At 37.0% G+C, this 111,490-nt stretch overlaps 7 protein-coding genes across 11 annotated transcripts; 5 read left to right on the top strand and 2 right to left on the bottom strand.

Moving 5' to 3' along the window:
• Positions 1 to 434: 434 nt before the first annotated feature.
• On the bottom strand, positions 435 to 2,225 carry LOC109001617 (tyrosine-sulfated glycopeptide receptor 1-like). Its single transcript, XM_018978967.2, has one exon. The coding sequence runs from the start codon at positions 2,223 to 2,225 to the stop codon at positions 435 to 437; it is 1,791 nt and encodes a 596-aa protein (XP_018834512.2).
• A 19,773-nt stretch (positions 2,226 to 21,998) lies between these two features.
• On the top strand, positions 21,999 to 26,870 carry LOC109001707 (putative disease resistance protein At3g14460). The gene is made up of 3 exons (XM_018979107.2): positions 21,999 to 25,829; positions 25,972 to 26,178; positions 26,549 to 26,870. Exon 1 carries the CDS (start codon positions 21,999 to 22,001, stop codon positions 25,755 to 25,757), a length of 3,759 nt encoding a protein of 1,252 aa, XP_018834652.1. The 3' UTR covers positions 25,758 to 25,829; positions 25,972 to 26,178; positions 26,549 to 26,870.
• Positions 26,871 to 53,511: 26,641 nt separating this feature from the next.
• Positions 53,512 to 56,367, top strand: LOC109001710. Its single transcript, XM_018979114.2, has 2 exons — positions 53,512 to 54,009; positions 55,937 to 56,367. The coding sequence occupies exons 1-2, from the start codon at positions 53,664 to 53,666 to the stop codon at positions 56,257 to 56,259; spliced, it is 669 nt and encodes a 222-aa protein (XP_018834659.1). The 5' UTR covers positions 53,512 to 53,663; the 3' UTR covers positions 56,260 to 56,367.
• A 98-nt stretch (positions 56,368 to 56,465) lies between these two features.
• On the bottom strand, positions 56,466 to 61,580 carry LOC109001708 (protein EMSY-LIKE 3-like). Of its 3 annotated transcripts, none has more exons than XM_018979111.2 (10): positions 61,135 to 61,579; positions 59,313 to 59,518; positions 59,118 to 59,227; positions 58,772 to 59,012; positions 58,484 to 58,669; positions 58,334 to 58,402; positions 57,616 to 57,861; positions 57,468 to 57,536; positions 57,325 to 57,388; positions 56,466 to 56,856 (listed from the first exon to the last, which is right to left on the bottom strand). In XM_018979111.2, the coding sequence occupies exons 1-10, from the start codon at positions 61,160 to 61,162 to the stop codon at positions 56,732 to 56,734; spliced, it is 1,344 nt and encodes a 447-aa protein (XP_018834656.1). In that variant the 5' UTR covers positions 61,163 to 61,579; the 3' UTR covers positions 56,466 to 56,731. The 3 variants fall into 3 exon arrangements, with proteins under 3 accessions (XP_018834656.1, XP_018834657.1, XP_018834658.1); XM_018979112.2 differs by having other exon boundaries at positions 56,468 to 56,853; positions 61,135 to 61,577; XM_018979113.2 differs by lacking the exon at positions 58,334 to 58,402 and having other exon boundaries at positions 56,468 to 56,856; positions 61,135 to 61,580.
• An 11,818-nt stretch (positions 61,581 to 73,398) lies between these two features.
• Positions 73,399 to 85,297, top strand: LOC109001618 (protein adenylyltransferase SelO-like; the record flags this gene model as incomplete). Its single annotated transcript, XM_018978969.1, has 8 exons — positions 73,399 to 73,785; positions 74,380 to 74,489; positions 75,098 to 75,154; positions 75,248 to 75,547; positions 76,053 to 76,300; positions 82,729 to 83,035; positions 83,119 to 83,392; positions 84,795 to 85,297. Coding segments are annotated over 8 exons (1,938 nt in total), but the record flags the coding sequence as incomplete, so codon positions are not given.
• Positions 85,298 to 85,698: 401 nt separating this feature from the next.
• Positions 85,699 to 88,624, top strand: LOC109001711 (octanoyltransferase LIP2, mitochondrial). Of its 3 annotated transcripts, none has more exons than XM_018979116.2 (2): positions 85,699 to 86,667; positions 87,351 to 88,624. In XM_018979116.2, the coding sequence occupies exon 2, from the start codon at positions 87,354 to 87,356 to the stop codon at positions 88,056 to 88,058; it is 705 nt and encodes a 234-aa protein (XP_018834661.1). In that variant the 5' UTR covers positions 85,699 to 86,667; positions 87,351 to 87,353; the 3' UTR covers positions 88,059 to 88,624. The 3 variants fall into 3 exon arrangements, with proteins under 3 accessions (XP_018834661.1, XP_018834664.1, XP_018834662.1); XM_018979119.2 differs by having other exon boundaries at positions 86,121 to 86,182; XM_018979117.2 differs by having other exon boundaries at positions 86,663 to 86,724.
• A 4,790-nt stretch (positions 88,625 to 93,414) lies between these two features.
• On the top strand, positions 93,415 to 96,165 carry LOC109001714 (G-type lectin S-receptor-like serine/threonine-protein kinase RLK1). The gene has a single exon (XM_018979121.2). It carries the CDS (start codon positions 93,434 to 93,436, stop codon positions 95,954 to 95,956), a length of 2,523 nt encoding a protein of 840 aa, XP_018834666.2. The 5' UTR covers positions 93,415 to 93,433; the 3' UTR covers positions 95,957 to 96,165.
• The last annotated feature ends 15,325 nt before the right edge of the window (positions 96,166 to 111,490 follow it).

Below are 111,490 nucleotides of genomic sequence, written 5' to 3'. Positions count from 1 at the left end.
TAAGAAGAGGACGATATTCCAATTTTATTGATAGCCCTCACTTATGATGGAGGAAAATCGTGATTACATTTATAGATATCTGGGATACAAATAATTAAAGAAATCCAAACCCAGCTATAAAAAAAAAAAAAAAACCTAAAAATTCCAACTACAGTACAATATACCCAAAAGGAAAATAACTTGACCAATTATATATAAGAAACCAATCTATAAACCTGCAAGAAAACAAAGAAACCACTTGCATATAAAGTTAATAAACCAATGAACCAAATGCAGCTTCTCAGGAAAACAGATCCGCAAACAAGGAAAATCAAATTTAAAAGCATTAGATCCAGAATTGAATTGATGCTAAATTGACAACAAAAACTAGAGAGACAAATTAAATTTATCTATCAAAGAAGAAGACCTGCATACGCTAATTCGTACACTACTACTTACAGAGTTGATCTCTGCAATCTCGCCAAAGATAAAGTCAGTCTCACATAGAGTCGATCCTTTAAGTTATTTAGGAATCCAAAATATGCAACTCTCCAACTATGGCTCAAAGCCAAAGGACCACACACTCCCCAGAATCCTGTAATGAAACCGAGACCCACAATAACATGAAACCATGGAACCGTAACTCCAATATCTTTCTTCACTTCATGAGTGTCCTTGTCTTTGTTGCCGATAGTAGGACGGCCACACTCCTTTTGAAGTGGGACGCCACAAAGTCCAGGATTGCCCTCATATGCAGAGGCATCAAAGCTTTGGAGCTGAGTGCCTAACGGTATTGCTCCGTGGAGTTTATTGTTGGCAACGCTCAAGAAACTCAAGAAATGCAGACTTGCAAGTGATGCTGGTAATTCACCAGACAATTGGTTTGAAGAGAGAACTAGATATTCCAAGTTTGTGAGCTCTGATAATTGGTCTGGGATGTTTCCTGAGAAACTGTTATAGCCAAGATTCAGTACACGAAGAAGCTTCAAATTTCCTATCTCAGTGGGGATATTGCCACTAAGATTGTTATGCCCAAGTAATATTTCGTTGGAGAGGCAACTGAACGGACCAGCAGTATTATTCTTTAAGAAAAAAATTGGTGAAAGCAAAGAATTAATATCATCGGGAGCCATTTCACGCGAGAAAAATGCTGGCAATGCACAAAGTTCCTTTGGAAATTCACCTGAAAGGAGGTTATAACTCAAATCTAAATTGTTGAGCCTTGGAAGGGTCGATAACCAACTGGGAATTGAACCTGTGATACGATTGGATGCTAGTGCAAGGGTCTGAAGCTTCTTTAGCTTAGATAGCCATATGGGCAATTCACCGGTTAGCTGGCACAAACTAAGATCCAAATATCGGAGATTCTCAAACCCCGTGAAACCAACCATGCTAGCATCAGTTGGCATGGACTCTTGTTGAAAATTCTTTCCAAGGAGAACAACCTCGAGAAACTTGCAATGCATCAAAATCTTGATTGCGCCGGTGACATTAGTAAGCTTGTTGTAACTAAGTGATAAGAAAGATAAAGCTTTTAATTGAATCACCTCATTTGGGATTTGCCCCTCGAGTCGGTTTCGAGAAATCCGAATTGTTTTCAGAAACTTGCATGAGTGAATGCTTACGGGAATCTTGCCAGTGAAGTCGTTATTCCCGAGATCGAGCATTGTGAGTTGCTGAAGACTCGATAAATTAAGGTTGGTGATATTTTCTTGAAAATAATTTGTCCGTAAATTCAATCGAATGAGATTCGTGCAATTCATCAACGATGCAGGCAAAGAACCCGTGAAAGAGTTCGTATGAAGGAGCAGATGCTTTAATTTGGAAAGCTTTCCAATACTTACAGGGAGCTTGCCACTCAATCGATTGTTGTAAAACTCAACGTTGGTAAGCTTTGTAAGGTTGGCGATGCCTGCATTATTAATGGACCCTGAAAGATTATTGGAAGGTATGGAGATTTCTTCTAATGCTGTTGCACCATATATATCATGCGGAATAAACCCTGAGAGAGAATTAAAACCTGCCCGAAAGATCTCTAGTTGGGAACACCTCCCTAGTCCACTAGGAATTCGGCCGCTATGATCATTGAAAGAGAAATCGAAGAGCCTGACAAAGGGAGAATTAGTGCAAGGAGAGGAAGGGATAGGGCCCGTTAAACTATTGTTTTTGAGAGTGAGCTGGGTCAAGTTCCATGCTCGTTGGAGGAATGAGGATTGGAATGTTCCATTGAAGTGATTGCTAGACATGTCAACTATTTGAATGGAGGCTGGCCATGATCCATTAGATGAACTTCCATTAGAAGAAAATAGTAAGGATATGTCTCCACCTAGAAGGTTGTAGCTCAAATCAAGGACCTTGAGTTGATTCAAGGATGAAACGAACCCAGTAGGTAGAAGACCTGAAAGCGAATTGTAGGACAGATTGAGGTGGGATAGAAATGTGAGGTTACCAATAAAGGGAGATAAATTCCCTCTTAGGCCTTTAGATGGTAGCCAAATATGGGTGACATGACCTTTACGATCACAAGAAATTCCTTCCCAATGGCAACAATCAATGGAAGACCAATTTAAAGGTGGGGATGTGGACTTGAAGGGCAAGGACAAGATCAGAGAGTTGCGGTCTAATTGGTTGCATGCATGATTTCTATAGAGAAATCCAAAGAGAAAGATCATGAAGGTGATCATGAAGAGAAGATTATGAGGTGATCTATAGTCTTGCATGGTTCTTGTTTGGTAAGTACCCATGCGGCCAGAAGAAGCTAACACAAGAGATCATGCAAAGTACGTACGTACTAGGAAGAAGCAAGAGATTAAAGGTTTAACTACATTATATGTTATATTGCTGAGTGTTGTTTATAAATATATAGATCATGCTTATCGATTACTCTCCTCGTAATTATTCCGTCTTTATCTTTATATTATATTAAAGAGCCTCTAAGAACAAATAAACAAAGCTAATATATATTAAGAAAGAAGACCTAAAAGTAAGAGAGATATCAGAAACCATAATATAATATCCATATATATCGTACTGTGGAATGTGTGAAAAATGCTTCCAATTATTAACTATCTCCCTGCCCGCCCACTAAGGACACTTTTTCTGTTTTCATGCACGTAATGGTACGTTGATTCCATTAAAACTTAACTAAAAATGATCGTTGCCTCAAAGGTAATTTCCCGATGCAGCAAATTAGTCAATATTGGCAACGACAAAGTCATTTTGATTCTCGATATATAGCCATTAATGTAAAATGTTTGAAAATCGTCCCCCATCATGATCTTGACTGAAGTAATAGATCATCTCCTCCTGACTGGCTTCTTTATTGGAATAGACCAGACCGTTGCCAAAGAAAACCTGTGCGCCATTATTACAGACCCCATGCATTAGCCATTCACCGGTGGACGAGTCTTAATTAATATGATCAACAGCCAATAAAATGGAGAAGTGTGCCTTTTTATGGTGGGCTTTTCGGCACAATTTGGAGGTTAATTAATATTTATGAAGGCAGCTAGCTTTTCTAGTGGAGTTTGGTTATTTTTCCGAATGGAATATAGTCAAAAGACATTTAATGAACCTGCAATCAAAGGTTCAAAATTAGGTTTGAATCCATAAACACAAGTTTTGGAAGGAAATTAAGTTAATTTATAAAGAATTGATCGGAATGAAGACTAAGGCATATGCAACATTCTCATTGACTTTTTTTTTTTTTTTTTGGTGGCTCTACAGCCACCGCTGGCACTCCCGCTAGTCCTATGTTATGTATTTTTTTCTTGTTTTTTTTTTTATATATATTTTTTAATATTTTTAAAAAAATTTTTAAAAATAAAAAATTCATAATATTATTAAAAAATATTTCATTAATCATTAAATAAAAAAAAATCCTACTAAGAGCCACGTACTAGCGAGAAGAATACTAGCCTTTTTTTTTTTTTTAACGGTAATCTGTCTTTTTGAACCTTTTTCTAATAATTAGATATATACCGCACTACAAGAAAAATTACGAGCTTTTATGACTGATTATTTACGATGAAAATGACTATTTGTGGGTAAAACAGATTCGTTTTAGTATGAAATTAATAGTCATTTAAGCAGAAAAGAGCTAGTACACAAGCAATTTTCTTTTAGTGAGTAGTGTGACCTCTTGTTGGTTGTCTCCATTTTGAAGGTTGGAAAAGTATGGCTCATGATGACCATCTAGAAAGATATCAATTAATGGGGATCCCAAAACTGTAGATTAATGCACCTCACCAATTCTATTTTTGATAAGTATGTACAATTGATGATCATGATCTTATATTGCTGATTAAACCATTGAAAAAAGAAGTTAACTCTAAGAGGTTTCTTAGGGAAAGGCTTTGTCTAGCTCCACTCCTGCACTCCTGATTCACTCTAGCTTGCAGACCAAGATCTACATAGAAATCAACGGAAGTACTGTAATAGACTTCCAATTAAGCCTGCACGAAACTGAATGCTATTTATGGAAAATTGAACTTAAAGAAATAATAAAACAAAATATATATACTGCTGTCGTGGCTGCATAGATTAAAATAGTATTTTTTTTTTAATGAAGAGAGATTTTAAAACAAAAATACAACAAATCACACTACATGTTTTAAATTAAAATTCATATATCGGTGGCTTAATTGCTAAAGTTTTTTGGCAGTGTTAGAGACCTTGGTTCCAAATAATATTTGTACCATGACCCTCAAATTATAGAGTAATTTTACATTTTATACTTGTCAAAACATATATCCTGATGGCTGAATATGTCATAACCCAGCCCCTTGTCAAGCCCAACCCGCTGTTCCCAAGCCCAAGCCCAAGCCCAAGTCCAGTTGGTTTCATTTAAACCCAAAACGATGTCACTCTTGTAAGAGCACTAGCCCCCGACACACACACTCTCTCTCTCTTTGTAATTTCTGCGCCCCTCCCAACGCCGTCACCTCTGTGGTAAGCATCTTCTCTCTGTCCTTTCTCTCTCTCCGTCTGCTTCTCTCCTCTCTCTCCTCTCTCTAGTTTGACTGTAACACCCTGTACATGGAGGGTTAGGGAGTAAGTTCTTGCCACTTATTAGAGTATTTATTCCGAACGATAAAAGGAGAGAATCTATAACATGAAAGACTTTATTCCAAAATATATATTCCTCCACAGAGACGTTAATGAATTCCTCCAACGTATAAAATAACAGAAAAAGTTCACAAAATCTCAAATAATGCATCATTAGCTGAAAATGCTATCCCAAAAGTAAAGTAACAAATTTCCTGAATAAAATAATCCAATAGCATCTTGTACCCTTTCGTGTTTATTCAATTATGTTAACCCTCCTAGAACATTAGTACTTTAGTAGTATGCTCTTTAGTCAAAATTTGATTAAAAAATTTATTTATTTTTAATTTAACTAACCACTTTTCAACAATATTAAATAATAAATTCTCTAAATTTTTGACTATTCTATTTAAATATCTAATTATAATTTTTATTTATTTTAATTCTAATGATAATTAAAATATTTATTCTTTATTTAAAAAAATATACATTAATTATCTAACGTTTATATTATTCCAACAAATTTAATTTTTTAACGATCTTATTTTTCCAACGGTCACGTAAAAGTCATGGTTTAAAGCAAAGTTTGAATTTTTCACAACACAAAACTTGGGCTTCTATGTATTCACCTAAAATAAAATATGACTCTGGCTTCTAGTTGATTTTTTTAATGTTAACTTGAATAATTAGGTTTTAAAAATGTGTATATTCAACTCCACAACGTGTAGCTCATAAATTATATTGCTAGATTATCATAAAGCAAAAACTTCACTGCACAAAAAAACCCACCTGCAGAAAACGAGAAGAATATATTAATGAGAAAAAAATGTATAGCCAGTCGTTTTTGCAATTGGCCACTCAAAAGTCCCGAAGCTAAATTTACTATAGATTTGGAGAATCTGTTGTGGGTGTATTTTGAGCTGGCTAGTTAAATTTTGACTAAATTTTATCTATGGCTAGCTTTCTACAAGTGCTCTTAAGCACTTATTCCTCTATGCTCAATTAATTCTGTCCATGCTTCATATTCCTTATCCTTAGCTAGAAAGTAATGGAGATAATTTGATGATTTATCAACAATTTAGTAAGCAACGAACATATACCAGTATGTAAACATGAGTCAGTTACAAAATGCAGAAACAAACGGTTTTGAAAAACAGCGATGATATTTTCAGAATAATTTCAGATAATAATATATACAAAGGACCTTAGGCACAACAATACTGAAACATCTAAAAAAGAAACAGAGGCCATGTTTACTCCATGGTAGGGTTGTGCATATTTGCAGATAGCCAAGCAGAACGTAGGTCACCTTGTCACCAAAGTAAGTGTACTAAAAAATCAAAGGCTATGTTTACACTCAGTGGCAGGGTTGTGCATTCCTTAGATAGTCAAGAAGAATATAAGTCACTAGTCATCAAAGCATTTACACTTATAAAATCATAGGCTACAATTTTACACCCGTGGCCATGTTAGACATCAAAGGACACAATTTTACACCTGTGGCAATGTTAGACATTAGGGACCACAATTTTAACCCGTGGCTAGGCCTGTAACCAAAGTATAACAGAATCTTATGCCTCATGATTTTCATAGACAATGCCATATTATAATAGAGTACTAAGCACAAAAATATCATATAAAAATTATTCCAGACTTTATATTCACATTTTATGCAATAGAGGAATAGAGTACACAAATTTGGTCACGTCTCTGCTAGTGATGATAACAAAGGTCACATTTAATAGTTCAGATATATATAGTAGTGTAGAAAATAACCGAGGTACTTTTAATCTTAAAACATGCATGTTTCTAAAAAACAACCTTAGTTAGTTCTTGGCAAAATTTAACATAGGAGCACCGCTTATCTGACTTTTGCAATATACTATCTAACCTTTGAACTTGAACAGAACCATTATGACGACCTCATTCAGAAAAATATCACAAACATTAATAAATCATATCAGTGCATTACCAACCTAAGAAAATTCTATAACTCGAATTATAGCTTATTAAGAGCTAGAATCCACTCCTTTAACCAATTACAATTAATCTTGACACTCCAAACATCCACTTTAAATTTCTAACTACAAGAGACATACATGACCAAATTCTCCATTTCGTTTAAGCACAACCATAGCAAATGACTCAATAGAATCATTCTCCCTCTATTGGTATACCCTTGTGACCTACCTCTAATACCTCGACTTACCACCAACCAACCAAAACAATAACAAAACCAATAACACATTCAACTCCATTACACCCACCAAGAACAGTCTATTTAATCAACAAACCCCAAACTTACCATAGTTAAAATGAAAAGTACACGGGTAAAGGGGATACCTCACCAGGCTTGAAGCAGTGTTCAGCTGGACTTGGTGATGGAACTTCACAAATTGAGTGGTGTCATGTGGCTGGGCTTGTAGTTTGGTAGCCTCCACTAGTTGCGATGGCGGGCTTAGCAAGGAGAGAGAGAGAGAGAGAGAGAGAGAGAGATGAAGATTCAGAGACTTACTGGCAGTTTTGTGGGACATTGTGAGTGGCAGAGGAGCTCAACGGCGTGGCGGGGTCATGCTAGCTCTGATGGCCTTCGTTGGTCACCATGGTCAGCCTAACGCTGTTAGACGCTGAGAGAGAGAGAGAGAGAGTGAGTGAGTGAGTGTGTGTGAGAGAGAGAGAGTGAGTGAAGGAGATGGAGTAACTTGCCTGTGTAAAAAATCGAGCACGGAAGGCAGCGATGCTAGATGTTCCACAGTGAGCAAAGGTGCAGAGGAGCGAAAGAAAAAGAGTGTCAGGCTAGGGAAACAATGTCTTGGTGTAGCGTAGCTTTGTGGCACACAACGGTGTAGCAGAACTTCATGGTTTCTGTGGTTGGAACTGTGGGAAGCAGTGCGACATGAATCGAGATGGGCGACGTGGAGCTGCGCGAGGTGACAATCGGTAATCACAGAGAAGAGAGGGAAACAAAAAAAGGAGAAGAGAGAGAGGCTTGGGTTGGGGGTGTCTTCATAGGAGCACATAAAGAGGGAGAGATGTTTGGGCAGGGGCTAGGGAAGAGAAATAGGTTTTTAGGGTGTATGCCTAAAACAACATCGTCTTGGGTTTTTACATTTTTAGGCGGGCTAGGTTAAAAAGTTGAGCTTGGGTCCTTACAATCTTCCTCTCTCTTGGACTCCCTCTCTCTCCTCCCCCACTACAACATATTCTCCCTTTTGCTACGAGTTTAATTTCCAAGACTATCGCTAGTGAAAAACAATGTGTGTATCCCACACAACACAGGAATCGAAATAACAATAAGCAATTACAACCAAATATCCTACGACAAGTGAAACATGGTGGGAAAAGTGTGTATTACAACGGGAAAATTGTTGTGGCAAAAGGGTTCCCTATTTTACATGTTGAGCTCTACCAATCTTCATTTTGGCATGAAAGTGGGTAGCGGCTTTATTTAAATATCACATTACAGATGAGACCTCAAAGTCGAAAGCCACCTAGCTGAGCAAAAGCTCTCAACAGTCGATGGTGAGAAACTAACTTCGTACTCCCTTATTATACAAACATTGTCTCAATTTCTCCAACAATCCCCTGAATTTTCCTTTCACCGTTATTGGGGTTTTCTATTTCTAGTCAAGATTTGCTCAATTTTTAATTGTCCTTCGAGGTCCAGTACTCGGTTTTGTCACTAGATGTTGCCATGTTCAATTTCACCATACTGCCGATCATGTTCAACGCTAGGGAAGGTAAATCTCTCTCTCAGATCTTTGTTTTTAGTATATCTCTAGCATTATGCGGTTACTGGATTCTCAAATCTCTCTCTCTCTCTCTATCTTTCTCCCCGTTGGTTTTCAGAATGAGGGGGATGGACTTGAGTGATTTGAGAATAAGAATTAGTGGCAGTGAGGCGTCAAATTTATGTACTCATTATTGGTCATCCAAAGTGGGGTATATCTCTTGACGTCGCTACAGATTATTGTATCCATCCTGCCAAACTGATTTTGCATGTGGGAGTCTATACATGATTGAGTTTTTTTTTTTTTTAGTTACAAATCTTGGGGATAATTTAGTGAAGGGTATTTGGATAAAATACTAGAATTCCAATGACATCTTTCAATCTAAACTCTGGATGTGAGCAAAGGTATGTGGATTTGTTTATGATATTTTGAATTTGTTACAAAGAATATGATAAGTATATGAGAATTAGGGTCTTGAAATCCATATAGCTTTTTTCCATGTCAAGCAATTAATTAATGGCGAAGACTATCACTATTAGGCTAGAACACTCATACTAAGATTATGAAAGGGGAAAATAAAGTGAATTCAAGGGATGAGTAGAATCAATTTTTCCCCCAAGATGTTCAAAAGAGGATGAGCCAAAACCAAACCTGATGTTAAAAATGTGTTTGAGCTAGAATCGAAACTTGATCAAGACCTTTCTTGCAGATAGATTTTGATATGAAATGCTATGATTTCGCCTTTATCCAAATTATTATTCTTTTTGTCATAGAACATACTTGGGTATATATGGCTTCATTTATTTTGTACTTTGTTGTATATTAAGAATCAGTTAATGTCTAAGAATGTGCTATTTTCACTTTTTGTAGGGACTTCTTCTATTTGCTTAATGGTTTATATATATATATATATATATATATATATATATATATTGGGTAACATATATATCCCCTTGGATCTTTTAACTTGCTTGGTCACAACAAAGGTGCTTGCGAGGGGAGAAATCCCTAGGGGCTGGGCTCGAAATTTGGCTCAGACCCGGGCCCACATACAGGACTTGGGACTGGCCGGGACGTTCTCGGTAACCTAGAAGGCCTAGGAGGAATGGCCCAAGACAGGAGTCCCAACAAAAGGACAGACGACCGAGCCACATGGCACCCCGGACAGAGGCGCCCATGACCCTGTCACAACGGAATGGCCTGGCACCCAAACACACTAACTGTCAGAGGCGTCCTTACCTTTGACATAGCTATCAAGACGACACAAGTGGGCAAGCGAGCTAGCCCAGGCTGCGTCGCACGTAATGATGCGGGAACGAGCACACATGGTCGGGCCATGTCGCATTCAAGCATTCTGGGGTCAGTACAAAAAGACTCACCCACCTAGGTGTCAGCAACAACCTAGGGTGGACCTAACAAGTCTAACTAGACGTAGGAAGTTGACAGGGATGCGCAATTCGATACGAATCCGCACACCTTTCACAATCACTTCGGGACAGACTTCTTTCAGGTATAAATACCCCTCTTCCTGCCAAGAAGGAGGTGACTCTCTCTCCCTCAGACTTGAACACTATTGCAATCTCATTCTAGTATCTGCTCTTTCTTCTTCTTCCATAACTTTAGACTAACTTGAGCATCACAGGTTCCACGTCCCCTTAGCTCCCCCGTTCTCCTCCTTATAGGGAAGAGCCTGAGTCCTATCAGTGTGGAGTGGCCCAGACATGCGAAGCACGACCTCAACATTGGTGCCATCTGTGGGAAAATGTCTTGCAAGTAACGTGTCATTCATATGTTGGCCACAACGTGCTTTCAAGCCTCGTAGTGGGAAGAAGAGTGACCTGAGGCGATGGAAGGAAAAACCAACGAACAAGAGAAAGGCTCTTGGAAGAAATGGTGGCCTTCCGCCGGGAAAATGCCGCCTTGAAAGGGGAGACTGAAGAACCAAAGGGAGACCAACAAAGCCACAACTCCGAGACTCTCCATCCACTGGAAATGGAGGCAGCAAAAGAAGAGCGATTAAAGGCGGACCTCAAGTTCGATAAACTGGAAACCAAGTATGACGAGTTGGTCAAACGGGTAGGCCCACCTTCAACAGTAGACCAATTGCTTGCTAGCGTCGAGTTCATATAGCGCCGACGTCATGGTGGTCCCTCTACCCCCGAGGTTCAAAGTCTCGTTGATAGACGCATACAACGGGTCGAAGGATCCCCTGGAACATTTGGAAACCTTCAAGGCCCACATGACCTTGCACGGGTTCTCAAGCGAGGTTGCATGCAGGGCGTTCCCCCTCATGCTGAAAGGGGCGGCAATAGCATGGTTCGGGGCCTTGCTACCCGGGATAGTTACTAGCTTCACTGAGTTGGCACGACTCTTTTTAACACAGTTCAAGGCGAGCTGGAAGAGGAGATAAGAGTATGAAGTCCTACCTCCCTCGTTTCAATAAGGAACATATGATCATGGATGACCAGGACGAGAAAATCACCCTGGCTGCACTACTAGGGGGAATCTAGCCCCGTAACCCCTTCAAGGCGGAGATAGCGAGAAAAATCCAAACCTCGCTAAGGGAATTCATGGACTACGCTGAAAGCTTCATTAACGCTGAGGACACGGTACATGCCTTGATTGCCCCGCTCTGAACAGAGCTGGATAGAGCGGATAGGAAAGCATTTGGCCAGAAAGACGAGGGGAGCCGAGAAGATGGTAAGAAGAAGTCATGCGATGCAAAGCGCAAAGAAGAACAACCCACGTAGTGAAATGCTGTACAGAGCATCCACACCAACCTGGCTGTGGAGACTGAAGGGGACCCGAGCCCGCAAGACGAATGGTGGAACTGTATCATGCTTTCCATCTCCTCTTTTTGGTCCTGTTTTTGTTCTGCAGATTTGCGCTAGTTCTATTTTAGTTTGGAAAATTTAATTGCCTCCATTGACACCTATGGCATAACAAAATTATACAATTTATGATCAAACCAATGAGATAAGTACATAGATAGTTATTGAGCTTCATTTCTTGCAGTTTAAATGAATACATTCATTTCGCTTTTGAGTTGATTTTTTTATACAAACAAGGGGAAATTTAGTTGATTACTAAATTCTGGAACCCTTCATTAGTTTCACATCTTCGTTTTCTCCCATACATAACTGATAACTACCTAGATAAATCACTATATCCTTCGAGACTCATTGTTGTAGACAGTAAATACTCTAACATCTTCTTGCTGAAAAACAACAAAAAAGAGAATAACTTGACTGTGAACTAACTGATTAGTCATGCACATAAGATTTAACATTGTCGATGAAGTTGGATGGCAGATTATACAAAGAGGTGGTCATCAAAATCCATTGTGACCTTGCTCTTAGCAATCCCAACTGGTGCAACTCTACACCTCCTAGGAACTGCCTGAGAGAATAAGTCACTACTTCTTTATGCAGTACCACATGAATGGATTAGCCATTCTCCACCATCAACCACTATAGGAGGTTTGGGTACTAACCACTCCAATTCGATAATCAAGGGCACCTATTTTGATAGCATTCAGAGGCACTCAAATTTGTATATGATTTTTATCTTCTATACATACATGGTATGTTTTGCGTTATAGAACTATCTTATATGTACTTCCTCCTTCTAACATAGGTTCTATGATGTAATGCAGGATATTTGCAATGCATGTATCCTTTTGGGTGGCAGGAGATTTGACATGGTTAAAGAAGAGAACTTAGGACATGTCTCTTCACCAACTACAAACTATTGGCATACATCAACAGTCAACAACCATCCTTAGGCACACTTTATTCATTGGTATACAAAATCTCTCTTTGTTAGTCAAAAGCATGTTGTTGTAGATAAACATGGAAAAATCACTTAGTCTTACCAAGTTATATTGAGGAAAGGTTGTGAGTGATGTATGACTTCCGTAAGAAAGTAAGTGTTTGTTAGTGAAGTTGATTTTATAATTAGGTAGTTTTAAATGCGATAAATTCTAAAAGCAAAATTGATGCAAGATCCCTTTGTTTATGAAGGTCATTAGGTAGAGTGATAAAGTGAAAATAATAGACTTATGTGTTCTTTTGTAGTTAGTTATCACCGTTGGGATGGTTTGATCAAAAGCCATGGGAACTTGTTGATAGGGACGATTATATGACAAAATCAGCCACAACTATGCAGCGACCCATGTCTGTCTACTTGTAAGATATATGTATATATATATATATAGTGAACAACATATATATGCTATGTTGAAGATCTTGGATTTAGAGTGGACATATTTTGGCATATGTGATCTGGATGTACACCCCAATGTCCATTTAATGTGTTTCTAAATTGTATGTGATACTTGATAAGTAAGTGTGTTAAAGTGTATTCTCTAGTTTGAAATGGGTTCATTTCTTATGATGATGTGTTCGATATTTCAGTGTTATGTGAATATTTTTAGCATCAAAAAATGGATCATGTGCTATGTCTATCTATTATATGGATATCCATTTAGTTTATGAAAAAAATCTGCTTAGTCGTAGGGATGTTATAGTGTTGGACATCTTGGATAGCTGTTATGTATGTTCAAATAATTCTCATGCCACTTCTTAGCTAAACTATTGGCTGATGATTTATCAAAATAGTAGCATAAATGAAAAGATTATGCAAATGTAATACTAAAACAACGTAATTTCATGGAAATGGATGTTAAATGATATTATGTTGTAAAATGATTCAGAGATATTTAAATGGATGTGCTATTGGTTTGGGTGCACGTAAAGCATTATATCTGGCCAAAATCAATTAATTCCATTAACAGTTGGAGGAAAAAGAAAAGAAAATATTAGTTTTTTCTCAAGCAAAAATATATAATTCTTATCCCAATACTGAGGGGAAGAACATGTGGAAAAAAGATCAAATTAACACTATTGTCTACCACCAAACCTTGTCAAAAATAATGGTTTTGCTAACAAGGAAGTTTACCGACAATAGTAAGGATTATTTGATGCGGCTTGAGACCATGAAAATAACACTAATAAAAAATACTTGGCCATTACCGGGAACTAGGTGTTGTGGGAAAAGAGAACACTGATCATAAAAAACGAGAGGGCCGTTTCGTTGCAAAAGCATTGTTCTCACCACACATTTTCGTTGAAAAAAAAACCCCACCTACCATACATCTTGATCATGGAAAATAGATATCTTCTCCCACGATGAAGAAGGCCTCGAATCATTATTTTCCATGGACAAAAAGATATTTTCCCGCCACCAATCTGGTTAAGAAAATGGACTTATTCCAACAAGTCATGTTTGTTGTGGGTAATAATACTTTTTTCGGTGAGTTGTTTTAGATGAGTGACCCGCGGGCTTTTTTGTGAAAAATAACTATTTCTCACCGAATATGTCCATATGGCTTTGCCGTCGCTAGCCACTCTACCCAGCCAACGTCGTGTTGAACGCCATCTTTAGAGCAATGGGAGCCAAGCTCCACACTAAAGATGCAAGTGTTTAGCTAGGACTAAGTGACTAAGATGATAGACTTCATCTTATTTTGGGTTTTGTAATTTGGGTGAATGTAAAACACTGTGAGTTTATCTAAATTTATTTTGATTTTATCTAAAAGTTGTTAGGACGTGTTTTAAATAAGTCAAAAGTGTAGAAGTTGAGTTCCAAGAGTTTTGGTCTTATCTAGAAAAGAGTTTCAATGGGAAACTGCTACTCCTGAGAAGATAAAGTGCCAGTGTCAGTAAACCATCAGCAGAATTCTATTGTCTTACAAACTGCTTCCAGATAGGATATTTAAGTGATCCCATTAATGAGGAGCTTGAGAGATCTTGGGCTTGGAGATTTTGGAGAGTCTTTCTGAGGGCTTATAAGTGAGAAGATTCTCTTAAGAATTTTTTAGTTGTTTTTCTCTCATTGAGTGAGATCGTGCTTCATGTTAGAGATAGAGTGATCGTGAGTCAGCCACTGGAGTTCAAGGAGAAAAGCCAATGTTTGAAGATCGTCAGAGGTTCTGGCTGCTACTGCAGTAGAGACAAACATGTCGTTTGTCGTGTCAAGTAAGAAAGTCAATTGATAAAAATTTTGTAATTGAGACTTATTTTTACTTGATTTTCAAAAAATAAAATTGACTTTTCTGGATTTGGTTGCGTCGTAAGGTTTTACCTGTAATGAGTTCTTTAAAGGGTTTTCATTCGTTACCAAGATTAGTGTTATGCAATTGATTTATTTTAAGTTATTGTTTGGTTATTAAATAATTGTATAATTGACAACTAACTAATTTGTTGAGTGAATTGATAGAACTTTGTGTTTCGATAGAGGGACATTTAGGGAATTTCACATGCCAACCCACATAGTGCATTGTCGACCAAGCCAACATTTGACAGACCAATTGAAGCCTAGCGAAATCCCACACCAGCGTTGCACATCGTTGTTGCACGCAAAGGTGAACTCATTTCCCTCATTCTTCTTCTCTCTCTGATCACTGACTCGCTTTCTTTCCTTCTACTCACACACCGCCTTGCATCTCCGGAAGAAGACCTATTCCACTAGAAATTTTTTTTCATTAACCACTATTCTGTAACAACCCAGCTTGAAGTGTTCATTCCATGTGGCCTATGGGTCTCAATTATCTTTTTATCTTCATTTGAGCCTTTAGATTATTAGTTGGACTTTAAGTTGTATTAAATAGTGGGCTTAGGCCTGTAGTCTTGACTAGTTCCAGATTGTGCTTTATTATCTTGTTGCTTTTAAGCTTAGGCCCATTAAGTGAGTTATATGTATTGAGCAACTTTACTCTGGAAGGATCAGCCAAATAGTAAAGAAAGATCAATTTTCTCCTTCTATCTTCTTCTTCTTTCGGAGGTACTCACCCTCGAAGTGAGATTATCCTTAGCCCTTTTTGGGTGTGTTACAATTGGTATCAGAGATACCGATCTCTGTGTTATTAATCATGGAATTAATTTTCTAGTTAAAACAAAGTTGTGAAATGTTTCATGAGGAGCTAGAACTATTTGGAGATAAGCTTGCTACCATGAAGAAGAAAACCAATGCAGCCATCGACGCAGCCATGAATGAGATTTCTATAGCAATCGACAATACTGTTCAAGAATCAACCGAGGGTGAAACCAGTTTTACGCCATCTACCACGATTACAATTGCAAACAAAAATGAAGCAACGGAGCCAACGAATTTCTTTCCGGCCTCAGGTCTGCCTTGCAACCAAAACTACCTCTCTCAGATTTAGATCGAGAATTCTAAGGGGAAAACTATCAAAGGTAACCGTGAGATTTCCAAGCCCAATCTCAACACCAGCATTTCCAAACATAGGAATAGAGCCCGAAGAGAAGTGAATAGAGCAAGAGAAGGACCAAAGGGAAAAATGAGTTGTAATTTGGAGCATATTTTTAGAATATCAAGAGCATATTTTCGTTGGTTGAGGAAGCTGCCTTTGGAGGAACGAGCAACTTCGAGACCAAGAAAAAATTGGAGGGGACTAAGGTCTTTGGTTTTGAAGTGTGTAGATAGTACTCTTTTGAAAACTTCAATCTGGGAGAGATCATTGCCAGCAACTAGAATATCTTCAACATAAACTAGGACGAGAGTGATAGTGGTGGAAGTGGCCAAAGAAAATAAATAGTGATTTGCTTGAGATTGAGTGAAACCTGCATCAAGAATCACAATGGTTAGTTTATAAAACTAGTTTTGGGATGCTTGTTTGAGGCTATATAGGGATTTGTGAAGGCGACAGACACACGTCTCCCCCTGAGGATAATAACCGGGAGGTGGTTTCATGTACATTTCCTCATCAAGATCTCCATGTAGGAAGACATTATTGACGTCAAGTTGATGGATGATCCATTGTTGAGTAGCTGCAACAACCAACAGATATCGAACAATAGTCATTTTTACAATGGGTGCGAAGGTCTCTTGATATTCACGACCTTCAACTTGTGTGTAACCTTTGGCGACCAGTTGAGCTTTATATCTTTCAAGAAAACCATATGCTTTAAGCTTGGTTTTGAATACCCATTTGCAACAGATTTGTTTCTTACCAGATGGTAGAGGCTCAAGAGTCTAGGTGGAATTGGCTTCAAGGGCACGAAATTCAGCAAAGATAGTGTCTCGCCAATGAGAATGGCGAATGGCAGTGGAATGACAAGAAGGGTCAACATAAGCAGTGAGGGCATGTAAAAAATTAAGGTGAGATGAGGAAAATAGGGAATAAGAAAGGAAAGCAGATAAAGGATGAGCAGTACATGAAGTGCGTGCAGCAGGTGATGATGTCGTGGGCTCAGTGTGTAGAGTTGGACAAACATAATCATGGAGATATGTGGGTCGAGAAGTAGCGCGTCGAGGATGAGAAGAGAGAAGAGGAGGAGGCTTGAAGAAGGAATGGGGGAGTAGAGTCTGGTAATATAGGCTCGGGAACAGGTAAGGGAAGGATGGGAAGAGATGAGTCAGAAAGATCGGGAAGATCCTGAAAAGGAAACTTAAGTTCATTGAATGTGATGTCTCGAGAGAAAAAAATGGTTTGAGTGTCTAGGTTATAGAGCTTGTATGCTTTGTGGTTACTAGGATAACCAAGAAAAATACATTTAGAGGCACGAGGAGAAAATTTATCTCGAGAGGTGCGGAGAGTTTGGGCATAACGGAGACAACCACATACGTGGAGATGATTGTAATTGGGGATGGTATTGAAGAGAAGTTCAAAGGGTGATTTATTTTGGAGAGTCTCCAGCAACAGTCACGAGGATGGCTTGTTTTGCCACATTCCGAGCAACGAGGGGAACTCTTGGAGGTGCCGCAGTGAGCTGTAAAGGCCAGAGAGTCAGCTGTCGTTGGTCACAGATGAAGAAGGCGCTGTTGTTCTTCCTGAAATAAAATAGAAAAAGCTTTGGTGATAGGGTGAAGGGTTCCATGGCAAGTATCTGAGTCCCTAGTTAAGAAAAAGAGTCATTGAGGCCAAGAAGAAATTGGAATACTCTTTCATCCTCTGCTTGATGTTGAAGATCTTTGAGATCATTGCTAGTTTGGAGATGGCTTAGTTCATCCCATATTTGTTTTATTTGGTTATAAGACTCATGAATGGAATATGTATTTTGCTGTGGGGAAGAGATCTCACGTTTGAGATGGTAAAGACGGGCGTTATTGACGTGGCTGAAATGAGATTGACAATCAATCCAGACTTCATGTGGATTGGTGTGATACTAGAGGGAGTTGGCAAGAGATGGGCAGATGGAGTTGAGAATCTTGGTGAGAACCATATCTTTGGTTTGATTCCATTGTGTGTAATTGGGAGAAGTTTTGTTGGGAAGGGGTAGAGACCCATCAACAAAGCTAAGTTTGTTTTTGGCATTTAGGGCTCAAGTCATGGCCTTTTGCCATTTGGAAAAATTGTCTCCTATAAGGAGTCCAGAAACAAGAATGAGACTGGGAGAATCAGAGGGATGAAGAAGGTTGGGAGAGGGAACACTGTAAGAGGAAGAGGAAGCCATGAGAAAGTGGATGGGGATCTTGTTTAGGCTAATACCATGTTAAGAAGGTGAAAAACAAGACTTTTCTATTATATCTCACACATTTTTACAATGAAGAATATGCTGGATAAATAGATATATGTAGCTTATCTAAGTATGGAAACAAATGGAGATACGAAAATAAGTAATATTTACAATTTAATGACTAATTCCTAAAAATCAGAAGGATGATGGTTGGCTGATTTTGTGCAAGGCTGAATCCTGATTTGGTGCAATCATGGATTCAGTCAATAGTCATCACGTTTGTTGGGTTTGAATTTGGTTTGACATGTTCCCAAGAAAGGATTCACTCTTAAAGATGATGATGAGCCATCGAAGATAAAGAAACCAAGCCAGACGCATGGGATGGCGACAGGTAAAACTATAGGTAGTGTTCCAAATTTTATCTTGAGAAAACTAAATTTGTTCAATAACAATGATGGTGGAGAAAAGCCATCGAAATTGAGGATTAACCTACATATATCCTTAAAATTGGGGAATGGGCGAGCGGTCTCGTTTGGATTCGAAGATGAGTTGTGAATAGTAGTGAGATGGATTGTGAATAGTAGTGAGACTTGTGAGTTAAAGTTGATGAATAGTAGTGAATAGTATTGATATGAGTTGAAATGGGTTGTGAATCTAAACCAGGCTGAAGCTGGAACCAGTGAGTGCCAATAAATTTACTGGGAAGAGATGAGAGAATTATAGTAATGTGAATGCCAAGGTTGATAGTAGTGAATTAGATACAAGGAAAGGAGCACATCCTGAATTTGTTGCTTTCACACTGTTAGAAAGGCTTAAACTAGGGAAGGGTGAAAACACTGCCGGCACTGCACACAGAAGAGCTGACCCTGCACAATACACAGACATTGCCCTAAGATATAAACTAGAGCAGGAATATAAGAGTGACATTGTTGGGGAATGTGGCAATTTACTTGGTGCTATTCGAGGAAGTGTGGAGACCTTGTTTAGAAGATATAAAAAAAATGGAATGAATGAAGATGCATTAAAACCAGCTAACTCTAGAAGTCTAGGCATCCTATTGCAAGCTAGAGTAAAAACAAAATACTAGCTCAGAAGTGGATAACGATGAAAGAGGGCCATTTGATTATTGAGGTCTGTTGGAAGGGTTTGACTTGAAAAAGTCGATTATATCAAATTTAGTTGTAAAATACAAGTCATGGTTTTTTGTGGCAAATGATTCTCTGAGGACATCATGGTATCATATTACTTCGACTAGGTTTTTTCTTTCATATTCCTTCATCCAATTTACAATTAGCGGAACAGTTTACGGCCCCTTTGAAAAAGAATTGTGGAGGAATTTACAAAAAATCTAGATACAGTCGCCTGGGATAAGCGCTGGGTAAGCGTCACTGACATGGAAAAAAAATTGAAACGCACCATTTTATCCCCGACACGAACTCTCCCTCCCATAGTTTCCATCTCCCTCTCTGCATTTCGATTCGTCTATTCTTCTTCTCCATTGTGCCGTCCTTCTCTCTCTTCGTTTCTCCTTTTCTCTCTCTTTCCATTACCAAACTAGCCCACATCTCTCATTGCGTTGTCGTCTCCCTTTCTTCCTCTCTTTCTCTACATGGTCTCTTTCTCTCCCTGTCCCGATTTCTGCATCTCCTCTATCAGTTTTACTATCTCCTTTTATTTTTTTCTTCCCCTCGGCCTGATACCCTCATTGTGCCCCTTCTCTAAGTGCAACAAACGCCAACAATAACTGCAAGGGTAAACAAAGATAAGGAGCTTTGCCTAAACAAAGACGATGGCTGTGTGGAAATATTTTTTTTTTAATTTCTATTTATTTTTTATTTCCTGGATGTAAATCTTTTTCTCAATTTGTGTTAATCGGAATCGACTTTTTGTTGTTGGGTTTCTCAGCTGGATGTGAAATTTGTAGACCTCATCGAAAAGTGTTGGACGTAGATGTGGATGTTTGAGTTGTCTTGTTCTCCGATTTGGTAAAAATATGTGATTTCTATTATTGGAGCTGTTAATGTAGACATAATTTGAAAAAGATTGTAATATCTTCAGTCCCCTGTTTGGGGTTTTTTTCCTCATGCAAGGAAGACGATGGTTGTGTGGGGGAAATTTTTTTTTTTTCATCTGTTTGTTCGATTTTTGTTCGTTGGAGTATAATTTTTTTTTTTTTTTTTTTGGGTTTCTCTTTGGGAGGCCTCAAGGGAGGGAGGCACTTCGAGTGGACTTTGGCTTTGAGGGAGGGAGGAATGGAAACACAGAGAGGGAGATGGAAATTGAGGGAGGGAGGGAGAAGAAGAAGAAACGGGAAGACGAAGCACAGAGGTGATGTATTCTTGTTGGTGGCTACAAAGGGCAGATGTGCCAACCAATTCCTCTGTATTCTTATTTCAGCCTTGATCTTGATCTTGATCTTCTTGGGGATATCAACCACCTGGAATGACGAGGAATTGAAGACACCCACCAACAAAGAAGATAACCTCTCTCTACGCTTCTTTTCTATTTTTACTTTGGTTTTTTTTTATATATATATTTCTTATTATTATTTTTTAAAGTCGTTTACACGCCGCTTGCATAGGGCAACTGTACGTAGCAATTTTGAGGAATTTATATTTAAATTACTAAGTCATATCTTGAAAAGTCAGTTAAAAAGATGGAGTCGGAAAATTGCATCAGTGCTTCCAACCTTGAGGAAAAGGTTGTTTAAAGGGAACGATAATGCAGCTTGAAGTGTTCATTCCGAGTGGCCCATTGGCCTCAATTATCTTTTTATCTTACATTTGAGCCTTTAGATTATTAATTGGACTTTAAGTTGAATTAAATAGTGAGCTTAGGCCCGTAGTGTTGACTAGTTGCAGATTGCGCTTTATTATCTTCTTGTTGCTTTTAAGCTTAGGCTCGTTAATTGAGTTATATGTATGGTGCAATTTTGTTCTGGAAAGATCATTCAAACAATAAATAAAGATAAATTTTTTTCTTCTATCTTCTTCTTCTTTCGGAGGTACTCACCCTTGAAGTGAGATTATCCTTTAACCTTTTTAGGCTACACCTTATTTAAAAATAAAAATAAAAAGTTCTTATTCCCACTATATATAAGGGTCGCTTTCTCTCCCTCTACTTACACTCCATTGCTTTAATGAGGGCAATATTGCTGCCACCAGTCACCTTAAACCAAATGACGCTGCTAGGGAAAAGCACTCTTCAAGTTATTAAAACAAGAAGGAAATATCCTCATTCCTCAGCTACTGGGAAAAGCTAATCTTCTCGGAGAAGTGAGCAAAACAAATACATGCCAAATTACAATGATGGAATGGGACACATCCAGGCCATATGCTGTGTTAGACATTGAAAATCAAAAATAATATGGTGGTAGACAACGCCAAAACCACAAACTGGGTTTCGTCTAATTGTTAGGAAGTCAAGTTTGGTAGGCTATAATTAGCCCTTCCCTTTTGTCGTTATTATGATTCCTCTACTTTCTTTGTTGTTTGATTCCTTTGTTGAGTCACATGGTAAGGGTCCACAAAGAAATGAGATGATCTCTACCGACACAACGCCTCTCATTCCAAGTAATTTCTTTAGCCGTGTAGGTCCATCACTTCCCTCTATGCGCTTTCCTGTATGGCCAATATAGACCAGTATTTTAGCACACCGTATAAGCACAGAAGAGACCATACCATCTGACTTTGCTCTGCTCTTTGCGATCTCTTCCTTCTTTCATTTCCTTTGATTTCTGCTATTTCAACTCAACCCAGAAAATATGGCCGAGGTTGCAGGCCTACTTCTCTCCCCCTTCCTCCAAGTACTCTTCGAAAGAGTTGCTTCTCGGGAGTTCGTTGACTTCTTTCGAAGCCGAAAACTTGACAGTGGACTCTTAAAGAGGTTGAAGATAGTGTTGCTGTCTGCGAATGCGGTGCTTGAAGATGCAGAGGAATTGCAATTTACAAAGCCTATGGTGAAAAAGTGGCTTGATGAGCTGAAAGATGCCGTCTACGAGGCAGAAGATATCCTTGACGAGATTCATACCGAAGTCTTGCAATGCAAGTTGGATGCTGAATTTCAAACTATTTCAACTAAGGTACGAAAAACCATCTCTACTTCTCTTAATCCTTTTGTCAGGAAGATAGAACCAAAGATAAAAGACGTACTTGAGACATTGGATCATCTAGTACAGCAGAAAGATGCTATAGGTTTGAAAGAAGGCAATGGAGGAAAATCATCCGGAAGATTGTCCACTGCTTCTTTGGTTTCAGAATCTGATATTTTTGGCAGGACTATTGATAAGGAGGCAATAATTAATTTGTTGCTGTCAGATAACGTAAGTGGCAATGAGTTGTGTGTGATTGCTATTGTTGGTATGGGGGGACTTGGGAAGACAACCCTTGCTCAACTTGTTTATAACGACGACAGGATGGAGAGGCCACATTTTGATCTTAAAGTGTGGGTTTGTGTTTCGGATGATTTTGATGTGTTGAAAATGACGAAAACAATATTAGAGAAACTTGGGTTGTCATCAACTAACAGTGATGGTAAGAGTCTAGATTGGCTTCAAGTTACACTACAGCAGAATCTAACTGGAAAGAAATTTCTTCTTGTATTAGATGATGTTTGGAATAAGAATTATTCGGAATGGGAGGCCTTTAGCAACCCCTTTAAATCATGTGCAAAAGGGAGTAGGGTGCTTGTAACCACAAGGGATAAAAATGTTGCATCAATCATGCGCACTACTCAAATTCACGATCTAAAGAAATTACAAGAAGAAGATTGCTGGACACTATTTTCAAAACATGCGTTTTATTCTGGTAATTCTAATGCTCATCAGGAGCTGGAAGTAATTGGTAGACAGATTGTGGAAAGATGTGAAGGCCTACCCTTAGCAGTCAAGACAATTGGAGCTCTCTTGTGGTCTAAATTGGATGTTAGTGAGTGGAATAAGATATTGAGGAGCGAAATATGGGACTTGCCTACTGATATTATTCCTGCACTAAGATTAAGCTACAAATATTTGCCCTTACATCTTAAGCATTGCTTTGCTTACTGTTCAATCTTTCCTAAAGATTATGATTTAAAAAAAAAAAAAATAATCTTATTGTGGATGGCGGAAGGTTTGTTGCCACAAGTGAAAGAAAAAACAATGGAACAAATTGGTGATGATTACTTTGTTGATCTTGTGTCAAGATCATTGTTCCAACAATCAAGTGAAAATACCCTGAAATTCGGAATGCATGATCTTGTCAATGACTTAGCAAGATTTGTGTCAGGACAATTTACCTTCAGACTAGAGGGTGAAAATTCTCTTGAAATTGAGAATAAGACACGCCATTTGTCATTTGCCAATATAACTGTTGATACTACTAAGAAGTTTGGGGCGCTTTATGAGGCTAAGGGGTTGCGTACTTTCCTACCAATAGATTCTTACAATAAAATCTTAGCTAAACAACATGTGCAGGATTTGCTGCCAATGCTACGACGCTTACGAGTTCTTAAGTTATCTCATTCTCGAAATTTGACCGAATTGCCTGATTCAATTGGCAAAATGAAACATCTACGGCATTTGGATGTTTCTTGGACTTCAATTAGGAAACTACCTGATTCCATATGCAAGTTGTGCAATTTGCAGACCTTGAAAATATCGAATTGTGACTATCTTACTGAATTTCCAAGAGATCTTCATAAACTCATTAGTTTGCATCACCTTGATTTTAGTGGTGGCATAGAAGAGTTGCCAGTACGATTGGGTAATTTGCGTCATCTTCAAACTTTGACTAAATATATTGTTAGTAAACAAAGTAGAGGTGGCATAGAAGAGTTGGGGGAACTTGCAAATCTTGGGGGAAATCTCTGTATTTCGAATCTCCAAAATGTTGCATCTCCTAAACATGCTTTGGCTGCCAGGTTGAAAGATAAAAAGTATCTGGAGCAGTTGAAGTTGGAATGGAATGACGAAAATAATATTTCAGAAAGTCAAAGGGCTGTATTGGACAATCTCCAACCCCATGCAAACTTGAAAAGTCTCTCGATCATCGACTATGGAGGTAAAAGTTTTTCGGATTGGATCGGACTTCACTCATTTTCTAATATAGCATTTCTCCATCTATTTAATTGCAAGTATTGCTCTGTCTTGCCACCACTCGGACAGCTACCTTCTCTGCAGTCCCTTTCTATTGTTCAATTTGATGGAATTGATGCAGTAGATCGAGACTTTTATGGCAATTGTTCTGCTTCAACGAAACCATTTGGAGCCTTGAAAGTTTTGAATTTTAGAAACATGCCGAAGTTGGAGAAATGGTTTGCTTTTGGTGCCGAAATTGAAGGTGGAGCTTTTACTCATCTTGAAGAACTTGAGATTGTTAACTGCCCCAAGTTAACAGGAGAGTTGCCGATCCATCCTTCTTCTTTATCTAGACTTGTGATAAAAGAATGTCCGTTGTTGGTGACTTCACTTCCAAGTGCTGCTACTCTACGTGAACTGGAGCTAAGAGATTGTAATGAGGCTCTCTTCATCGAATTTCCAATGGGATTGCAGAAACTCAAGATTGGAGGATTTGATGCGCTAGAGTCCATACCGGAGAGATTGATGGACTTCAACAGTAGTTGTCTTGAGGAGTTAAAAATTAGTGGTTGCCACTCCCTTACATCTCTGTCCAGTGCTGGTCTACCTTCTACATTAAAACTCCTTGAGATCAATGATTGTAGCAAGTTAGAGCTTCCAATGCACTGGAACTATTCATCCCTTGAGACATTGCGGTTAGAAAATAGTTGTGATTCTCTACAGTCCTTTCCATTAAACTTATTCCCAAATCTGGAATCCATCGAACTAATTGGATGCGGGAATCTGGAGTCTATTAATGTTCCACAACAGCATGAACTTGATTTAGTGGCCTTGTCATCAATACAAATAAATAATTGCCCTAATTTCGTATCATTTCCTAATGGAGGATTGCGTGCCCCAAAACTTCTTCATTTTGAAGTCATCAATTGTCAGAGTCTGACGTCACTACCTGACAAGATGCACATACTACTTCCGTCTCTTTGGGAATTGTATTTAGTGGAGTGTCCAGCAGTTGAGTCATTCCCTGAAGGAGGCTTGAATTCCAAACTGGCTTATATTTACATCGTAGACTGTGAAAAACTCATCGCCAATAGACGGGGATGGGGATTGCAAAATCTGCCCTCCATTAAATTCATTAATATCGGAGGCAATTGTAAAGACGTGGATTCCTTTCCGGAGGCAGGGTTACTTCCCCCTAATTTGCCTTCTCTTTGCATTAGTAACTTTCCAAATATGAAATCTTTGGACTATAAGGCCCTTCGACACCTCACCTCTCTTGATGTATTGTCAATCGATTCCTGCCCTAAGTTGAAGTTTATGTATGAAGAAGGGTTGCCTCCCTCCATTTCTTCCCTACGAATCAGCAATTGTGCTTTGTTGGAGAAACAACTGCAAAGCAGAACAGGAAAATACCGGCGCAAGATTGCTCACATCCCCTGCATTTATATTAATTATAAATTGATTTGACCAAACTACAAGTCTAGCAAGAGTGCCCAATTTCAGTTATATTATCTACACCACTGATGGATGACGACAAAGGTATGTGCAGCTTTAACAATATTCTCTCTTCCCAATCTGCTAATTCCTCAATATGAATTAGCTGTCTGTAGACAAACATTCATCTCCTTTCGGTAATATCTACACCACAAGATATTAATGTCAATTTTGTATAAAGCTGCAGGTTTGTTCCGGTGATACGTGTTTCTACACATCTCCTTTCGGATGCTCTTATGCAACTTCTTTTGTTCTTATGCAACCTTGTTTTTGACCAACCACTACATTTGATTGTTACTTGTTCCAATCAAGACTCGTGCCATTTGTACAGGATCTACCTATGCATGCCATGCCAAGAAACAGGGCTACTTTTCACTCGACATGGGGTGATCAGGTACATTAATTGTACATTTGTTTTCTGCTTTTGTTATGTTTGGAAATTCTCATATGGTTTTACATCTAACATTAAACATCACGAATTTAGATTTCGACAAGATTTAAAATTCATTTGCAAGTTGAGTTAAGAGTTCTATAATTATCCATCATACTTCTCTATAATTATTGAAATAGTTCTAAGTTATGTTTCTGCAATGCTTTCCTTTAAGTTTTAGCATCACTACGAATTGGGTGACATTTACTCTTCCTCCTACCAAAAATCCATGAAAAACATTTGTCCATGTTTTTAGTATGTTTGATTGAATGAGTAATTAAATAAACTACCTATTAATATTTGGTTGGAGCTAATGATTTAGTGGATCTTGCAGCAAACGATGAAAGAAAGAAGGCTTCCATCAAGATGGCTTGGTTATCGAAATGATTACTTTAGGAGTCGTGGAAACATTATTGTTGGGATATTTGGGGAGATGATTAATGTGAGAGATACCATGACTTCCAAAGTCGGACACGTGTGGTAATCCCATCTTCTTCAGGCTTGCATACTCATGGACGTGGCTAGCAATCTTGCATCAGCCGCTTCTATACCATTCCCATTACTCGGTTGATATTTGTAAATTGTAATGTCTGATAAGGATCGAGAGGCTAGATTTCTCTCCCTTTTGCAGCCAATTAAAGGGTAAAATTGTTTAAGTTTTCTTATGATTAAGCTGGTTTGATTACATTTGAACTCAAAGGGTAAAAATAATCAAATGATGGGGAAAGCTTTTTTTAAGTTCAATTAAAGAAGAGTTTGGACAGAAGTAGCTATGTTTGGGTAGTGATCTGAGATCACTCCACTACAAATTTAAAGGTAATTCACTGAGAGAGAGATCTAATATTGAAGTTAGGAATCCAAATTTGTCAAGAGCAAGATACATAGTATCTTAATCAATTGAACGAAAACCCCCAACGTTCCCTCCGTGGTACTTTTTCTTTTCCCTTTTTCTTGTTTTAGTGTAAATAAGACACCATGCATAATAGAAACTATAAAGCAGATAAGAAAGATAATCTTTTCATAATTTGTATTGCACCTATGTTGCTTGTCATTCATCAAGCTCAATATTCAAACTAATTCACGAGCTTGTATATCTAATGCCAAACATCTTATCATTTCACACTACAACACAATTGTGTTTTAGTGACGGTTGGAAAATTGTGACAGTCTCCAAACCATCACTAAAAATCCTTTTCTGTGACGATTTCTAGAAACTGTCACTAAAGACAAATGAGATTTTTTTTACGTTCCAATTAACAATGTCCTAAGATATATAATAACAATTAAAACTATAATTTAGGAATAATAATTCGAAATCAATCATTATAGTAATTCGCATAGGATAGCCCAGCCAATCCAAAATCATGCCAAAAACTTTGTTGCCTGTTGAAAAGTCTGAAGTTTTGATTCCATAACTATTAATTTTTAATTTTGTTTTATAAATTAACAATGTCACATTCATATTGTGTCATATTGTTAAACTAGAGAGAGATGAAAGAATATGTGAAAAGTTTCGTATCTTGTACACCCCGGGAAAGAATGATCTTGAATAAATGTCTATCAAATTACTTGACTCTCAAAGTCTCTCCGGCCTTTAGAGTTGTCAAGGTCGGACTGTTTGTGACGGTTAAGTAATTAGACTAAAGTTTAGACATTTCTTCAATATCATTTTTTCCCGTTGTGTATTGATAGGAAATTTGTTTACATAATATTCTATCTCTCTCTAGTTTAACAATATAACACTACTAGGATGTGACATTGTTAATTCAAATGAAATAGAGATATTGTTTGTGGTGTTTTTTGATAGATATATTGTGACATTGCATAAATAACCTTAGACTCGTTTGGGAATTAGTGCACATTTATATGTCCACTAATTTCTGAATTGTCCAGAATGGACAGTTTGAAATTATATTATCTGTATTGCACATGTTCGTTACTCCTACTTTCCACGTTTAATGTGAAGTTTCGGTGTCTTCCTCTACTATTCTTCGGGTATACTGTTCGGAGGTCACAATGCCTCTTTTTGAACATGTATACTTGGAGAACTATGGGGAGGTGCTGTCGAAATTTCTACTAACGTGGAAAGTAGTAGAATGACGAGATTTGTACAATATGAATAATATAATATCGAATGGGATATGACCAACTACCTTATCAAAAAAGTAATAAAAATTGGAGCATACATGCATGTAAATTTTCTATGTACTAGTTATTAATAGATAGATGTTATTAGAAATGGACAAAAATTGGATGCATCTGGGCAATAGACTTGGAAAGGATTACATACCCTTTGCATGTGGAGTGAGAACCTTCATTGATTTTGCACGGGCCTCTGCTAATAGTGGTGGTTACATTAAGTGTCTATATCGAGGGTGTAAAAATTTGTGTGCGATAGGGTTGGATGAAGTAGAAAGTCAAATATTTGTGAATGGTATGGATCTGGGTAGACCCAATGGGTATTGCATGGTGAGCCATATGAACAGTCAGCAGATGTATTGGTCGATTATCACAATTATTTGAGGCACATGAATGATGATTATGTGCAGGATAGGATGGAGGAAATGTTGGGTGACATTGGAGCAGGGATGTTTATGGATGAGGTTGACGACAATGCCTCAAGTGGCGGAGGGACTTATTGTGAAAATTTCGCTTCAATGTGGGAAGATGTAAAGTGCGAGCTTTATCTAGGATGTACAAAACATTCCAAAATGTCGTTTATTGTGTGATTGCTTCACATTAAGTCATTGTGTGGGATGTCGATGAAAGTAATAAATATTGTATTGGACTTATTTAATGAGGTACTTCCTGAAGGGTCTGCATTGCCCAAGAACTTTTATGAAGCGAAATAGTTGAGAAAGATATTAGGATTTGAGTACAAGTCCATACATACATGCAAGAATGATTGTGTTTTGTTCTGGAAGCAGAATGAGGAGAAACAAGCATGTCCTGTATGTGGAGAGTCAATGTGGAAGGGTAAGAAAAATGTGCCGATTAAGGTGTTGCGGTATTTTCTCTTGAGACCTAGGTTGCAAAGACTATATATGTGTAAGAAAACAGGTCACGATATAAGGTGGCACGAGGATAAAAGGGTTAAGGATGACGCATATATGAGGCACCCTGCTGACTCACTTGCGTGGAAGTCTTTCGATAATCAATATCCAGAGTTTAGGATAGAAACTCGGAACGTACGCCTAGGACTCACAACCGATGGATTCAATCCTGTTGGGAATATGAGTACAAGTTATAGCACTTGGTCCGTAGTCTTGATTCCGTACAATCTTCCACCATGGAGGTGCATGAAGGCGCCCAACTTTTTGTTAACTTTACTTATCCCCGACCCAAGATTACCTGGGAATGATATTGTCATATTCATGCAGCCGTTGATTGAAAAGCTGAAAGAGTTATTAGAAATAGGCGTTAGAACTTATGATGCATCCACGTCGACATCTTTTCAGATGCATGTTGTAGTAATGTGGACCATAAATGACTTTCCGGCATATGGAAATCTTTCCGATTGGAGTACGAAAGGGAAGTTAGCGCGTCCGACGTGTAATAAAGAAACTGCTGGTGAGTGGTTAAAATATTCTCAGAAGTTGTGTTTCATGGGTCATCGACGTTATCTACCAGTAAATCATGCATGGAGAAGAGAATGTACTAAGTTTGATGGTAGAATAGAGGATAGAATTGTACCAAAAGAGCTGTCTGGGGAAGAGATAGTGGAACAACTGGTACATGTTAGAGCGAACAATTTTGGCAAAGGTCGGGGAAAGAAAAAGAGAAAACGAGGTGCAGTATAATTGAATTTGACAAAACGTAGTATTTTCTTTTTACTTGTCGTATTCGTCGTCATGTATGTTGCGACATAGTTTGAATGTAATGCACATAGAGAAGAATATTTGTGATAATATACTAGATATATTGATGAGCATTAACAAAAAGACGAAAGACACGATCAAGACGAGGAAAGATCTTGATAGAATGGGGATTAAACATAATCTACATTTACGGGTGGAAGGTAATAGGGAGGTCATGCCGCATACATGTTTTACTATGAGGAGGGAAGAGAGAATGGACTTCTGCAAATGGTTGCAATGTGTGAAATTGCCAGATGGTTATGCTTCAAATATTGGTAGATGCGTGAGTCCTGATGACTGGAAAATCAATGGATTGAAAAGTCATGACTGTCACGTATTTTTGCAGAAGATATTACCTGTGGGAATTCGTGGGAAGCTGACATCTAATGTACGTATCGCCATATCTGAACTCTGTATGTTTTTTAAGGATTTGTGCGCTCGGGTAGTAAATCGAGATGTCTTGTAGAAATTGGAAGAAGACATTGCTACTATACTATGTAAATTCGAGTTGATCTTTCCACAATCATTTTTTGATGTCATGGTACATTTAGCAATACATGTATCGCGAGAGGTAATGTTGGGTGGACCGGTGCAGTTCCGTTGAATGTATCCAGTTGAAAGATATTTAGGTCGACTGAAGCACACTGTTGGGAATAAAGCCAGAACTGAGGGTTCAATAGCAGAAGCCTATATACACGATGAATGGTTAACATTTTGCTCTCTATATCTTCGTGGTATTGAGACATGATTTAATCGTCAAGAGAAAAATGCTGATCTTGCTGCTTCGCTTCCTCGTGAGCTATCAGTGTTTTCACAGAATGTACGACCATTGGGTGTACAAAAGGATTACAATTTAATTGATGGAGAGTTTGGTAAAGTTCGGTGGTATGTGTTAAATAATTGTCGAGAGATTGATGATTATCTCAAGTATGTCGTTCCATGCTTCGAATAATTCTAATGTTCTTCAAGTTTAACTATAACTGTTGTGCTCAAAATAAACTTCTTTTGCATTTATCTGTAACAGTGAGCACATTGACAAACTTATGACAGAAAGCGAAGAAAACATAGAGGCAAGATACGAGAAAGAATTTCTCGGATGGTTTGAAGAACGTGTATGAACTAAACTTATATATATGTTATATTTTGATACTTTTAACTATGGGTAATGAAATAATAAATATATACAATTTCAATTGTTAGATTTTGGAATAACGTACTCATGATTTCGGATCAGTTTCTTTTGAATTGTATGCATTGGCCCGTGGTCCCTCAAATAGAGTACTTCGATACACTGCATGCATGGTTCGAGGTTATAGATTCCATACTCTGGACCTTGAATGTAATAGAAAGACTCAAAACTCTGGTGTGTTGGTCGAGGGGAGTCATAGAACAGATGATATTGACTATTATGATGTCATACGTAATATTATTGGATTGAAATATCTGGGTGGGTCTGTAACATATGTCTTAAATGTGATTGGTGGGATCTAAGCAGTGGTCGGGTTTTGATACATAGGAATAATCACTTTATGAGTGTCAATACTGCATCTAAATGGTACAAAGATGATCGATTCGTATTGGCATGTCAAGCTACCCAAGTATATTACTTGATTGATCTAATGAAAAGTGCTGATGAAGATACTAGAGAGATAATTTGGTGAGTCGTACAAAAATTTGTCCCTCAAAATATATATGAAGCATGAACGAGTGCAGATTACAGGAATAGTGGAGATAAAGATGACACTCCGATTGTAGAGGCATACCATGAAGATGGAGAGGGTATTAACTTGTTTGTTGACCTCGGTGCACTCGAGTTACTCCTCTTGTGTAGAGATGATGTCCCACCCGTTCATCTTGACCCGTCCGTATTAAATGATCATTCAATTCAAGTAAGTGCGGAGGAAGAAGAAGAAGAGTCAGAAGATGAAGACGAAGCAGAATCTGGCCAGGAGGTGGATAAGGAGGATGAAGAAGAGGTGCATGATGATGATGAAGATGTTATTGAGGGAGATTCTTAAACAAGCATGGAAAATACATCTGAAGATGAAGAATAAAAGTACGAAATATTTTATTCATATAAGTGACTATAAAATATCTTGAATTTTCAACATTTCTTCTAATTAATTTTCTTTGATATTATTAATTATTTTCAAGAATGCCGCCAAAACGATAACAAAGAAATGTGCCTCCGTCAAGTCTATGTCCCAAGCCCATTGAGGACTCCCCACTCAAGGAATCCGCTCCTGAAGATCAAGTTAACACGCAAGAGAACAACAGCCAGCCCACACCTATTAATAAGGAAATATTGTTGTTTATAATTAATTATATAGATAATACTTTTGTCTCAATAACTATATAACTATAAGTATACTATCTATTATCATGTAATTGATACATCTGCACATCACGGTCGTGGCTATACACATGGCATCTCTCTTGAGAAAAATAAAAGGCACGGAAAACTCAAGATCACCATTTCTGATAATTTCATTGGAGTGGATGATAGTGCAGTAGCGCTTTCCTCTTATATTGGCACAGTAGTTCGAGCTTATGCTCCATTTTATGTGCGCTCATGGCGAGATGTTCCGAATGAGATTTAGGAGCACATTCGAAGTTGTGTGTTGGTGAGTTTATTTTGAGAGTACATTTTTTTCACCTAGATTAATATATCATATTTTGACCTGATTCACTTGTTAGGATGAATTCAATCTCGACTTTAGCCGTAGCTAGGATTTGAGAACCATGAATGAGTTGATGGCTACACTATTCTAACGTCATAAGGGACGATGTCATGACCACTTCAAGAAGTTTGAGACGTTGGAAGAGGTTGTGCAGTCTCCTTTCCAGCAGATAAAGTTAGATGATTGGAGAAAGTATTGTGATCTTTCGCATCTCCAAATTATCAGGTATTTTACATTTATATCTTTTAATTATTTACATTCATATTCGTTCTATATATTATATGTATACATATTACAATTAACATTCTTAATATATTTTGTAGCACTTGAGTTTTACAAATGCACAGAATAGATCCACTCTCACTGTCCACCATCGTGCTGGTTCAAGGTCATTCTACCATCTTGCTGAAAAAATGACAATAAAAAAATTATAGAATTCATTTATTTTTCTGATATTCTTTTATTTAAGTACTAACACTATCTTTTTAAACTTGCTAATGTTGCTTTGTTAGAAACGTGATGATTCTGAAAACTTTTTCCTCATTTATGTCTATGATGTTGCTCACACCAATGAGCATAGTAAGTGGATGGATCCTACTGTAGATAATTATGTAAGCAATGTTAATTTTGTTAAATAAATTATGTAGCATGTGAATAATTTTTTGTATTTCTATTTCTTTTAATATGTTACATATTAACGATCATTACCTTTTAAATTGCAGGAAAAAATTATAGAGATGCAGTCGGCTTCTAGGGAATCCTCTCCTAGTGACGTAGACATATTCACGCAAGTACTTGGGCCGCAGTCTAGTATGGCAAGAGGTTTGGGACGATCTATCAAGCATAGATGTTCATCCTCCTCAACCTCATCGACTTCACAAATTAATAATCTTACTAAAGATTTAGAAGCTACACGGCGTGAGAATGAGTAAATGAGGTCGAGACAGCAAGAGTTAGAGTCTCTCTTAGAACGACAGTCTCATTTAAAGATGTGTTTGCAGGACCAACAAAGAGACCTAGAGGAAAGAATACGCAGTGAAGTACAAGAGTAAGTGCAACGGAGAGATGATGGTGCAAATGGAGCGTATTATGTCGTAGCAACAGAAACCTGATGGGTGAGGAAAAAAGAAGAAATAAATGTTATCAGTAGTGGTCGCTAGTTTTCATATCTAATTTTAAAATTTTATAAGACATTGTTATTTGTTAATTGATGTTATGTAATATGATATAATTGGCTTTTAAATTTTATGAAATTAGTATTTCTGATCTATACGTTCGAATGTAAAGTAAAAAAGTTCGAACATTTGTTCCCATTCGAGCCAACGTTCGAACATGAATACATAAAATTGTATAGTAACATTCGAACGTACTGACCCTCAAACGAACAAAACGTTCGAACGATTAAAATATTAACGTTCAAACAAACCTCCGAACGTACCACTTGCGTTCGAACACTCCTTCGTTTACATTCGAAATAATGTCCGAACGCTAAACCCGTAACGTTTGAATATTGGTCCGTTAACGTTCGAACAGATATTCGAACGTTTATTATAATTTACATTTGGATGCATAAACGTTCGAACGTAAATATGATACGTTTGAACTATAATCAACGAACGTCAACTTATCTCGTTCGAACGCCAATCTGTCGGGTTGTTGTTCGAACGTTCAATTGGATATTCAAACGTTACATTCTGTGACGGTTCTCAACCATCACAAAAAAAGGGAACGTTCTAACATTTAACCAAACGGAACACCTCCAACTGTCACTAAAAATATTTTTAGTGACGGTTCAACAGTAAACCGTCACCAATTATTTTCTGTGATGCACATTAGGTGACGTGGTGATGGTTTCAAACCGTCACCAAATATCTTTAGTGACGTTTTGACAATTTTTAGTGACGGTTTCCTCTATCACCAAAGACAAATTGTGTTATAGTGTCAAGAGATCTTATGTGTTTCTTGGGACCTTGAAAAATAGAAAAGTCATTTTCTTTCTTATCGAAACATATAAAGATTGATCACTATAAGAAGAAAAATGGTGATCACACTATTAACTCCTTTGTTTGTGAATTTTATAACAATCTATCCTCTTGTGTAGCATGCCACAAAGATTTACATCATTAGGAAACATGGTTCACTTGAATCAATGGTAGAAAACTACATTGCATTTCAAAAATAACATGTAGAAGGGAGTAGGTGATAATATCGCAAATATGTGGAAGCAAAATCCAAATGAAAAATAATGCAGCCACAAAACAACAAAAATAATCAGAGCAGTACAAAGCTTTGGTGATGAAGTGAAAACTCTTTAAAAAACTCTTCAAAGGTAAAATCACCCCTCTTTAGCCAATCAAAAGACTCAATCCACTAGAAGTATTGATTTATACAAATTCCATTTGCTACCACCAATAAATAAAGAACTCTTTATCACTACAACAAACATGAATTTTCGGGTCAATTGTTTTGCAATGCCTGTAATATTGGATGCAAAAAGTTAATTTTGTTCATTGGCGTTGTTTCATTTCCAGCGAAGAAGTCTACACTAAACTCTATTTTTTGCATAGAAATCATGTTGCCGCAAATATTTTGAACAAAAAAAAGCAATTATGACGTTTTATTAATCTTTTATGATGATATTAGTTTTCACTAAATATGATTCGTCTTATTGAATTATTTGTGGCAAATTAAACCGCTACAAAAAGTCAAAATTTAAAACATAAACCCTTTTTCCCTTTTCTTTTTCTCACCGACCCCGATAGTCTGCCTCCCTCTTCTCTGTGAGTTTTCCACTGCCCCTCGTCACGATGTCTGCTTGCTGCCACGCCATCGCCACCTCGCCAGCGTGTGAGTTTCTCTCTCCTCCATCCCTTTCTTACTCATTTTTTGGCTCTCTCTGTAACGCCCCAATCCCACACGGTTCGGAGAGTTACTTCCTAACACTTAAACTCACATTTCAACAATATAAAAAAATACTCCAAATTCTCAATATCATATAGAAAATTCGATTAAATCTAATTTCCTCAATATAACCAATTTTCTAAAATACAAAGTCATTATAACACAATAAAACTTCTTAATAAAATCGACAATACTCATAAAAAACTTCCTATGCTTGAACCACCACACCTAAAACATCTCACCCAATGCCTCATAATCTTGATCCTCACCTGAACCATCATAATATCTGAAAAATATTGTGGAGATAAGGGGGTGGAGTTATCAACAACTCAGTAAGCAGAGAGCATATACAAGCATGTAAACATGAGCATTTATAACATTTGATAAGCCGAACAAAATATTTACTTTCAGAATGTAAAAACAAAACTTGTACAAAAACATTAGAGCGAAATTTTCAGAAAAATATACTTATTCTAAAAAGAGAATCCGTTAGCATTTCTAAACTGAAACATTATAATCTTATCATCGTTTAATATCACATCGGAACGATACCATGTTTAACCCCCGTGGTAGGGTTATAAATCACCATTATACCCGTGGCTGGGCCATTTTCCATGTTTCACCCCCGTGGTAGGGTTATAAACCACCATTATATCCGTGGCTGGGCCTTAACAGAAACGGAACGGATTTCATCGAAAATCCGGTTACAAACATATACAGAATCAGAACTTCATGCCAAGATTTTCAGATGATACATCATGTCTAAACAAAACACTGAAAGCTTCAGATCATTTCATATGTTCGAGATAAATATAAACAAAATATTCTCATTTGTTCATAACAAAACTTTTAGAATTTCTTATTCGCTCTTTTACATAGTTCAGAAATAAAGTGCACAAAACTAGCTCATGTCTACACCAGTCATGACAGAAAAATATTTTCTCTTATAGAATTTATGCATATGCAGAACAAACATCTGAGGTCGTTTTTAGATTTCTTTTCAAAGATAAACATGAAGATTTTCAAAGTCAACCTCATTTCATTTCTTTTATGCAAAACCAGTATATGAACCCCGCTTACCTGGGCAACTTAGCTTTTCAGAAATTTCTTCAAAAAATGTCGAGTCGAATATAAATCGTCACCTATAAAAAAATAATCACACAATTTCCGTAAGTTTTCAACCAATCACGGATTTCCATATTTAAGCCTAAACTTCTAAAATAATCTATCTTAATTTCTCAAAACTTAAAATTCTCATAATCCCAAAGTATATCACCACTTCCTAAAAAAATCACCAATATCCACCATGACCAATGTCAAACTCAAAACACCAATATTTAAATCTGCAACAGCCAATAAATTTCATAGCATTAACCAATCTCACACAAACAACTCCATCAAATCCAACCGACCCCCTTCCTCCTCGGATTCAGTCCGGCACAACTAACAAATTCACAGTAAATATGAATTAGCACAGAAATATATTTAAATCTCAAAATTTTTTTGGAAAAAATACTTACAATGCTATAATATAATTTTTGAAAGATCACGGAGGTGCTGGAAGCGGCAACGTAGCAACAAAACAGTGCGAAATGCACTGTGGCCGTGGGTCTCAGAAACCCACTTTTGAACGGTTGTAAACGAAGACCCGAGATTAATAGGGTAGGACCTAGGGATGTCGGTGAAGCTAGTGATGGTGGTGGTTGGCCGTGGGTGGCGGCGTGGGCGGCGGTTGAAGGCCAAAAAGCACAAATCGGAGATGGAGATAGATGGGCTTCACCGGTGACAGATTGGAGCCAAGGATGGGTGCATTAGGTTGCTAGGAAGTCAATGATGAAGTGGTGAAGAGATGGTGGCCGATGGTGGCGCGACGGCGGCGCTGGAGTGAAGAGAACGCCGCGGCTTGGTATGGTGCGTGGGGGCTATTGGCGGCGAGTTAGAGGCTGAGATTGGTGGGGTGGTGTCGCCGGCCGGTGGGGGAGGCAATGGACTGGGCAGTGTCGGGCACGGCGGCGCGGTGGTGGTGGGCTGGGCGGACGAAAAAGACGCACGGGAGAGGGAGGGGGGCTGGGTCGCGCGGGAGGAGCGGTTCCGGAAAAAGGAAAAAGAAGAGAAAAAAAAAAAGAAAGGAGAAAAAAAAAAAAGAAAAGAGAAAAAGAAAGTGGATAAAGAAAAATGAAGGGAAAATAAATGAGGTCTTAAACTCACAACTTGGGTCATAAAATTCCAACGAAAATTATTTCAACACAACAGTTTTAAATAAAATAAATTTAAACATAGTAACTAAGTAAAATAAAATAATTAAATCCAAAAATACAATAATTTTGAAACCCACAAACTAATTTAAATTAAGAGAAATTTAAATGCATAACAATTATTAATATTAAGGAAACATGTCAAATTTAATTTTCACAAATTAAAAATCATAAAAAAAAAATAAACCCAATAAAATCTGAAAATTTAAAACAAGATAATCAAATTTTAAATTAATAACAAATAATCCTTCAATTAAAAAAAATACACTAAATAAAAAAAAATACAGGGTGTTACACTCTCTCTCTCTCTCTAACTCTCATGTCGTCCCGATCTCTCTAACCCAGTTTTGTCACCTCAACCCGGTCTTAAGCTACCTTCTTCTTTCTTTAGCCATCCAATTGGAGGAATTTCTATAAATAGCTTGGCAAATCTCGTTCTGAGATTTGCTCGTTGAGAATTTTGACTACTAGGAATTGCTCTCCGTGTTCTTGGGTGAGATTTGTAATCTCCTATAAATTAATAAAATTTATGTAGCTCTGTGAACGTAGGCACGTTGCAGAACCATATAAATTGTGTGTCATGTGATTGCTTGATCGTTGCTTCTTTTATTTGTTTGTCATCATTGCTGTGTGTTTTTCACAACATATTTCTCTAAATTTGGATTGTAAAAGCTCACTACAACACTAGTAGACTTTGTTTTCGAATTCTGTTATGTTGTGCTTGTAGAGACAAGGTTATAACTCGCATACACTTTGCTTTCCATATGCAGTGCTGAAAAAATTCAGGTGTGCTTTAAATTTCACGAGTAGTACTTTATAGCAAGTAATTTTAGACTTTGTATATGTATTTGATAGTTGTAGTATTGCATGATGGCTTTTTTCTAATGTCCCTTCTAATATTTACTTTTACCTCAATAGTTCATTTTTATTTTTTGTTTTAGGATTTGTACATATTATTTTTTTCTCAATAATTCCTTTTCGATTGGATTTAGGTTGGCTTTTTAGTTTGTTCAAAGGTGCAAAACGACATGCAGATTGGTCAAGTAAGAGAAAGAAAACACCATTTTTTTAGTTTTAATTTATATTGATATCAACTTATAAAACAAAGAGTAATTCTACATACAACCGTGAATTGCATAACTGCCGCGTAATCGCTTTGAAAAAGAGTGGGATCCACTATTAAAAAATTAATTTTTTTCATATGGGTCCCATGTTTTATTCATTTTTTTTTCAAAACGATTACGCGGCGGTTACGCAATTCACGGTTGTAAGTATATTTTCTCTAAAAAAAATCTTGGTTAATTACAATTTGTCCCATCGAACTTTCACTCAATTCATAATGTGCCTTCAAAACTACTAATTGCATCAAAGTAGATTTTCAAACTTTCAAAACTTCTCAATCCCCCCATTCCGTCTACCAGCAGCGTTAAATCTAACAGAAATTCACTGTAAAGATATAATTTTCATCTAATTTATTATCATTGACCATATAAAATATAAAATAATATATGCTATCAATTAATAATAAATCATTAATCATTAACCATATATAAAATTATTTTATACCTAAGTTGCAAGCAAGTATGGATAATCTATGCACACAATGAAATAAATTGATAATCATTAATCATATTATATAAATTAATAAAAAAAAATTAGTTAATGATTTATAATTTATTATTAATTGATAGCATATATTATTTTATATTTTATATGGTTATTGATAATAAAGTAAATGAAAATTTTATCTTTACAATGAATGTTATGCACATGAACAATACGTATAGTAAATTTTCGTTAGATTTAATGCTTCTATCATGTGTCCATGCCGTTATGCTTTCACATGAGTGCCTTTTTAATGATGTAGTTGTCCTTGTAACACCTTTCTGTAAGTATTGAAAGTTCTTTGCTTTATAAAAGCGTCGAGCTCAACCAATCAAGTCTGAAAAATGTCTATGACCATATCACCTTGCATGGTGGTGTGTTATTAAAGTCGTATTTTTTGTTTTCTTGTGGTAGTGTTATTAAATGCATCAATTTTTTTGCTTAGAAAAAAAAATGCATCAATTTTATTTTTGTAGTATATTCATTATTTTTCTCCAGATTATTGTATCTACAGGCACATGCTGCTTCAGCAGTGCTCAACTTTAGTGAGAACTGCACTCCAGATATCTTAACACCTTACATAGATGGAATAGTGAGCAAATTGCTCGTACTTTCGCTGGTATCTCAGCAGAAAAAATGAAAAATTTAGAATGCAAACACTGGGATCGTTAATTTAAAAAAAAAAAAACTTTTCAATTCTTGTCGTATATGTATCTTTACAGAATGGGAAACAAAAGGTGTAAGAGGGTGCCTTGACTACACTGGCATCAGTTGCTAATTCATCTCAGGTACTTTATAAAATTATCTGATCATTAATTTTCTTTTTGGTTTCGTGTTAATGGCTCGGTCTAACACAAATTAGTGTGTTGATGATGGAATGGTGTACTTGGGTCATGGAAGTTTGAAGTTGTTTGAAAGGGTGTACTTTGCGCTGTCTAGGCTGATCCAATGGACCTTGGCATCAGCCATTAGAATTTTTAGATGAGAGACTGAAATTGATTTTTGATGGAGGACATTATCTATATATTGATTAGACAATGTTGGCAAGTTCTCGATGGTTCTTCTTTCATTACCCTAATTGGTGTCATTTTGTCAGTTTTCTTTTGAAATTATATCATGAATGCCCATTCACCAAGACGTCTTTTGCATCTATGATGACTAAAATTTGTAGTTTTCTTACAACTTTTATCACTAAGCACACTTTTTCTCTTTGTGCTTGTTTCGGATCCTTGGTGTTATATTTATCATAGATTGTGATATTAAATATGTGAATTTATTGAATATGGATTATTATTTATTTTAGTGAACCATTATCTTCAAGAGATGCATTGGTTTAATGGTAATGATGTGTTGTTTCAAATGAAAGGGTAGAAGTTCAAAACTTGAAATTTGATTTGTAATTTTGTGAAGTGTTGGACTTGGACAGACACAATACTTGGGCCAACCAAGCCTTGCACGTGGGTCAAAGAGTCATAACACTTGGGTGTTTGCACATGGGCCGAATAGGCACTTTGATAGGGTGCAATGTTTAAAAAATCAATTTAATTGAAAAGGCACTTCTGGAGACTCAAACAAATGCCCTCCCTTTCCCAAGTGAGGTGCCTATTGACCACTAGGCTAAGCCATACCCTTTGGTCTTTAAGTGAAACATCATAATATTTAAACCCATAACTGCCAGTAGAAAAGTCACAAGTTAAGAGTTGTGATCTTTCACATGGTGTCACTTCATTCTCTATAAATAGTGGATGAGACCCACGAATTTCATTCATTTCATTCTCTCATTTTCTCAGTCACTTGCAAAATTTTGTAAAGAAACTCTGAAGGAAAAACTTCATAATTGCTATCTGCAGTTGGTGACTTTGTTGTATCCTGGAGGTGAATTGCTTGTTACCCAGTAGCAAACTCTTTTGAGTGGGGGCAATTATCACCTTAAAGATAGTGATCAACACGCCTCAAAGTCGCATTTATTTTTCAGATTACTGTATCCGCATAATTTTTCTTCAGCAGTTTTAAGGTGATAATAGCAATGGGATCAGAATCTGATATGACGACTTTCAAGATGATGAATCAAGACTTTGTCAAACTAGATAGGTTTGATAGAACGAATTTTAATCACTAGAAAGACAAGTTGATGTTCATTCTTACCACATTGAAGATTGCGCATATTTTGAATTCAAACTTGCCAGTACTTCCAAAACTCAAACCTGACGATAATGATCAAATCAAGGCGGAACGCAAGAAGCGCAAAGAAGATGAAGTGGTATGTAGATGACACATTCTAAATACACTTTCTGATCGTCTCTATGACTTATGTACATCAATCAAGTCACCAAAAGAGATTTGGGATGCATTGGAATTAAAATATAGAACCGAAAAGCAAGGTACAGATAAATTCTTTATTATGAAATATTTTGAATTTATAATGAATGATAATACTTCTTTGATGGATCAAGTCCATGAATTGCAAGTTTTAGTGAATAAACTTCAAGATCTTAATGTTGAAGTTTCTAAACCTTTGCAAGTTGGGGCTATTATTGCCAAACTTCCTCCAAGTTGGAATAATTATAGAAAGAAACTTATGCACACAACAGACGATTTCATTATAGAGCAAATTCAAAAACATTTATGAATTGAAGAGGAAACTCGAATTCGTGATAAGAAATTATTTTCTCAAAATGGCTCTAAAGTGAACTTTGTTGATGAAAAAAATAAGTTTCAAAAGTAATTTTGGAGGAAACAAGAGAAAATTTAATGACTTTTCCAACAATGGTGACAAGTCCAAGAAAATAAAAACTTGTTACAATTGCGGAAAGAATGGGCACTTTAAGCGTGAATGCAGGTACAAGAAAAATACAAGAAAGAAAATGGCAATCCCAATAGTGCAAATCTGATCGAAAATGAGTCTTCGGAAATTGTGGCCATGGTCTCTGAAATGCACATTAGTATGATTACAGAGTTAAATATGACTACAACAACCTAGTCTTCTGATTGGTGATATGATTCAGGCGCTACCGTTCATGTTTGCAATTAGAGATCTCAATTCAAAAATTATGAAGATGCAGCAGATGGACATGTAGTATTAATGGGAAATCACAACTCTGCAAAAGTTGTGGGAAAAGGAACTGTGGAAATTCAGTTCACTTCTGGGAAGAAACTTATTCTTGTTAATGTTCTTCATGTCCCAGAAATAAAGAAAAATCTTGTATCGGCAAATTTACTTTGTAAGAAGGGTGTCAAGACCGTAATCGAGTCTGATAATGTAATTATTTCCAAAGGGGGAGTGTTTGTTGGAAAATGGTACTCTTGTGATGGAATGTATAAACTAAGTATTAATAAAATAAGTTCTAATTCTGCTTATATTGTTGAGTCTTTTACTTTGTGGCATAATCTTTTAGCACATTTGAATTTTAAATCTTTAAAGTTTATGTCTAAACATAGTTTAATTCCATATAATCATGGACATGGTGCTAAATGTGAAATTTGCATTCAAGCAAAAATGACAAAGAAACATTTTCCTAAAACAGACAGAAATACACAATTATTAGAACTTGTGCATTCTGATATTTGTGAATTAAATGGTATTTTAACTAGAGGAGGCAATAGATATTTTATTACTTTTATTGATGATTTCTCAAGATATACATATGTATATCTAATGAAAAGTAAGGATAAAGCCTTCAATATGTTTAAATCTTATAAGTCTGTTGTTGAAAATCAAAAGGAAAAGAAAATTAAGATTCTTCGCAGTGATAGAGGCGGTGAATATTTTCCTACTGAATTTTCTTTGTACTGGGAGGAGAATGGCATAATACATCAAACTAGTGCACCCTATACACCACAACAAAATGGTTTAGCGGAAAGAAAAAATAGAACACTAGTTGATATGGTAAATGCTATGATTTTGAATGCAAAATTGTCTTTTAATTTATGGGGAGAAGCATTGCTCACGGCATGTTATTTGCATAATAGAATACCTTCTATGAAATTCAAAATTTCACCATATGAATTGTGGAAAGGTAGGAAACCAAATCTGGAATACCTAAGGGTATGAGGCTGTTTAGCCTTTTATAGAGTTCCAAACCCAAAAAGAACAAAATTAGGTCCAAGGGCAATCAATAGTGTTTTTGTAGGACATGCTGAGAATTCAAAAGCATATAGACTTTTAGATTTGGATTCTAACGTTATAGTAGAATCAAAGGATGTGAAATTTATTGAAGATAAATTCTATAATGATTCTAAAACAGTATCAGATCCTACTCAAACACTAGAATCTAACTTGAGTCGGAAAAGGAATTGTATAATTCCTGACACATTGACTGAACCAAGGAGAAGTCAAAGAGTTGAAAAGAGAAAAACTTGGATCCAGATTTTGTGTCATCTCAGGCTATTGTTTTCCTTTTGAAAGGAAATAGAGATGATGTTTTAAATAAGATACTCATTCTATTAAATATAGAAGAAGATCCAAAAACATTTAAAGAAGCTATGACTTCTAGAGATGTTTCATTTTGGAAAGAGGCAATAAATGATGAAATGAACTCAATATTGTCAAACAATACTTGGGTTTTAGTAGACTTGCCTCCTGGATCAAAACCTATTGGTTGTAAATGAGTATTTATGAGAAAATACAATACAGATGGGTCTCTTCAAACTTTTAAAGCCAGATTAGTAGCCAAAGGTTTTAAACAAAAAGAGGGCATAGACTATTTTGATACGTATGCCCCAGTGGCTAGATTTATATCCATTAGAGTGCTTATGGCACTGGCTTCAATATATAACTTATATGTACACCAAATGGATGTTAAAACTGCTTTCCTAAATGGTGAATTGGATGAAGAGGTGTACATGGAACAACCAGAAGGATTTGTTATGCATGGGCAAGAAAAGAAAGTTTGCAAATTAATTAAGTCATTATATGGATTAAAGCAAGCACCAAAACAATGGCATGAGAAATTTGATTCGGTAATTTTATCTCATGGATTTAGACATAATAATGCTGATAAGTGTATTTATTCTAAATTCACGGATTGTTATGATGTTATAATATGTCTTTATGTGGATGACTTACTTATATTTGGAACAAATATGGAAGGAATATCTGAAACTAAGAAGTATTTATCTTCAAAGTTCAAAATGAAGGATCTTAATGAAGTTGACACTATTTTGGGTGTCAAAGTAAAGAAACATAGTGGGGGTTATGTTTTATGTCAATCTCATTATGTTAAGAAAATGATTCTTAAATTTCAACACTTAAGAATTAAAGAAGCAAATACCCCATATGACTCTTCATTTAAATTAACTGAGAATGCTGGTAGAGCAGTTGCTCAGTTAGAATATGCTAGTGCAATTGGTAGTTTAATGTATGCAATGCCCGTTGTTCAGTTTCTGTAAGTTTGATATCTGAGTCAGCTTTGAATTAATCTCTTTCTTTGAGTTGCAAGTCTTCAATTTTGCTCCATTGCATCAATTGCTGTTGGCATTTTTTGAGGTATTTATGTGAAGTTCGCATAAAGCTGCAGGTTTGTTCTGGTGATACATGTTTCTACACATCTTCTTTTGGATCATGTTCTTCCTTAATTCCATAAGGCCGGGGTTTTTTAACACGGTCAGTTGAATTCCATTGGCGATAATTGGCATCATGTGCTTCAAATCAAATTGTCTATCGCCATTTGGCTTTTGTAACACTCGCGTCCAGTACCAAGCCTGCATTCTACAAATTTTTTGATTTATACATATGAGAAGTCCACTTGAGATTAATGAGTAATTTTGGAATGACCTACGGGCCCAAATTTATTTTAGCATATATCGAATTTTTATTGGGCTTGCTAATTAAGTTAAACTCATTAAATATTTTTGGATTAGATGGAATCCTTTTATGGGCCGAGAAATTTGTGAGACAAGTTGGATTATTATAGAATTTGAGTCGAGGCCCATTAGGACTACGCTAACTAGTCCAACCCATTTATTAATTTCATACACTATCCAAGTTGTGGACCTAAATACTAGTCCAACCCATTTCAGACCTCACGCCATCCATGCTATGCACGTCTCTTCTTCTCTAGGTCACATGACACCGCTACGCTAACCACCTTCAACCGCCACCCAGACCTTGCTCTATTGCACACCTTCTTCTCTCTCGGTATGGAACTCTCCTCTCTATGACACGGGTTGGTCAAGAGAGTTTGTAGTTTCAAAAGTTTTATTTTTAAATTGCAGCCCCTTCCAAAGAGCCCATACATGTTTTGATAAATTCCTAGAATACCCTTGTCATTAGGCTGGTTCTACGTTGACCATGATTGTTCTTTATATATTAAACTCATTTTGTGTGGACTTTGTTTTAAATACAAGAATTTATAAAAAAAATAAATATGGATTTAAATTTTATTATTTGGTATTAAATTTTATTTAAGAAATTGAATTTTAGAAGCAAATAGTAAGTGTGTAGTTTTATTTTGAACACTTTATAAGTCTATTAAACAAAATCTTTGCTAATACTTATATTAAGTGAATATTGATTAATTTGGAAAGTGATTATTAAAGATATGAGAATCTTACATTTTTAGGAAAAAAAAATAAGTTACACTAGTATTTTAGGCGTTAATATCAAAATACGTGTCTAGTTATGGATTAAGGAAGTTACGTGTCTATTTTATAGGTGACGATTAATAGTCATTCAGTACTATTGTGGCAAAATTCAGAGAAGATAGAATGTTCAAGTAAGCGGGGTTCATATGCTAAACTTTGCATAAAACGATTGGACTGAAGTTGATTTTATAAAAAAGAAATATGCATATTTTGTTATAAAAAGAAAAGCTTGAAAACAAGCTTGGTCATTTTATCTGTGTATAAAAGCGAAAAATATTTTCTATCATGACTGGTGTAGACATGAACTATTTTTGACATTTTGGTTTTGAATTGTGCAACAATGAGCGAATATGAAATTTTGTACATAATTATATGACTATGATCTGATTCTGTTGTGTTCTGAATATTTTATATACTCTGATATGATATGATGTGACCTTTGAAAACCTTTAGCAAGACATTCTATTTATGTTCCATTCTAATCTTTACACGGATGTAAAACTGTGATCTCTATTTGAGTTGGTACCAATTTTTTTATTTTCGAGACATCCACTTTAAAAGTAAAGTGATTTTTTACATGGTGTTTCCTATGTGCACTCAAAGTAATTAAGCATAAACACCCATCCATCCCTTTTAAATTTTCAGCCAAGATATATATTTGCTACCATTGACTTTAGAAATGTACGTTCTGAACTGCATGTTGCATGTCCTTCTTCATATAGTAGGCTGATTAGTATTGGTGAACAACTTTCAAGCTATACATATGCTCACTAAACAGGTAGCGTAAGAACTTTTAACGCTTTTAAGCCATACATTTAGGGGTGACCAGCTGCTAAAAATTTAAAAATAAAACAATATTGAAATAAAAATAAAAAGGGAGAAAAAATCTCAAAAAAAGGGAACAAAGGTGACCTCTTAGCCATGGCCCCCTCCGCTGCGTGATGGAGCGAAATCATTCTCGTTTAAAAAAAAAAAAAAAAGATAAATATAAAATTTATATAAAAAAATTTATTTTTTTAATAATAAATCTCATACCTTTTTAAATGAAGTTACCTAACACTTACAACTGTTATTTTTATGATTAAGCTTTTTTTTAAAAAATATCGCGTGGACGTGAGAGTTGACAACTAAACCAAGGACGCGTTGCCATTCTATAGGTGTTGACACGTGGATATGAGTTAAAAGCGGAGAATTTAAGCCCAATTCATATGTGAGCAGGCCCTCCCTCCCATTTGCTACAAAGTTTGGACTCGTTTTCAGAACAATTCTTCTACGTACAGTCGCTTGTTGCAAGCGGTGGGAAGTCGCTGACACCACGTCAGCGGGAAAAAAAAAAAAAAAAAGATAAAATGCGCGAAACAAGAAACAGAGCTTTCAGGTTCAACATATGGCTGTAGTAAAGTGCTACCCAGACAAACTGGGTTACCGAGAAAAAGAATCCCAGCAACCTTTCAAGCAATTGGTGAAAAAAGTTTAAATTTTCTAGAGAGAAATGAATCAAACCAACAAGAGAAAAGAATATTTTTTAAAAGAAAGGACTAGCCTCTAGTAGTGGAGATCTAAGAAAAACCCAAATTACTCAAAACCTTTTTTTTTTCCTTAATAAATCTCACGTTATCTCAAGAAGCATATCCAGAAAATACAAGAAGAAACAACTATAAAACAGATTAAGGATTAACCGAAACAGCTTCCAAATTTTGCAAATCGGTGTGAAATAAGGGAGAAAATAAGAACAAAGCACACCATGAAAGTAATTCAATAATATTACCAGAAAAATTAGAAATCAATCTTGAAAAGAGAATCCAGTCAAAGTTTGAGGACATCCACCAAACATGGAGTATCCATACAATGCGAGGAGAAACCCACCAAGAGATGTCCAAAGCAACAATAATACCAACAAGCCCAAAATCCCACACATAAACGATGAGCCATGTACTCGATAGATTAACTATTAAAGCTGCCAAAGACGCCTAAGCAATTACAAAGGTCTTGAGCTGGGACTGCAAGAACCGTTGCACTGGGAATAGAAACCCAAAGCCGAAAAGCAACGAGCCAGAGAGCCACCAACTCCGACAACTTTGCAACTTCGTTGGACTGTCCTAAGGGTTTCAGAATTGGAGTGGCAAAAATGTCTCCAATGCGGTCGTCATCCCTGACTGCATTTCCAACTCTCGGAATATTTGTTCAAATACAAAAGAGATGATTCTAACAAAAACAGGGTACTGAAATTTACGAAGTCAAATTAAACGGTGCGTTTTGGATTTTTGCCACATCAGTCGCCATTTGCATGGCGCTTATAACAAGCGACTGTATATAGTTTTTTTGTTTTCCGAACTGTATATAAACAGACGAATAAGTTGATACGCTTAGAGAGACCTTGAAAAGTTTGAAAGGACGTGGAATACGGTATACATGCCTCCAGACTGACACTTTGCCTCAAGGATTGGTACATTTATTTTATTTTCTCAGCAACATGCCTTAGGACTCGCTAAAATGCACGCCCAAGAACTAACGAGGTGAACTACAGAAGATATTTTGACACTAACAAGACAAGCCGCCACTGAATACAAATTATAACTCGGTGTGTCTTAGCTAAGCAAAATTGTCCCATACACGTGTATGCGTGCAGAGTAGCGACTGAATCGAAGTTCGTATGCAGAAAACTCGATTGATTGTTACTTTGTCAAAATTCGAATCTGAACTCTAACTTCGACTTGCATAGTGTGACACCGTACCCTCAGCTCTCAATGGTTCCTTCGCGATGGATCGCAATGCCCAGGATGCTACTCACTCAAAATCACCCTCGGAGAAAATCACAAGAATACATAAGCATGGCAATGAATCAGCCTTTGAGCAAAGCATAAGTTCATCATAATAATACCAACGGAGAATCTCTCTATCTGGCCAGGATGTGAACTCATTCACCAAAAATTGATAGGGAATCACTCCATCCATCCGACACAGAGAATCTCCCTACCTGGTCAATGCATGGAACACCTCCACCAACACATAATAAAGGACACGGAAATTCTCTCTACCCGTGATATCAAATGCAGCCAATATGGAAACGTACCATTCTAGTCATCATGGGAAATCCCTCTACCCTTATGAAACTTGTGGCAACATGCGGTTGGAATGGTATGGGGAATCCTCAACCCGATCCCATGATTTATTGAATGCCCTGGAAGCTCATCATTTTTAATCACATCATCTCACATCACATCTTAAAATCACATTGTCTCAAAATCACAACTTAAAGATAACCAATAAATATAATGGAGAAAGGATACACTTTCATGTAAGAAAGATGTGAGAGACAAATGCAAATATTGAACATTCTCACAAACATTTACCTCACTTTCCTAGTATAGTAGTAAGAGTGAGCATATCTAATAGTATTTCTAATACTATGTGCTGGTGTCAATTCCTCAATTGTGAAGCTCCTAAATTCCTTGCTTTCTTAAAGACTTCGAATAAAAGAAACATAAATACTTTATGATCTCAAAAGTGAAATATTGACTCTTGTCCAATGCTTTTTATACGGCGGGACTATCAATTACAATCATGAAGTTTTTCTTACCTCTGTCTTGTTTGAATGAGAGACCTTCAATCTTGGTCGTCCATTTGCCCTCTGGACTTGAAGAATCGTAGAGGCCAAGTGACTAATGTGACAAAGCGTGCACATCCCTGTAGCTTGCATTGGATTCAATCTTGTAGTCCTTCCCTTAGTGAAAGTCTCCCATGTGACATTGATCTATACCTCTGAGGCCAAACGATATGTCCTTCAAGTCCGTATTCCTTTTTCCCCAAGCATATTCCAGATATGATGTCTCTGATAGCATCGACCATAGGTACGACACCTGCTACCCTCTAAGCACCTTTGAGTTATCTCAGAGAGCTTTCCAGCTCTACATCGAGCTTATCCTCACACTTTGATCGCCTTTGTATGGTTAGCACATCCTTTATTCGCCTGGTGTCAGGTAAACCTTCATTCGTCACCTTGTGATGTACTGTATCTGCCAGGCTCTCTACAACGTGTTGTTCATCTTACTTTTTGATTGGCCGCACGTTGCCAATTGGCTGCCTCCTTGTCCTCTGTGCATGACAGAGTATTAACAAAAAAGTAACTTGACAAAATTTTTGATGGTTGAATATGGGCAAATCGTGTTGGGTAAAAAATGTAGAGTAATATTAGATATAGTTTTAGGGTGTGTAAGTCATGCGTACTTCCTTTAAATAAAAGTTAAGTCTACCATTAAAAAATAATTTTTTTTATTTGAATCTCAATTAATCTACCTACTTTTTTCAAACGGAGTGCACAAGACTTTCACATCCTAAGACTGCAATATCATTTCTCTAGAATGTAATCTGCTGAATAATAAAACAAGAAGACCAATAGTAAAACAAGAAGAGGCAAAGAGATAGAAAAGCCTAGGGGTGGCAATATATGACATGATCTGTGAATCAGACACGAACACAACACGAAATAAGCAAGTTTGGATTTGATATAAATGAGTTTAAATCAAAACGGATTAACTTGATAATACACGATTAATAAATGGTTCAATTGTGGGTTAACCCGCGAAACCCGCAATCAACTTGTATAACACAAATAAGTTCTATTTTTAAATTTTATAAATGTTTATTTTATATGTCTTTTTTTGTTGTTGGGAATATGTGATATTAATAGTATTTGACTATATTATATCTCAAACTATTAAGCTTTTTTGTTAAAATCTAATTTTAGTTGATGAAAAATATTAGTTTTTTTTTTCTATATTATTGCTTTGGATATTATTAATAATAAAATATTTTATTATATATTCGGTTATAATTGTAAATTATTTATATAGTTATTCTTGTAGTATATATGAAATTATATTAAGTAGGTTAAAAAACAAGTCAACTTAATCCATTTATATGAAAAGGATTAAACAAATTGAAATGAATTAAATAAATAGTATCCAGCTAACCTAATAAAAGTTAATTAATAAACGGTTTAAGCAAGTTGTATAGTCTTATCCATTAATTAAATAGGTCAAGTTCTAATATTCATATAATCTAATACTCATGATTTGATATGATACAAATAGATCGACAAACACGAATTTTCATTCCTAGAAAAGCTTGTCATAAAGGGATTTTTGAAGAAGTAATGCGACGCAAGGACAAAGTTGGCAGAGATGTCGGAAAGGGGAGGAAAATGGTTAAGGCCATATTTTTAAATTCCATGCCACTCCAGTCGAATTTTTTTTGTTCCGGTGTAGTACTTGTACATTAATCATCTTCTTTCCATTTCGTTCAAAATCCCAGCCAGTTCGAGCCTATTCCGGCCAAAATCTGCATTCCGGACCATGTTCCGTTTTCGATTGTTTTGATGGTAATTTTTTAATTTTTTTAAATTTGGATGATATTTTTGTAAATTTAAAATCTAGATGACATTCATGTAATTTTAAAATTTAAAAGACATTTATATAATTTTAATTTCTTTGAATCTTTAAATATATCCCCTCTCTCTCTCTCTCTATCTCTGATTATTATTAACAATTTCTCAACACTTTATTTATTTATGTTTTTTTTTTTTTGGCATGTCTCAACTCAAGTTTTTTATTTTTTTTTTAATTATCTTTTAACATCAATATCTCTACCATTTTTGTTTAATGTTTTCAACTTATATTCATTTTATAAATTTTAAAGTCTTCCATATAGACACACACATATATACACATGTATTTATTTTATTAATTATCACTTTAAATATATATATATAGCTAATTCCAAGACAGTATACCAAAACGCACTAATATCAAAATATTTCATTCAAATGCTTAAATCATAATAATTATCAGAACGGAATTTAAAACATTGCTTAAGGTTGATACTAGACATGACATAGAACAAAAGTTATCAAATTAAAGGACCAAGACACAACCAAAAGAGACTTCTTCTGGATGGGGGCATAACCTCAACTTCATCTTCAATCTCTCTTCTCCTTCATTTATGTACTCATCTCTACAATTGAGGGCAAACTGTGGTAGTAATTTTGTACAAACACACAATGTGGTGGAATTCGCCTCCAAAAGACTCATGGACGTAGGCCTTAGAGTTGAACTACGTAAATCTTGTCGCCTCTCTCTCTTTTTATATTTTCTACACTTTATTATTGTAAAACTTGTGGATGAGCATTCCAAGCACTATAACCATCATTGAGCACCATCGTGGGTCATTCGACCTACTATTAACATCTAGTCTTGACAAAAAAATGCATCAATAGTATTTTTAGTTTAAAAGCACAATATGTAATTTTGATAATTCAATATAATAAGAGAAATGTTATTCTTCATTCTAAATTTATCATAATCAATCGCGTTTCTTATGTGGCACATTTCAAGTGATTAATATATAAATGTTTGACTCACATAACAACTTAAAATGTGCCACAACAACAAGTCTACATGATTGGAGATGATAAAATTATGAAGAAGAAATAATAAAACACCATATGGAACCATATTTTTTTGCTTATATCAAATTGAGGATTGAGAAAAAAAAAAAAAAATCTTTCTTTCTTTATAAATCTTTTCTCAAGCATAATGTTGATTTTGCCTAAAGAATTGCCCAAAAGGGGAAGAATCTTTGCCCAAAAAGACATCAAGGGAGATGATGTTCTCACTTGAACTATTGGTATTTTTTTTTTTTTTTCTTGTAGACTAGCGTTGATTTATATTTATAAGAGCACACATACATATATGTGGTATGGGTGGGACTACTATGTTGTCCCACCTTTACCGCTGGCATATCGCTCAGGTGTTTTTTTTTTTTTAATATTTTTTTAATATTTTTAAAAAATAAAAAAATGTATTAATACATTTGAAATCACTTCCTTAATTACTAACGAAAAAAAAAAAAACCAAACGGTCACTTTGAGCGGTCAAAGTAGAAGGCAAAATAGTGTTTTCCATGTGGTATACTCAACCATAATAATAGACTTGGTATAATTAATTATCTAAAAGTTTCGATTGTTTCAGATGCAACAGTTACTTTTTATTGGATTAAAATTATTTAATAGAAAGACCAAAGGCATACCTTTAGTTCATTGAATTTTGCAAAAACGAAAATAAAAATAAACGAATATGCATGCAGTTTCCTCTAGGTATATAGTTCCTTTAATTATATTTAGTGATATGCGAAAATATTATTTATATAATTTTAAAATATCTAAATTTTATATATAAAAAAAATAGGGCACTTTGTATTTTTATAGTATGCCTTTATAAAGTACGTGAGATCTTTAAGTTAGATTATTTCATTACTATTTTTTATTTTTTATTATTATTTATTGTTATTTAATATTTTATTATTATTATTTATAACATTGAACATTCCTCGGAAAATATTAGAGGTCCAGAAAACCGGCCCAAAGCGATTATCACGACCCAAATCATCGCTTATGGTGGTGTCGTCCAACTCCAACCTAACCGACATTTAACTCCCCTCCTCTCTCTCCCTAACACACGCACACATCACAAAGCCATTGCTGATTCCATCTACTTCTCTCTCCCTGCAAGATGTCAAACTGTACTGTAGAGTCTACCACTGTTGAAACCAGCGATGGAGTCAAGCTCCGGACGAGGCTCTTCAAACCGTTGGAAGAAATTAAGGATGACTTGGTGGTTGTTCTTGTCCACCCATACTCAGTCCTTGGTGGTTGTCAAGGCCTCTTGAAAGGAATAGCAGCTGGGCTGGCTGAAAAAGGTTACAGATCGGTGACCTTTGACATGAGAGGTGCTGGGAAGTCAAGTGGAAGGGCTTCTCTCACTGGGTTTGCGGAAATCAATGATGTTATTGCTGTCTGCAAGTGGGTCTCTGAGAATCTCTCCGTTGGCAGGATTTTGTTGGTAGGCTCTTCTGCAGGTATGAATTTTTTTCCCTTTATTTTTAGCAATTTATATAGATCAAGATTTATTTCCCACTTCATGGGTAGGACAAGCTTAATGGTTGTTATCTTAGGAAGCGAATGGATTGCTTTACTCAATTTACTGGTTTGATGGATTCTTTCTAGATCTGTGAATTGTATATTTGATTTTATATGCCATCTTGCTCTTTTTCTGTATTGTATTAACTTTATTACAGTTTTTATTTCATAGTGAGCAACATATCTAGAAAAAAGCCCCATTTGTTGAAATCAATTGGTTGTACTAGTTCTGGTGTAATTTGTTGGTTCAATTTCATATAATTTTCATGCTGGCTGGGTCGTATGTTGATTTTATGTGTTTTAGAAAGTGGTCTTTCCCTAACCTCTGCTTCTTGTTAATATGAATTTCCTTTAAAGATATGTGATTTTCTTTGTTTTATAAACTAGGAAATTTTGACTGTTGGAGTACTGATGATCTACTTCATTGATGGTGTTAAAGGTGAAACAAAAGGGCTATCAAAGGTTTCTTGCAACCATGATATGCACATATAAACGTACGTGAATATGGATTAGTTTTAAGTTCTACCTTTTGTGACCTTCTGCCAGTGTGATAATACTCGGTAACTTCTCATTGCGTCCATGTTTTTCCCAACCCACTATCGAACGACAATATCTCTATATTTCCAAATATCAAGACGATCCAAAGTTGAAAAAAAAAAACCCTCATCAAGACAATGTTTGGAACTATGGTTTTCCCATATTTTAACTCTGCTGAACATATGAGTTTCAGAATGCAAAGTGAATGGCATCAGTTGAGGTGAAATTCACATGATAAGCGTATAGAAGATATTTGAATCCAAGGTACTTGGCAATGACTGTTAAGAGGTATACTGGGGTATTACTTGAACCCAACTTTCTGGATTTTGCTAAAGAGTTTTGCTACATATAAGCCTATGTGTTAACACACCATTTGTTGTGGGACCCATTACAGCTTTAAAAAAGTCAAAACAATAATCATTTTTTAACATAATTGATGTGGAAGGCTTTCACACCAACAATATGTTGGGTGTGTTAAAAATTAGGCATGTAAATATATTTTTTCTTTGCTAAATGTGAGATTATCTATGTATTTTGAGCATTCCCATCAATGCATAAAATGTGCAACCATTACATAAGCACTTTGTTTACGGGCTGACTTGTGTTTTGCTTAGACAATTTTCAGATTACAGGTTAGCATATGCCCTTACTAGACATCACAGTTAAAGCATTAAATTGCTATAGAATGTTAATGGACGTAACTTTTATCTGTTCAATTCAGAGTTCTGCTCATAACACATATTGGATTACTGGTAACCTGTTAATTTGGCTATGAAAAATTCTTGATAGTTCTTATAAGCAAAGTAAAACATTTTTTATCTGTTTACATGTTTCTATGACCTTTAATAATATTTATGATATTTCCCTCCAATACCTGTGTCTGTTAATGTTAGACGACTGAGGAGATGAACTGCTACTTTAATCCTTGTCTTTAGAGCACGGTAGTGATGTGGGTGCGTTTGCATGTTGAACTGAGTTGAGTTGAATTGATAAAATATTGTTAGAATATTATTTTTAAATATTATTATTATTTTGAGATTTGAAAAAGTTAAATTGTTTATTATATTTTGTGTTGGAATTTGAAAATATTGTAATAATAAATTGAGATGAGCTGAGTTTGGTTTAGTTTCCAAACGTACCTGGAAATGTGAATTTTGTCTGATGCTAAATGCGAGGAAATCTTTATTCTCTGATAGACAACATCTGAACTCTGAAGGCATCCATATACTTAAAGTTACAATACCATCCTTCATCAAAGCTGTTGTAATACACAAACTCATCCATGATGCTTTTTTTCTTTATTTTCTTATATTGCCTTGTCTGTTGCAGGAGCACCAATTTCAGGAACTGCAGCTGATCAGATTGAACAAGTTGTGGGCTATGTGAGTCTAGGGTACCCTTTTGGTATGATTGCCTCAATTCTTTTCGGGCGACACCATAACGCCATCCTGAAGTCCCCAAAGCCTAAACTATTTGTCATGGGAACGCGAGATGGGTTTACTAGCGTGAAGCAGCTGAACAACAAGTTGAGCTCTGCTGCAGGGCGTGTTGAAACACATTTGATAGAAGGGGTAAGCCATTTCCAAATGGAAGGGCCTGCTTATGATGCGCAGATGGTGAATCTTATTCTTGAATTTGTTGCTTCATTGTAGTAATTTGATCCAGTTCTCGGACTTGTGATTGGGATTTGTCTCTGTATTGAATGTATATGCATGCTGATTTTTCACCTCTGTTCACTTGCAGGATTAGATTGTTCTTTTGGATTCCATGAGCCATCACAGTGAAAAATTGGTCGGCTGTCCAAAGAACTTGGCCCGTTAACCATTGTTATTGACAAATAATATGAGAGAGAGAGAGAGAGAGAGGCAACCACGAGAATAGTATGCATTTGTCAAAATAATCTTTACAAGGTCAAGTCTTCTAGTTAAATGTTTTGCATCAGCATTTTCCCAGCTAAACTTACACATACATTAAAACCAAGCCTATTTTTCTAACCAAAGAGACCCCAAGGCTCTAGCCAAACTAAACACTAGGGTGATCGTAACATTAGAGAAAAACATACTACAAGCACACATTCTGTATGTCGGCGCCTTCTTGACGATCATGGATGCAACTTTACTCTCTCTAGCCATTTTTATCCTCATGTGAACCTTCAACTACTCTACGCTCGCCTATTTCATCGTATTGCCGCTTCCTCCATCCTTCTTGATCCACTGATCGCCCCTGTGAGAATGGGTTTTCTCCATCTGCTTGGAAGCCAAAGGAGAAAGAGAAAAGTATTCCTTGCATCATTAATACAAACATCAAAAGTTTTTGTTGCGTCCCAGAAACAAAAATGCACGATAATTGGTGAATGCCGATTCAAGGGAGTGTCACTGGCAATATGTATGATGTGAAAATAGGGTCAATATCTTGAATGGTCTTTTTGTATTTGACCCCAGGTCGGAAAAAAATTACCACCTTAGAAAATTAGACAGTCAGAAAACAGCATGAACTCTTATGTTCGAACCATATAAGACGCTCACTTCAGTCCCATTTTCGACTCTCAAGTTTTGGGGGCAAAAATGAATGACGATTAATTAACAAAATAATACAGTGAGCAGCATCATCAGATCTAAATATACAAAAACTAAAATAAATAGATACAACAGAAGGCAGCACTACTTTAATTAACTTGATCTACTATATAACATTGTTATCTGTCAATTAGTTATTACCACTTTCACCGTCAGATGCATCTTCAAGCCTTTCAATTGCATCCACCAGGGCTTGTTCATGCTCCTGCAGTTCAAAGAACACATCACTATTGTCGGAATGAAAGAACATGCAAGATAAATTGTAGAAGATGCTTGGTTCTTACTTTCAGCACTTTTTTAGCTTTCTCGATTTCCATGGGATCAGGATGACTGGCACCAAAAACTTTTTCCACCTGTTTAAATTTTACAGCAATTAGGGAAAAGCAAGTCACCATACTTACAGTTAATTCTAACAATCAATTGCTTTCATACCTCCTTGATAAGAGTATCTGTATGAACTATTTCAATATCACCCATTGCCTTCTTCCCAATTCCATTTTGTGACAAGGAAAACTCTTTCTTTGACTGACCCTTTGATATTCCTCTACCTCTTCCTGCACCGGTAACTGCACCACCACGTGCCATGGATTTCTTAAACCCCCGGCCTGGTCCAGGATGACCAATCTTATGAGAAACTCCAGGATCCTCACCTTCCCACCTGATATCTTCAGGCGATATCTAGCATTTATAGATTAAAAAGAAAAAAATATCAACAAAAAATTCTCATTCTTGAACTAACAGGGAGTCAAAAACATTGCAAACACGTCAGCCACGAAATTCTCTTCTAAACTTTTCAAGTCTTTTCCACACATCCATTCCCCACCACTAGCACCATAAATCGTTCGAAAATGAGTCATAATTTGATGTTTAATTTTTTTTGATAAGTAAGAGTAATTAAGTCCCCACCACTGCCATTTGACGTTTAATTAATAAACTAACCCTATGAAAACCACAGCTTGGCTTCGTAATGCAAGCTTCAAACTAAACCTTTCTGAATGGGATAAAGAACAAAAGGCACTGTGTGAATAACTATAGTCATCAGCATTCAAGAATCTTCAATTTTCAGCACAGATAGGATATATATTGCATAGAAAACATGGTGATTTAAAATAGATCATCTATTGAGGCTCTAACATGCCAAGGCATTTACCTCTTTGAGATTGACCCACTCCCAAGTTTCACCTGTTGTATTAATATCATACACCAGGGCATGTCGGCCCTATTAAACATTTTGAAATTAGTAAGCTTAATGGAGGCCCATCAATTTTTAAATAACGTATGGTCAACAGTAAAAACGCACCTCAATACGGTTGTAGTCAGTTATTACTGCCTCATAAAAGTGGTTATCTTCAGGCCACCTTGTCCAGACTTTTCTTCCAATTAGTGGATCATAGGTTGTGGGCTCAGCAGGTTCATTGGTCGCAAAGGCACCTGAAGAAGCACGATTACCAATCTGGGCCCTTCCTGTGAGACCAGTAGAAGGATACTGCATTGGCATCATCGAGGATGCGGCAGGCAATGATCCCAGTCAAAAGAAATAGAGGAAAATGACAACAAAACAGATAATATTGAAGACCTTCTTACGTACTGATTTTGGCTTCTTGCTTCTTGATCCTGGAGGAGGAGGACCTCGTCTCAAGGCTGATGAAGATGGTTGCCCAGATGGATGCATCGCAGGAGATGGTGCACCAAGGGACAAGGAAGCCACAGATTGTGATGTTTTCTGTTTCTTGCGTGATGCTGAAACTGTGGGACTAGGTACGGGCTCGTGAACAGGCTGAGCAGCATTGAGCATGCCAGATGAGGGCCCTCTTGCCTTCCTCCATTCCCTACAGAACGATTCATTGCACTTCCCATTAAAATAAAAACCTAACTACAAGTCAGCACAGGCTGGACGAAAGCTAATCAGCAGAATATGTCCAAAATATTCGGACCTTATCCTCCTAATGATATCATCAGCATTAACCCTGGATAGAAGCTCTCTGTGTTCCTCATCTGATACTCTGAGCTCCTTTCTAAGTTCTGTAATTAAGCTTTCCTTGTCCTAAATAATCAATAACACAAAAGCTTAAAAAACAACAGTACATGGTAAACTACACAAACGAGTACAGAAAATATGAACACCTTACCCAAGTGATCGCATCAGATTGAGCTTTGAATGCCCGAAGGACTGAACAATATGCTTCTTGCTCAATCTGGTGGATCTGGGTTTCCATATCACCGTGCATCCTAGGTAATGGAGCAGAACCAACAACTGCAGATCTTCCATTTCCAGCTGTGTGGCCTGCTCTTTGGAATCTATTTTGATGTGAAGGAGGAAGGTCATCATCTGTTCCTGTAGTTGTTTCAAATAAAGCTGGCTCATTAGATGAACACCTTTCTAGGATGTGGTAGCCAAATATTCCAAGAAGAGTGCTAGGTTCATAAAAGTGAAATTCGCAAATTGCTTTGGTTAAATGTGATATATTAGTTTACTTCACATGAAAAAAAACAAAAACAAAAAAAATTTTACAATATGATCTATCACAACAAGTCACATCAGTTTGAGTCTACTTTTATGAGAAAAAATTTCTCTTCTCAAAATTTTCCATAGAAAAGAAGAAAGGTAAAATATCCTTCAATTGGGTTCACAATGTATATAGACTCAGAAAACTGGCACATAATTTGGCTTCTGATGCACCAACAGCAATGCCATCATTTTCACAGGGAAATAAGATAATAAATAAAAACAGGTTATATCAGTAGGCCACAACCCCTAGGGTTTGGCTCAAGTGGCAAGGCCCTCGGTCTTTATGGTATGCTCCCTCCAGGTCTAAGGTTTGAACCCTCTTGGGTGCAAACAATTTCTAGAGGTCATTGGGCTGGAGAGATTTCCACTTGAATTACCCAAGGTGCACTTGAGGAAAACTCCTTGCCAAGAGCCTTTGCACCCCGGGTTAGTTGGGACTTTGTTTCCGTACACCTGGCACCAAAAAAAAAAAAAAACAGGAGGCCAGTTCTGCTTTCTGTTCATCAGGTTACTATAGTAAAAAAAAATACATTATCCTCCGAGCAGACAAAAGAGGGGAGAGAGAGAGAGATTTCATGCCATGTAGAACTTTAAATTGTAAAATTATAACCAAAACACTCGTCCTACCTCTACCCATAAACCAATCAAAAACAGTAAGTTCGATTAAACTCATCAAAATCCCAATAGGAACCTAAAAATGAACACCTAAAAACCTTTAAAAACCACAAAAAAACTCATATTAATGCAGTCCCGAGTACAATTACAGAGTTTGTGAATAGTTACTTATAAAAAAAAAATTAGAGTTTATTTTCATCACTTTTCTGCAAATATGTCAAAAAAAGACCCAGAATTCACTTCAAACAGACATTGAAACTGCTAATAATCATAGATTGCTTCAGGAACCTTACAAAAACAATTGAAGGAAAACAGGTTCATAAGCAACTATTCACGACAGAACATGAGCTTGGTTTCAAAAGATTCATAAAACAACAAACAGACACCAAAAGTCGAAATTTTAAATAAATCGATTCCTTAGAAGGAAGATTATACAATAACTGAAAAAAAAAAAATTCAATGTAACAATACATTAAGCTAAAGCCTATTCAATTCATCATAGCTCCTTCAAAATGCAATTTTTTTAAGTCAAGACAGCGATACTCCACGAAAATTGTACCTCATCTTAACTAAAAACAGAAGAAAACCAAAACTTTCTTCAATACACAATCCACAACAATTCAGGCAAAGTGAACCGACTTTCAACCTTTCAGAGGTTAAAATAAAACCAAGTGACAAAACCATAAACGAGGAGCAATTGCACAGCTAACATGAAAGAACCCAAAACTTATCAACACCCATCTCTGATTCACCAAAATTAACCTATCAAAAACCCTAGAAACCCACAAAATAGGTTGAAAAACATAAGATCTTTTAAGTAAGCTCACCACTGCTATCAGATAGCTCGAATTCCATGAATCCGCCAAATCAAGTTTGACCAAAAGAAAACCTATCGAACCCAACGTCAGAACCAGCTTCGAAACCCCGATTATTCGGTCAGTCAAATCTATCGAGACCGCCAGTCGCTCCTAGCCAAAACAGGTCGTACGGAAATGACTGAGACGAATTGGTGGCAAACTTGGTCCGATTTGGAAGCAGAATTCGGTCCTGGAAACTCCAGAGAAGTTGAATTTGTGGTGCAGAGGGTGATAGAACGCGATCGAATTGTTTAACAGGGAGTGTGGTTTGGTTGGGTAAATTTCTTTAGAGTTTTGGGGCCAAGTTAAAAATCGAAATAATTGTGGGGCTAAATTGGGTAGAAATCTTGACAAGTGGGACTTTGGAATAGGACTGTGAGAGAGAAAGAGACAGAGGGGAGTGCGGACTTGAGTTTGATGTTTATGGCGTCGCGCCCTAACTTTTTTACAGTTAATAATGGAGCCTGAGTTCCGCGACAGCTAAATATTGTGATCGAGTGTGTTTCCTCTTACGACAAGTCGTGTTTTTGTCTGTTATTCTGCCTTGTCTTTCTCCTTTCCTTTTTTGGCCTTTTTGTTGAGTTTACAGAAGGATCGGAAAAGGAAAAGAAAAAGGAAAAGGCCAAAGGGTATCCAAATTCATAACAAAGATAAATATAATCACAAAGTAGCAATTTTTAAGAAGAGAAATTATAATTGTAGTCAAAGTGCACAAATGACGCGTAATTATTTTTAAAAAAATGAATAAATATAAGACTTACATGAAAAAGATTAATTTTTTAATAATAGATCACATTCTTTTTTAAAGTTACTGCTTGACGCTTGCACACTTCACGATTGTATATAGCATTACTTTTTTAAGAATGAGTGTGTGTTGTAGATTTGTATTTGACTATACAGTACATCATGTTCTGCTATTGACAAATTATTTATGGGTAATGTTAGATACAATCTTAGGTTGTACAAATAGGTACAGTCCCTTTGAAAAGAATCGAGTTCACCTTATTGACTGAATCCATCATTGCACAAAATCAAAATTCAGCCTTGCACAAAATCAACCAACCATCATCCTCCTGATTTTTAGGAGTTAGTCATTAAATTGTAAATATTACTTATTTCTGTATTTCTATTTGTTTCCATACTTAGATAAGCTACATATATCTATTTATACAACATATTCTTCATTGTAAAAATGTGAGGCATTATAAAAAAAAAAAAAAAAAGTCTTGTTTTTCATCTTCTTAACATGGTATCAGAGCCTAGACACGATCTATATTCCCTTTCTCATGGCTTCCTCTTCCACCGTCTCATCCCCCTATCTTCTTCATCTCTTTAATTCTCCCAGTCTCATTCTTGTTTCTGGACTCTTTACAAGCAACAATTTTTCCAAGTGGCAAAAGGCCATGACTCAAGCCCTAAATGCCAAAAATAAACTTAGCTTTATTGATGGTTCTCTACCCCCTCCCGACCAAACTTCTCCCAATTACACACAATGGAATCAAACGAAAGATATGGCACCTTGATTCTCAACTCCATCAGCCCATCTCTTTCCAACTCCCTCGAGTATCACACCAATCCACGAGAAGTCTGGATTAATCTTCAATCTCGTTTCAGCCACAGCAATAACGCCCGTCTTTACCATCTCAAGCGCGAGCTCTCTTCCCTACAGCAAAATACACACTCCATTCATGAGTATTATAACCAGATAAAACAAATTTGGGATGAACTAAGCTATCTCCAAACTAGCAATGATCTCAAAGATCTTCAATAGCAAGCAGAGGATGAACGAGTGTTCCAATTTCTCCTTGGCCTCAATGACTCTTTTTCTCAACTCAAGACTCAGATAGTTGCCTTGGAACCCCTTCCCCCTATCACCATTTTTTTTTTTAATTTTGTTTCAGGAAAAACAGCAGCGTCTTCTTCATCTAAGACCAACAACGGCTGACTCTCTGGCCTTCGCAGCTCACTCCGGCACCTCCAAGAGTTCCCCTCACTACTCAGAATGTGGCAAAACGGGTCATCTTCGTGACCATTGCTGGAGACTCATCAGGTACCCCCCTGGCCGAGACAATTGATACAAGTCCCGCCCCTCTCTCCTCGGCAAACCACCATCTGGGATGACTCTAGTAGCCAACGCCGCCTCCTTCTCCTTTGATTCGTCACCAGTTCCAAGCCTGACGCTGGAGCTCTACCAGAAATTACTTGATCTCTTCAACCTGCAACCCTCCTCAGCAAATTTTGTTGGTAACGTCACTTCTTCTCCCTCATTTGATAGTCATCGTGACTGGGTCATGGGCAGCAGAGCCAGTGCCCACATGTGCCACGACCGAGCCACCTTCGTCGAGTTCCATGCCCCTCCTTCCCCCCACTCAGTTCAACTTCCCAATGGAAACACCCTTTCCATTGAAGGAGTCGGTACATGTATCCTATCCGAAACCCTCACACTTTCAAATGTTTTTTTATCCCTCAGTTTCAATTTAATATCTTATCTATCCCTCAACTTACCTCTAATACCTCTTGCACTGTTTCTTTTTCTTCTACAAATTTTATCTTTCAGGACCCATAGTCGACAAGGTTGATTGGAGTGGGTGATTTTACAATGGGCTTTATGTGTACTGGCCCAATACCGTCATGGCTTTCTCCGTGCAATCCACTGCTAATAAAGACTTATGGCACTAACGCCTAGGTCATCCTTCTCATCTTCTCATTCCTTGGTTTTTTAATAATTCATATGTTATTTCGGAATGTGATGTTTGTGCTCATTCTAAGCATATGTGACTGTCTTTTTCTTCTACTGCTAATAAAAGTACTTTTACTTTCAATCGCATTTTTTGTAACATTTTGGGCGGTTATCATATCCCTTCAATTTGTGGTGCCCATTATTTTCTTACTATTGTCGATGATTTTTTCTGCACTACCTGGATCTATCTCATGCGTCACAAATCTGAGGCTTATACACATCTCATGCATTTTTTTGCTCTCATCCAAACTCAATTCAATACAATGATTAAAATAATTCGAACTGATAATGAACAAGAATTTCTCTCGCACAAATTCCAAACTTATCTTCACACTCATGGCATTATTCATGAGCGTACCTGTGTTGAAACTCCACAAGAAAATGGCATTACAAAATGGAAACACCAACACCTCTTGAATATTGCTTAAAGTCTTCGTTTTCAAGCCCATTTACCTTTAAAATTTTAGGGCGAATGTGTTCTCACTACGACCTATCTCATTAACCGCACACCGAGTCGCACTCTCCAAAATAAATCACCTTTTGAACTTATCTTCAACACCATCCCCAATTACAATAATCTTTGGGCTTTCGATTGTTTCTGTTATGTCCAAACCCTCCACGCCTCTCAAGATAAATTTTCTTCTCGTGCCTCTAATGCATTTTTCTTGGTTATCCTAGTAACCGCAAAGCATACAAGCTCTATAACCTAGACACTCAAATTATTTTTTTCTCTCAAGACGTCACATTCAATGAACATAAGTTTCATTTTCAGAATATCCCTGATCTTTCTGACTCATCTCTTCCCATCATTCCCTTACATGTTCCCGAGCCTATATTACCAGACCCTACTCCCATTTCTCCCTCTAGCCTCTCTAACTTCCTTCCTACTCTTATCTCTTCTCGTCCTCGACGCGCTACTTCTCGAGCCGCATATCTCCATGATTATGTTTGTCCGACTCTACACACTGAGCCCACAACATCATCACCTGCTGCACGCACCTCAGGCTCATCCTTTATCTGCTTTCCTTTCTTATTCCCTATTTTCCTCATCTCACCTTAATTATTTACATGCCCTCACTGCTTTTGTTGACTCTTTTTGTTATTCTACTGCCATTCTCCATTCTCATTGGCGAGACGCTATGTCTGCTGAACTCCGTGCCCTTGAAGCCAATTCCACCTGGACTCTTGAGCCTCTACCACCTTGTAAGAAACTCATCGGTTACAAATGGGTATTCAAAACCAAGCTAAAAGCAGATGGTTCTCTTGAAAGATATAATGCTCAGCTGGTTGCCAAAGGTTACACGTAAGTTGAAGGTCTCAACTATCATGAAACCTTCGCACCCGTTACAAAAATGACTATTGTTCAATGTCTGTTGGCTGTTGCGGCTACTCAACAATGGATCATCCATCAACTTGACATCAATAATGTCTTCCTACATGGAGATCTTGATGAGGAAGTATATATGACACCACCTCCCAGTTATTGTCCTCAGGGGGAGACGCGTGTCTGTCGCCTTCACAAATCCCTATACGGCCTCAAACAAGCATCTCAAAACTGGTTTTATAGACTAACCATTATGCTTCTTGATGCAGGTTTCACTCAATCTCAAGTAGATCACTATTTATTTTCTTTGGCCACTTCCACCACTATCACTCTCGTCCTGGTTTATGTTGGCGATATTCTAGTTGCTGGCAATGATCTCTCCCAAATTGAAGTTTTCAAAAGAGTCATTTCTACACACTTCAAAACCAAAGACCTTGGTCCCCTCAAAATTTTTCTTGGTCTCAAAGTTGCTCGTTCCTCCAAAGGCATCTTCCTCAACTAACGAAAATATGCTCTTGATATTCTGAATAATAGTGGTCAACTTGGTTCTCGAATCACTCTCTTTCCCAATGAACAGAACTTGAAGCTCACCAATCATGATGGTACACTCCTTCCCGACCCTAGTATCTATCACCAACTGGTTGGACACCTCATTTATCTAACTATTACTCGTCTTGACATTGTCTTTGTAGTGAATATCCTTAGCCAGTTCATGCATGCCCCTTGTGCTCCTCACATGCAAGCAGCCACCCGTGTCCTCTGATACATCAAAGGCTGTCCAGGCCGAGACATTTTCTTCTCATCATCCAGCAGCTTACAGGTTACAGCCTACACTGATTCAAATTGGGCGAGTTGTCCTACTATCCGTCGCTCTACCACCTTATATTCATTCAGCTCGACACAAGTCCTATCTCTTGGCGTACAAAAAAATAGACGACAATGGCCCACTCTTTTGCCAAAGTTGAATACCGTGTCATAGCCGTCACCACTTGCGAGCTCACCTGGCTGAAACGACTTCTTACTTTTCTTAGTATTCCCCACCTTGAGCCTTTCCCCTTACATTATGATAATCAGTTTGCTATTCACATTGCTCATAATCTTGTCTTTCATGAGCGCACCAAGCATATCGAGATTGACTACCACATTATTCGAGATAAGATTCGATCCAGACTCCTCACTTCCGTCCATACTTCATCTCATGAACAAGTTGCCGACATCTTCACTAAAGTTTTATGACGTGAGTTTTTTCATCACTTTTCATGCAAGTTGGGCATTACGAATCTTCATGCACCAACTTGAGGGAGAGAATTGACTGAATCCATGATCCAACCATCATCCTCCTGATTTTTAGGAATTAGTCATGAAATTGTAAATATTACTTATTTCCGTATTTCCATTTGTTTCTATACTTAGATAAGCTACATGCATCTATTTAAATAACATATTCTTCATTGTAAAAATATGTGAGATAAAAAAGTCTTGTTTTTCATCTTCTTAACACACCTTTAAAAAACTATTCATCGTGTGGGTTATAGAATTTTCCATTTAAAAAAAATAGCACGAAACTTACACATTTTAAAACTACAAATATTATTTCTCTTTATAATTTATTAGATTAGCATGAAGGATGAGGAAGCCCCACCATTAATTCAAGTCTTGTATATATATTATTTTGAAATGAAGTCTTGTATAAAGTACAAGCTGACCAAAAAAATATAGAAATACTGACTCTTTTTATAACTTTGTTTTTAAGAAACTAGCGATATATGTAAGGATTCTCCTTCTTCATTATCTAAGTACTGACGATATTAGTATGGTTGAGCCTCTTGAGCATATATAAAAGCTTTTCCAAACTAATGTCACTCGACCCACAATCTCAAGATTTTCATTACTACATATGTCAACATGATGATCTCTCCTATAGGATTTATACGCCCTAATTTATAAGCTTTTACTAATATTGGCCTCTCAAGCATTCATTATGGAATTTATTCACATTAATAGCTAAAATCATCTCTCACTTTCCAGTGTCCACCAATCCACGTATCAGTATCGACGTTAAATGCATGTATAGATGATCACATGTCACATGATGGATCGCATGGTACTAGAAGATGTTGATCTGTATAATTATCAGCTCTCGTCTATTTTGACAATCAGTAATGTTTCTTCTTTCTGTATTCTTGATCTTAGATTGAGACATTCATAAATCTAGAATCATGTGTTGGACATGCAAATTATGCTACAAAAAGATGTTGGCTTTAATTGGTTAAACCAAAGTACTATATATATCAAGTATTTCAAGATTAAAGGAATCTCGATCACCCTTTTCCTTTTCTTTAGAATATTGGAATCTCTTTAATTTTGTCTCTTATCTTCAATAACCAACTTTGAATCAGATTGAAATCAAAGCTTTAAAAGGAGGGAGTTGTGAGATCCCTAAAAACATCCTAATTCTAGCTAAAGATCAAGATAATGCAGGAAAGAAAGTTAAAATAATAATAATAATAATGGATCCTAATTTCAAGATTATGTTTCTTAGTTTGAGAAAGTAAGAACATAGCTAGATAATTATAAAGAAAATGAGTAATTATATATACTAGCTTATGAATCTCATGTGTGGCAATGAGGGGTTTTATAGATTGGCTCTCCAAGAACTTAGGTTGGAGAATTGATTGAAGCAACGCTTGTTGCATGCTAGCCGCATACAATGCACATCATATGGAAGTGTCACTTGGCTTACTTGTAAATTGAGAGAAATGGTGGGGTGCAGTACCTTGTATGCAGGTGACCTGATCAACTTGATAAAATTCATTAAGGTAAAAAGGAAAAATCATAAAACTTATATCATGGGATGTGAAACCTTGTGTGAGGAGGGGAGGAAAGGGAAGGAAGCTTTTTGGTGATGAGTTCAGAAGTTGAGAGCAGTATAGAGGTATTGTGAAAGAAGAAGAAAAGGAGTCTGATTTCAATGCCTATTTCTCAATATCAAAGTCATCTCCAATTATATGAATTCACCTGAAAAATATTTTAACCACAAAGAAATTTCATAAAAGTAAGTCTACAAATTGACATGACTTGAGGTAGTATGTTAGATTGTAAAAGTATTTTTATTGTAAAGTAGATCTAACGTATCATATAAAATCATGTTAGTTAATGAGTTTACTTTTGTCAAATCTTTTTGTGACTATAACAATTTTCAATTCAGATTCAATGTATACATTTTCTTTAAAAATAATAGTTAAAAATATAAAAAGAAACTCTCTTTAGAATTGAAAATCGAAACCAACCAATCGGAGTTTTGAACCCCCTCCCAAAACCAATCGAATTGGCCGAACCTGTTTCGATCGGTTCATCAGTTTGGAGGGTCAGTTTAGGCTTTTTTGGGATCTTTTTTGGACTTTTTTTTAATCCTATGTCTAGATTATTTTGGGGTGCCCTAATTAAAATTTAATGTAGTGGCATTTTAAAGCCCATTTTTAATATTTAAATTTCATTTTAGTTTTTATAGGCCATTTGTAATGTTAGGTTAAAAAAATAAATTAGAAATAGTAAAATAGGAAGCACATACTACTATAGTAAATAACTAAAAATAAATAAAAATAACTCCACTAGATGTTTAATACACATTACAAATAAAAATAAATTGTCCTAAGCACAAATTCAATTAGAAAACATAAGGTAAATAATCCGGTTCTTGATTCTTCACTCTTGTTGCTTCAGTCTTCAATCTTAAATAGTTGTAACTTTTGATTGTGCGCTCAACTCTATATAGAAACATAAATAAGATTAAAACATCAAATATTAGTGAATTTCAATAATGAAAAATACTAAAATTTAACTATAAAAACATATGAATATTGAATGAATATAAAAAACATTACCCGATTCCACCAAGAAGCTCTCTCATATCCTTGGACTCTCGAATATCAATTAGTATCGACGGGTTTTCCAACCAATTTTAAGTACAAATAAGAGCCTCAACGGTTTTCGGAGCCAATAAACTCTGAAAATGATCAAGCACACAACATTTCTTACTAAATGTTGACTCGTATGCAACTGTGGAAACAAACATAATCAACAAGTCTTGTACAATCGTCGCAAGTATAGGATAATTAGCTTCATGAAGTTTCCACCAAATCAACCAGTCAAAAGAAGGGGTCTGGACCTCACAACCATTTGATAAATACTGATTCACTTCTGTTTTGCTAGCAGTAGATCCCAAGGTGGTTGATGCTTGATCCCACTCATCGTACCATCGTGTCTTAGCATCACTATCACCATCATCCATGACTGTAGATGTTGGAGATGCCTTATGTTCTCGACTAGTAGTGGTAGAACCGAGCATAACATTGTACTCCTCGTACAAATCTACTAATAACTGTCTCACATTGGATACTAATTCTTCAGCCCAAACCTCATCATAAATTTTCTTCAAGTGGAAATCAAGAAGCCTTAACTTGCTATGTGGATCAAGCACAACTAAAATCAATATCAACAATTTCAGCCTATCTAATGACCCTCAATATTTATCATATTTCATTTTCATTCTTTTGACCATGCTAATAAAACAATGATTATTACTCTGGCTCAATCTAATAAACTCTTTTTGGAGTTGATAAATATCCTGAAAAATTGTGTTGGCTATGACTTACAAAAACCCAAAACATCTGTTAGTCGTATCATAAAACTTTTTTAAAATCCTTACAAACACCTGCACTGTTTCCCACTCATAAGCTCTATGAGGCTTCGTGTGTCCATCATCAAAGTAAGAGAGAAAATTGTAATCTTTGCTCTCCATTTGCTTGGAAGCCTTCTCAAACTTCTCAACTATTGCCAATATTATATATGTTGAGTTCTATCAAGTTGGTACATCAAATGACAACATTTTCTTACAATCAATTTTCTCTTTCTTTGCACATATCTTAAATTTATCTAATTTTGTAGGGGAGAAACACACATATCTAACCACATTTTGAACTCTTGTGATTGCATTATTACACACCCTCAAACCCTAATTTACAATAAGGTTTAAAATATGAGCACAATATCTAATGTGCATATATTTTCCCGTTCACATTCCCTATTAAAAACTTTCTCAAATATTCAATTGTAAGATCATTTGAGTTTGCATTATCAACAATTATAGTAAATATCCTTTCAACGTCCAAATCAATATAGGACTATTCAACATGCATTCCAATAGTATCCCCCGATGGTTAGGGACTAAACAAAAATTAATGATTTTTTTTTGTGTAATTTTCAATTCTTATCAATGAAATATACAATTAGACACGTAATTAAGATTTTGTACTGATATTCATGTATTGGTAGTCAATGAAATCCTCATGCCACCATCATTAAACAATTTTTTGATCTTTCATTTTTCTATTGTAAATAACTTCATACAATCTTTTGCAACCATGATGCGATATGACACTTTAAATTGAAGTTCAAGAGACCAATACATCATCTTGGACCATTGTCCTTCAACTACTCTAAATGACAACTCATCTATAATTACCATTTCTACAATCGCCAATCTCACAGCCTATACCTATTCACTATACTTGTGAGGGTTCTCATTGTACTACCAATACTATCTTCAACACCCTACTCAGGTGTTGCCTCACGCGCCAATATTTTTGGGTACCTATCTAGTGACTCACGTTTGTGAGAGTTTTTGGGACATGCAGGCAAATGGTTTTGTTTGGTTGAAGTCTCATTTCTCTTTGAGTAGTAAGTGTATATCTTGTCACAATAATTACATTTAATCTTACGCTCATCCATGAGACAACCTTCCACATTCTTAAAATAGACTCAAACAAATGACGCATCATTCCCCTTCCGTTTCTTAGGAAGTGGACAAGTACTATGGGGTAGGGGCACTAGGGGTCATGATGTTTGGGTATCTCTCAAATCATTTCTCAAATTAGTAGTCAGTCTGTTTGAGTCAATATCAATTGAAATTAACGAAAAATCTATCTAACATGTGAAATACAAAAATAATTACAAAACATAAAAAAACAAAAACAAAAAGCAGAAAATAAAATAGAAAACCACAAATCACAATTACACAATAGCTAGTTTGCAACATGGCATCACAACTAGACTCTAAAATCTAGATTTTAATTAACTCATCTTTCCACAATTTATATCAAAATAATTTCACAACAAAATCACAACATATTCAATGAACAATAATCTAATTTTTAATTTTTTTCATGCAAAATAGAATCCATTACACAGCAGCTAGTTTGTAATATGACAAACATCACAAATCTAAGACTCTAAAAATCTAGATTCTGGCTCATTCATCTGTCCACAATTTACATCAAAACAACATTAAAACACACTTACAACATACCCAATTAACAATAATCTAATTTTTAAGTTATTTTCATGCAAAAATAATAATAATAATAATAATAATAATTACAAAACATAAAAAAAAAACAAAAAACAAAAAATCACAAATCACAATTACACAACAACTAGTTTGCAACATAGCATCACAAGTAGGCTCTAAAATCTAGATTTTAATTAACTCATCTTTCCACAATTTACATCAAAATAATTTCACAACATATTCAATGAACAATAATCTAATTTTTAATTTTTTTCATGCAAAACAGAAGACATCTATTACACAGCAGCTAGTTTGTAATATGACAAACATCCCAAGTCTAAGACTCTAAAAATCTAGATTCTGACTCATTCATCTGTCCACAATTTACATCAAAACAACATTAAAACACACTTACAACATACCCAATTAACAATAATATAATTTTTAAGTTTTTTTCATGCAAAAAAAATACAAAAATAATTACAAAACATAAAAATAAAAAATAAAAAACCACAAATCACAATTACACAACAGTTAGTTTGCAATATAGTATCACAAGTAGGCTCTAAAATCTAGATTTTAATTAACTCATCTTTCCACAATTCACATCAAAATAATTTTACAACAAAATCACAACATATTTAATGAACAATAATCTAATTTTTAATTTTTTTCATGCAAAACAGAAGATATTTATTACACAGCAGCTAGTTTGTAACATGACAAATATCACAAGTATAAGACTCTAAAAATTTAGATTCTGGCTCACTCATCTTTCCACAATTTACATCAAAACAACATTAAAACACAACTACAACATACTCAATTAACAATAATCTAATTTTTAAACTTTTTTGATGCAAAAAAATACACTAAACCAAATATGTAGCTCACTCACCGTGGAAAATAGCTTCTGGGTTACTGTTCATGGTCCCAAATATTTGTTTTAAAAGTTTTTTTTTTTTGGAAATACATGTGCATACACATATAAACAAGTTAAACATCGAATAATTGAAAAATTATAGATCAAAAATAAAATAACCACCTAAATCGAGTATCTATGTATTACCGTTTACGAGACACCGATGGAAAATCGATTTTAGACGAGAGAGATAAATATGTCGGGGCGATGTGATCACATGTGGACCACTGGTGAAAAGGGACCGAATGAAGGAGAGGATATAGTAAGAGAGTTTCTAGAGATGAGAGAGAGGAGACGTCTAGATTGAAATAGATGCTGTAGAGGGAGGTTAGACTACGATTATGGCATGAGAGAGAGATGGACCAGTGGAGGGAGAGGCTACGACGTGAGAGAGAAATGAAGAAGAGAAGAAGGGTGATAGATGATTATACAAAAATAAATTCACAAACTAATGTGGCTTTACGTGATCCGTTAGATCTACTTTATAATAAAAGTGATTTTACAATCTGATATACTGCATCAAATCACATCAATTTATAGATTTATTTTTGTATAATCTTTTTATGATTAAAATATTTATCTTAATCTTAATCCAAGATGATCTCGTTAAACTTGGCATTGTTTTATATAAGAATAATATATATAGGTCGGTTTACCCATTTTAACACTATTGACATCGGAATCGAACTTTTCGATATTGGTTTCCAACGTTTTAGACTGCCGGCGTATCAGTTCTCCGTCAATTTCGATCGGTTCCGACCGTTACTGTCCTCACCTAACTCTCTTTACTTATGGTTTATATTCTTTAGTCACAGTCACATAATGTACCTATCAAATGTAAATTGAAGAAAAGAGAATTGACTATTAAGACCGCAAACCACGTCTTGGACGACTAAAAAATAAATGCTATTCATCAACGTAAAAAATTCTGCTGCGGCTTTTCCATTTCTACCCTAAGCCTTCTTCTTGTCTCTCAACGCTCTTCCCTTTCCCTTTTCTCCCTCTCCGCCCTCCGCCTTCGTTGTTCTTCAGAATCCCCAGCATCCCTTGCATGCCACGTCAGCTCCAGAACCGTTGTTAGTGTTGTTGTTTCCATGGACTCGACCTCGCCGGACCTTGCCCTGTCCGTCGACTCTGTGGCGAACGATTTGAAGAACCAGAACCTCGGGAGCGATGATGGGAATGATAGGAAGAGGCTCGGGTTGAATCTTGAAGATCTGAACTGGGACCACTCCTTTGTCAGAGAATTGCCTGGTGACCCGAGAACCGATAACATGCCACGAGAGGTCGCCCTTCTTTTTTGTTATTATTTGTAAAATTTTACGTATGATCTGCTCGGTTTCTGAGAAAATAAATGGAAAGAAGGTAAAGGAAAATCTTGAGACTTTTTTGTTACTCTTTTAGGAATGGAGTTTTTATATTTACTGTTTCGAAATTAAATTTTAATACTTGCAAGTCAAACCCTTGGCTCAAGCGGTAAAGGCCTTGGTCTAAATGGTATGGTCCCTCAGGTTTAGGTTCAAATTCTCTTGGGGCAAACAATTTCTAAGGACGACCCGGGAACTTTCCTTTAAATTACCTGAGTGGACTTGTGGAAACTCCTTGTCGATGCTCCTGGAAATAGTCGGAACGTTGTTCTCGAACACCCGGTGCCAATTTAAAGAAAAAGAAAAAACTTGCAAATCATAAAAAAAGTAAAGAAAATGAAAACTGAAGTGTATGAGATAGTTACAAGTATTTTTTTACATGAAAGAACGATCAGGTAAAATAATAGGTAATAGAAAGTTGAAATCTTTTATTAAAGATTAGTGGTGTGTGATTTGATGGATTTGATTTTGACGGACTTGTTTATTCAATGTGTCGTGCGTTTTGGTTTTTAGGTTTTGCATGCTTGTTATACCAAAGTGTTGCCGTCGGCTGAAGTGGAGAGCCCTCAACTTGTTGCCTGGTCAGAATCGGTTTCTGAGTTGCTAGATTTGGATCCTCAAGAGTGAGTTTGGTTTATTTCTTTTTTTCCTTTTGGACCCTCGCATATCAGATTTGTATTGACTTGTTCTTTAAGACGATGGATAAATCTATTTGAAAGTAGGAATGTGTTTGGAAGCATCTTTTAGGAAGAAAGGCTTTGATAGCCATTTCAAAGTTGATGAGTAACTCTTGATAACTTTTAAATGCCTTGACTTCTCTTCACAGAAAGAACATGGTTCTTGTTTACTTTCAGAATGTCTTGCATGCGGTAGTAACTTGATACTACAATTGAATCAGTTACCATACTTGACTATTATTCTTCAAAGTTGTATGGTAAACACATTGTTGTTAGTTTGACTTATGGGTGTGATACATTGCGTGTTATACTATCATTACGGCCTAATAACTGCTTGGGCTTAGCCATTTTTATAATAAAACCTGCTTATTCATTGGTTATCTCATTCAAGTCCTGCTATGAGCTTTATTTTGCTACAATTGTTGATCCCTTATCAATTTCACGTGTTAGTACTTCATTTTTGTAAATTTTGCAGAGGTATAGTTGTTTTCAACATGCGATAGGCATAGCGTATTCCATTGGACTAACAATGGAATCTTCTTCTGGAGTTTCAGATTTGAAAGGCCAGATATCCCTCCTTTATTTTCCGGGGCATCAACACTGGTGGGAGCGTAAGTGCTTTTATCTTATGCTTTTTTCACAAGCATTTCAATCAAGCCCTCGATGACTTCCATCCAATGCTGGTTTAATCTTCTATCGTACAGATTGCCCTATGCTCAATGCTATGGAGGACATCAATTTGGCATGTGGGCTGGACAGCTGGGTGATGGTCGGGCAATAACACTTGGAGAGATAATCAATTCGAGGTCTGAAAGATGGGAACTGCAGCTTAAGGGAGCTGGGAAGACTCCTTACAGTCGGGCTGCAGATGGCCTTGCAGTTCTCCGTAGTAGCATCAGGGAATTCCTTTGCAGTGAAGCAATGCATAGTCTAGGAATTCCAACGACTCGTGCCCTGTGTCTTGTCACAACAGGAAAACATGTGACACGAGACATGTTTTATGAGTAAATTTCAACATTATGTAAATTATGAAGAATATCTGTAATGTATGCCTTCATGTGTTTCACGTCATGTTATAATTATCTAGTTTTCCTTATGTTAGTTCATAACCCTCTTTGATTTTTTTCTTATTTTTTATTTTTGAGAATGGGACATAGATTTATTTTTCTATGGGAGATCTAGGAACCAGAATTTAAATATTAGAACACTTATTATAAAATCAATAGATTCACTTCAAGATCTTGAGCACTTGAAATTTAAACTTCCTCTTTTCCACACGTCTATCTTCTTTTGATTTTCAGATTTTTAGTACTTCAGTTGCTAGCTGTACTGAATTTTAATATTTCTAATTATACCATGAGAAAGGGGGATTCTAGGGCTTATAATAAATTTTGCCTGAATCACAATTTAATGTGGTAACACTTATTCTTGGTTTTTGAAACTCCTGATTACTTCTTTGTATAAAAGTAGGTTAAACATGTGGAACTAATTTTATGACTTGATTTGCAGTGGCAATCCGAAGGAAGAACCTGGGGCAATTGTTTGCAGAGTTGCCCAATCCTTCCTACGCTTTGGATCATACCAAATACATTCCTCTAGAGGGAAAGAGGACCTTGGCATCGTGCGTGCTTTGGCTGACTATGCAATCAGGCACCATTTTCCCCATATAGAAAACATGAATAGAAGTGAGAGTTTATCTTTCAGCACAGGCAACGAGGATCATTCGGTTGTGGATCTAACATCAAACAAGTATGCAGGTAATAAATTTTTGTTTTAGGGTAATGGTAAGCGTGCAAGATGATAACTCTAGTCCTCATGCAAATCACATTATAAAATTCATATTGTGGGGTGATGATTAGTTCAATATCCAAGTCTAGAAGGTTTTCAAGTTGTTAATTTCTGATCTACTAAACTCTCGTGGCCATATCTGAAGGCTGAAATAACACTTGCTCACTGGAATATTTTCTAGAACGACCCCTTCAATTGATTTTAAATTCAGATACCTATTTTGGATGGTTGGTGGTGTCAAACTCTTGTAGCTACTCCCAAACAGCTTACCTGACCCTGTCAATGACATTGTAGCTTCATATGTTGGTACTGGAAAGTGATTGAGCAGGGCTTACATCATCATTGTCAACCTAACTTTTTTTTTTTTATAAGTAAGAGATAAACTTTATTGATGTGAATGAAATAGGCAAGTACCAAGTACATAAGAAGTATACAATAGAACACCTAAATACATTCTAAGAGCGATGAACTAAGGATAAGAATTCATGAATATCATCCCCATTTAATACAATAGCTGAAAACCAAAGCAATAAAGTATGTAGAAAAAAATTCTTCAGCTCCACCATTGTTCGTTCCTTGTCTTCAAAACAGTGCGCATTCCTTTCCATCCAAATACACCACATGATACACAGCGAAATCATTCTCCAAACTACTGCCACTTGATGACTGCCCTGCAATTTTCTCCAACAACCCATCAAATCCACCACCCTCATAGGCATTACCCAATCCACACCAACCCTTCGAAAAATCTCATCCCACAACCCCCTCGCTACATCGCAATGTAGTAAAAGATGATCTATTGATTCTCCATTCTTTTTACACATGTAACACCAATCCAACACTACACATCCTCTCTTCCTCAAGTTGTCTGTGGTCAAGATCTTCCCAAGGGCGGCATTCCAAACAAAAAAAGCAACTCTAGAGGTACACGGGACCTCCAAATGTTCTTCCAAGGGAATGGGGTGTGATCTCGTGTAATCAAGAGTTTATAATACACATTTACTGTGCATTTCTTTTGATCTTGAAACCTCAATTTCAAGCTATCATGTTGTGCCATAGTAGTCCCTAAGGAGTGTAGCAAACTGAAAAAATCTGAAACCATAGATAATTCCCAATCATGAATATCCCTATTAAACTGAATATTCCACTGATGCGAACCATGAACCAATAACCGCACATCCGCCACTGAAGCCTCCTTATTAACGGCAATACAATATAAAGCCAGAAACACCATTTCCAATGCATGATCTCCACACCACACGTCCCGCCAAAAACTGATTCGGCTGTCCTCACCTACGACAAAGCGAATATGATTTACAAAGCTTGTCCACCCCTTCCTTATAAACTTCCATAGCCCCACTCCATGCCCCCCTCTCACTTCTTTGGAACACCAACCACTCCAGACAACACCATATCTAGCATCTATAGTTTCCTTCCACAAAGATCCCCCTTCCAAATGATATCTCCAAAGCCATTTCCCTAATAACGCTTTATTAAAAGTTCTCAAACTACAAACACCTAACCCCCCATACACAATTGGGGCACATACTGTCTTCTAATTAACCAAATGAAATTTCTTCTCCTCCTCTATGCCTCTCCATAAAAAAGCCTTAAAAAGTTTCTCAATCCTATTCACCACCCCTGCAGGCATAGGAAAGAGAGATAAAAAATAAGTGGGAAGGTTAGTGAGGGTGCTCTTGATAAGAGTGAGATGACCCCCTTTCGATAAATACACCATTTTCCATCCAGCCAACCATTTCTCTATCTTCTCTACCACCCCGTCCCATATTGCTCTACTCTTAAAAGTTGCACCTAACGGAATGCCCAAATATTTCATTGGAAAAGAGGACACTTTGCAATTCATAAGACTTGCTAGACTGCGTATATTAAGAACGACACTCACCGGAACCATCTCAGACTTGTCAAGGTTCACCTTAAGCCCTGACACTGCTTCAAAACAAAGTAATAATGCACGTAAAGTTTGGACCTAACTCCTATCCGTTTCACAGAAAATCAGAGTGTTATCTGCGAAAAGGAGATGTGAAATGATACAAGGGCTACCAAAGCCATTTCCCACCTGAAAACTAGATAAAAAACTCCCATCAACAGTAGCCTGCACCATTCTATTCAACACCTCCATAACTATGACAAAAAGAAGAGGAGATAACGGATCCCCCTGTCGCAAACCTCTCGAACTATAAAAAAAACCAATAGGAGTGCCGTTAACTAGCACTGAAAAACGGGCTGTTGAAATACAATGATGCATCCAAGAAATCCACCTATCTCCAAAGTCACACCTCTTAAACAAATACAAAAGGAATTCACAATTCACATGATTATAAGCCTTCTCCATGTCTAGCTTGCAAAGAATGTCGGGCTTCCCTCCCGCAATCTAGCATCTAGGCTCTCAGTTGCAATGAGCACCGAATCAAGTATATGTCTCCGTCGAATAAAAGCATTCTGAGGCTTTGAAATAATATTTTCCAAAACTGGACTAAGCCGGTTAGCAAGAACCTTTGAAATAATCTTATAGACACCACTAACCAAACTTATTGGACGAAAATCCTCAATACTCGAAGCCCCATGTTTCTTGAGAATGAGCGCAATAAAAGTCGCGTTAAGTGATTTTTCAAACTTTTGAAAAGTGTGAAATTCACTGAACACCCGCAAGACATCACCTTTCAACACATCCCAACAAGTTTGGAAGAAACCCATTGAGAAACCATCTGGACCCGGTGCTTTGTTCTTAACCATACCAAAGATGACCTTGAAAATCTCATCTTCATCAAAAGGTCTCTCCAATACACTCACCAGTTGCAGATCAATTTCCTCAAACGATAAGTCATCAAGCTTCGGCCTCCAAGTTACTGATTCGGTAAGAAGAGTCTCATAATAACGTGCAATATGACTTTCTAGTTCAGCAGAAGAGGATAGCACCTGAGTACCTGAATGAAGCGACTCGATCGCATTATTACGTTGATGAGAATTAGCCACTTGGTGAAAGAACTTCGTACACCTATCACCCTCTTTTAACCAAAGGGCTCTGGATTTTTGGCACCATGATGTCTCCTCTGACAACAAAACCCTTTCCAACTCTGCCACAACCGTGGCTTTCCTCAATACCTCCTCCTCAGAGGCCCCTCCCAATAATTCCTTACCCTCTAACTCCTGCAATTCCTCCAACAAAGTGGACTTTTGATTGTTAGTGTGACCAAAAACTTCCAAGTTTCACTTCTTCAGATCTTGTTTTAGTGCCTTCAGCTTACCTGCAAGCATGAAACTCGGAGTACCACTAAACTGGTACGATGCCCACCAAGTACTCACCAACTCTACAAACCCGTTCATTTTAAGCCACATATTCTCAAACTTGAAATACCGGCGATCCCCGTGTATGCCCCCACAATCTAAGAGAATGGAAAAATGGTCTGAGCTGACTCAAGCTAACATTTTCTGACTTACTTCTAGATAGTGGGCTTACCATAACGTCGAGACAAGGAATCTATCCAACTTCGACCAAGCATGGCCGTTAGACCATGTGTACTCACCACCCACCAAGGGAAGGTCCATATGGTCCATATAAAAAATGAACTTAGAAAATTCCGCCATGGCCAGTGTGTGTCGATGATGCCCCAATTGTTCACTAGAAAAACGAGTAATGTTAAAATCACCCCCCATACACCACGACACATCCCATAAAGAGTATATTCCCGCCAACTCCTCCCACAACCTTCACCTATCTCTATCTATGTTGGGACCACAGGTCCCTGCAAAAGCCCAATCCCACCCATCGCTCACATTTTTGAATAACACCGAAACCGAAAACTCACCAACACACTCCTCAATCGCCTCAACCACTCTTTTATCTCACATTAATAACACTCCACCTGATGCTCCCTGAGAGGCCAAATAGGACCAACCCACATACGAACATCCCCATATACTACGCACAAATCTTCTATCAATCAAACCCAACTTTGTTTTTTGCAAACATATCACATCACCTTTCCACAACCTCAATAAAGCTTTGATACAAAGACGTTTATTGCTATCATTGAGACCCCGTACATTCCATGATACAATCTTAGGCTTCATTAAAACTTAACTTTCCCCTCCCTTTCGGTCTAACCCTTCTGCTACTCCTATCCTTAATATTATAATTGATGGAGCATGTTAAACGTTTAAGTTCCCTGTCTTGTTTTGTAGCTGATTTCGAACGACTAGCTTCAATAGCCACAAGAAGTGCCATAAATTGATCTTCATAACCTCCAAAAGAGATCCCAAAGATATTTTGTAACTCCTCTACCTTTTTAAAAATCCAATTCGATGAGCAACTCCCATAATCTGAACTAGGAGGGAGTGTACACAGAGGAGTAAGAGTCCCCTCCTCACCAACACTGTTATTGGGAATCAAAAGCAGTTCCGAGCCACCCAAACTATTTGGTTCACCACTTGAAGCCATATTTTGAAGAGGAATACCATCCCCAGAAATTATCCCACCAAGAACACTCGACTCCATTGGTGTGGAACCAAATGGAGAATCGGACTGCACCTGCACAACCTCACCCCGAAATGAAATCCCACTTTCCAGCGAAATAGACTGCACCTGCACAGCCTCAGAGCCTTCGACCACCACACACGGCTCAGAATGCCCATTCTCCACCAAAATCCCTAGTGCCGAGGACGCGAAATCATTTCTCAAGCTCTTGCATTAATGGCTCCACCGAAATCTCCCCCTCCTCTAAATCCTCCCGTTGGAACACCTTTACCGGCTCACTAGGATGATCGACTGAGGTCGTCAGCAGTTTCTGTGCCGGTAGGGTTGCCGGTAAGGTGCTTATCGGCGCCGCAGGAGCTTGACGCAGTTCCTGGCCCGATATCTCGGACCTTGAAGCCTGACCCGATACCTCTTTTGCCACTGCCCTCTAGGCCTTCTTTGGGCCTGAGGCCTGACCCATTCCATGGCCCAACATAATAATCGTAGGACAAGGCCCACTCTTTCGGCCCATATCATCCTTCAGCTCAGCCTTGCTCTTAACGCACCGTTTTAATAAACTGATTTCTTCTAACGTGATGCCCACTTTTTCTTCCAAGCCAATTAACATCCTGAAAACACTTTCCTTATTTAACCCCAATAGTCTGCTGTCTTCTCCACCATACCTCTGCACATCCTCTGAACTGATTGCGCCTGGCACCACGTCTCTCACAGCAAATGGAGCACCACCATCCCCTCTGTTCTTCTTTGCAACTACCTGGGATGTTCTCGTGCTCGAAACAGAGGATGAGAAAAGCTCCGTTAAAGTATCTCCAAAGTTCCTCCACCCCTCCCCCTTCCTCCCTTCTGGAATCACAAGCAAACCTCTCCTCTTATCACGACCAAATTCTGAGAGGGAGATAAAACTACCATTGTGATTACGTCCCTTCCTCACTATTAACACAGTGTCTCATTTTCTACGAGTTCTCATAAACTCATGAGAGCCCAATGTTACTGAGCATTCCTTCACCATAGAACCAGCCAACCCAGTGATTCAAAATCTACAAAAATGTATTTCACTACACGGTGACTACTCTATAGTCCTCCACCACCTTGCGTTCTCCTTTCTGAACTCAAAAAGCTTCTGGTCAATGAAAACCTCATTGCACAATCCCATCTAAACCAACCCACAAACGATACAACCCTAATGTTTCAGTGATACGCTAATCTCCTCATGAATGAAAAGCCATTAACAAATCACTACCAACAGAATAGAAAACACCACAACTAAAAGTACCACAACGAAAACTGAAACTGTACGGAGAGAAAAGTTGAGAGAGAGCGACTCTTTCAACTTTTTTTGTCAACCTAACTGTTGGGGTTCAATTATGATTCAAGGCTGACCTTTCAATGCACGTATTCTTTTTTATCCAAGGGATTTCAATCTTTCCTTAATGGAGATTTTTGGGTCTGGTGGGAAATAGCTTTGGTTGTTTGGCTTTCAAGAATTCATTCTTAAGTAATTATGGTTCTTAATAAAATTGTCTTATAAAAAAAAAGTAATTGTGGTATTGATGGAGACTTGATATCTGGTTGTGGAGTCCACATATGTCTAATTGCTTCAGTCAAATATGAGTCCCGCTTCCAATAACGTAATCAATTTTATGATACATGGGAGTAGGACTCAATATATTGACACTGTTTGTATACATTTCTGATTGGAAGACACATGGTGTTGGTGTAGTTGTGGTTTATAATGCGGAAACAATATGAGTTTTACTTTATGCTGACAAATGGTGGTCTTCATGTATCCTGAATTTCTGTTTCTTATATGGTCTATGCCATCTTGGTTGAAGAAAAAATTATATATGATAGGTGATGACTTTGACTATTTCTTCTTTTTGTCCAATGGTGGATCCTAACCAGCTTGGGCAGTGGAGGTTGCTGAGCGTACTGCTACCTTGATTGCGAGCTGGCAGGGGGTTGGTTTTACACATGGTGTGCTGAATACTGACAATATGAGCATTTTGGGTCTCAGCATTGATTATGGTCCTTTTGGATTTTTGGATGCTTTTGATCCAAGTTACACACCGAATAGAACAGATCTTCCTGATAGAAGATACCGTTTTGCAAATCAGCCTGATATGGGACTATGGAATGTTGGAAAGTTCACATCAACTCTATCGACTGCCCAGTTGATAAATGATAAAGAGGCAAACTATGCCATGGAAAGGTAGTTGTGTTTTATAAACCTTTTTCTTAAATTTGAGTAGCTTTTCTTGGTGGTTAATGGATGATTTTGTCTTCTTATTACAGATATGGAACCAAATTTATGGATGAGTATCAAGCTATAATGACTAAAAAACTTGGCCTCCCGAAGTACAATAAACAATTGATCAGTAAACTTCTAAATAATATGGCTGTTGATAAAGTAGATTACACAAATTTCTTTCGGGTTCTTTCAAATATTAAAGCTGATCCCAGCATTCCTGAAGAAGAGTTGTTGGTACCGCTGAAGGCTGTTTTGTTAGATATTGGCAAGGAGCGGAAGGAGGCATGGATAATCTGGGTGAAATCTTACATTGAGGAGGTATGTTGACGAATTTTTGGGTTTGTATTTTATTCCATAAAATCGCAATCATTTTATAAATTTCGCGTGGTACACACATCACATGCCCTTTCTTTGATTCTTCATTTGGTTTCTGTGACTGTATATATTACTGAAAAAAGACTATATTATTTTCTGCTATACATGTTGGCTTTGATGCAGCAGTCAGTTTGAGATCTTTAAATATGCATCCTATAATTTTCATGAAATGGATATAGATAATTTTTTTGTGTCCATTTCTATGATGGTACACTGATTAATAAATCTTGGAAGTTGAAATATCTAAAAAAAATTTAATCTTTTGACTGGAACCAAATGAGTCTCCTGCATTACCTTGAGATGACTCTGCTATTATATTTATTGTAATTTCTAGAAGACACTTCTTAGTATAGTTTGACAATTAATCTTTTCCTTTTTGGGGGTGGGGGGATGGGAATAGAGGATGGAACTACTTTATGGTCTACAAAAAAAAAAATATCAATAGGGGAGACTGCAATGCCTTCATAATGTAATCTATCTCTAGATACCCCATCAAAAAAAGGTGATCTCTAGATACAGGAAGTAAATGTTTCAGGTATAAGCAATTCCAATAGTCTTGTCTTAATATACAACTTTGTTTTTTGGAACTCTTTGATTATGATTGGAGGCACCCCAGTGTCTAGGGTGTATCTCCCCAAGAATCTAGATAGCTTCCCCGCTTCCCCTCAAAGAGTTCTTCAACCAAGACGCTTGACCGTCATTACATAGTTCCTGTCCTGCAAGGCATGCTCCCAGGAGTGTCTTGGGCCTTTTATTTTTCGTATCATCATCATCATCATTCTTATTATTATTTTCTTATGCTATCTTAGACTTACTGTTTCTTATGAAATTAATCACAGATGTATCCAAACTCGTTTTGTGAATTCATGCATCATTAGTTTGTTATAAATGTAGCTACATATATTCAGATATTTCAGGAATGGGCTTGTGCATCATTGTCAAACAAACACAAGTGTTTATTTCATTTGTTTTGGGGTGACTTGTGAAAAAAAAAATCTTCCAAAATATGTGGGTTGCCACAGAGGTGGAAGAACATAGTTGCAAATATAAAAGCTCTGCAACTACCATTCCAATTTCGATCATTACCCATATATCCTTGGAACCTCTATGTAGCATTATGTTTTACGAATTATAGGATGTAGGTTGTGGTGCTACTTACTTCCCATTACTTCTGTCTTGCAGACAAGTTACCAAACGATAACAATGCTCAATTTTAGCAGTGGAAATCTCGTCTCAAGAAAACTGTTTACAATTTCTTCCCCATACTATTGTATACCTATCAAAAACAGCATGAACTGTGAAGTACTTTCATTATTCTCAAAGAACTCTCTTTTAACTTTCACAGCTGGCCGCTAGTGGCATCTCAGATGAGGAAAGGAAGGCGAAGATGGATGGAGTAAACCCAAAATATGTACTCAGGAACTATCTATGCCAGAGTGCCATTGATGCAGCTGAAATTGGTGATTTTGGAGAGGTCCGAAGGCTTCTTAAATTAATGGAGCGGCCATATGATGAGCAACCAGGAATGGAAAAATATGCTCGCTTGCCCCCTGCTTGGGCTTATAGGCCTGGTGTGGGCATGCTTTCTTGTTCCTCATGAGTTTGTTGCCTGTGTCGCTCGTAATATCATCACATAGGTACCAAAAAGAGTGTAACTTTTTTTTGCCCATTTCCTTTTTTGCTATTCAGATGAATTCTTGTATATGATAGTTAAAAAGGTCGGTCTCCCACAATAGATTGAGGAAGTTGTATACCCTTGAAAAATTGCTCTGTTTCATCTCATGTGTTGGTTTAGTGATCGTACTTCCAAGTCACAGAGAATAAAAAAGGTCAATGAAAAGTTTCATACACCGATTTGAGTTTAATGAAAACTAATCATATGCTATAGTTTTGTAAAGCCGGTAATCTCAGAGAAACAGGAATACCATTTTGATAGTATTAATGAAAAATTTATTTTATTTTTTATTAATTACAGTATCCAAAGCTGGAAATATATAATTGAGCTCGATCGTCATTTACGTTCTCCTCTATATAATGAATTTTGGTTATACAAAATTAAAATATTTTATTTTATCTCATATAATCATTATAATATTTTTAAAATTTTATATAAAATATAATAAATAATTTTTATTTTTATTTTTTATGATAATAAAGAGAGGAAAAATTTCAAGTCGGTCGGGTGATGATTTCAATTTTAGACTCGCCGGTAAAATTATAGCACGTAGTTTATTTATTGAAGTTACGGTAAAATCACATTTATTCTACCTTCTATCTTCTCCCCGAAGCTCTCCCTCGAACCCATCTTCGTCTCCTTCAACAGAGGCCATCTTCGTTTTTCATCTCCTTCTTCAGATTTCATCTTTGTCTCCTTCAACAGAGGCCATCTATGTCTTACATCTCCTTCAACAGAGGCCATCGTCGTCTCCTTCAACAGATTTGAAGCCTCATTGCAGGGATTGGAAGTCGAAGAAAGGGAATCATGACCACGGTCACTACGGAAAGGCTCATCCTTGTAAATCTTGTTCCAGAAAGCCTCCCTTAGGGACTGATTATGCTGGTGTCCTCTCCATTTGATCTTCAACACAATCGTAGTCTTCCCAGAATTATCAAGCCCACTGCAAAGACGAATTATTAAGCCTCGTAGTCTTACATCTCCTTCGAACCTCTCTCCCCTGTTCTTCGAACCCATATTCCAACCTCCCTCCCCTGTCCTCTGTCGAACCCATCTCCGTAAGTTGTTTATTTGTTTATTCTACATATAAAGTTATTTATCTTGTGATATATTGTATTGGAGGAATGCAGACAATCGGCGGGAGGGAGCGAAAGAGGGGAGAGAAAGTGAGTGACGGAGCGTGGGGGAGTCTGTCCCGGGGAGAGCAGGTGACGGGGTGGGGGAGGGAGGGAGTGAAAGAGGGGAAAGAGCTGTAAAAAAAAAAAAAATCACCTGTGTTCGATTGTAAAATATATTTTGCTGTAACGCCTACGCGGCAGCTTGTAATTTGCGGGTGTAAAGTGAAGAGAAACACCCGACCGGCCTGAAGGTTCTCCCGCTAAAGAGAAATAGAGAGAGTGCCGGGGAGGAGGGGGGAGACCAACTTTTCTGACGGGGCAAGGTGCCACGTATGGGATGATGATTGATGGGTAACAGGCGGTGGATAGATTTCGCTTTATAGGAACCAAAACGGCGCGTTTTCTTGGAATGCGTTGTCCTACAGGTTCGGAGCAGTTCATGAGCTTCTTCTCTTATCTTTTATCTGAAGCCTGTGATTTTTGTAGGTTTTAATCTGTTTCTTGGTCAAGTTTTTTTCTTTCTTTCTTTGCCTCTGCATTTGCTTTCGATTTCTGATATCTATACAGATCAGTTCTCTTTTTGCTTTGAATATTTATGGCTTGTTAACTTCCGAACCTACATTGATAAGTGCGTGTATAAATATAGATAAGATTATGCATTGTTTCTCATGAATCTATGATCCTACAATAACCATCTAGATCGATCTTGATACTTCAGCCTGTGTTTTTTTCATGAAACTTGTTTATGAGCCCCCAAACTGTTTGACGAAAAGCCTTCTGGAGTTGAACATTCAGGTGAGGACCGAGATATATATATATATATATATATATATATATATATTAATCACGTGAGATTCAGTGGGCTAATGGTCGGGATGCCTGTGTTTGAGCCGTGAAAGATGCTATTCTGACAATATAACGTGTAATATGTATCTGTGTATGTACACATTACATATTAAAAAGATGTACATTAAGTATTTATGTGTTTATAAATTTATAAGAAAGATTTTTTTTTATTGGCACTGGTTGTCTGAGAACAAAGTCCTGACTAATCCCGACATATGATTGCAAAACAAATATTTGGGATTGAATGTTTCATGATGTGCAGGAAATGAGGGTTTCACGAAGCCTTGAGGTCTGGAAAATGGGCACCATTAACTATTTGGATGCACTAAGGGTGCAGGAACAGCTGGTCTCTAATAGAAAAGCTCATAAAATTCCGGACACTCTGTTGTCCCTGCAACATCCACCTACATATACGCTTGGTAAACGACGAACTGATCACAATTTATTGATCCCTGAGTCTGACCTTAGAAAGATGGGAGCTGAACTTCACTACACACAAAGAGGAGGAGATATCACATTTCATGGTCCACATCAAGCCATTTTGTATCCCATTATTTCTCTCCGGGATATTGGACTTGGTGCTCGTAATTATGTGGAGAAGCTTGAGTTAACTATGATTGAACTGGCATCTCTTTACGGTGTGAAAGCTTGTGCTGGGCAAGCAGGTGAAACTGGGGTTTGGGTTGGAGAGAGAAAGATTGGTGCTATTGGGGTTCGAATTTCATTTGGAATCACCTCTCATGGGTTGGCCTTCAACATCGATCCTGATTTGAACTATTTTAAGCATATTGTACCTTGTGGGATTGCCAATAAAGAAGTTACGTCTTTGAGAAAGGAGACAGATTTGGTGCTTCCTGCTGAAGAAGTAGTTCATGAGCAGTTAATTTCTTGTTTTGCAAGACAGTTTGGTTATAGCAATCTTCTTTGGAAGGAGAATGGATTAATTTTACAAAAGGACTGTGAAAACTGAAGGTCATGCTATTGTATACCAAATGATCAGTCTATGTAAGCGCTGTTGCACTCTATTTCGATATATTTATTGAAATGTACTGCAGAAAATGTTGATTTCTTTTTTGATGTTTTTAAAATGGGTGTGTTACAAATGAAAGTCGGGTATTACAAGATCTTGTAAACTTATCAGAAAAGCAAAAAAGTCCAAGTTCTTGTAATATCTGTGGCTGTTACCACTTTCCTGATGTGGACTTGGAGCTGTCAAAACAGTCACAACAGCTTTGCAAGGGGATGAAAGATGAGCTTGATAGAGAAATGGTTGCTTTGGGCAATGAACGGGGGGACATTAAGGAGAGAGTCTCAACGTCGGCAATGGTGGGGAACCCCGAACGAGCAATACATTCAAGTAAAGGATCAGTTTTGCATGGGTTGTCCAGGGCTTGGGGGAATTTTTGGTTGTTTCTGACTTCCTACTTTATTTTATCTCATCAATATTTGAAGGTTTCTATGCATTCTTTTGTAAGAGAAGAGACTATTGAATCGTGTTGTGAGAATACAAAATGGAACTGTTTTGTCAATATTACAGATTGTAAGCGGCTCCATTACCATCTTGTCTTCCAACACCTGCTGACATAGATCACATGTTTCTCGCAATGAGCAGAATCTTCAATCCACATGCACTTTTGAAACGGTTTTGAGAAATTTTTTTTTTCGTATATAACTAGAAGAGTCCTTTGACTAGATCTCATATTCTTCAATCTTCATGTCTAATTTTCTTCCATTGAAAGAGATGGATTCTTCTTATAAACAAAAACAAAAAAAAGAACTCTCAATCCCAAGTGAATAAAATAGAAGTGACAAAATTTTGGATTGGCACGTTGATGAATGAATCAAATCCTAGTATTTTGAGAAATTAACAAATTCTATATTCTTTGAAGGTTGCTGATGGGGTTTTGGCAGTTGGGTCCATCATACTTCTTTTAAAATTTATGCTAGTTGCTCAAATCCATGTTCTGCATTCAACTTGATGTGGGTGCCAATGGGGCATTGCATTGAAGAAAAGCAAGCCAGATGAAATTCCATGGAAGTAAATACTTGGGTCACTTTAAACATGGACTAAAGTCATTCATGAGCCTTGTATCACCTTAAAGAACTCCAAACACAAGCCACTGTAGTGGTTCATAAAGAATTTTAGAATATTGCAACTTGAATGTAGAATGTGGAAAGGAAGGTCAGTTTTCCAGAAGATGATTGGGTATTTCATGTTACGCAAATCAGGGTTACCCAGCGAACTTTAGCTGTTTTTGTTGCACTAATCAGAGATACAAATGAAGTTAGTGATTAAATACAACATGGAAGGACAGAAAATGATGCAGCTGATTTGGTCTCATGTGATAAGCACATGAGGCATCTTGTAAAATATTGAATGCTTGCAGAGAACTCAGAGAAATTATGTACTCAATTCAGAATCACATGACGAGCTGCTTCCAACCTCTAACCTACAAAAAAACAAAGAGTGAAATTGGTAAAAGTATCGGTAAACTGAAATATTATTTATTGTTCTAAATTTTGTCATCTCCAGACACGCTTACTGGCACAAAACATTTTAAATTACTGTCTATTTAAATGGCTGATACATGAAACCACTGAACAGTAGCATTTATAGGTTTGTGTGCTTATTACAAGACTGATTGACCAGTTCAATCTTGTTACCCTTCCTCTTAAATGTTCTGCTATGGCCAGCCTTCTTGATAAAGAAATGTCTGTAGTATCCTTACTCTGCTTACTGTTTAGCCGCCTGTAAAGAGTATACTTTATACTTCATTTTAGTTTCTTTAACCTTGAACAGAGTCAGGTCTGGAAATACTAAGTTCTCTAGAAATAACCTCAATCATCAGACCCAAACGTCTGATATTGTCAGAGTATTCAAGTACCAAGTGAAAATATAGTTACTGCCAGATGATTTTTTATACTTTCCTAGGCATAAAGCAGAAACTATATTAAACAAGTATGAACTGCCTTCTTTGAAGGATCTGCAGATTAGCACCGAGTTCCTATCTTCTCATCTTTTCTAGTCACTTTCTTTCCAGCCAAATACAGTCATGGGAAGCATTCAGAGAGCTTTGTTTAGTCTCTTTCCCTTAATCTGCCTACTTATCATCACGTGTTCTTTACCGTCACTCCAACATGAGATGAAAATATGTCCAAGACACAGAAATCAACCAAGGAGACTACTAGTTTCAATCACCTCGTTTTCTGAAAATTCAAACGAGTTAAATAAAACTATGGAAGATCCCAAGAAATCTGTTGAGGCCAGCCTGCGGAAGGCACCACCAAGCAAGTCAAATCCTTCCCAGAACAAGTAACCTCAAGATCGTTTTGTTGAAGAGGTCCCCACAAGAAAGAGAAATCCAACTCTGTACTCATTCACATTTTTGCAGTTTCTTTGCTTTAAACTGTTTGATGGTAGGAAAATTTCGATCTCTGTAACGCTTAATTCGATTTATCTGTTTTTAATTCTCTTGCTCCGATTCCATGTATCTGTTCTTACATTTGTACAATTCTTTGAATTAGTAGCATATTGAGGATGTGAGCGGAAAGTCATGTGTTCACACTGAATCTAGAAGAATATATTAGGAAGCGCTAGCATTATTTTGTTCAGAAGAAAATATTAGGAAGCGCTAGCATTATTTTGTTCAGAAGAAAATATTGTTCAGAAGATTACCATCTTTTTGTTGGTTATTGAAGCTGAAGCCGATTGTTCTAGGTAGGTTATAAGTCATTATGCTTACATAGATTCTTATACTCTCCTTACCACATTATATCCATTCATTATTACTTTTCTCAGTATTCAATTTTACTTTCTGCAGAGAAATGTAAAGATTGCTCTAGCCTTTTGGAGTTCTTTTTGCATGTATCAGTTCTCTAAAACAATATATGCTTCCTTGGACTTCTACTGTTCTACATGTGGCCTCATGTGTGATGGGCATGGAAGGAGTGAGAATTAGTACTTTAAATATGTTCTTTTCAGAAACCATGTATACCTTCTGAACTTTGAACCTTCTAGTTTGAGGTAGAAGAGAACCTTTACAGCCACACTGGATGTATTACTACCCTTTCTCTCTGTCCCCCACTCACCCTTGCAGAATTCAACTTGAAAAAATAGAGCATCTTTCTAATTCAGACTCCTAAAAGTATAGAAAACACAAACTAAAGCATGTCATCTTTCAGAAGTACCTCAGTCCTATTAATGATCAAACATTAAAATCCAAAAGCTAACAATCATTAATATCTTTGTTAGTTGCCGACAGTTTCAGCACAGAACTTATATTCCTTTATACTCATAACAAATCATGTAAAAGTTGTGGCCATTGATAGTTACCTTTTGGATCTATAATCCTTCAATCTCTAAACCCTAATTTAACTAAGGAAGATTATGCCGCCCAGTGCATCAAAAATATCATCTGATTAATCTTTTGCTGATCGATTACAATCAAATCATGTGTGATTTTGATGTACTGGACGACATAATCATCCGTAGTAAACGGGTGAATTCAAGGGTAGATCCGAATTAATTGGCCAAAGAATGGTTGTGCAGAGGCTCGTAGTGTTGGTAGTGATGGCCACCAGCTGAACTAGTGTTCAATGTGGTAGATATAGAAGCCCCAGAATAAACGGCCTTTATATAAGACTTGGTGCTCATGTAATAGTACATTTCATGCACATCCAATGAAATAGGTGCATGCAATTCTTATATGAAGAATTAGCATGAAATAACAGGCAGTACTTCACAAGAAGTTATGGTCTCTACACCCTTCTTATTCCCATCGTCCTTCATGCTCTTTGCCTTTTTACAAACCACACACATAGAACCAAATCATTCAACCGCCAAAAAATGAAAAACCAATAGAATGAGAAAGGTAAAATTAAGCCACTACAATCAAGCAAAAATATAAAATATGGAGTCTAGATGCACTTTAAATATTTATATTAACTTTTTATCAGTTATGAAATATTTATATTCAACTATTGAGATTTTTTTTTTTTTTTTTTTTGAATTTTGTAAGCTTGAGTAGACACAAAAGTCTATACTATAGATGGGCTATGACTCATTGCATGGGTGATGATTAATGACTGTACTTTCCTATACATGATTCTGAAATGCAATATTAATTAACTTAATTATAGGCTAATTGTATATATCTCTGAGGTAATATTTTAGATGATTGCTATAATCGGGAAGATTGTGGACTACCTATCTATCTTTATAAACTCTTCAAATTCTTAATTTCAAATATTTTTAAACAAAATTTGTGTTATATTTGTGGGTTAGGAATTATTCAATCATGCAGGGGAAAAAGAGAGAAAATCTTCAAATAAATGTTTTAAAATTGTCACAGAGTGCAGGGCGCCGTTGCCCCGACTCCTACTTCTGAGGCAGCCCCTTGAGAAAAAAAAAATGACTAACATTGACCTTTCTTTTCTTTTAGTCATGCTAATTTTTATCAAAAAAAAAAAAAAAAAAAAAAGTCATGCTAATTAACTTACTTCAGTAATCAATAACATGCTAATTGAAAATTCATCTCAATTTATTATTATAATTTTTTTAAATTTTTACATAAAATATAATAAATAATTTAATTTTTTTTAATTTTAAAATTAAAAATAATATTAAAAAATAATATTCTAATAATATTTTATTCAATTCATCTAAAACTATATTAAGGATAGATTTGGAAGGTGAGATGAAAATTTTATATTTTATTTTAGTGTTTAAAATATTATGTTTTAATATTATTATTATATTGTGATTTGAAAAAGTTAAATTTAGATTTGAAAAAATTAAATTATTTATTATATTTTATATAAAAATTTTTAAAAAATATAATGATAAGATAAGATGAGATCTACTCCCAAACCTGCCCTCTTCTCTAAATCTAAGCAGAAATCGTAAAAACTTCTATGGAAGTATCTATCAATCGTATTCTGTAAGTTAATATTTAATAATATTTTATTTAATTTTTAATTTTTATCTCACCTAATTTATATAACCAAACGATTCGTTAATCAGTTCGTTAGCAGGCTGAGACAATTTCCTGCAATAATTTAACGATGACTTGCAAAAAATCATTTATAATTTAACTTGTTAGCAAGCCAAATATATATATTTTTTAATTTTACTTTTCACATTATTGCATTATTGATGCAACAGCCCTCGCAGTTTAAATTAAGGCAAGGACTAGGCCCACTAGACTTTAAATTTGACATATGGAGAGACTTCCAATGGTTGTGACAAATGTGACTACGTGACAGCTGAAATAGACTTCGAATGGAAAATGGTTCAGAAGTTATCTGAAACCAAGACCAGACACAGTATTACGTGGTCCACCATCCATGGTTGAACCAACAACAGTACCTTTGCTAGCCACAAGGCTGTTAAAATCTGTGCCTAGCTCATTTTTGTTGATGGCAATTGCAATGGCTTTTCTTCCTCCTAGTCTTCTTGTTTCCTTGCTAATTCTGCTACCGATTTCTACTGTTGCTCAAAGTAATGGTAACATTACTGTTGGAGATTCTCTCACTGCAGCTGCCAATAGCTCTTCATGGCTATCTCCTTCTGGTGAGTTTGCCTTTGGATTTCGCCCACACAATGATAGGGATTTCTTCCTACTTTCCATCTGGTTTGCTAAGATACCAGACAAGACCATAGTTTGGTATGCAAATGGAGATAAGCCTGCACCAGGGGGATCAAAAGTGGCTCTTACTGCTGACCGTGGCCTAGTACTTACTGACCCTCGAGGCCAACAGTTATGGAGCTCTCAGACCATTATTGGTACTGTAGCTTCTGGAGTTATGACCGACGCAGGGAACTTTGTGCTTGAAGATAGAGAATTTAATAAGGCATGGGAGAGTTTCAATAGTCCCACAGATACGTTGTTGCCTACACAAAATCTGGAAAGGGGAGGGGTGCTTTCATCTCGACAATCAGAGACCAACTTTTCCAAAGGAAGGTTTCAGCTGCGTTTGCAACAAGATGGAAATCTTGTGCTTAATACCATAAACCTGCCGACCGACTACGCTAATGCACCATACTATGCTAGTGGGACTACTTCCTCCGATGATACTAATCCATCAAGTCCCGGTCGAGAATTGGTCTTCAACGAATCAGGCTACATGTTCATTTTGAGAGAGAATGACCAACGATTCCCTCTAAAACAGGGACAACAGGTAGAATCAAGTTCTGATTTCTACTTCAGAGCAACTCTTAACTTTGATGGAGTTTTTACCCAATATTCTCACCCAAAAGCTCCCAACAGCAACAGAAGCTGGAGTTCTCACTGGTCTCAACCAGAAAATATCTGTGTTTCCAGTCTTGTTGAAGCAGGTATTGGCGTTTGCGGGTATAACAGTATCTGCGGTCTGAAAGAAGATCAAAGACCGATGTGTCAATGCCCCCCTGGATACTCCTTACTCGATCCAGATGACCGGTACGGTAGCTGCAAACCGGACTTCATACAAGGCTGTGAAGAAGACAGGCTAGGCCGCCCTGGAGAAGATCTTTATACTTGGGTAGACCTAACAAATACAGATTGGCCAACCTCTGACTACGTGCTGTTGACGCCTTATACTGAAGATCGGTGCAGACAATCTTGCCTGGAAGACTGTATGTGTGCTGTTGCCATTTTCAGATTAGGTGATACCTGTTGGAAGAAGAAGCTACCTCTATCAAATGGGAGAGTGGACAGTAACCTTAACGGGGGGAAGGCTCTCATCAAAATCAGGAAAAATAATTCCACCCTGCCGGTGCCGGATCCTCGTTTTGATCAGGCTCCAGAACTAAAGAAGAAGAACCAGGATACTTTGATCCTCATTGGGTCAGTGCTTCTTGGTGGTTCTGTCTTTGTTAACTTAATATTAATTTTAGCAGTTTGTCTAGGTTTCTCCTTCATTTACCACAACAAGCTACAAAAAATAATCGCAAATGCCAGTAGCGTGCAATTGAATTTGCGTTGTTTTACTTACAAAGAGCTTGAAGAAGCCACAGATGGATTTAAGGAAGAATTGGGAAAGGGGGCTTTTGGTGTTGTTTACAAAGGAAAAATACAAATGGGTTCTAGCGTTCATGTGGCAGTCAAGAAGTTAAATAATTCGTTCCAAGATAGTGAGAGAGAGTTCAGGACAGAAGTGAGTGTGATTGGCCAAACATATCACAAGAACCTGGTTCGATTGCTTGGATTTTGCGATGAGGGCCAACAACGGCTGCTGGTATACGAATTCTTGAGCAATGGCACTTTAGCAGGTTTTCTTTTCGGAGACCTGAAACCCAGTTGGAAACGAAGAATCGAAATTGCTATTGGGATTGCAAGAGGACTCTTGTATTTACATGAAGAGTGCAGCAGCCCGATCATCCATTGCGATATAAAGCCTCAGAACATACTCCTTGACGACTATTACAACGCTCGGATTGCTGACTTTGGATTGGCAAAGCTTTTGATGATGAACCAGAGCCATACTAATACTGCCATTAGAGGAACCAAAGGTTATGTTGCACCTGATTGGTTTAGGAACATGCCGATCACAGCCAAGGTGGATGTCTATAGCTACGGTGTCATGCTACTAGAGATCATTTGCTGCAGAAAAAGCGTACGTATGGAGTCGGATTTGGAAGACCAAGCAATTTTGACTGATTGGGCTTATGATTGTTATCAGGAAGGAACATTAGATGCCTTGGTTGAATATGATGTGGAGGCGTTGGATGACAGAAAGAGGCTGGAGAAGTTTGTGAAGGTTGCTATTTGGTGTATTCAGGAAGACCCATCTCTTAGACCAACCATGAGGAAGGTTACACAGATGCTCGAGGAAATTGTCGAAGTTCTTGCTCCACCATGCCCCTCCCCTTTTAGCAAGCCAGGTTAAAAGCAGCATATATCCACTTCTTCTTCTGCTAAGCGTACAGTTACTATATTTGTCCTACTCTTTAACTCTGTTTTTCAGTCCATCATCATCATCATGAGATCTATTGTTCATATATAGAAATTTGTATTTTTGCATGAATTGATAATAATTTACTTCTGTAGTCGATCTCTGGATTGAATGTTGCTGTACAATGCCTCTATTTCCTTTTATGTCCTATCGAGTTTTCTTTGCAGGGGGGAAAAAAAAAACTCAATTCAGAATAGATATGAGTTTTCGACCACATAATAAAGCATGGACAGAAACACCATGAACACACAAATTCTGCTTGATAAACGCTTTCTTGTGGCTCTACTCATTCATCAAGCAGATCTTTGTAACATTTGACAGTAAATTGATAAGCATGCATGCAATTTTATCAGATTGGTGTCTGTAAATGAAGGATTTAACTTGGCATTTGAGAGAAAAAGTATGTAAGGGCAACCTACTCCACGATCAGTTTACAGTCCAATGAACACTGCTGCTCTACCTAATTAAGCCAAGATATTCATCTCCAATTCTCTAATAGGCATGTAGTAGATGTTAGTAAATAGATCTTGGTTCCTCTCTTCACTCAAACAGAGCTTATGAAAATTCGCATTGCTAATCATTAAAAAAGTAGAGTAGAGGGGGAGAAGATCAATGAACTCAAAGTACAAACACTCGGAGAGATCACAAGGCGAAGTTCTTTATAATGGTTCAAGGAATAATAACTTAATAAATTAAGTTCTTTATAAGCATTGCATAGGCTTACAACTATTATACGGTTATTACTAAATTCTCGAAATATAAGAAGAGTCTAATGAAAGAATCAAACATTTTTACAACCTTTTTTTCAAAAAAAATTTAATTTAAATTAATCGCATTTTTATAAAATAATGCCTTTAATTTAAAACATAGAATATTATTTTATAAAAACACTGTTAATTAAAAAAAAAACTTGTAAAAAGAGTTGCATATATAATCTCTATCATTTTCTCTAAGTAGGTACTATAGGATAGGAAATAGTCCTTCCATTCGCTCACATTTCTCCTAGTTTTGGAGGAAATAAAAAACTGAACTTTTGATGGAAATTGAAAGGATGTTTATTACTCCCTATCTTATTCATTCCATTTGCCCCTTATTCTGTTTTAACTTGTTGAAACTAGCTACCAACCAGCTACTTGTGCTTAGCAAAGCTAGCATATTTTTATTTTTTATTTTTTAAAAGAGGACGGTACCCTAAGTTTATTGATAGCCTTCACTTGTGGAGGAGGAAAACCGTAGTTACATGCTGACTCTTGGGGGTTACAGATAATCATAAAGGAAGAAAACCCAAACATCCAAAAAACCTAAAATAAAGCAACAATAGACAAATATCTAAGGCTTATAGGTCAATTAACACTAAAGAAAATCTTAAAAAACTGAAAATCCTGCAGATAAACATCAGCTCACACCAATAAGAATAATAACAAAGAAAAATAGGTGCAATATAACAAATAACTCACTACGAAATTCGCAAATAAGGAATTTTAATTTTGTCCATGCGAAGAAGACCCATCAACTTACTGGGCAAATGATCTCTGTCTTCAATCCAGTTCATGTTAACACCCTCAACTCCCCGCTTAGCTAAAAACCCAGCCACAACATTTCCTTTATGGAACGCATGACTCATTGTAACGCCCCATACCCAGAGGTCCGGACAATTAACTCTTGTAACCTAACGTCATTTTCCATAACAGATTTTTACACTGATATTCCAACCAAATACGAAATCCATTTATTCAAAACAAAATCTATGCCCCTCCATCAAGACACTAATTAATTACTTCAAATGAATAAATTAGAATTCTACATAGTCTCAAAATTTCCACGACTTACAGTACAAAAAATAACATAAAATCATAAATCCACTAAAGAGACTCCCAAAATAAATATTTGTACCCTTGGGTACTTATTCTTTTACGAACTTCATAACTTCTCTAACACAACCTACTCTTACTCGCAAGTAGGATCATCATAATCATCTGAAAAATATTGTGGAGATATAAGGAGAGTTAACAACAATTTAGTAAGTAGAGAACATATATTAGTATATAAACATGAGCATTTTTCAAAATTCAGAATGCAGAACAAAGTATTTACTTTCAGATAGAAAAATCAGAAACATTTACTTTTAGAATGCAAAAATAGAAACATTTACTTCAGAATACAACATCAAATCATGTTACCAAAACTTTCAGAGCAAAGCTTTCAGAAAACTTTCTTATTCAAAATCCTTTGGTATATCAAAATATGAGACCTCATCTTCATCATATCGGGGCATCACATCGAAATGGATACCATGTTTAACCCCTATGTTAGGGTTATAAACCACCATTATACCCATGGCTGGGCCGTATACCATGTTTCATCCCCGTAGTAGGGTTATAAACCGCCATTATACCCGTGACTGAGCCGTATACCATGTTTATCCCTCTTGGTAGGGTTATAAACAGCCATTATACCCGTGGCTGGGCCTTATCCACTATTATAACCCTTGGTTGGACCGTATCCACTATTATTACCCGTGGTTGGGCCGTATTCACTATTATAACCAGTGGTTGAGCCATAAAGGAAATCGAATAGAACATCATAATCAGACTTAATCAGAATACAAAATTAGAATTCATGCCAATGTTTCCAGATGTCACAACATACCCAAAACAGAGTACTGAATAAATTCATATCTTTTCACATATTGAAAAACAGTTTCAGAATATTTTCGTATCACATGCACAAATTTTCATAAATATTATATTCGCTCTTTCTGCATAGTTCAGAAATAGAATGCACAAAATTAGCACATGTCTTCACTAGTCATGCTAGAAAATATTTTATTCTTATATAGAATTTCATGAGTAATGCTGAACAAATAACTGAAGTTGTTTCAAATTTCTTTTCGTAACAAAATATGCATATTTTCTAAAATTAACACAAGTTCATTTTATTTTATACAAAATTTAGCATAGGAACTCTGCTTACCTGGACTTCTTAAATTTATGAATTTCTTCGCAATATTGATGAACGAAAAATCACTCGTCACCTATAAGATTGCCATGAAATTTCCATAAATATCCGAAATCAACACCTTTTCAATACTTAAACATGAAACGCTAGGTAACCTATTTTCTTAAAAGTCTAAATTTTTCGAAACCTTAAAATATTATCACTTCCCAATTACCTCGATATTCACTTAAAAATCTCTGACTATTTAAGCTCTAACTTATTTATTACTAGAACCTAACTATAAAAATTAATACAAAATAATATAATTATAAAAAAATATTAAAGTAAAAGGCAAAATCTCTTTTTTAAAAAAATAGACTTAACCAATTTTTTAAAGGGTTAAAAAAAATAAAATGTCATGCTTACTATTTACTTTTGAAATTCAATTGTAGAAATATTAACACTAAAATAATATAATTTGAATCCTAATCTATTTTCTTTATAAGTTCTTATAATTAAAACAAAGCCCTCACAAAATACTGTGTAAAGTACAAATAATATCAGCCCAAAATTCAACCCGTCTCATGAAATGGTGTTTAAGGAAATAAACTTCAAATGCATGGCTCTTTGGGAAGATTGGAATAAAAAAAAAATGTATGGAACTAAAGACCTATAGACCAACCCGTGCGTGCAACAGGGGGTGTGCGATCGAGGCTCACCATGAGGGAAGAAAGTTGCGGCGGAGCTGGAGTGGCTGGGGGCTGACTCGATGGCGGCACACTGAGAGAGAGAGAGAGAACGGAGAAAAGAAGTAAGCCGAGAGAGGGAGGGAGACTACAACACACCCCAACGAGTTAGAAATAATAATCTCACTTCGAGGGTGAGGACCTCCGAGTAGAAGAAGAAGAAGAAAGAATGAAAATTGAGTTTTCTGATACTGTTTGGATAAAAACTCCAGAGTCGAAAATGCTCATTACATATAGTTGCCCTCTCTAACATATGTCTTACCTGATGGGCTGAGTTAATCAAAACAAGGAGACCACAAGTGCAGAGTAGATTAACATTACGACCCTAAGCCCACTATCCATTACAACCAAAGATCCAATACAATAATCTAAAGCCGAAATACATTGAAAATAGAAGTAAGAGTAAAGGTAAATGCGGTCCATGGGTTTGGTTGAGCCCAAGTTAATTAGGCTTGTTACATTGTCGTCCCCTGCAAAAAACTAGGGCTGGGCTTCGACTCCGACGGAGTTGGAGTGCTCGTTTCCGATCTCCGACTCCAACAAGAGTCGGAGCCAAATTGGAGCTCCGAATCCGACTCCGAACTGGAGTCGGAGTCCAACTTCGATCGGAGGTCGGAGCTCCGACCTCCTATAGGAGCTCTGACATAAGATCGGAGCTCGACGTGCGCTCGACGTGGCGCTTGAGCGGAACTCTTCCAGAGAGGTTCGCTCGACTTCCGCTCGACATGTCACTCGAGGGAACCTCTCTAGAAGAGGTTCGGTCGACTTCCGCTTGACATGTTGCTCGAGCCAATGTTCAATACAACGTGTGCTCGACTTGCGCTCGACACCTCGCTCGAGCGCAAGTGTTCAGTAAAAAAAATTTCAGAGTCGGAATCGGAGCTTCTTGGAGCTCCGACTCTGACTCTGAATAGATATTCAGAGCTACTCCGAATTCCGACTCCGAATTCCGATGACTCCGACGAAGTCGGAGCGGAAGTCGGATGGAGTCAAAATTTTCGAAATTTTGCACACCCCTACAAAAAACCTTGTCCTCAAGGTTGAGAGCACCTTAACAACATTATATACATATACATCCACTTCATAGCTACCCGACTTCAATCCAAAAACATGGTTAGAATTCATTAAGACCATTTCCCTTGGTGAGTCAACCCAAGCTTGCCCAAGGATTAAGTTGTTGACTATTGTTGCCCAAAACAACACAAATGCTGTAGTGAGGAACAACAACAGCAGTAGCTTCCCCATAGAAACCATTCCCAGCAAAAGGCCATTATTTGGTTCCCGCCTTCCGTTGAAAGTAACTCAGTGCATGCGACACGATGTTTGGGTTCATCTCACTATCAAGAACAATCACAACCTTGGTAACTAACTTTCCAAGATATGCTTCTACAGTTTCAACATAAACCATAACAAGAGAAGGCAAGTAATGGTGACTGGCTTTAAGTTCCTCCTTCAGTTTCTTAACAACTTCAGCTTCATACTTCCAATTACAAGTTGACTCAAAATGCAATAACATAAGGCTATTCATCCAATAGTCTAGTCCTTTTCCTCCATCAAAAGGCCAATGAGTTGGTACTAGAAGGATTTGAGTTAACAGGTTCTTACCCTTAAAGAGGTAGGTATTTATGTTGGAGTCATCTCCACCAAAGGGCAACAATCTCATCCAGTTCAAGCTTCACTTCTATTCCTTCCACTTGCTCAATCTGTACCCTCTTGTTCCCCTCACCACCAATAATTTTAGCCTGACAAGCATCACCATGAGAACAATCTACCAAGTGAAGAGCTTGCAAAAGCTTACAGCCCCTTCCAACTTCAAGAAAGGCATTGTTGCTTATTTTTTAGTAGAATAACAACACTAACTTTGTGACTTGTGGGCAAAAATTTCCCATGAATTCTAGTCTCATAGTTCCAAGATTATCGCACCCATTAACTTCAAGATGTGTAAGTTTCTCGCATCCAATTGCAATTGGTTCCAAACCCCTGTAGTCTAGGAAATAACAGTCACTCAGGGTAAGACTCCTTAACTTCTTACAACCATTGTCAATATCCTGTAGACCAGTAAGTCTATGCTCTATATAGAGCCATCAATTCCACTACACATCTCCAATTCTTTTCCCATATATCTTTCTTTTGCATCATCTGAAAAAGGTGTATGGCTTCCCCAAACAGACCAACCTTATAGAAATCTGCAATATCTTATACCGTGTTGCAAGCATTGCTAGTATAATATTTGGTTATAAACACAACACTAAGTCCATCCCAAAATCCAACATTCTCAATTAAATGATTCTTAAATAGAGATGATGTCTGCCCTATATAAGCAAGAATCAAAGTCGGGTAACCCATTGACATGAATTTGTGATATATACCAACGCCATCAATGCACAAAAGCCAAGTAAAAAATAGAGTAGCAAAGAAGCCTATCAGTAAGATGTATGCAACGAGAGCTGCAACATTTACTTTAGAACCTCTCACTCTACTAACAGGGACATCCCCCCTCTCATTCAGATACACTTCAATATTTTCATAACAAACTCTATCGATGAAATTTTGAGAAGGGTGCTCTCTTGGCATCTCTAGTTTCCCATCTCTCGTACCCAAATACCAAAACCTCAAGACACCAATCGAAGGATTAAACCACAAGACAACAAGAATGGAAGTGGGAGCACATGTAAATCCAATAGAAATCCAGTATTTGCAAATTGCAAGGTCCTAGCCACCGCGGTAGCGGTGAAATGCACCAAGAGTTTCCAGTCTGTTCACTTTGGGTTTGTCCTCCTTGGCTTTCTCCTCCTGTAGTTGAAGCCACTCTTGGTTGAACTGAATGGCGCCGCTTGCATTGGGACCCTCCACTAGCCACCGTTGCAACACTACCGCCGTAAGATTCATGACATCGTGGACAGTGCCCTTAACGGCTCCTCCGTTTTGTACCTCCTACGTTGCCATTGAATCTCCAAGGGACGGGAGACGAGAACGAAGTCTGAATGGGTCAAGGATGTTGGATCGATGTTGAAAAATGGGTAGAACCATCAACGTGCTTGTTTGATTTCAATTCAAGGAGATGAAAATGGAAATCTGCAGATAGGGGATAACAGATTTGGCTAAGGGTCTAGGAGGGTGATCTCGGATTTGGTGGCCTCTGGGAATTAAGGGTGTTGAGGGTGGGGAACATAGGAGTATGGTTGGTAGATGCATACCGAAAGATGGAAGGGCTAATTTCTCTGCTCTGGAGGTCTTCCATGGAGGGTGCCATGTGAGACGTGGCCATTCCTTCGGGGTTCCTTCCATGGAGAAATTCTTTTTAGCAACAACAAATTTGGTGAGATCCATCCTTATTTCTGGTCATTCAGCTTTTTCGGTCATTGTATGGTTGCTCTTAGGTCTAGCCAATGCCACAGAAAGAGATGGAGGGAGGAGATGTCGAGCTAATACTTGCGATAAACTCTCTGGCCCCTTTGTGGAAGGAAAAGGAAGGAGGGAAGGACAATTTGACAGTGGAAAGAAACTCCCTAATTCCTCTGCTTCATTTTTCGTTTGCAGCTATCATCGTGACAGATAGTGTAAAAATCATTTCAACCTCGATTGATTCTTGGATAATATTTTCGATTACCGTAGAAATCTTGTCTGCAACTGCATTTATGGTTGCGTTGGTGTCTTTTTTCATGGTAGTACTTTTATCTCCAAATCTTTCTAACTGCTGTTGAACCACTTCACAACATTGTTTCAATTGAAGAAGTAATTACAGGATTAACTCCATGATTGATAACAGAGATTGGTGTCTCTCTGATACCACTTTGTAATACACCCCAACGAGTTAGAAAGAATAATCTCATTTTGAGGGTGAGGACCTCCGAGTAGAAGAAGAAGAAAGAATGAAAATTGAGTTTTCTGATAGTGTTTGGATAAAAATTCCAAAGCCGAAAATGCTCATTACATATAGTTGCCCTCTATAACATATTCCTCACCTAATGGGCTGAGTTAATCAAAACAAGGAGACCACAAGTGCAGAGTAGATTAACATTACGGCCCTAAGCCCACTACCCATTACAACCAAAGGTCCAATACAATAATCTAAAGCCGAAACACACTCGAAATAGCAGTAAGAGTAAAGGTAAATGTGGTCCATGGGCTTGGGTTGAGCTCAAGTTAATTAGGCTTGTTACAGAGACTGCACGAAAAAGCTCACAGAGAAAACAGTAAAGCGGCGGTGCCAAGATGGTTGGGGAGCGGGAGATCACGTGGTGGCTGAGGCATCGGCGTTGTTTGGCTGGGTTGAGTGGAACAACAGCTGAGGTGTGGAGGAAACGAGGCTATTGGCATGGAAAATTGCTCTGTTTTTGGGCTGCAAAACAGAGGTGGTCCGTGGCTTACCAAGGAGGTCATCGGGGGGCGTTGGGCGGCGATTCCAGCTAGTAACAGTTGAGAAGAACGCAGGAGGCTCACGGTGATGGTGGTGACGCATGAGGAGGGCTGCAACGAAGGCCGGAAACTAACGAGCTGTCATGCATGGCTTTCAGTTTGGGCGGGGACGCTCTAAATCTTGGTGTACAAATAGAGGCTTACAATGAGCTTGGATGCAGGTGGGTTTCACAGTTGATTGATTTTTGAACGAGAGGCAGGTAGTGATTATCACACGATGGTACGCATGGAGGCTGTGGATGGAGATGCTATTGTGCCAGGGTGGACAACTGTGTATAGAGAGAGAGAGAGAGAGAGAGAGAGAGAGCACGCTGAAGAATAATGTGTTGTATGCTCCCAAATGAAAAATAAGAAAGTACTCAAGTGAAAGGCAGCAAGCCCCCAACGGTCAATAATCATGATGTTTCCATCGAAAGAGGAAAAGTGTGGGGTGCTAGACATGATGAAAAACTCAGTGGGGTGGTGGAACCGAGCATTACACTCTATAAACCATGCTTCCCAGGCAGGTTTGAAGTTTGTTCCAAAAATCTTCAAGATACCAAATATTACAATCTCCCATCGTAAGCCATCTAACAAGAATTTGAGAGTCTGTCTCAATGTGAACTTGATAAAACTCAAGTTGACAACACTTCCTAACACCTTCCAGCAGACTTCTCATTTCAGCAAAATTGTTAGAGCAATAGCCTAAGCATACCGCAAAAGTCGCCCGAATTTTCCACCATCGTCACGAATAACACCCACAACTCCAGCTGACCATGGATTACCCAAATTGCTAGCATCTGTATTAAGTTTCACTCAATTCTGCCATGGCAGGATCCATTTCACCACATACACCTTCTGGGATTTAGGTAAAACCACCTGGATATCCAACCTCTTTAAAATAACAATATCGATGGTATGGAGTTTCACAATTTTTTTTGGTTAGCTGCATAATTCTATGAATCCATAATTTAATAGTATGCCAAAATGAATTCACCGTATCACATTTTCCTTCATACCTTGTTTTACAGCGCCAATCCCAAAGTTCCCAAGAGACAATGGAGGGGAGAAGACCAAAGATAGCTCAAACCTGAGTAGAATTGCCCGCATGACGAAACCAATAATAAAAGAAAGTACTGTGATCATGTATGGTGTGTGGGGCTTATGAATAGCAAAGCTCGTAAATTAAAACATCGATTTTAACCAACTTTCAATGGTTGATCATGAAAAGAAGACTTCTCTATCTATCTCAGAAAAATTATATCACCAAGATCCTCAATAGGTTTGGTATGTCTAATTTAAAACCTGTTAGCACACCAATAGGATAGCATTCAAAATTGTCCATAAATCAAGCCCCTAAAACTGAGGAAGACATTAGATTTATGCAAGGTATACCCTATGCAAGCATGGTGGGAAGCATCATGTATGCTATGGTGTGCTCTAGATCTAACTTAACCTATGCTATTAGCATGGTAAGTAGCTTTATAAGTAACCCTGGGAAGCCACATTGACATGCTATGAAGTGGGTATTACAGTACTTAATTGGAACACAATGTCTAGGTTTGAGGTTTGGAGGGGGTGTGCAACAAGGTAGTGAGTTAGAGGGATTTGTGGATTCTAACTATGCTGTTAATTTGGATAGCAGAAAGTCATTGTTTGGGTATGTATTTACAGTACTTGGAAGGACTATTAGTTGGAAAGCAAATTTACAATCTGTAGCTGCTTTATCAACAACTAAAGTTGAATATATTGCTATGACAGAAGCAATAAAGGAGACTATTTGGTTAAATAGTTTTTCACATGAGTTAGGCATATTTAAAGGGGTTATCACAGTAACCAAAGCACTATACATCTTGCCAAAAATTCAGTATACCACGAAAGGTCTAAACACATAGACACTCGACTTCATTTTGTGAGGGATGTAATAACATTTGGAGAGGTTAAAGTAGAAAATGATCCAACTGAAAAGAACCCTTCTGATATGATGACAAAATTCCTACCAGCTACCAAGTTTAGGCATTGCTTAAATTTGATTAATATGGGGAGCTACTAGAGTTTGGATTACTTTGCAAGAATAATCTAGTGGAAGAAGGAAAATCACTTTACAAGAATCAAAGACTTGTCAAGGTGCAGATTTGTTGAAGATATGTCAAGTTTTAAAAGTGAATGGGTGTATATGAAGATGCCATTTATGGAGCCTGACATTGTCATTTTCATTACTTTTGTAAATAGGTTAATGGTAGTTTTGTAATATTTGATTAATGGCAAACTTGTAAATATGTATTTGTATATAAGGCAAGTGTGCCTTCGTGAATTATTGAGCACAAGTCACTTTACCAAATTGAAGCCGCGATCGTGGGAGAGAAACGGAAGGGGTTTTCAAACCCTACTCTTACCAAGATCAAATTGGAGGTTAAGGAGATGATCAAGTGTGTTTTATGGTATGGTTCCGTTAGAGGATAATACAAGAAAATCAATCCATATTTTGTGCCGTGATTAACGATTGTAAGTGATTGTAAACTCAAGTTTTGATGCATTCTTTAATAATAAAGACTCCTAGACTGTTCCAGCCGTGGATGTAGACCATTAGGGTTGAACCATGTAATTTCTTGTGTTGATTTCTCATTTCTTTTATTATTCTTTCTTTTAGTTTGATCGTGCATGAGTATATACTGTGATTTTGGCTTTCTAATGTGTTTAAAATAGAAAATTAAACCGATCACGTTAATCATATATTTTCTTGGTGTTTTGGTTGTTTGTTGTTCAATATTAATTGCATATTACAACCAGTTACGTTAATTTGGTTATTTGAGTACTTGTTTGTGAGAGGTCTAAAATATAACAATATAAGACTTGGTGCTATAATAGTTTTCATGCACATCCAATGAAATGGGTGCATGCAATTCTTATATGAAGAATTAGCATGAAATAATAGCCACTTCACAAGAAGTTATACTGCTATGGTCTTTACACCCTCCTTATTAGGGCTGCAACCCGACTTAGCACAAACAAATTTGTACCCGATCCGACCTGAACTCCATCGTTTAAGGAGTCAAACCGAATCAACCCGACCCAAATAAAATAGAATCGGGTCGAACCCGTATGACCCAACCTTTACCCAAAAAAAAAAGAAAAAGAAAATCCAACTTTCTGCATATCGATTTATCTCAAATATGAGGACAAATAGACAATATCAATCTCAATCTCAAGAAAAAATCCCAAAAAATAAAAAAATGAAAAGAGCAAAACTTTGCAGAAGAGTTGTTTGGATGCAGTCATTTGCAGAAGCTGTTTGTAGAAACTCGATGTAGTCGTCGAATCGTCGATGGCTTCGTTGTGGTGAGAGTCATTTAGAATCTCGGATAACAGCATTTCAGCTGTCTCTTCTTACACTATCGACAGGAGAAAAATAAAAGAGAAAAAAAAAGAAAATTTCTCAGGAAAAAATCAAAGAGAGAGAGAGAGGATAAATACGGGAACCCGAAACCTTCCCAGAGCTGTATCTCGCCATCCGCATAGTTCCCCAGACATGGTTGCTTTGTAAGGCTCAACAACGGTGTCGGAGACCTTCGAGGATGGGAAGATGAAGATGGTGAGCATCATTTGGTCTAGGTATTCCTCTCCGATCTTTGAAATCAAAAGGGTACCCATACAAGATCCATGGTACGAGGCTCCAAATCCATGTGAACAGCGCATTGCTCACCTTGGATGTGAAGGATCTCACGCATCTTTGCTTGAAGTCGAGAAAGGAAAAGCAAAACAGAGATAAAATAGAGCGAGAGAGGAGGACAGCAAGGGCAGAGAGAGAGATGAATGGAAATGAATGATGCGTGGGTTAGGACTCTGGTGACTCAATCAGGTGAATCCATAGAGAGAGAGTATGATTGATGAGTGATGTTGATGGGGAGTTTCTGGTTTTGTGCAGATTTTTCAAACTTTTTAAAGTTTAGGGTACAACTACTACCTTTTCTTTAAGAGAAACTCTACTTTCAACTGGGCTGGGGAAACCCCATGCAACCGGCGCTCCTTTTGATGAAAAATTTTGTTTTTTTAACATTTATGTCCTTATCAGTTCGTTCATTCTCTCTTTCTCTATCAATTTTTTTCTGGCCTTCTTCTTCCTCCCTCTACATTTCTCTCCTCTGCACATCGCACACAGTTTTGAAACTTATCACTCCTAGGTGCAATCCCTCTTCAATCAAAACTTTCTGAAATAGAACGGTATTGTTTACACCTCAAAGAATAATAGACTCGGTAATTGCAAAATCAAACTTCATTAAACCAACAGTACTTAAAGTGCCATTGGCTAACCAAAAAGAGAAACCAGCAAGAACTTGAGAAGGAGCATCGCAAATTGCTGCTATTGGGATGGCTTAAATGTAGGGGTACTGCCCACTAGAGACGGAGGACCCTAAGAGGCAAGATCCAACCAAAGTTGGAGTCTTTGTTGGGGACCCATGAACAAGGCAATTTGCTGAGAGAGGCAACTCTTGTTAGAATTCCGTTGCTATTTTAGCTCGAGAAGAAAAAGAAGGAAGAAGAGGAGAAACATGGAGGTACTGCAGTCATGGAGAGTGTTCTCCTTCAGGAATGCAACCATTGTGATCTGCTTCTTGAATGTCGTCGCTGCTCTTCTCTTGCTTCAGAACTTTTTCTCTTCGGCCTCTTCTTGCTACAGAATCTCTACATCTCAATTCACTTATGCGCACATCCAGTATATCAAAGAATCTGAAGAGATCCGCCTTGCTATGCTTCACTTGGGATTCCATCCTGTGCTAAGCAACCGTGGATGATCTCGAATTTTAGAGAGAGGTATATAAGTGGACTCGAGAGCTTGCGAAGGCTGAAGAGATGAAGAGGAAGACATATAAAGAAAGAAGAAAAAAAAAATGAAGGGTTTGGTCTTAGACATAATATGGTGAGTTTGCTTCTGTTCATTTCTGCTGAGTCTGGAAACACTTTGGTTTTTCAGAGAATAGAGAGAGAGTGTGTGTGACAGTGATTTAGCTGAGTTGTTAAATTCTGTCAGAGCCACATCATCCGGTTACGCAGGGTTCCGCAAGGGCAGTTGTACAAAGCAGAACTCTTTCTTTAATTAAATGGTTTTTTCCTGCAAATTTAGAAATGATGCGGTTCTTTTCTTCTTTTGATCGGTTTCGACGGATATTAGATATAATAAATCCGATATTTATTTTGATCCGATGAACCCGAATAAATTCGGGTGGGCCTACGTCAGACCTTTCGGATTAATCGGGTGAAGTACTTTTTTGCACATGCCTACTCTTTATTCCCATCAGCCTTCATGCTCTTTGCTTTTTTACAAACCACACAGATAACCAAATCATTCAACTGCCAAAAAATGAAAAACCAATAGAATGAGAAAGGTAACATTAAGCCACTACATCAAGCAAAAATATGGAGTCTAGATGCACTTTAAATATTTATATTAACTTTTTATCAGTTATGAAATATTTCTATTCAACTATTGAAGGTTTTTTTTTTTGTTAAAAGCTTGAGCAGACACAAATAGTCTATACTATACATGGGCTATGACTCCTTGCATGGGTGATGATTAATGACAGAACTTTCCTATACATGATTCTGAAATGCAATATTAATTAATTTAATTATAGTCTAATTTTATATATCCCTGAGGTAATATTTTAGATGATTGCTATGATTGGGAAGATTGTGGACTTCCTATCTATCTTTATAAACTCTTCAAATTCTTAATTTCAAATATTTTTAAACAAATTTTGTGTTATAAACTCTTCAAATTCTTTATAAATAGTAGTGAGTTGAGATGATGAAGTGAATTTTATAGAGCCTACTTAAAATGAGTTTAGATGTATTTAGATGTTAATATGAAGTTAGATATATTTATGAGAAATTAAAAAAGGTTGTAAATTCTAAGTGTAAAGAGGTGTTGAATTGAAAAAGACTGTGAATCCCACGTATAAATAAGTTTTGAGTTAAAATGAGTTTAATGATTTGAGCATTTGATGCTTCAATATTAGACTCAACTTAAAATTAGACTAGACTGAACTGTCTAAGTTCCAAACCGAGCCAAACAAAGTGCCAAATTTAACCATAAAAACTTGTACCTGTTTTGATTACCTAAATTATTTCGTTTTAGTACTTCATCTTATCATTCTAATTTTTTGAAATTTTTAATATAATAAATCATTCAATTTTTTTTAATCTAAAAATAAAAAATAATATTAAAAAATAATATTTAATAATACTTTTTAATTTTTAATTTTTAATTTTAATATCATCTAATTTATATAACCAAACGATTCGTTAATCCGTTCGTTAGCAGGCTGGGACAATTTCCTGCAATATTTTAACGATGACTTGCAAAAAATCATTTATAATTTAACTTGTTAACAAGCCAAATATATATATATATATATATATATATTTTACTTTTCACATTATTGCATTATTGATGCAACAGCCCTCGCAATTTAATCAGCAGGAAAATACATGCAAGACCAGAGACCAATGTTTTTGGGACAAATGTGAAGCATGCAAGTAAGAGCTGAAATAGACTTCGAATGGAATGGTTCAAAAATTATCTGAAACCAAGACCAGAGACATTATTACGTGGTCCATCATCCATGGTTGAAGGTTGACAGAAGAACTTTTGAAGCATGCAAGTAAACACATGCAAAGGTGCAAGGGTACGTGCTTAATATCATTAAATAATTAAAAATCTAGCTGGTATAGTCCGGAAATGCTCCAAGAACTGCTGAGCCTTCTTGAGAACTCTTCTTGAGTTTTATCTGGAAAGGTGCAAGGGTACGTGAGGCTGCATGGCAGCTGGAGAGGGTGGCACCGGTCGGCCTTCCTTTGCCGATCTGGTGAGTGCAGTCCCTCAACCTATTCCGGAGATGGTTCTTGCACCCAGGATTCCAAAGGTGCTGGATGGTGAGGTTTATTTTCAATTTACCAAAGAAGAAATAGCAAGGTCAGCGGAACCTTTCCGATTTTCTGTTGTTCTCAAGTTCTTGAAGAATCGTCCGTCATTGGATACGGTGAGGGCTTTCATTCACAATCGATGGGGACTTACAGCCACTCCAGTAGTTTCTGCTATGAGGAGACCGCGAAATGTGTTTGTTCGTATGTCTAATGATGTGGATTTTACTAAAGCATTATCACGGGAGGTTTGTGAAATAAATGGGATATTCTACCGTGTCTTTAGATGGTCTCCTGAGTTCAATGAGGATGCCGAACCCTCAAGGGTTCCGGTGTGGATTTCTTTGCCGGGGCTTCCTCCAAACTTTTATCAAGAATCCTTCTTGAAGATGTTGATGGCACCGATTGGAACGTTCATTAGACGTGATAATCCGACGAGGTGCGCTACTAGAACGGATGGAGCACG

This window comes from Juglans regia, chromosome 14, assembly GCF_001411555.2.
Source record: "Juglans regia cultivar Chandler chromosome 14, Walnut 2.0, whole genome shotgun sequence".
Taxonomy (NCBI): domain Eukaryota; kingdom Viridiplantae; phylum Streptophyta; class Magnoliopsida; order Fagales; family Juglandaceae; genus Juglans; species Juglans regia.
Note: the sequence above shows the minus strand (reverse complement) of the source record. Positions and strands in the feature narration are given on the sequence as shown.

What these genes read in the sequence shown, in the direction of transcription:
- LOC109001617 (XM_018978967.2), bottom strand. Translation starts at nt 2,225, where the DNA reads ATGTCTAGCAATCACTTCAATGGAACATTCCAATCCTCATTCCTCCAA.
- LOC109001710 (XM_018979114.2), top strand. Translation starts at nt 53,664, where the DNA reads ATGTCAAACTGTACTGTAGAGTCTACCACTGTTGAAACCAGCGATGGA. An exon ending in GTTGGTAGGCTCTTCTGCAG is followed by an intron (nt 54,010 to 55,936) that starts GTATGAATTTTT and finishes TGTCTGTTGCAG; the next exon opens with GAGCACCAATTTCAGGAACT.
- LOC109001707 (XM_018979107.2), top strand. Translation starts at nt 21,999, where the DNA reads ATGGCCGAGGTTGCAGGCCTACTTCTCTCCCCCTTCCTCCAAGTACTC.
- LOC109001711 (XM_018979116.2), top strand. Translation starts at nt 87,354, where the DNA reads ATGAGGGTTTCACGAAGCCTTGAGGTCTGGAAAATGGGCACCATTAAC.
- LOC109001708 (XM_018979111.2), bottom strand. Translation starts at nt 61,162, where the DNA reads ATGGAATTCGAGCTATCTGATAGCAGTG. An exon ending in GATATCATTAGGAGGATAAG is followed by an intron (nt 59,013 to 59,117) that starts GTCCGAATATTT and finishes ATCGTTCTGTAG; the next exon opens with GGAATGGAGGAAGGCAAGAG. An exon ending in CTGACTACAACCGTATTGAG is followed by an intron (nt 58,403 to 58,483) that starts GTGCGTTTTTAC and finishes AATGTTTAATAG; the next exon opens with GGCCGACATGCCCTGGTGTA.
- LOC109001714 (XM_018979121.2), top strand. Translation starts at nt 93,434, where the DNA reads ATGGTTGAACCAACAACAGTACCTTTGCTAGCCACAAGGCTGTTAAAA.